The sequence below is a fragment of the Panthera uncia genome, chromosome B1 (assembly GCF_023721935.1).
Source record: "Panthera uncia isolate 11264 chromosome B1, Puncia_PCG_1.0, whole genome shotgun sequence".
NCBI classification, from domain to species: Eukaryota; Metazoa; Chordata; class Mammalia; order Carnivora; family Felidae; genus Panthera; species Panthera uncia.
In genome coordinates, this window is record NC_064811.1 from 90,480,017 (window position 1) to 90,623,815 (window position 143,799).

Genomic DNA, 143,799 nt, shown 5'->3' on the forward strand with positions numbered 1-143,799 from the left:
AAACCTCTATTTTAGATCTAGTTTATAATGAAAGTCTTCGCAGTGCCCAAATTAAAGTAAATTTAAATAAAACAGCTTGAGAAAAAAATAATGTGTGCTTGTGAAGGGACATTAATCACCAAAAGTTCATATTCTGATTCACCAGCACAGTTGGCTATATCACAGGCCTAATGAGGCAAAATTGTGAAAGTTTCCTGTGCAGACAGAATCTATTTCATTCTCCCTCATAACAGCCTGATGGGGTAGGTAAGTACTACTAATGAGAAAACCGACTATTAATTTGCTGACATAGCTGACAAGCAGCGGAAGCAAGATTTAAACCCAGACAGCCTGTTTCTCCAGTCTGTGCCGCATTCCAAACAGTATTTTCCCACAACCCACTCTTTGGATTCCTTCAGGCCCATTCAAAGTCCTCTAGTTATATCTAGGAATTTGCAAGCATGTGACCCGTGCAGATAGGACTTTCAGCTGCTGAGTCATAGCCACCATTTTCTCTAACATTCCTGCTCTGTTCTGGTCCCCATGGTTACGGCCCCTCAATCAGCCAAGCCTCAGGAAGGCACTGGCTGTTGATGGTGTAGTACTCTACTGCTCACCCTCTTGTGCCATTGGTCCTTATGCCCAGTTGCAGGTACAGCCACTAACACCCAGCGGGGTCGGTGCCGCCATCCCTGGCAAAATCTTCTGTTGCTGGCAGACGTCCCACCCTGTCAGCAAGAGTGCTGAACTGGGTCAGGCCTCTCTGTCTCTCTGTCACTGCATGGCCTCAGCCAAAAGTCAAGGTGGGCAACCTGAGTCAAACAACAGACACAGCTGTCTTCAGAAATCACCCTTCTCTTGATGTTGAGTACTGGGCTAGAATATACTTGAGGGCTCTCTCTTCCCTTACGATGACTTTTGCTTCAAGAGGTCATTCAATCCAGGGGCACCTGGGTAGCTCAGTTGGTTAAGTGTCTGACTTTGGCTCAGGTTATGATCTCACACAGAGGCCTGCGTCGGGCTCTGTGCTGACAGCCCAGAGCCTGTAGCCCGCTTCGGATTCTGTTTCGCTTTCCCTCTGCCCCTCCCCTGCTCACACTGTCTCTGTCTCTCTCAAAAATAAATAAGCATTAAAAAAAAAAATGTTTTAAAAGAGGTCATTCAATTCAGATGTAAATAGACTCTTGGTGTCTCTGCATCACCAGTCCTCAGTCTCTTGACTTATTGAGATAAGTTTGAGAAATTCCCTTAAGTTCTATTAAATGTAAGCTGAGATCCCCACAAAAATGTTATTTTAAGAACCGAGTGCTGTTTGGCACTGGTCCCTAGATGTGGTTATGTAGACTGGGCAATACATTGACATCAAACTCATGTAACTAGCACTATTATCCATATTACATGAATAACAACAGATTTGAAAAGTATTTTTCTGGTGGTTCTGATTCTGATAAATGATATTTTCATATACAGGGGAAAGAATGGCTTTCACAAGAAATCGTGGGCTGACTTTCACCTTGATACTCTAAAAAAGTTTATTTTGGTATTGAAGCTTGCAATACTTCATTAGGGAGTGCTGCCTGTTTAGTACAATTTCCTGCTTCTGTATGATTTTCAGTATGCTATTTTTTCTGGAGCAGTAAGGAATAATCTCTTGGAATAGTTTGTATTAACATTTTAAAGTAAAGCAAATTAACAAGTATAATTATGATTTTTGTTTTGGTTTCTTGGTCATATTCCCATGAGTGAATCAAAGCTGTTTCCCTTAGCTTTTTATTTTTATTTTTCCTAATATTACATCCACTTTTTACTTAGTACATTAGGGTTGAATCTTAGTAAGTGGCCAAAAGAATTGAATATACTTCATGTCATTATTTGTTTTTACCTATTAAGAAATTTACTAATGAGTAGGCTCTCACCCTATTGAGGATGACAAGAAAAGCATGGAAAATTGAGTACTTAGTTTTCCTTTAAATCTGAAATGCTCATTTGTCTGATTTTTTTATGTTTAAATTTTTTTATTTCTACTTTTATTTTTTATTTTATTTTTTTACAATTTACATCCAATTAGTTAGCACATAGTGCGACAATGATTTCAGGAGTAGATTCCTTAATGCCCCTTACCCATTTAGCCCATCTCCCCTCCCACAACCCTTCCAGCAACCCTCAGTTTGTTCTCCATATTTATGAGTCTCTTCTGTTTTGTACCCCTCCCTGTTTTTATATTATTTTTGTTTCCTTTCCCTTATGTTCATCTGTTTTGTCTCTTAAAGTCCTCATATGAGTGAAGTCATATGAGTTTTGTCTTTCTCTGACTCACTAATTTCACTTAGCATAATACTCTCCAGTTCCATCCATGTAGTTGCAAATGGCAAGATGGCATTCTTTTTGATCGCTGAGTAATACTCCATTGTATATATATATACCACATCTTCTTTATCCATTCATCCATCCATGGACATTTGGGCTCTTTCCATACTTTGGCTATTGTTGATAGTGCTGCTATAAACATGGGGGTGCATGTGTCCCTTCGAAACGGCACACTTGTATCCCTTGGATAAATGCCTAGTAGTGCAATTTCTGGGTCATAGGGTAATTCTATTTTTAGTTTTTTGAGGAACCTCCATACTGTTTCCCAGAGCGGCTGCACCAGCTTGCATTCCCACCAACATTGCAAAAGAGATCCTCTTTCTCCGCATCCTCGCCAACATCTGTTGTTGCCTGAGTTGTTAATGTGAGCCATTCTGACAAGTGTAAGGTGGTCATTTGTCTGATTTTTTAAACATAATCTGTATATGTGGAAATACTAGAAATAGGTAAACTATATAATTACCTGAGAATTTTATTTTTTTGAATTAACATATTTTAAAAAGTTATTTCCAATTCTGCAGTGTTTTATGATTTGGTTTGAAAGTGTAATAATTCAAGAACACTCACTGAAAAGGTATTTCTTTTAAAAATACAACCCACAAAGAACCAAGACCCATGAATTCTCAAACATAGTATATTTGCTAAGTTAATGTCTTTTTAGTTCTCATGGTCTTAAAATTATTCACTTAGAAAGCTATTCTTTGAGTACAAAAGAAATATTAAGAATGGTATTTTTTAAAATAGTAAAAGGAAGGTATAGTTGATATTTTTGCTTTGGACTATAGAACTATATATAATTATATAAATCATAATTAGGGAATATGGTTTTTTTTTAATTTACAAAATGGTTGGGTACAATTTCCATTGTAATGAGGCAGAGGAGACTACATATTCGGAAGGAGATTTACCTGAAAATAACAAACTGTTGGAATTCTTGGGATTTGTGTGCACGGGCAGTTCTGTTCAAATTAGTGCAATCTCTTCCTACCACTCCCTCTTAGTCTCATTTATTTTACGTACACTTTAGGGGAAAACATTTTTCTAGATCTAATGTTTTACATGGCTTTAAATAGTTACAACTACCTTTGTGTAATAGGTCCTAAATCATTATATGCAAGTGTAAGCATGTTTATGTGCTTGAACTGTAAGGTTTCACAAAAGAAAATACAAATAAAGTTTCATCACATGAAATCTGCAAGTAAGTAATTTTAAATAGGGCAGATTTCCCCAAAATCTCTATTCCAGGACTATTTGTTCTTGTCTTATTTTGGTACATATCTCTAATAATGCTTTAGCAGATAAAGAGATAACAGACACATCTTCGACTTCTCCTCTGCAATTGGAGGGTCTAAGTTTCAATTGCACACATAATAACTACCCCCAGGAGCATTCAAAAACATAACACTCACGCTCACGTTAACAAGAAGATCAATTCTCTTCTATGCTAGGTTCTGCCTTCCTTGGTATATTCCAGAATTTCACAGGATGCTTACTTATTATGAAAGACCAGCCATATTTGCCTTTGGCTTGTTGCTAGAATCAGAACTCAGATTGTTCTGTCTCTGAGAATGACAAGCTCCACAAATGCTGTGAGAAGCTGGGTGTCTAAAACGTGCTATGATCTTTCTACATGTTAATGGAGTTAAAACCTGTATAGTCTAAGGAAATTCTCCATTAATCCTAGCCAGCATTGGATCATGTTACTGGTGCCTTCATGGTGGTTGCTGCGATCACCAGAGTCGTTCTTCAAGGTGCAAGAAAGGATAGCCATCATCAAGCCACAAGTATTAGCATTAACACTGGTCTGAGCTTCAAATGTGACAGTTCTTAATGTCACTCAGACTACCGCCCTTTAGATATGAAAGTCCCACACTCCCACCCCATGGAAGTGGATGACTAATCTGGGAGTGGTACTAATGTCTTCCAGCCATAAACCCAAACCTACAGCTCCCCCTGACTACACAGTTGGAGTACAGGTCAGCTCACCAATTCTCTTTCTACCTTCATAGAAACTTTTTTTCCCTAGGACCTTCCCTGCCCTTCCCTGACCTAGTCAGAGCACATGGATCCATTAATTTTGGATGGTTTCTACTGTCATGCCTTCAAATTCACTAATCTTTTCTGCTGCAATGCGTGAGCTACCATTAATCTCGTCCAGTGTATTTCTGAATTCAGACATTGTAGTTTTCATCTCTAGAAGTTCAATTTGGCTGTTTTTACTTCCTCCACATCTACTTAAATTTTTGAACGTACAGAATATAGTTATAATAATTGTTTTACTGTTTTTGTCTATTTCTTTTTTAAATTTTTTTAATGTTTGTATATTCTTGAAAGAGAGAGAGCAAGTGGGGGAGGAGCAGAGAGAGAGAGGGAGACACAGAATCTGAAGCAGTCTCCAGGCTCCGAGCTCAGCACAGAGCCCGATGCGGGGCTTGAACTCACAAACTGTGAGATCATGACCTGAACCGAAGTTGGATGCTTTACCAGTTGAGCCACCCAGGTGCCCCTTGTCTGCTATTTCTAACATGTATGTCAGTTCTGGTTTTAATTGATAGATTTTTCATCCATCTAAGGTTCCTGTTTCCCACTCCTCTGCATGCCTAGCAATCTTTGACTGGATGCCAGGTGTTGTAAATCATGTTGAGTGCTGGATATTTTTGTATTCCTATCAATATTTTTGAGCTTTGTTCTGGGATATAGTTAAGATAGTAGGAAAACACTTCGATCCTCTGGGTCTTGTTTTTAAGATTTATCAGGTGAGACCAAAGCCATGTTTAGTCTTTGGCTAATTATTTCCCATGGCTCTGACTAAACCCTTCAATCTATCCAATGCCCTGTGCACATAGAGATTTCCCATTTGACTGACACTCAGGAACTATACCCAGCCTATGTGTGCTTGTATTATCCTCTCTGGTTCTTTCCCTTGTCTCTAACAGTTTCCTTACATAGATACACTGAGTATTGTGTCACACAGTCAGGGGGACACACTGTAGATCTCTGGGTTTCCCACTCCTCTTTGGTACCCTGCCCTGTGACCTCTAGTTGCCTTGGCTTCCTGGATTCTTAGCTCTATCTTTTCAACACCTGGAATCTGTTAGGCTCCCCCTGTGTTCCCCTTCTCTGAACCACGGCCTGGAAACTCACTTTTTCTGGGGAAAAAATGGGCTCATCTAACTTGTTTCCTCTCTTGCAAGGGTAACTATCCTAAGTTGCCTGATGTCTGCTGTCCTGAAAATCATGTATTTCCTTTCTCCCCATTTTTTGTAGTTTCAGATGGAAGCATAAATCCAGTGCCTGTTATTCAGTCTTGGATGAAAGTGTAAATCCACCCAATTTTGAATATCAGGCAGACTTCAAAAATTTTCCATCTTGGAAAGGAAGATCTGAAGAAGTGATGTTTTGAGATTGTCTGAATAAGAGAGAGAGCAATCTTATTAGAATAAAGGACCTAAAGCTGTGTTTACATAGTATTTTACATAAGATTGAAAAAAATTCACATTCTATCAAAGAATGAGAGAAATTTGGGGAGGGGCGCTAACCCTACTCTTGGTGCTGCCATTGGGTTGGGGTCTCAGTGTTTGTTCCACCAATAAGCCCATGGGATTCTTATGAAATCTGTCCTCCATAACAACAGCAGGTTCAGACATCATATTTGAAAAGTTTCACCCACACAAAATTAAAATTGTACCCACCCCTTCTCAACAACTTCATCCATGGAGAGGACAATACTTGGTAGAATGTAATAAATATATCAGGTCCTTCTGCCTTGGAACTTTGCATAGACTGGCTTATTAGTTGTGTATCTGGGATGCAGTTCAAAAGGGAACACAGTGTGAGGTACCTCAGGAGTGGAATGAAGCCAACAAGCATACTCCTGCTGAAAATATTGGTTACATTTGCCAGATTGATTGCAGTATCCATATTTTATGTGGCGATAAAGCAGCCCAGCCTGTGCCTTTATGAAGCCTGGGTGATTCTCCAGAGTAGAGTTGTAGGGACCATCAGAGAAAGACAGAGAATTTATTTTTCCTTCCACGCGCGAGGGCACACTGATTTAAGAAACACCTGCCATGGGGCGCCTGGGTGGCTCAGTTAAGCATCCAACTTCAGCTCAGGTCATGATCTCATGGTTCATGAGTTCGAGCCCTGCATCCAGCTCTGTGCTGACAGCTTGGAGCCTGGAGCCTGCTTCAGATTCTGTGTCTCCCTCTCTCTCTGCCCCTCCCCTGTTCATGCTCTGTCTCTCTCTGTCTCAAAAATAAATAAACGTTAAAAAAAAGAGAAACACCTGCTTTCCACCCGAGTTCTTACAAAAGCTACAGTTTCTGGCACCTCTAAAGCAGACACCATATTTTGCAAGAACCCACGGACTCACCCACATGGAAATAAATACATTTTGGAGCCAGAAATAGCCAAAGGAAATAGCCAGAAATAGCCAGAAATAGCCAAATGTTGAAAAAGAAAACCAAAGCGGGAGGCATCACAATCCTGGACTTCAAGCTGCATTACAAAACTGTAGTCATTGGGACAGCATGATATTGGCACAAAAACAGATACATAGATGAATGGAAGAGAATAGAGAACCCAGAAACGGAGCCACAACTATGTGGTCACCTAATCTTAAACAAAGCAGGAAAGAATATCCAATGGAAAAAAAAGACAGTAGCTTCAATAAATGGTGTGGAAACCATACAGAAAAATAAATCCAAAATGGCTGAAAGACCTAAATATGAGACAGGAAATGATCAAAATCCTACAGGAGAAAATAGGCAGCAACCTCTTTGACCTCAGTCATAGTAACTTCTTATGAGACAAGTTGCTGGAGGCAAGGGAAACAAAAGCAAACATGAACTATTCGGACCTCATCAAGATAAAAAAGCTTCTGCCCCGTGAAGGAAACAATCAGCAAAACTAAAAGGCAGCCTATAGAATGGGAGAAGATATTTGCAAATGACATATCAGATAGAAGGTTAGTATCCAAAATCTATAAAGAACTTATCAAACTCTACACCCCCAAAAAACAAATAATCCAGTGAAGAAATGGGAAGAAGACATGAACAGACACTTTTCCAAAGAAGACATAACAGATGGTCAACAGACATATGAAAAGATGCTCAACATCACTCATCATCAGGGAAATACAAATCAAAACCACAATGAGATAACACCTCACACTGGTCAGAATGGGTAAAATTAACAACTCAGGAAACAACAGATGTTAGTGAGGATGTGGAGAAACAGGAACACTTTTGCACTGTTGGTGAGAATACAAACTGGTGCAGCCACTCTGGAGAACAGTATGGAGGCTCCCCAAGAAATTCAAAATAGAGCTACCCCATGACCCAACAATTGCACTAGTAGGTATTTATCCAAAGGGTACAGATGTGCTGATTTGAAGGGCCACCTGCACCCCAATGTTTATAGCAGCACTATTAACAATAGCCAAAGTATGGGAAAAGCCCAAATGTCCATCTACTGAAGAATGGAGAAAGAAGACGTGGCATATGTATAATGTGGAATATCACTCGGTGATCAAAGGGGATGAAATCTTGCCATTTGCAACAATGTGGATGGAACTAGCATATATTATGCTAAGCAAAATAAGTCAGTTGGAGAAAGACAAATACCATATGATTTAACTCATATGTGGAATTAGAGACACTCAACAGATGACCATGGGGGAAGGGAAGAAAAAAAATAAGATAAAAAGAGAGAGGGAAGCAAACCGTAAGAGACTGTTAAATACAGAGAACAAACTGAGGGTTGCTGGAGGGGAGGTAGGTGTGGGATGAGTTAAATGGGTGATAGGCATTAAGGAGGGCACTTGTTGGGATGAGCACTGGTTGTCATATGCAAATGATGAATCCCTGGGTTTTACTCTTGAAGCCAATACTACGCTGTATGTTAAATAACTTGAATTTAAATGAATAGGTTTAAAAAAATAAATGCATCTTTAAATTTTTAAGGAAAGTTCACAAGAATGGCAGCTTTACATGCTGTGAGAAATATAGAAGTGTCTGACATGAAAGTGCCTGTGATCTAGGAGGGAAATAAGTCACATATTTATTAAAAGTAGCACGAGAGAAGGAGAGGTCAATAACAATATCACGTAGCAATAGAAGAAATGTCAAAGGTAATCAAATAAGTGGTAGAGAAAAAAAAAAAACATTTTTCAGCTCAAAAGGCTGTGCAGCCACTGGCTGGCATGGTTTTAAAAAGGCCTCGTAGAAAAAAAATGAGGCTTATGCTGAGCTTGAGAGGATTTCAATGAACAGATTTTGAATCCCCCCGCTACCCCCTCCCCAAGAGCCATTCTGACTCATTTCCATAGAACTTGCATTTCACCAGATCACCTTCAGAGGTAAAGGAGAGTTTCAAGAAAGGGAGAGTGGCAACTGTTATGACATTCTGCATTTCTCACAGTCGAAACTGTAAAACATTAAGTCCTAAAGACAGGTGAGTCCCAGATGCTCCTGCTTCTCAAGCTGTGGCAGTCCCCCAAAACTGCTTGCAGACTCTTAACCTCCACCAAGGCGAGGAAGGAGAGCCGTCATTCACAAGGTGGGAACCGTTTCATTGAGTAGGAAATAGTGCGAGGAATCACCCATCATTCTGATCATTACCCGAGTCAGTGAACACGACTGACGGACAAGACCCAAAGCTGTTCCAGAACTGCTGTGTATGTTCAGGCCAGACTGGTAGCATCATTTTTCTGCTGTCTGTGGAAGTATCTTCTAGACTGGATGCTTGGAAAACTGAACGCGGGACTGCTTGCCAATGAAGCGGAGAGAGTATGCTGCTTACTCCTCCCCTCCCGACCCCGGACACAGAAGAGCAAAAATGTTCTGCACGTACCAAGAGGAATTTTAATAGAGCTAGAGAAAATGAAGACACATGGAATAAATAAAGACAATTAAGCCCATGGGGAAGGAAAGGACAATGCTGTGTGCAAAGGCAAATTGGGGTAAGTGGGACAGGGCTCACACAGCTGGTGAGGAGTGCGGGGTGGGTATTCCAATTGGAGCCGGAGCCGGACGGAGGCGCTCACCCACTGCAGGACTTAATAAGTGATCAGGTTATGAGACCGTTTCTGGAGTTGGCTCGACTGTGTCATTAAAAATTTAGAGCATAAGCTTCAAAACATCTTAAACAAAGATTGGCATTTTATTCCATAGAGTTATTGTCACCATTATAATTACTCTTCAGATTGAAATTTCAGGAAGTCTTTATTTTATTTTCCACTTCCTACAACATCCAACATTTAATGTCAACTTAAAGTTTTTTCTCACATTTATCATGTAAATTTTCAAATACCGTGAGTACGGGAAGAGAGCATTCAAAGATATAATGCCAAATCTTTGTTTTTATTATTCCAGTGCCTGAATATTTTAAAACCATTTCTATGTGAAAAGTAAGTATTGATAATTAAATCTGGCAATCCCATTGTAATTTATTCCCATTGTAATTTAAGTGTAATTTTAGAACTAAGTACCAGTAAGTAAATGAAGTAACATTACTGTTCACATCAGAAGTGGATTTTTATATGTTCCATTATGAATATTAAGATGGAGACACATCACATAGGGTGTTCATCAGGCAGAAGTGATTGCAAAATGAAGCATGTGAGAGCCAGATAATCATATAAGTTAATATTGTTTAAATTGTTGTAACAGTCAACTTATGCTTTACTGCTAAAGGAATGCAGTAATGCATATAAATGAAAAGCACCAAGACATTATAACCACTATTCCAAACTGAAGCCAATTCATTTTTTTTAAATTAAATACAATTTATTGTCACATTGGTTTCCATACAACTCCCAGTGCTCATCCCAATAGGTGCCCTCCTCAATACCCAACACCCACTTTCCCCTCTCCCCCACTCCCCATCAACCCTCAGTGAATGCCCTCAGTTTGTTCTCAGTATCCAAGAGTCTGTTATGGTTTGCCTCCCTCCCTCTCTGTAACTTTTTTCCCCCTTTCCCTCCCCCATGGTCTTCTGTTAAGTTTCTCAGGATCCACATATGAGTGAAAACATGTATCTGTCTTTCTCTGCCTGAATTATTTCACTTAGCATAATACCCTCCAGTTCCATCCATGTTGCTGCAAATGGCCAGATTTCATTCTTTCTCATTGCCAAGCAGTATTCCACTGTATATGTAAACCACATCTTTATCCATTTGTCAGTTGATGGACATTTAGGCTCTTTCCATAATTTGGCTATTGTTGAGAGTGCTGCTATAAACATTGGGGTACAAGTGCCCCTATGCATCAGTACTCCTGTATCCCTTGGGTAAATTCCTAGCAGTGCTATTGTTGGGTCATAGGGTAGATCTATATTTAATTTTTTGAGGAACCTCCACACTGTTTTCCAGAGTGGCTGCACCAGTTTGCATTCCCACCAACAGTGCAAGAGGGTTCCCATTTTTCCACATCCTCGCCAGCATCGATAGCCTCCTGATTTGTTCATTTTAGGTACTCTCACTGGTGTGAGGTGGTATCTCAGTGTGGTTTTGATTGGTATTTCCCTGATGAGGAGTGACGTTGAGCATCTTTTCATGTGCCTGTTGGCCATCTGGATGTCTTCTTTAGAAAAGTGTCTATTCATGTTTTCTGCCCATTTTTTCACTGGATTATTTGTTTTTCAGGTGTGGAGTTTGGTGAGTTCTTTATAGATTTTGGATACTAGCCCTTTATCCAATATATCCTTTGCAAATATCTTTTCCCATTCTGTTGGTTGCCTTTTAGTTTTGTGGATTGTTTCCTTTGCAGTGCAGAAACTTTTTATCTTGATGAGGTCCCAATAGTTCGTTTTTGCTTTTAATTCCCTTGCCTTTGGAGATGTGTCAAGTAAGAAGTTGCTGCGGCTGAGGTCAGAGAGGTTTTTTCCTGTTTTCTCTGCTAGGGTTTTGATAGTTTCCTGTCTCACATTCAGGTCCTTCATCTGTTTTGAGTTTATTTTTGTGAATGGTGTAAGAAAGTGGTCTAGTTTCACTCTTCTGCATGTTGCTGTCCAGTTCTCCCAGCACCATTTGTTAAAGAGACTGTCTTCTTTCCATTGGATATTCTTTCCTGCTTTGTCAAAGATTAGTTGGCCATACATTTGCGGGTCCAATTCTGGAGACTCTATTCTATTCCATTGGTCTGTGTGTCTGTTTTTGTGCCAATACCATGCTTTCTTGATGATTATAGCTTTGTAGTAATCATAGAGACTAAATGTAGATAAATGTAGTAATGTAGAGACTAAAGTCTGGGATTGTGATGCCTCCTGCTTTGGCTTTCTTTTCAATATTACTTTGGCTATTCGGGGTCTTTTGTGGTTCCATACAAATTTTAGGATTGCTTGTTATAGCTTCGAGAAGACTGCTGGTGCAATTTGGGATTGAATAGAATGTGGAGATTGCTTTGGGTAGTATGGACATTTTAACAATATTTATTTGAAGCCAATTCGCAAACACAAAAATGTTTTTAAACCTTCATGTTAACTGTTCATTCATGTATTGCCAAATTTATCAATAACCTTCTATGTGCCAGGTACTGTGACAGAGAAGAAATTATTAAATATTGTAAAATGGTTAATCTTATAATAATAAACATGGAATTTTATTAAATGTAGTGGGAAGAACCTTGGACTGGATGTCTAAATGTGGCTCTTTCCTCATCCGGCTTAGTGACCTTTGGAAGGTTACTAAATCTCACCTTGATTTTAGTTTCCTTATCAGTAAGTGAGATTATACCTAAAATTGCTTTGCAGCCTAAGTTGCCATATTCTTATGAAAAACATATTCACCTTTATTTTTAAATAAGTTATGGTTGGATAAAGTTTTAGGACAAACTAGAAAAAAAAAAAAATGGGTAGGCTCTGATGCTAATGAAACCAGGCTCATAATTTCCATTTTGACCTAAGGCCTAAAACAGACTCACACCAGCTTTGCAGACAAGGGCTCTGATTCAAGTTTAGGGCGTGGGTGTGACAGATAAGTGGCAATTCAACCACAAACCCAAGCCCTACGAAGATAGCACCATGATTTCACCTTTGTAGACCAAAGGACAACACTGAGATTCATTGATTCAAGTTGATATTCCATTATAGAAACTAATAAGGAAGTCTCTCAAGGAACTTGGTGAAAGGCAGAAAGGGAAAGTGGAATCAGGATAATTGCCCTTTTGGTGGCTACCTGGCAAGGTGCTGACAGTTTGAGGATGGTGACAGTGAGAAGCTGAGGAAACCGGGAGAAAAGGCTTTCTCTATGTAGGGATGGAAGGTGCTCTCCTATGTTAATGTGGAGTCGATCTTGTGACCATTTGAGGGAGAAAACAAGGCACAGGTACTGTGCATTGTTCAAAGCCAATTTTTGTTTAGATCCCCAAACAAGAGATATTTATTTTGTGCCTTCTGTGTACCTGGCACACTTCTAGCAATGGAGATACAAGGAAAAGTCCCTGCTTGGTGGAGCTTACATTCTAGTTGGGGAGACAGACAATACACACGAATGAATAACTAAGTGGAACAGCTCCAGGTCCAGAGAAGGTTGTGGAAACTAGGAAACAGCATAATGGGATGGAAAGTGTGAGGAAGGAGGGAGAAGGGCAGGAATAATGACACTAAGGTAGTCAGCAAAGTGCCTCTGCGCAAGCGCCGTTCGAGATGCATGAGTGGCAAGAAGGAGGCAGACTTGCGAAGGTGTTGGGGAAATGCGTTTTAAAGAAATAGCACAGAAATGGGACTCTGGAGTGCTCAGGAAACAGAAACAGAAAGAAAGCCCTGGGGCGCCTGGGTGGCTCCTGGGTTAAGCCTCCGACTTCGACTTCGACTTCCGCTCAGGTCCTGATCTCCCAGTTCCTGGGTTTGAGCCTCAGCTTGCTTGGGCTCTGCGTTCTGTGCTGACAGCTCAGAGCCTGGAGCCTGCGTCAGATTCTGAGTCTCCCTCTCTTTCTGCCCTTCCCCAGTTCGCACCCTCTTTTTCTCTCTCTAAAAATAAATATATAAACTTAAAAAAAAAAAAAGGAACAGAAAGAAAGCTCTAGAGGATGGAACCCCAGGGGATGAAAAGACAACTTGGGGTACTTGCGGGCTATGGAAAAAGAGTTTCAGCGTTGTTTCAATTGCATTGGGAATTCATTGAGAGTTTTAAGGAAGAAGTAATAGTACTTGCTTTTAAAAACATTACTCCGGCTGCTGTGTATTTTGTATTGTGTGGGATTGAGAAAGGAAAAAAGAAATTTTACACAGAAAAATTTCATAAGGCTTTTCTTTAATAAAAAAGAAAAATCAGATTTAAAATGTGAAACCTTCACTCTATCTGCATGTGTATCTGCCTGTCAGATGTCTTCAATAAAGGCTTAATAAGGTACATTTGTTATGTACTGCCCTGTGACCCACGTTGTAAGAAACAATCTCCTAGGGAAGGAGTAACGTTAAATGATGCCCAAAAGAGAGCCCAGGATGGGCAGGGTGGGGGGATGTGGGAGAGAAGATTGGGAGGGAATGGACAACATTTAAAAAATTTAAAGTTAAATGTAAAAAATTTTTTAAAAGACGGTGCTGTACACATTCCACAGCACTTTAGAATAAAGAAAAGCAATTTCCATGAAAGTAAAATTAGTTTCTTTAGTTGAACACATGTGCCAGACATTGTACCAGATACTATGAACCCAAAACAGCAAGAGATACAGTCCCGAAGTTTTAGAGTTGTGCTGTCCACTGGAGTAGCCACTAGCTACATGTACGTACAGAGCCCCCAAATGTGGCTAGTCCAAATTAAGGTGTGTTGCCAACCTAAAATACACTGGAGTTTGATAGCGTGAAGAAAATGTAAAATAGGTCCTTAATTTTTTTATATTGAGTTCAGTTTTAAATTTTGAGTACATGAAATGATAATGCTTGGGACCTATTGCGTGATTCGATATATTACTAAAATTAGTGTTGCTGGTTTCTTTTTCATTTTTTTTTAAAATTTTTTTTAATGTTTATTTTATTTTTGAGACAGGGAGAGACAGCATGAACAGGGGAGAGTCAGAGAGAGAGGGAGACACAGAATCTGAAACAGGCTCCAGGCTCTGAGCTGTCAGCACAGAGCCCGACGCGGGGCTCGAACTCGCGGACCACGAGATCATGACCTGAGCCGAAGTCGGATGCTTAACCGACTGAGCCACCCAGGCGCCCCTCTTTTTCATTTTTTAAGGTGGCCACTAGAAAATGGAAAGCTACATCTATGGCTCACATCATGCCTTCTATTAATCAGTGCTGCTCTGGACTTTTAAAATCTGAACAAGAAAATGGCAAGTTGAAGCCACACAAGACAAGTTCTGCCAAATGTAGGGAGGCAGGGAAGAGAAGCTGAGGCTGTCGGGCAGCTACAATCCATTCAGCAGTATGTGAGGGGGAGGGAAGAGTCTTGGCTAATACCAATAAAGAATTGTCATTCTCATAAACCAGCGAAACACGGAAAGGAAGGAGGAGGTACAATGTTTTTGTGGCGAGTGATGATACTTAGCTTTAGACAAATTATTACAGGTGATGGTGGGATACCCAAGTGCACACAGACTGGCATAGCTTTGACCTTGAATCTCAGGAGAAAATTGGGACTGGCGATGAAATTTGGGAGTTTTCTGAACAGATGTGGTGACTGAATTATACAAAGGGGAAGAGAAAGAAAGAAAAATGTGTGACTTGTGGAAGAACTACATTTAGGGGAAAAGAGGAGAGAACCTTAAGAAGACAGAATAGGGAGACAAAAACCAAAGCAATGTAGTGTCATTGATGCTGAGGGAGAGAAGGGTTGAGGGCAAGGAATGGTTCATTCTTTTTTCCTCTGGTGCTTTTATTTATACGCCTTCAGTCTTCATTCACCAAACATTTAATAAACGCCTACTCTATGTCAGGTATTATGAGGCTTGCTGGAGACATGGCAATAAACACTGGTGGTGAAAATAGTATAGTGTAGAGGGAGGGAGGACTGGGTGAGGAGGCTATGACGGTGGAGAGACAAATAGATTCTAAAGCTTTGCACAAATGACATTTAGTCGACAAAGCTATCAGTGTATCACAGGACCAACACAAGAACAGAAACGAATCAAAACGGCATGAGAGGAATACTGAATAAGGCATATAATGAAGTTAATAAAATATTTAATTATATTTATGTTTGGCATGTAGATACAGTATAAAGCAGGTGCCAAACCCCAGCACCATTGACAGTCAGACTGGCTAATGCACGAGGAGGCTGTCCTGTGCTTTGTAGGCTGTTTAGCAGCACCCAAGGCCTCTACCCCCTAGATGCTAATAGAAATCCCCTCACTTTCCCTCCCTGAGTCTTGGCAATCAAAAATGTTGCCAGATATTGCCAGATGTGCCCTGAGGGGAGGGCAAAATGGTTCATGGTTGACAACTACCAGCCTGAAGTAAAAATTCAGCAATTAAAATGATTATGTATGGTAAAGAATACTAGTTAAAATCATGCTGGAGGATATGTCCTTCAACTTTTGATAGCTTAATAAATAGAATTTAACTTCTTATTCGTAGGAGTGTCCATTGGTAGTATGGAGTTGGGAAGGGGTATGTGATCGTTGGGAAGTTGAGATTCTTTCCATCTTGTGACTCTTCCATTTTCAATATATGAGTTCAGATTTCCCTGGGTGTCAACATTTAGCTGGCAGGCCAAGGAAGAGAGAGTGTGGGGTCACACAGGTGGTATTCACGGACCAGGTCGGAAGAGAATATGATCATTCCTTTCCGCATTCTATTAGCTAACATGGCATTACATTTCCACAGCAAAGAAGGCTTAAAAGTGTTGCGCCACTGTGAACCCAGAAGGAAAGCGAAATGTGCTTAATGAGCAATTAGCCAGTCACTGCCAGTAAGCCACAATTACCTTAGATCTCAAATGTAACTTTGTCCTTATTATCAGATTTGAATATCTACAACAGTCAACTTGATAAAATTGTTAGCTAAATCTCCACATGTCTTATTGCCATGTACGGACACTGTTGCTTTAGGGTTGGCAGTCTTGAGTTTCAGTTGCTAAAGGAAAGCAACAAAACGAATTGGGGTTTCTATACTGAACAACACACACTCATCATGCAAATAGTTTTATAAGCGCTTAGGACAAATGAGCAATGCTGCCCTTCAGAGAGATGCAGGATGGCATGTTAAATGTTATGACTGACATCACAGATTGGATGGGAACTTGAACTGATAGCCAGGGTTACCTCGGGAAAGTCACATGGCTGACTTTCTGGATATGGATCCGGGTATAGTTACTTCATGTCTGTCATGCTGGAATTGAGACACAGGATCCATCCATCATCAGGAAAATGAAACAGCTTCATTAAAATCTTCTGAGATGATAACTCACTCAGCTTCTCAAATCCATGACTTATTTGAAACATAGAATAACAAATAGTTTGCATTAAACAACATTAGTGTGGCACACCTGTCATGTTTATTTTTTGTTCTTTCACTAGGCTAATATTTCTCATCATTTAACTAATAAGCTAGACAGTACCTATACTACGTAGATCACCAAACCAATTTCTCAGCACCCCAGGGCGGGAGGAGCACCCTCAGGGCATTAGAGGGCACAAAGTAATGCAAGAGCCACCCCAGCTCAGCACATGTTCAGGAAGGGGCACTCCCGATGACCTGATAGGTTGGAAGACCAGATAAATAAGCATACCTTATATATTGGACCTTGTAGTACATTGCTTCTTAGAAACAATATTGTGATTTGTTGCCCAGGCTGGTTGCAAGATCTACACAGTCTCAATGTAACCAAAATACAAAATGATTCATGGAGGAGTCTGGACTAACCCACAAATAGTATTAAATTCCTTCTGTTACATTTGGAGGCAGCACGGTGTGGCAAGTAGCAGCTGGGGCTCATAATAACTAACTCACAGAACTGCTGGATTCATTAAAAAGACAGCAAATAAAAGACATCTGGTCCCAAGTATGTACCATGAAGGTTGGTTCCGGGTCATTCCATTTTCTTCTTCTTTCCTTCCACTTGAATGCAATTACATTTACTTACATTTGTTTCTACATTAGTCTGAAGTGCAAATAAAATGACCTTTGGAAAGCAAAATAAAAATATATTCCCCTCCCAGTACAAGTCTGTTCAGAAAGCAATCAAGTTGAAATAGACATACAGAGCAGTGATGATGAAAAATAAGCATAAACTATCAGCACGCAGCTGAATAATCTTTATAAGAACGTGAAGAGAGAAGGCACCTTGCCTTGGCTATGGCCTTCAGGTCTTTATAAAAATGTTGACAGCAATTGGCACAGTATTTTTCATCTATGGATGGCCTTTTTTCTTCTTCTGAGTTACTGCAGTGAAATATACTGCAGCAAAATAAATCCTACAATGAGGGGAGGACAGCATAGGGCAGACATGGCTAGCTGACCCCCAAAGATGCACCCACCCTCTCCTGAAGGGTAGGGTTGTTGGCTGCCTGCCTGTCCCAGCCTCTTGGCTTTTAAAGGGAGTCATGTGACTATTTCTGGCCAGTGAGCCAGAGTAATGCTTAAGTAACTCTTATGAGCAAGAGTAATGCTTAAGACAAAAGCATACTGAAAAGAGTGATAAACAAAAACCAGAAGACATGCTAAGAAAAGAGAGCACCAACAGGAGGAACAACATCCCTGTTCCCCCAAGGATGACTTTGATCGTTTTAATGCAGCTCAAGTCTTTACTCCCAAAGGAAACAACAATTAAAGACAACTTTATTTGATAAAATTAATGTGGTAATTAATAAAGAGATCTTCAAACCAGTGTTAATAAATAAAAATTGGAAAATTATAGTCCTTTCCTCTGAAAGAAATAAGTGATATTCCTGAAGATGAAGACTGGATCTACTAGGATTTTTCTGGAAAACAGGCTCCCAAATCATCGCTAGTATAATTCACTTGGCCCTCTTATAGACTGAAAGAACATTGGGTGAGATGTTTTCCCTACATTAACATGATTTTTTGCAGACTTCTGCAGATAGGAGAGAAGGGACAGAGAAAATATTGCCAAGAATGTTGACACTACAAAGACTGGAAGGGAATGTTGAGTGAATTAAGAACTCTAGGAGGTTTTAACACTCAGAATATACAGCCATTGCTTAGTGCACTGAGAAAATTTATAAAGATAATTTTGAAATTCTTAGAACAACAGAAATCTAGCCTATATTATCACTATTATTTTTCTTTTGTTGCTTCTCTATCCTACCACAGTCGACCCAGTGTATTACTGCACATTAGGGAACCCAATATAAAAGTAGTTTAAAATTACAGAAATAATAAATCCTTTTGGTTTATTTTCTTTGCTTTTCTGAATATTTTCAAAATCTCTACATTCTAAGAACAAAGCAGGGGTGTAAACACATGCCTTTAGAAGTATACACTAAAAATTTTTTAAAATGTCCATATTTTGGGGTACCTGGGTGGCTCAGCCAGTTAAGCCTCTGACTTCAGCTCAGGTCATGATCTCCTGGTCCGTGAGTTTGAGCCCTGTGTTGGGCTCTAGGCTGACAGCTAAGAGCCTGGGACCTGCTTGGGATTCTGTGTCTCCCTCTATCTCTGCCCCTCCCCCCTGCTCGTGCTCTGTCTGTCTCTCTCTCAAGAATAAACATTTAAAAAAAAAATGTCCATCTTTTAAAGTTTATTCTAGAATTCCTTGTCCAGTAAATTTTTGTTAAAAATTAAATATTTATTGGGGTGCCCGGGTGGCTCAGTCAGTTGAGCGTCCAACTCCTGATTTCAGCTCAGGTCATGATCCTGGTTTAATGGGATTGAGCCCAGTGTGGACTGAGTATGGAGACCGCTTAAGATTCTCTCTCTCCCTCTGCCTCTCTTCCCCACTCACATGCTCTCTCTCTCTCTCTCTCTCTCTCTAAAATAATAATAAATACATAAATAAATAAAAATGAAAAAATTTTTAAATATTTATTGAGTCAATATATATTTGTTGAATGACTGAATAGTGGCCTGCAGACACTTTTTGAGAGGTGGGTAAAGTGAACTGATTTTTTCCGGGGCGATCCAAATGAGTAAAAGAAACAAAAAGATTGTTGCTTGTGACTCACGAAACCCTGGTGCCCGTGGGTCACGTGGGTGGGGACTTCATGAACACGATCTGTGTATCCCAGAAATCCCTGCAGAAGGCCATTCAGAATCAGTCCGGAAACAATAAGGAATAGAGAGGACACAAGCCTGTTGTTTCATTGATTTTTATTTTATATTGAATTACATTTGGATATGTGTTGGAGGTTTCTTCTCATCACTATCTTTGAAAATCCTTCTTCTTCCTCTCTCCCTCTCTTCTTCCTTGCCTCTTGACCCTCTTTTTCACTCTCCTCTTCCTCATCTTCACTGCAGTGTAGTTCTCCATATTGTGCCAGTCATTGGACAAATTCATTATGACCGGCCAACCCAAGTTCGGTGTGGCATGCTGAACATTTTCTGTCCTGATATGTGCAGCTATTTTCAGCTGTTGGAAAAAGTTAGTTGAGATCACTTAATCTGAAAACCAATTGAACCCCTTATAACTTTTGCTGAGGCCAAATGAAATATGAAGAATAGGAAATAAAATATCACTGACCAAGGTCACAGTGAACATCACCAGCGTGGGTTTAGCCTTCCCGATCAGCTAAGTCATATGCAATGTCACTCTCCTTTTTCGACTCTAGTGAAACCTTTACCGTTTGGAAATGCCTGGATTGACCATGGGTTTATAGACTTGACATGCCTGATAACAGTGACCCTGTGGCAAGGTGAAGACCAACGGGTTCCCCTCCTCCCCGTTCCCTATGTTATACAGCCCGACTTGCAGATTCTGCTTCCTCCGTCATGATTCTAGCTTGTCATTATTGCCTGTTATTCTGCTAAACCATGGAGTTCAGCTCTGATCAACTAATAGGAGTAAAGATCTACACAAATAGTCACACTGTTGTATTAATTACTGACATTTTTGGAGCTGTTCCTAGTTCTCTGGTGAGTTGGCAGCACCCTATGTCCATACAAGTCCCAGTAGTCTCTGGAGTACATGTAATTCCTGGGACCTAACAAAAATCTTTAAATTAAAGCTCCAAGTGTAAAAGGGAGGTACACATCGTTTATTCAGTATTATAGTGGGTCTCTTGCATCAATCTACCTGCTCTGGAAAGGAATTAGCCAGGAACTCCCTTACCTACTCAAGATCAGGTATGATTTCCATGTCCTCACCTCTAGGGAATTTCTTTCTGATCGTTCTTGAAATTTGAACTGAGTTTATTTTATCTCAACATTTCTGGCATATTATGTCCATGAACGCTTCCCATTCTAGATCCTTGGTGTTCTCTACCCTCCATTCTATTTATCTGTTTGTTTATTCGATAAGCAAACAATGAACATTTATGCTCTATAAGGGACAGATATTGGACTTACTTCCCTGCGTACAAAATGATAACACACATTGTCAAAAGGTATGGGCAGGGGGAGTGTGGTCTACGATCCATAATGAATGGCTTTGCATTCACTCCACTGGCTTGAATCTGCTAAGTGGAAACTGACCAGAGGTAGCCTTTTCAAGTTACCTATGTCCAATGTAGATTTTTCAACACAAGATTCATCAGTATAAACTGTTTAATCTAGGTGAGTGCCTATGATGGTTGATTGGTCTCCTTGTAGGAATAGATTCTCTTTGTCTCTCTCTCTCCTCCATCAGTGGCTGCCCTTGACCTTTGCTGTGGATCTTTCAAGATCAAGAGCCTCCTGCCACAGGCTCGATACTTCAGTGTCAAGGAGAGGAAGGATAGCAAGTGCTACTGCAATGAAATGCAGTGTCATCAAATTATGAGAGCTAGGGGCTTTGTATTTAGTAACCCCTAATAATTTGTTCCTAGATGTGTTCAGTGCACATGCTGGCTCTGCTATCCCCATGTAGCTGGCTGGATGTTTTACATCTACAACATCAGGCAACCCTCTAACATGTGATACTGATAAGATGCAGTGCCCTTCATGGGGTCTAGGCAGCCCTTACGGGTTGATACCAAGATGGTGTGGTAAGAACTGGGGCTGAGACTCAAAATTTACACAAATGGGTGTGTGTGTGTATGCACACACACACTATATACATGGGTTTAAGGTATTTTATTTCCTCTATCAAAAATATTACATTTAAATAATGGGTCCCATATGGTGGGATTTTGGGCAGAATGGGGGAGAGTTTTATAGCAGTTGACCATTTTTTTTTTTAATTTTTTAATGTTTATTTATTTTTGACAGAGAGAGAGAGACAGGGCATGAGTGGCGGAGGGGCAGAGAGAGAGGAAGACACAGAATCTGAAACAGGCTCCAGGCTCTGAGCTGTCAGCTCAGAGCCCGATGCGGGGCTCGAACTCACAGACTGCAAGATCATGATCTGAGCCGAAGTCAGATGCTCAACCCACTGAGCCACCCAGGCGCTCCAGCAGTTGACCATTCTTAATCCCCCTTAAATTCACTTTATCCCAAAAGTCTATTATCTACTTTGTTCAATCTAGCCACAAGAATAGGGCCTGATGGTAACGTTGCTGTCTTTCTAGATGAGGTTGAATTTAAGAGCTTCAGGTGTGTTTGCCTTAGCTGAGACTTTATAGAAATGCTTCCAGTTAAACACAATTTTATGTACATTCTTCCAAATACTTTTAATTTTAGTCATTATGTTGAGATAAATATGATCCACATTTTCCCTTTCATCTAATAAAATGTCAGGTGATCTTTCCAATAAAAAGGGGGTCTCTTAAGGGCTAAAACACAGGGATTTGATTTTTCAAAATTAAACACACTATGATTTAAAAAGTCCAGGATTGTTTCAGAATGTGAAGTTAACAAACACAAGATGAACTTGTAATCTAGAAAAATATATCCCTCTTCCCTTTAATTCTATTTTTATTACTACTATTTTATAAGAAAACAATAGAAATGTACAGAGCAAAATGGACTCTCTTGCTTTTAAAGTCTCCCCCCCCCCCCCCCCCCGCCCTTTTGTTTAGTTGGTACTTTGGAACAGTATAAAGTACCATTTCTCAGGGAGTTCCACGGAACACAAGTCCCACAAAAGTTACCTCACTAAAAATGTTCATCATCAGTTAAATGTAGAAATTACTCAGTAGTATATCCTGTCTGGAGATTTACAATGTATGTTACCATCTGGAGGCTCTGAGAGAATAGAAGTTAGTAAAAGAACGATGTAGTTAGACATATGGACTTTGGACTCAGACAACTTGGGTACAAGCTCCAAGTCTGCTACTTACTGATTGTGTGACCTTGAGCAAGTGCCTTAACCTCTTTATATGTCAGTTTTCCCATCTCTAAGATGGCCATCAAAATAGTACCAACCTTACAGAGTTGTTGGAAGACTTCACTAATAGCTTCGATAATGTACTTAGCAGAGTGCTTGGCACGTAGAAAGCTCTCAAATTTTTGATAATTATTTATTGTATTGTCATTATTAGAGATGGCTTGGGGTCTACACCTTAGCTACTCATAAACATTCAGGTCTCTGCTGTGATTTCCATCTTGACCTTATCATTCAGAGGCGATAGATTTGCACAGATAATGGATCTCCCAACAAGCCAGCTTTCACATCTGGAATCTGCTCCAAACATGATCTACAATTTGAAGTCTAATGAAGCCAATCTCACTCACAGGCAAACTGCAGAGAGGAGTTTATCTACACCAGTTTAGCTATCTAACTTAACAAGTTTATCTTCCTTGTCATTCTGTCCTTCCATCCTTTCCTTTTTATTTTATTTACTATTATTATTATTATTACTTACTTTTTGTTATGCTTTTCAGCTGCAGTACTGCTTTGGCTGATTTCGTGTTCCCCTCCCTCCTTCTATCCAGCATTATACTGAACTGATTTCAGGCAACTTGGCTATGCTTTGTTAACCCAGCAATTTAACAAATAGTTACTGACCACCTAAGTGGTCCTTGAATTTAGGTATCGCTTTGAACATGCAAGCCCAGGATATGACTCCGGTAAAGGCGGAGTCTGAATGTTTTCCTAACATGAGGGGGGGAAAAAACCCGAAAAGAAAACAGCTTCTTTGGCAAGCTACCTGATTAAAGAGCTGAAATTCAAGAAGCCCTCTGGTGAGGAGAGAGAGACTGTGAGCACAACAGGAAGAAGCCATAGACCCAATAGCAAAGGTTGAGTTTTCCTATCGTAAGCACACTTCTTTTTCCATACGCCCTCTCTCTGAAAGCTGCTGACAGAGCTTTGGCAAAGACTCATCCTCCCGCTCCCTGATAAGCTAAGCCCTACTTTATATTTAACTCACTCCTGAGCAGGAGGGGTGGGGTGGGGATGCCTCGTTTATAAGGGGAGCTGTGACAGTCTTCTTCCTCCAGCTCAGCCTGTCTTCTGGAGCCCTTATCCCACCCCCTGGTTTCCGCCTTCATCCTTCAGTGGCCGGTGGGGAACGTGAGGGGAGAGGAAAGAACCAAGGCTGTCAGTGAGGGGTGTGGGAAAAAGGAACACAGGCTGCCAAGCCAGGGAATTCCTAACAATTTAAAAAGGAAGTCAGCTGACGTTAGTTAGTTAAATTTAACATCCTTTTATGTGCAATATTTGACTTTGGAAACAAAAATGAACTTTGCGGAGGAAGAGGCCTCCAAGAGATACTGCATTAAAACGAAACATGTGGCTATTATCTGTGCGGTGGTGGTGGGGGTAGGATTAATAGTAGGACTTTCCGTGGGCTTGACCAGGTCGAATCACTCCACCGGGGACGCTGGGCAGGGCACAGCTCCGGCTCCTTCCCACTCTCCTTCCACCGAGAGCCCGCCACAGGACCAGGGGGTCTGCCCTGCCAGCGAAGATGAAAGTGGAGACTGGAAAAACTTCAGGCTGCCGGACTTCATCAACCCAGTGCACTACGACCTGCAGGTGAAGCCCCTGCTGGAGGAGGACACGTACACAGGCAGCGTGACCATCTCCATCAACGTGAGCGCGCCCACCCGGCACCTGTGGCTGCACCTGCGGGAGACCAGGCTCACCCAGCTCCCGCAGCTGAGGAGGCCCTCGGGGGAGCAGGTGCAAGTCAGGCGGTGCTTCGAGTACAAAAAGCAGGAGTACGTGGTGGTGGAGGCGGGAGAGGAGCTTGCCCCCAGCAGTGGCCAGGATGTCTACCTCCTGACCATGGAGTTCGCTGGCTGGCTGAACGGCTCGCTCGTGGGGTTTTACAGAACGACTTACGTGGAGAACGGACAGATCAAGTAAATATTAACTTTTGCTTCCTTTAGCCTCGGCTCGCCTATTTGTTTTTCATTTCTTTTCCTTTCCTTTTCACTTTCCACTTTTTAATTGTTTCGTTGGTCTGATTGTTTTCTAAACTTGGTTTCAATTCTGCCTGTTCGCCTGGGAGACAAAAACCCATGCCCTGCTGTATTTTCAAAGGCTGTCCTAAAACTTGAAAGTATTGAGTGAGCTGCATGGAGTTCAAAAAAATCAGTGTAACTCTTTTATTTCATCGGGAGAAATCATAATGTACTGCATCCTGTCAGAATGCAGAAACTATCTACAGAAACTACCTCAGATTTTTAAAACACACGTTTGGCAAATTTCACTGCCATTAGTCTTGGGCTGTAGGACAGTGATTTTAAACTGAACTTTAAAAAATATATTACACTAAATTCAAGTGAAAGTCAGTAAATGTCAATTATAATCTTGAGTATTTTTTTTGGAGAAAAGATGTTGAAAGAGTACGTAGAATCCGTGGAATTGTCTCTGTGTCTGTATCTAGGAAGGAAGGCAGGATTATGTCTTTGTTTTATAATGGCCAGAACCATGTTTCACTGATAAATTTTTAATAAACACTCACTGAGTCCACCCATTAGTGGCAGCACACGGATAAATCTTTGGGTTTATTGTCCATCATGCAGTATGCAATGGTAATGCTCCATAAACGATATATTGCAATATAAAAGATATATTAAGTAATTAAAGACATAAAAATATATTAAGTAAGTAATATACGTATTTGTACATTTCTGTGTTTAGCAAAGATGGTTACTTGCCTTGACAATCAATCAGATGCTATTACCAGAACTATGTTAAAGGCATAAACTCTCTCAATGAATTAAAAAAACCCTTCACTCTGTGGGTGTGGCCCTTGCATCAGGAAGGAAAGCTGTACTGAGGTATCACTGAATTGAAACTGCTTTGACCTTGCTTACATGGATTCTTGACAAGATTGGCGAGATAGGGGGGCTCAGGTTCTCAGGGAGGATTGGGAGCCCAAGGTTGTCTGCTTTTATCAGTAGTAGTTGACGCTATCACATTACACAGGATGCCGCCAGTTCTTCGCTGCATACATGGTTTGGGAACAGTTCTGGCACGTACTCAGGAGCCTTAGTTAGGCTAAATGGACCCCTTTTTTGTTTATCTTGCTTTGAAATATTTCAAGCGTATGAGGAAAGTCCATACATTTTTTTATTCCAGCCTCTACATAACATTTTGACAATGCAGGCCTATAGGGGTTCTCATCTACAGTGTCCATATAAGGACGCAGGAGTGAGTTCATTGGGAGCAGCACCTTTCTTTCATATTATAGAGCGACCTGCATGATATTTGATGCACATGCAATTTAAAATACCATCATAGCAGTACGCTTTTTAAGTATACAGTCCAGTGGTATTTTCTGCCTCTTCTTATTGTAAAATTAAACTCCAGGACTGAGTACTGGCTGTTGCATATTATCATTGGGATATTATCATTGCCACCACAACGCAAACTCAACACGAGTGTGCTCAGTAGCAACCAAAATTTCCTGATTTCTGCATATACAACCAGGACTTGAACTTGAATGTCACAGAGAGGAACCAACTGTCTGGGCTGCTTTCCCTCAGATTCAGAGGCAAGAGGAGAGTTGGAGAAGAAGGTAGAGTCAGTTTAGAGCTCCCTGGCATTAATACCCACCTGTCATCTTGCTGGGGACAGAGCTATAGTGAGGCTTAGGAGAAGAAAGTTTGAGAAACTTAAAAGTCACTTTTTCCTACTTTCTGGTCTGTTCCTTGTGATCGGAAGAAACTACTTTTAAAAGGGTCAGAACCTTTGGAATGTTTTTCTGTGCATACCGCTAATACCCGCCACCCTCTCACTGTGTTGTGTAGCATTTCCAGTTGTTCTGTTCCAAACAGAGTTGCCTTCTACTCTCGTCTCCAAAGTGTATACTGTTTTCTTCTCTCTAAGGGTCAGCATTTCCTTCTTGGTGTTTGAGCTACTCTTACACAGCATTTCCCAGCTTGCTGTTCCACAGAGTTCTAGTTGAACAGGATATTAACAGATATTTCCAGAACAAAATCAGGGGAGGGATTCTGTGGCCAAATTAGTTTGGGCAATAATACTAAATACAAAAAAAAAATGTGTTTCCTTTTTTTTTTTTTTTTTAATGATGGAACTTCTGAGAGACTTTTATATAATAACATACATTATGAATCTCTAGAGACTGCCATGAATCTCTGGAGTATGCAGTTTCCCAACTGTGTGAGGCTGTGAAATCTTCTGTGGGTCCCTGAGAGCTGTCCCTCTCTTGTTCACTGTCTAGCACACAGTGAGTACTTCGATATTACTGAATGAATATAAAGAAGCATTTTTATGTAGGCTCTCACATGACTATTGTCCTCTGGCACATGCTGGGACATGCTGCGTAGCCAGAGCCCTTTTCCCGTTATGTAGTCCAACGTCTACCAGTAACCTCTCTGTCTTCCCACTCAGTCAGGACGGACATTTTTTCTGGGTTCCTTTTCTCCCCATCTCCTCAAAAGGAAGAGGAATTGGTAAAAGAAATTTTTTTAACTTAGGACTGCAGTCTTCATATTTCAAGGACTGAGAATCATTGGAATTAGCAGGAATTAGAATTTACAAGAGGGACAGATGGAGGCTAGTTTGGGTTTTCTGGGTATTTACGGCATTGCTAGGATTGAAGCTGAATTCTGATATACTGGTGGGATGTCAAAAGGCAGAGGCAAGCAAGAACATAAAAGCAGATAAAGGAAAGGCACAAGTGAGAAAAGCAGAGTGAGGAAAAGAAATTAGCTTGTAGGAGAGGTTTAGATGAAGAGGTGAGCTGGACATAACTCTGGAAATTTCATTGCGGGGTGTGGGAAAGAAAGGCTAGCTAATGGCAGGCATGTAGGAAAAATTAACTAGCAGCTATTTAGGTGGATGGTGAGGGAAAGAGTTAAGTCCCTGTGGGGGCACATGGGAGATCTTGCAGTGATCCAGGAGAGAGAAGATGGGGATCAGGTAGAACAGTGACTTCAGGACAGACAGAAGAGGACACAGTGGAGAAAATCGTTTGGAGGTGACATGGTCAGGCTTTGAAGACTGCTTGACTGTGAGAAAGAGGTGAGTTAGTTATGTGTACAATATGCCACAGATGTCTGATCTGATAGCTCACACCTTTAACTGATACTGGAAATAGAATGGTAGAACCTGGTTTGGGGGGGAAGGTCATGACTTTGTTGTCAGATGCCTATCAGACATCTAGGAAGACATGTCCAATAGGCATTTGGATACATAAGTCTGAAGCACAAGGTTAGGGCTTATGAGAAAGATTAGGAATTAATGTGAAAACATGGCAAAACAGAAACCAGTGAGGGGTGCCTGTGTGGCTCAGTAAGTTGAGTGTCTGACTTCGGCTCAGGTCATGATCTTATAGTTCATGAGTTCGAGCCCCGCGTCAGGCTCTGTGCTGACAGCTCAGAACCTGGAGACTGCTTCAAATTCTGTGTCTCCCTCTCTCTCTGCCTCTCCCCTGCTCGTGCTCTGTCTCTATCTTTCAAAAGTGAGTAAACTTTAAAAAAAGAAAGAAAGAAACCAGTGAGATGGTTCTAGTTAAGTGTGTGTGTATATGTGTGTGTGTGTGTGTGTGTGTGTGTGTGTATGATATATTTGCACATGCATGGAGATGTGTACTCATTTGTAGGTTTAGTCTTGAAGTTTTAGTTGTAGGTCAGTTTGTTCATTATATTCTTAGACTGATATGTTGAGCTATCAGTATACCTATTATCAATAAACAATATATCTATTTTTGGTCTTGTTGCCTGTTGCAGGAGACATGGTAATTTCCTTTATTTTGGAAGCAAGGAAACAAATTTTACTTGACCTTGAATGTCTTCTACATAGAAAAAAAGCAACTGGAAAATACATTTAAATAATTAACTGGTGCGGTGTCTGGGGTGGCTCAGTTGGTTAAGTATCTGACTTAGGCTCAGGTCATGATCTCACGGTTCACGAGTTCGAGCCCTGCACCGGTGTTTGCTCTGATGGCTCAGAGTCTGGAGCCTGCTTCAAATTCTGTGTCTCTGTCTCTCTCTCTCTCTGCCTCTCCCTCACTTGTGTGCTCGCTCTCTCTCTCCCCCCCCCTCTCTCAAAACTAAATAAATAAATAAGAAAGCAAAGCTAAACCATGATACATTTAAAAAATACTGGTTCATTCAAACCACCATGAAAATATGTTGGAGTCTGAATAATCTAGATGGATTGTCTTGCACTAATCAGCTCCCCTATTTAATTCTGCAGTCCCTTCCTTAGTCTGCATAGCCTCTTAGCAATTGTGGCTGCCTCGTCTCCATCAGAAGGCCTTTGTTGAAGGTTTTCACACAGATCTTGCCATTTATTTTGCTGGTTTAAGTTACTAAATTGCTGAACATAGCCTGAGAGTCTTCATTGGAGATGCCAGATGATATATGAGGTAATCAAGTAAAATTTTTTTTTAAGTAGATTCAGAGTGAACTGGTCTGTGACTTGCATCTCACCTCCTCTTCCTCCAGCTTTCTCTAAAGTCACCTTGATCTGATGTACTCTGAGAAGTCAGAGGGATTTCTTCCCTTTTGTGAATTAATAAACTACACAGAATTGTATTTTTAATGTGCTAGTCTAGTAAGTGACTTATTAACATGACATAGAGAGAGGCCCCTACGGAAAAATGGTTTAGCTCAGCACATTTGCCTGGCATTATAATTATTCAGGACATGCTCACGAGTCACTCCTGAACACATCGTGCTCTTAGCCAGGCTTTCCCCATTAATTTGCAGCACAACACAACTGATTCTAAAAAGAAGAGGTTTTAATCACCGAGTAAAACCTCCCCCAAGAAGGTATGACCTAAAATTGTTTTGCATCTTCTATACCTTGTTTAAAATTTGCATATATTTAGAAAACTTCAGTAACATTGGATGACATTTAGCAGATATAAATAGGGGCTTTTGAGTTCTATAGGAGTTCATGAGAAAAAATAACAAGTTACCATTGAAAAATATTGTTATGTTGCCTACAGTATTTATATACCAAGTACTTTTGTTCCAGGACAGATACTCTTGTTTAATGAATGAATTTTGAAGTCTGTTCATTGTGGAAAGTGCATTAACATACAGCATAGTTAGTCTTCTAGAGTTAAAGGAAATAGGGTGACGTGTATCCTAATCCCATTATGTAAATATGAAGGGAATTTCAAATATATTACTACATGTGATCTATCCCTTATTACCCCCACATAACCCTGTGATGGGGACAGATGTGCTTTGGTTACCAGGCTTTATAGATCAGGACACTAAGAATCTATGTTTTGTGACTGGCACAAGATCGCACTTTAAAGGGCTGAAGTAGGATTGGAATCTAGGAATTTTTACTCTTAGAAGAGGGGTTTCCCCATGAAATCATGGGGAATAAGCCAGAAAACAATACGCATTTTGTAGCCCTTCTGCTTGTTGAGTGTCACTTTACCTTACATCAGTGTAAGTACAGGTCACTATAATTGAGCTACACTCGGTGTGATTAACGTTCACTGATAGGGCCACCAAGATAGACCAAACACAGCACCCAGTGACACCATCAACACCGTTCTGTTCCATTTCCAAAGGCAAGTCTGAGATACCCTAATTTAGGGAAGGATTTTTTGCATACAATCAAGCACAGCCTCTTTTAAAGAGAGAAGGTGAGGAACAACTGAAAGTTCTCTCTGTGGGTGCTTGGGGTGGGGGTGGGGGGTGTATGTGCTCTTGCCCAGAGCAGAAACTGAAACAGAGCATTTAAAAATCTACCAATGGCTATTGCTTAGGACAGTGGAATCCCACTCCCTCCTGCCTCCTCACCCTGCCCCTGTACCCTCTCCCCTTCTTTCTCTCTCTCTCTCTCTCTCTCTCCCCCCCCCCACCCCATCCCCCCCCAACCCAATCCTATTCCCAAATTAGTTAATTGGCTTATTTCTGAGGTGTGACTAAACTGAAACATTCTTGCAGAGAGTGATTTTTCTTTTTCTTCTGCCTCTGGAAGAAATCAGAAGCCCGAAGAATTCAGAAGAAACGGCAGCTGACTAAACATGGGGCTGGGGCTTGGTGGAGCTGATTATAAAACCTTAGTACCCTGGGAAAGTGTGCAGGTTTCTTTATATCCTGATGTGTTTGTAATTCTCTACTGTCTGAACTGTATTAGAAACTTCAATTGACTGAGCTATTATCATCACAAAACTAATCAGGAATTACCTCTGTTGAAGAAGAATACATTCTTGAAGCTTTTTAGGATAACTATTATTTTGAATGAATTTCAAACTTACAGAAAAATTACAAGAATAGTACAAAGATCTCCTAGAAACATTTTACTGAGATTCACCAATGTTAACATTTTGTCCTATCTCCCCTCCCACTCATGCCCCCCCTTCCCGTTAGAGTATTTTGATACATTATTTCCCTTTACATTTTAACATTCAGTATATATTTCTTAAGGGACATTCTGTAACATAACTACAGTGCAGTTATCAAAATCAGAAAATTTAACATTGATATAATATGATTATCCAATCCACAGTCATAATCAAACTTCATCAATTAACCCAAAATGTCCTTCTGAGCTATTTTTCTCAGTCCTGTATCCAGTCTGGATGCATGCATTACATTTAATGTTATGCCTTGTTAGATTCCTTCAAACTGGAACAGTCCCTTAGCCTCTCTTTGTCTTTCATAACCTTGATATTTTTGGAGAGTACAGTTATTTTGAGAATGTCCCCCAGTTTTAGTTTATCTGACTTTCCTCATGATTTAAAAATGCAGGTTTAGCTTTTTTTTTTTTTTTTTTTTTTTTTTTTTTTTTGGGTCAGGCATTTCACAAAAGTGGTGCTGTGTCCCTCTCAGGAAATCCTATCAGGAGACCGATTCCATTGGTTTGACCATTATTAGTGATGCTGTCATTGATCACTTGCTTAAGGTGGTACCTAATACTTCCTCCACTGTAAAGTTACAATTTATCTCTTTGTAAGTAAATTCCAGAGATTCTTTGAAACCATTCAGATATACCTTTCCTCATCAAACTGTCACCCATATGTTTTGGCATCCACTGACAATTTTCTAAGGCCATCATTCCTCCTAAAATCACTAATAGGCAATCTATGTGTGGAAAAAAAACCACAACTTTCCCTTCTCCTCACCACCCATAAATATCTATATCTGTATCTATATCAGAGTAAGGATTCATGGATTCTTATTTTAGTCGATGGGTTATAATTTCATTATTAATTTTGACATTCTAATTCTCCCAGATTCGACCATGGTAGTCCACTCAAGTGGGCCCCTGTGTCCTTTTGACTCGTTCCCATGGTTCTTTGAGAACTTCCTTACTTTTGGGCAAAGCAAAGATGTTCCAGGATCATCTTGGACTCTTGCTGACTCATCACTGGAATTGGCCATTTCTCTAAGGAGTCCTGGTTCCTTTTAGTGGGGAGTGGTATTTAGAACTCATCATCTGGGAACTAGCTTTGCTCATTTGCTCCAAGCTTGTCAGTGCTGCTACTCCCGCTCAGCAGAGAGAACTCAGTTCGTATTTTTATATCCACCTACCTATATCTACACACAAAAATCATTGAATTTACACCAAACCTGCAATTATAATTTAATATGGAGAGACATTCTAGTCTTTCCCCTTTCCAAATTTATAACTCTCTTCCCCAACAGTGAGAAACCTGCTTTGCATTATCCTCTTTTATTTATTTATTTATTTATTTATTTATTTATTTATTTATTTTCATTTGCTCAAGCCATTAGAACACAGAGAATGTTGTTTCTGAATTGCTAACACATACTACTAGAAAACACAAACTTACTTACTGGAACTTAGTATTCATTTAGAATTATTTTTAGGGAAAATGTTCATATGTTAAACACACAAATCTAATGGACACATCTTTGTTACCCATATCTCTAATAATATAGAAATTTTTTTCAGTCATCCAAGAAAGTTCCCTCCCTCAGGCAACAGTCTCCCAAAAGACAGACGCTTTTCTGGTTTTACTTTTTACAGATTAGTTTTCTTGGCTGAGTTTTTTTTTTTTTTAATGTTTTTATTTATTTTTGAGACAGAGAGAGACAGAGCATGAACGGGGGAGGGTCAGAGAGAGGGAGACACAGAATCTGAAACAGGCTTCAGGCTCTGAGCTGTCAGCACAGAGACCGACGCGGGGCTTGAACTCACGGACTGCGAGATCATGACCTGAGCCGAAGTCAGCCGCCTAACTGACTGAACCACCCAGGCGCACCTTGGCTGAGTTTTTAACAGGAAATTATTATATCTAGAGAGGTTTTTTTTTTAAGAAATTAAAAAAAAATATATTCATTTCTTACACGTGGATGTTGACCTATGGCATATTATCTTTTGGATAAATTAATGTATATAATACATCCTTAAACCAAAATGAAATGCAGACTCTTACCATGGCCTCTGCTGACTAGTCAAACTTCTTTGGCCCCAGTCCCTCTATGTCAGCGGACACCTTTCAGCCACACTGGACACCATTCAGGTCCTCAACCACATGAAATTCTTTTCCACTCTAGAGCCTGTGCACTTTTCTGTTCTCTCTGCTAGGATACAATTTTCTTATGCTTCCCCTGTCTGACTTTTTCTCATCATTCAGACCTCAGGAAACCATTACCTACTCCAAGAGATTGTCCCTGACTATTTTACCTAACGGTGCCCACAACTTTTCCTAGGTTTTTCTGTCACTTCCCCTGTTTTATTTTCCGTATACCTCTTATCACTCTTCTATGTGCTTATTTAGTCTTTGTTGTTCCCTCAGCACCTAGAATAATGCCTGGCAAATGTGTTTGTGTGTGTACGGCAGGGAGAGGGATGGGGTGGGTGGGTAAGGAGCGTGGACGGAAAGGGTTCGATAAATATTGGATGAATGAATGATCTAATACTTTAGCTTTGTATTCTTTATGATATGCCTGAAGGACAAAATATTTTCCTTAGCCAAATTATTAACAAATATGTCAACATTTCTGTACTCCCCCTTTCTTTTATGCTTTTTACTTTGCTTACTCTTCTAATGAGCAAGTGTGCAATATTTTACTGTGATATAACTACCTTTAAAAAGTATATATTCATTGATTTTTTGAGCAGTTACTCAGAAAAAAATGTTATTTCCACTTTGAAATGATGGAAATATTAAACATTAACATTTTAATTTACAAAGGCATTTGCCTAGTTAGAGCCATAAAAAATGCTCTTTTCAAAAGTGGGTTTTCCTGCTTTTCAAAATGCTCTTTTTTCAAAAGCAGGTTTTCCACCTGGTCAAAGGTTATTTCACCTGGGAGATTACTCAGAGCACTGCCTTTGCATAGAAATGAAATTGGAGTCTGTCCCTGGTGCAACATAAATAAGAAAGAATGTGCCATTAGGGACAGGAGCTGGGGACTCTGGAAGATACTCCTCTGCTCTGTGACAGGACACAGCTGTTCACTCTCAGAAGGACAATTAGAAACAACTCCTTGAGTTTGGCTTTGTTGTTTATCTACTTGTTGCTTGATGGCTTTTGAGTGGAAAAAGTGACAGTTCATAATTGGATTTATTTTTGCTTATCTACAGTTCACAGATTTTTAGTTATGGCACCAAAATATCAAACTATTCATATAAAATATCTAAATCTGGAAACTTCCAGATTTTCATTTATTTGTTGACCTAAAAATTCCAAGAAAGGCTTTGACAACTATTTGATAGTTTTCTGGATAGAAGGTCATTTTAAGACCTGCAATATAATTACATAGTAGTTATAAATACACGCAGCTGTAATTACATAGTTGACTTTTTCTATAGGAATAGAAACACAGGGACTGTGAGAAGAGGTGACATGTATTTTGTTTGTGTGTTTGTTTCTAAGGAGCATAGCAGCCACTGATCATGAACCAACAGATGCCAGGAAATCCTTCCCTTGTTTTGATGAGCCCAACAAAAAGGCAACCTATACGATATCCATCATCCACCCCAAAGAATATAAGGCAATTTCAAATATGCCAGTGGAGGTAAGTCCTTTAAAAAATTTTTTGTTTCTGCAGATCGTCTGTTTAAAATAGCAGGTAAATTATCTTATTTACTATGAGAGAACCCAATGAATTCTAAAATTAAATGTGCCCTCATAGTTCATTAGAGGCTTGAAAATTCATTTTGACAACCTCTTTTCTTGGAGTCCTAGAAGTCTTTAACCTGACATATCCTAGTCTAGTCAAAAAGCCATGGTTGGGTTCCAAGCAAGAGTGAATACAGTTGACCCTCATCGGCTGGGCTCTGCTTAACTGAAACAACCCCCTAGTCATGACAGACTAATGGCAAACTCATGGAATTAGAGACTTAAAAATATTCTTGGGCCCAGTGCCTATTCTTGATTTTCAGATAAATAGAAGCCCAGTGTTTAAGATTGACCTACTGCAGAAAACCATCACTTAAATATTGGAGTAAAGAAGCCAACTCCAAGGAAACTCATGCCCAAAGATTTTCTAGTGAACAAATAGTGATCATGAAATGTTAAAAAAAAAAAAAAAAAAAAAAAAAAAAAAAGTAGGCTCCAGTAAGTTCTGTCTGTGTAATTACTGGCATAAGACTTTTTCCTCCATTACTGCCCCTCAACCACAGAAAGAGTAATGTAGCTAACTAAAGTTGGGGATTATTGTACCTTATACATAGAATAAATGCACATATATTGACATGTAAAAGGGTAAGTCTCATCCTTATATATAATTGTCCTCTAACTGATACCAGAAAAAAACCCTGCTTAAATTATATCTGCCATTGTTCTGATCCACTGTCTGAAATGTCATCATTGAAATTCATCCCTCTTAATGACCAGTATTCCTCAGAAAAGCAAGAACAAAGTAAAACCAACAAAAGCTTTAAGAGGGTTCAAAAGTAAATTGTCAGCTATCCATGCCTTGCAATGTGAATTAGTTGATCAATTTGTTTTATTCTGGTGTCAGGCACCTGAGCAGTTGAGCTTTGACTGGAGAAAAAAGAGAAAAGGATAAACTAAAAGAGTCTGGCACACTGACCCAAAAGGCTGGGCCAGGGTAAAAGATCCTTTCAATGTTTGGTCGGGATGGGAAGGGCAGGTGGGAGAAGAAAGGATGCAAACCTTACCAACTTCTGCTTAAGACCTCTCAGAGGACCTTTTCATTTTGCAGAATATATTCTTCACCTCTTGCTAGTTCCAGACAATAGTCCTGGAAGAAGAAGGATATTGGGTCATTAGGAGTTCTCACTAGTGGTGGTTACTAGAGTAACTTTGCTGACGTTCAGATACTTCTCTACAAGCCCTTGCACACACATGCTTGCTTGTCAATGAGGCATCGATTCTAGTCCAACCTTCCTCACTTAATCCCCTTTGAAAGCTTCCCACTGCAGTGACTTACTGTGTGACTACAAGGCACATGGAAATATTTAAACAGTGGGTAGCATGAATTGGGCAAGTATATGTGGATGGAATATTAGGCCTGGTGATTGGGGAAGAGGAAGGCAAAGCCGGCATGGGCAGAAAACCAGACAGATGGAGTCAGTAGTGGCATCAGTAATGAAATTCTTCTGTCCGTGATAATCAAGACAGTGACTTTAGTGATGATACCTTGGGTCTTTGATGTAGGCATCCGAGATGGAAAAGAGAACCCAACATCCTGCTATGCCTGGTACAGCAATTGCCCTCCCTGAACAAACATTTGCTTAGTTCTTCCTTTGTGTGAGGCATTGGGCACTAGCCTTTTCTTCATTGACAGATCTGCTATCCCCTCAAATATCATGGTTGGGATTGTATATTTAATGTAGAAAGACAAACGAATTCCTATATCCTAGTCAAAGTTGTGTTTTCCCTGAGAAACCTCATACAGTGTATAGTTCAATCACTCTTTCACAGGTCTAAAAATTAAGTGCCATTTCTGTTAGTCTTTTTCAATATCACCATTCATGGGTAAGAGGAAGTTTTACCCCTAAGCTTTGACAAAGGACTTCTGACTAAAACTCCAGGTTTGGAGGAATCATTTGTTTGTCTTGTCTGTGACTGATCTTGTCTGTGACTGATAAATAAAAGATTATCTTTTGTTTCCAATAGAAAGAAGAGTCAGTGGACGATAAATGGAATAGAACAACTTTCAAGAAGTCCGTCCCTATGAGCACCTACCTGGTGTGCTTTGCTGTACATCAATTTGACCGTGTTGACAGAATATCTAAAAGGGGAGTACCTGTGAGTCCCATTATATATTTTTTATTTTTTTAAGTTTATTTATTTCGAGAGAGAGAGAGAGAGAGAGAGAGAGCGAGCAGAGGAAGGGCAGAGAGAAAGGGAGAGAGAGAGAATCCCAAGCAGGCTCCACAGCATCAGCACAGAGCCCGATGCGAAACTTACCTGACTGAGCCACCCAGGTGCCCCGAGTCCCATTATATTTTTAAAAATTTCCTACCTAGGGATTTGTGATTAATTTTCTATTTTTTTAATGTTTCCCTCCCACTTAACAGACTAGGAAAGCCCATTCGTCATCAGGGTCTATGAGCTTGATGATAGATGCACTGAAAATATTGAAAATCATAAGCTGAAAGGACACATGTGAAAAATAAACACGACAGACATAGGAATGAATAGTTCTGAATTCTTTCAAAGGGAAAATTCACTATAAATCTAAAGCTAGCTCCCAAGTATATCAGCACAAGTATATTAAAATATTTGAGCATGCCCAGTTTAGTGAAGTGGTTAGTATATGTGTTTGGGTGGGGTCCTGAATGGAGGCCAGAGAGGAAGGAGGAAACCATAGGAAGATGAATATCCTTCAAAGTTTGTGATGCCATTCCTATATGCAATTCAAAATAAGATAAAAACAAAGTGTCAAAAAGCATATTTTTACAGTGTAAGAGATAAATAAGCTTTTAGAAATCAAGATGATTAATTCAATAATTTTCTTTTGAAAACACAAATACTTTTACCTAATTATTCTTCTCATTCTGAAGGCTCCCATTTTGCTCATGCCCTAAACACTTGCTTAATCTGATTTTCTTTCCGTTAGTCCACCTCTGTGCTATCTATTTTATATATATATTTATATTTATATATACATATATATATAAATATATATACACACACACACATATATATTTATATATATATATAAATATATTTATATATATATAAATATATAAATATATTTATATATATATACACACACATATATATAAATATATATATATATACACACACACACACATATATATATATTTGCAATATAACTTTATAAGGAAAAAAAACATCACTCCTATTTTACAGATGAGAGAGTCGAAACTTAATATGTTTAAGTAATTTGCTCAAGATCACCCAACTGGCAAGTGGTGGATACTGTATGCTGCTAAACCTTCTGAAATATGATATTCTGAAAATATCTTTACCTCTTCACCAATCACTGGAGGGAAGGGATGAATTCCTCCATTTCCTGTGACACTATCTCCTAAGGAAATTTACCTTAATGTTGGTATAGTAGGAGTCGAGGGTGGTTTCCAGCATGCTGCCTTTACTGTAACCAAATAATAGCAAATGAGGGAATGTCCTAACACCTTTTCAAAGGGGTTGTATATCAGGATGAATTTTGTCATCCCTTACCACACGTGTTGCTTTGATGTGACCTTCAGTCATGGTAAAGAGCACTGCCGGGGGCTAATAGATAATAGCAGGGGTAAGAAAGAAATGCTGCTAGAAAGAGGAAATTGTTTTTTCTATATTGTGCTGAATGTCCTTGCTGGCACTCCTCCTGCTTAACATAGAGGTGAAAGCAGTAGTTCAGCTTGGTTTTTCTTACAGACTCCTCACAGTCATAGAATTTTTATCTGCAGGTGCTTTCTTCATCACCTGCAATTCAGTTGCATGAATGTTTTTCATCATGTGCAGGTGTGTTCTACACCAATTTTTTTAAAAACCTAATGATTGCTTTTTGGGCAAGTTTTTTATTTTGGGTGGAAATGACAAGGCGAAGCAGAAGGCTTAAACAATTCTCTAGTGATGATGTAATTGCATAAAAAGAAAATGTAGGGGCACCTGGGTGGCTCAGTTGGGTAAGCGTCTGACTTCGGCTCAGGTCATGAACTCATGGTTCATGAACTCCAGCTGTATGCTGTCAGCACAGAGCCTGCTTCAGATCCTCTGTCCCCCTCTCTCTGCCCCTCCCCCACTCATGCTCTCCCTCAAAAATAAATAAGCATTTAAAAAAATAATAATAATAAAAGAAAAAGAAAAAGAAAATGCAGTCAACTCATCAGCAACCGACAGCGTACTTGGAGTTATTTCCTATAGTGACGGTGAGTTTGCATTTCCAATGCACCTGGTCCTCTGACCAAGGATATTTATTTGTAAGGTGTGATAGTGGCTGGATGAGTCATCAGAGCCCATACCAGTTAGTTAGCTGAGCTCTAATGGTGGATTTTGTATGAAGGTTTTAGATGACATAATGGAAAATACAATTTGGCAGAAGATCCCAATGGTATCTTTGAGTGGTAAATATTTCTTAAATATCAGAGCTGAGTGCATACTATTCTGTTGTAAATTTGGTTAAGTTTTCACCATTTGGGTGGGAAATGAGTATTGTAATAATATATTGCTTTCTGATGATCTATTTGGTAAAAGGGAAACAGAATGCTATAATTTCTTTGGACACTTTCCAGAGATTCTGGGTTGGGAGAATTCAGTGAAAGTGAAACATGGAGCTAAACAAAGTAGGGGCCCTTCCCTTCCACCCCATCTACAGAAGACAGGCAACCAGATTTTTCCCTCCTGCAAAACCTGGTAGGGCTGTTTTCTACAAAAGGTAGACAGAACCCTTACTAGAGAACTTGCAAGGCATCTAGTATGAATGCCAATTTATGGTAAATTCTGCCTCATTGACATTTAAGAGGTTCCCTGCCTGGCTTTTCCTACCCACTCACTCTAAATTGAAATCTAACAGTTAACACTCAAGCACAGGTACCCCAGTACAATCTCCCATTCTAGAAAAAATTAAGGGGAAACTGATCTACTTAAATATACTTAAATGTGACATCAATGGAAATGCAAACCAGCCTCAGTACTACATTCTTAGAGCTGAACAGACAACTTAAGATAAACAGGCATCTGAGGAAAACAAACAACATAAAAGAAAATCCAAGGCAAATAAACAAAAAAACACTCTGGGGGCCAATAGTAATGATTGGGGAAACTAAAGAGAATTCCCAAAAAAGCCATAAAAAATTGAACTTTCTCACCTGTACAACCTTTAATTATTACTCTCAGATTCAAGAAGATGTGATCATCATAAAATAGAAAGCTATGAGAAAACAATCAGAAATCAGTAGTTCAAGTTTAAAATAAAACATGATTTCCAGAGCATAATCTGGCTCTGATCCCCAGTAACCCGTTACTAATTACCAATAAGCTTATGGCTTCAGTCCTGCCATCTGCTTTGTATTTTTATCAAGTTCATGGAGATATTTATGTTGTTTAAAGTCCTGATATGTCTTGTGGGTTTTCCATTTTTCCATTGCATCTATCATTTCAGTATGTGGGGGTACATCAAATTTTTAATTTACTGTGCCATCTCGACCCAAAGTCCCTATACTTCTATTTCAGTTTTTAAAAAGTGGAACTAGGTAGCTTTTGTGTAATACAATACTTTTAGTAGAAACTTCATGAATTAAAAGATTCTTTGCTTCTGACAGTATTATTTTGGTACATTAATCACTTGCTATTCATAATCAGATTATATTGTGCAATCAACAATCAGTACTACCCTGATTAAACCCTTGGGTATGTTCACCATTCTGGCAAAAGTTCCTTTATATCAATAAACGTAGAATCCAGACCTATGTTCTTCTGAATTGTTTACAAGCAGATATTATTTACACAGCAGGTATTAGTAGTTGAACCGTTCGTTATGCTTAAAATGTCCTTGCTGCTCATGAGAAAAAATTGGAATAGAGGATTCATCCCAAAAAAAAAACTGTTAAGAAGAAAGGTAACTGAGTTTGGAAGGTAGCTCAAAAGACTTTTAACTTTGTATATTTCCTTTATTGAATATTATTTGCAATGCATTTTGATTCAGTCCTGAAAAATAAAATTTAGCAATAATTGAGGCTAGCCTTTGATGGAAAGACTCTTTACAACTCTATTGGTAAGAAATCTCCTGAGGACTTTTTCAGGTTTAGTTGATTGTTTCAGGGTTTTAAAGTCAGTAAAATCTTTAAGTAATATCTTCAGGTATTTATCCAAAGAAAATGAAAATACTAACTTGAACAGATATATGCACCCCTGTGTTCATTGCTGCATTATTTTTAAAATTTAATTTAATTATTATATTTTATTTATTTTTATTTTAAATTTTATTTAAATCCAAGTTAATTAAGATATAGTGTAATAATGGTTTCAGTTATGTATAACACCTAGTGCTCATCCCAACAAATGTCTTCCTTAGTACCCATTCAGCCCATTCCCCCCACCCACCTCCCCTCCAGCAACCCTCAGTTTGTTCTCTGTATTTAAGGGTTTCTTATGGTTTGTCTCCTTCCCTATGTTCATATGTTTTATTTCTTAAATTCCACATATGAGTGAAATCAAATAGTATTTGTCCTTCTCTGACTTTTTTTGCTTAGCATAATACATTCTAGTTCCATCTGCATTGTTGTAAATGGCAAGATTTCATTCTTTTTGATGGCTGAGTAATATTCCACATCTTTATCCATTTACCAGTTGATGGACATTTGGGCTCCTTCCATAATTTAGCTATTATTGATAGTGCTTCTGTAAGCATTGGGGTGCATGTGACCCTTCAAATCAGCACATCTGTATCCTTTAGAAAAATACCTAGTAGTATGATTGCTGGGTTGTGGGGTAGTTCTATTTTGAATTTTTTGAGGAACCTCCATACCGTTTTCCAGAGTGATTGTACCAGTTTGCATTCTCACCAACAGTGCAAAGTGTTCCCCTTTCTTTGCATCCTTGCCAACATCTGTTGTTTCCTGAGTTGTTAATTTTAGCTATTCTGACAGGTGTGAGGTGGTATCTCATTGTGGTTTTGATTTGTATTTCCCTGATGATGAGGGATGTTGAACATCTTTTCATGTGTCTGTTAGCCACCTGGAGGCCTTCTTTGGAAAAATGTTTATTCATGTCTTCTTCCCATTTCTTCACTGGATTATTTGTTTTTTGGAGGGTGTAGAGTTTGATAAGTCCTTTATAGATTTTTGGATACTAACCCTTTATCTGATATGTCATTTGCAAATATCTTCTCCCATTCTGTAGGCTGCCTTTTAGTCTTGTTGATTCTTCCCTTTGCTGTGCAGAAGCTTTTTATCTTGATGAAGTTCAATAGTTCACTTTTGCTTTTGTTTCCCTTGCCTCCAGAGACATGTGTAGTAAGAAGTTGCTATGGCCAGGGTCAAAGAGGTTGTTACCTGTTTTCTCCTCCAGGATTTTGATGGTTTCCTGTCTTACATTTAGGTCTTTCATCCATTTTGAGTTTATTTTTGTGTATTGTGTAAGAAAGTGGTCCAGGTTCATTGTTCTGCATGTTGCTGTCCAGTTTTCCCAACACCACTTGCTGAAGAGACTGTCTTTTTTCCATTGCATTGTAGCATTATTTACAATAGCCAAGATATGTGAACAACTTAAGTGTCTGTTGATGGACAAGTGTATAAATACACACACACACACGCACACACACACTCAGAAATATTATTCAGCCATTAAAGAAGTCTTGCCACATGTTACAACATAGGTGGATCTCAAGGGCATTATGCTAAGTGAAGTAAGTCAGAGAAAGACAAATACTGTATGATTTCACTTACATGTGGAAGCTAAAAAACAAAAATAAAAACAAACCAAGAAAACAGGCTTGTAGTTACAGAGAATATATTGGTTGTTGCCAGAGGAGGGGGTGGGAGGTACATATAATGGGTGAAGGGGGTCACAAGGTACAAACTTCCAGTTACAAAATAAATAATTTATGGGGGATGAAAAAATAAATGAAATCACTGGATTCTACTCTAGAAAAACAATTAGTACAAAATGTAGAGATTATATGACTTTTGAATTAACTCCCAAACTATCAATAAAATGTACTTCTATTGTTTATATAGGAGTCAAATTTTGGGAAGCAATATCCTTGGTAAACATGTCATTAACCTCTTAGGTTAGTTCAAAGTCTTCTGTTGGGCTGTATTGCATTCCATTTTCAAATCCACAACAACGTGGATTATGAATATATTTTTAAGTTATAGGTTTAATACCCATACATTATAGAAAATGTGGCTGGAAGAAAGCAAGTAGAAAAAAGGAAAATTAGGGGCGCCTGGGTGGCTCAGTCAGTTGAGTGTCCGTGTTCAGTTCAGGTCATGATCTCACAGTTTGTGAGTTCAAGCCCCGCATCAAGCTCTGTGCTGACAGCTCAGAGCCTGGAGCCTGCTTCGGATTCTGTGTTTCCCACTCTCTCTGCCCCTCCCATGCTCATGCTTTGTCTCTGTCTCTCAATAACAAATAAATGTTAAAAAAAAAAAAAAAGGAAAAAGGAAAATTACCTATATTACCATATATAAAAATCATTCTAAGTTAATAGTTTTGTGATGCCATCTGAAGTACATTTGACCTATGACCTCAATAACTTTGCTAGACTTTTTAGCTTGGCACTAGTCTTCCAGGAACCAAATTCAGGACAAATTAAATGGTAAGAGTGATCCTGTTCCTGAGAAACAGTAAGTTCTAATTAGGACTTGGGTTTCTTTGGGCTTTTGACCTCTGTCTTTTGTAAAGAGGGATGTGCAAAAAAGGAGCAGTTACTTTGCTAGAGATTAATTCAACTGTAGTCAAATTCCTTGGCTTTCATGATCAGACGGAGGAAGTTGAGGGGGACTACTCACTAAGAGAGGCTGGTATTGTCCATTTAATTAGTTTTATACTATAACCATATTAATTTGATTGACTCAGTGGAAGAGGTTGTATTGTGCCTGCTTCCAAAATGTTATAGGATGATTCCTGAATAGAATTATACCTTTGAATGAATCCTTCCTACTGCCTGTGTCTTCTTACTTGCTTCTGGCTTGGTCCATTTGTCTGGACTGGAAAGATTGAGGGCAGGGAATATGTATATCATGGGGCTTTTAAAAATAAACTTTATATTTTAGAGCAGTTTTTGGTTTTATGCCATGGATTTTAATTTATGCATTCTCCTACATGGAAATAGTCTTCTTAGAAATAAGTTTTATTGTTTTCATACTCCTATATTTTTAAACTTCTTATTTTGAAATAATTTTAGATGTACAGGTGTTGCAAAGATACAAAAGAATTCCCATGTAACATTTACCCAGCTTCCTCCAAAATTAACATCTTACAAAACCATTTATCATACATTCATCAAAACTAAGATATTAGCATTTGTACAAAACTATTAACTAGACTACAGACTTTATTTTAATTTTACCAGTTTTTCCACTAATGTGTTTTTTCTGTTCCAGGATCCAATAGATTATACTACTTCATATTTAGTCATGATGTCTCCTTAATTTTGTCTAGTCTTGGGGCGCCTGGGTGGCTCAGTCGGTTAAGCGGCCGACTTCGGCTCAGGTCACGATCTCGCGGTCCGTGAGTTCGAGCCCCGCGTCGGGCTCTGGGCTGATGGCTCAGAGCCTGGAGCCTGCTTCCGATTCTGTGTCTCCCTCTCTCTCTGCCCCTCCCCTGTTCATGCTCTGTCTCTCTCTGTCTCAAAAATAAATAAAACGTTAAAAAAAAAAAATTAAAAAAAAATTTTGTCTAGTCTATGACATTTTCTCCATCTTTCCTTGTTTTTAATAATCTGGATATTATTGAAGAGGACTGGTCAGATATTTTGTACAATATCCCTCAATATCCCTGAAGTTTTCTCATGATTAGAGTGGGGTTTTGGATTTGGAGGGAAAATACCTCAGAGAAAAGGTACACTTCTCATTAGATCATATCAAGGGACACATGCTATCAACACAACTTATTGTTGGCGATGCTAACTTTGGTCATTTGGTTCAGGTGGTATCTGCCAGGTTTCCCTAGTATAAATTACTATTTTTCTTTTCCATATTCTATCTGTTACAAGTGATCACTAAGTATAGCCCATTCCCAAGAGGAAAGGGATTAAAGTCCACTTCCTGGAGGGAGGACTATCAGAGAATTTATGGATATATATTATAGCCACCTCAGCAATTAATAAGTATACGCAAGGAGAGATAATTAAAGGTTATGTACATATCCTATTTCTCCTTAAAACTTTGACCACTCATTGTCGTATTCGCCAGTGGATCTTACCTGTAGCAGTTCTCCTTCTAATGACAATTTTCTGCCTCAGAGCTGTTTTTGACATAGGTTTATTTTATTATTTTAAAAAGACATGTTTGCTGTGGCTTTGTAAAGTTTTCAGAATGAGTTTAATTTCAATAACATTTTTATGAGTTTTTTAAAAAGATGCCTTCCTTTATTGGAAGGGCTATTCGAAATTAATGGCTCTTAATCTTCCCCCAAAGCATGTATTCAATCCAGGAAGCCATAGAAGCTTGCTAATGATTCATATTCTTTATTTAAATTTACAAAAAGATAAACATAATTTAAAATATAAAATTCTATGAGGTAAGTTAAACTTCTTTAATGTTTGGTTTTTGTTTTAAGAAAATTCTGCAGCAGTTGTAATCATCAGGCACCAAACAACTTAAATTTTGACTCAAATGAACTGGCACAAGTAACTCTCTTGTAGTTTTTTGAGGGAAAGCTGTCTGGATCTTCCTCTGTTCTCGTTCCAGTCCATTGTTACAGCATAAGTTCTATGGTTTGCTTTTTTTCTTGGCCTTCTGCTTTTTTTCTAAAAAGCTTTTTTCTTGCTTGCTTGGTTGCTTTCTATGTCTGTCTGTCTGTCTGTCTGACTGTCTATTTAGAGAGTATGAGCAGGGGAAGGGCAGAGAGAGAGAGGGAGGGAGAGAAAGAATCCCAAGTAGGTTCTGTGCTGTCAGTACAGAGCCTGATGCCAGGCTCGATCTCCCAGGGAGATGGTGACCTGAGCTAAAATCAAGAGTCAGACGCTTAACCTTAACCACCTGAGCCACCCAGCAGTCCCTAAAAGCCTTTCTAATGAGACTTTTGCAAGTCAAAAGCTTTTGGCTTTCAAGTTTATTGTGTGGGCATGAAACGCCTATTTTGGAAGTGAAAAACTCCACTTTTTCCCCCTTGTATTCTCTTAATGTTCTGGTAATGTGGATATCGCTCACCTATAAGGAAGTGCAGACAAAGAAAATCACAGAGGTTGATAATTCAGTACATTACCTGAAATGATACTAGTCTTCTCGATGGGATGCATAAAACTCTCATGTGTCAAACACTGCTTCAAATACTAGCTTATTTTATGTTCACAACCACACAAGATAGGTGCTGTTATTCCTATTTTGCACCTAGGGAAAGTCAGGTTTCATTCTTAGGGTAGAGAAAAGAGGCAGTATGATACAGTAAAGACCAAACTTTGGGCTGAATCCTAGTCAGTTTCGCCCTAGTCTTCATTGGTCTCATGTACACACAAGGAAGTTTCTTTTTAAAACCCTTCAAACTGTAAAGTCTGATGTAGAGGTCTACAATTCTTCTCTAAAACCATGTGGCTAGTTGCATGTTAAAATTCAGCAATTTTCTGATTTGTGAAGGTCAAATGGTACAAATACTGCATAGTTTTGAATAACTACAGCAGGATCTGGGGCAGCACCTTACAGTCAAAGAGAAATACTAATTTCTGCAGCACTGTTTTTGTGGTGAGAAAAATAAAGATTAGAAAAAACTATCATTTGTTCAGGTCAGATGAGTCTGCAAAATTAGTTTGCTCTGAACACATAAAAAGCTTTATATTTTCAGAACTCTTTGGATTTTATCATTGTGAAAACTGGAGTAGTGAAACTTGTCAGTGATGCAAAATATTCTATTACTGCTAACAGTCTCAGATTCACAGAATTGATGCATAGAGTGACACACTGCATGGAAAGTGCTTCTTCCATTACCTGGAAATTTTAAAGTACTCCGTGGGACTAATGATTAATCATAATGATGACACATAAAGGAAATGGCAGCAACCAATCAGGTTCCTAATTCTCATGGACGTAAATTCCTCCTCTCAAATTCCTGGAGATCCTTGAATGAAAGGGACAATATTAAGAACTCTGCAAGACTTCTTTACAGGCAGTTCCCATATGATCAGAGAAAAGTAACAACAACAACGATAACTCAGATGTATCACTCTTCCCAAAAGAATAATCAGCTGAATATATGCATTAGAAGGCACGGACTTTAAATCGGACACTAGCTCCATAGATTCAGTACTTTGAGATACGACCCATGGTATCCAATGTTGGTATACCTTGGTCATTTAATTTACTTGGGGAACTTGCTGCCTCTGCAAACTAAATATATGCATACAAATTAGGTTCTTAGAGCCTTACAAACTTTGTATTTATATATAAGGTTGTAAAGCTTATATATAAACTTGATATTTGACCTTTAATAGAGTCCTTGAATAATAAAAGATATATGACTCAGAAGGCAAGAAGAAAGAATATGCACGCATCTCTTCTTTCTCATTCCAAGCTGTTTCAATATTGCCAGTCATATACTTAAAAAAAATCATCACAGTAAAGCAAACACATAAACAAGAAAGATGGCAATTATTTCAAAGTGATGACAATTCGGGGTAATTTCCTGAACTCTGTCATGGACAGATGGTGGCTGATGGTGGAGGAAGGCTAGCCACCTTTACTAAAGCCCACAGAAAGGAGCGGGAGATACAGATGGAGCATGAGTTGAAGATGAGGTCAGAGAGCAGGAAGGGCTGAGCAGAGGACGAGTGAAGGCAGCAGCAGAGGGAAGAACGCTTGAATCAGCAAATCTGAACATCACAGATGACCTGCTATGAAATGGATGCCACATGAAAGGATTTTGAAGCTTCAAATGGCACACCATGTTGGCAGTTGGCCATCTTTAAGAATATGGTTTTTTTATATATAGCAGATAGGACACGCTTGTAGATAAACTTTGGCTGGTTATGTTACCAGATTAATGTCTGAATCTGTATATTCTGTGATTGCTTAGCTCAGTTGATCAGAGCAATGGTCATAAAATATGATGGATGACCCTTCAAAATAAGGGTCATGGATCCCATGTGATCTTCAGACTGGTTAGACTATGAAGACAGAACATAGCTCTGGGGGCTTGAGTTTCTCAGAAACAAAAGAAGAAAGGACTACTTTCATTGATTGAATCCACATTAATATCAATCTACCAACAGAAGTCTAGAGAGTGAGAAAAAACAGAATATGTTGTCTCAGAAGCATTGTGCTTAAAGGGAGTTGATCCACTAGCATGGGAAAGAAGATCTGGTACAAAGAGCACAGTCTTTCTCTTCCCCATTTTCCACCTGGGGTTCCCACTGTTATCTCTTCTTCCTCTTAACTCTCAACGGTGAGTCTAGGGACTCGGTGTTATTGCTTCTTCCTCTTTCTCCCTCTTTCTCAATGTTTCATTGTTCAGACATTATGTGTGGCACAGAAGTAGGGTGTCAATAACAGTGGAGGAAGTCATGATGGAACTACCTTCCTGAAGTTTTTTAATGAGAATAGATGTAGTAGAAATTCTGAGGGAGTTTTGACACCATAATCAATTCACAGATGAAAAATTCTCAGAATTTCTGCATCTAATGGAGCCATCCTGTCTAGTCATGATAGTTTTGATTTCACAGGGGGCAACTACCTCTGCTCTGTACAGTGGCCACCGACTGGATCCTTAGTTTCACTGAACTTCTTGGGAAATGCATGTCATCGTTTCCATAGAAAGAGAAAACAGTGAGAAAATGTATCATCTATCCTGACAGCTGAAAAAAAAAAAAACAAAAACAAACCTCAAAGGATATTGTGATGATAGTTGTGTGAATAGTGTTGCCTTTAGAGATGAAGATGAACACATCTTTACTTTTGCAAATAAAGCAAGAATGTCAATGACCCAGTGGATGTGGGAACAGTGAGCCAGCGCTGGTAATTTCAGGGATGCTCTTTCAGTACTTGTCCTTTATTTGCTTTTTACAAAATGTTTATTTATTTATTTTGAAAATGAGAGTGTGTGTGTGTGCGCACATGAGTGGGGGAGGGGCGGAATGAGAAGGGGGGAGAGAATCCCAAGCAGGCTCTGAGTTGTCAGCACAGAGCCTGACTCGAGACTCGATCCCACTAACCATGAGATCATGACCTGAGCCGAAATTAAGAGTCAGATGCTTTACTGACTGAGCCACCCAGGCACTCTGGTATTTGTCCATTAAATTATTGGATCTTTCCACTGTTGTTCACAGCTGAGAAAAAATGGCTCAAGATCCATGCCTATAAGAATACCAAAATTAGCAATGCTTTTGGCATAATAAAGGAAGAAAGTAGGCATAGTTTCTCTTTCTTTTTTCCTTTTTTAAAGTTATGAGTCACCTGTGCCATTAGGTAGATGGGATTGGATTTACTAAATGACTGCATATTTTGCTTTACTTGAGGGTTTTGAATCTGGCCATAAGTTTAGCAAGTACGCTTCACTTGAATTCCTCAAAGTTATTTTTAAAAGACTTTTTTTAGGGAAGTTTTAAGTGTACAATTAAATTGAAGGGAAGGTATGAAGATTTTACATATACCTCCTGCCCCCACATATGCATCCCTTCCCCCATTATCACTATCACTCCTCCAAATAGTACATTTTTTTTTAACCAAAGATGAACCTACATTGATACATCATAATATCCAAAATCCATAGTTTACCATAGGTTTCGCTCTTGGCATTGTACATTCTATGGATTTGGACAAATGTATAATGTTATTTTTGTATCATTGTTATATCCTACAGATTACTTTCACTGCCCTAAAAATCCTCTGTGGTCCATTTATTCATATTTCCTTCTTCCTCCACCTCCTAACCCCTAGCGACTACTGATCTCCTTATTGTCTCCATAGTTTTGCCTCTTCCAAAATTAATATAGTTGGAGTGATACAGTACGAGGCCTTTTCAGATTGGCCTCTTTCAGTTAGTAATATGTATTTAAGGTTTCTCCCTGTCTTTTCATGGCTTGATAGCTCATTTCTTTTTAGCACAGAGTAATATTCCATTGTCTGGATGGGCCACAGTTTATTTATCTATTGAAGGACATCTTGGTTGCTTCCAAGTGTTGGGAGTTGTGAGTGAAGCCACTATAAACATTTACGTGCAAGTATTTGTTGGACATGTTTTAAAATCTTTAGGTAAATACAAAGGAGCACAATTACTGCATCATATAGTAAGGGTATGTTTAGTTTTGTCAGAAACTTCCAAAGTATCTTCCAAAGCGGCTGTAGCATTTTGCATTCCCAGCAGCAATGTATGGGAACTCCATGTCCTTGCTAGCATTTGTTGTTGTCAGTGTTCCAGGTTTTGGCATTCTAGTGGGTGTGCAGTCGTACCTTACTGTTGCATTCTCCTTGATGACATATGATGGGGAGCATCTTTTTGTGTACGCATTTGCAAACTCTGTATCTTCACTGATGAGGTGTTTGTTAAGGTCTTTGGCCCATGTTTTAATCAGCTTGTTTGTTTTCTTCTTGTTGAATTTTAAGAGCTCTTTGTATATTTTGGGTAGCAGTCCTTTATCAGATATGTCTCTTGCAAATATTTTCTCCCAGTCTGTGGCTTGTCTTCTCATTCTCTTGACATTGTCTTTCACAGACCAGAAGTTTTTAATGAAGTCCAAATCATCAATTATTTCTTTCATGGTGTTGCAAGAAGTTATCTTCATACCCAAGGTCATCTAAGTTTTCTCCCATGTTATCTTCTAGGAATTTTACAGTTTTGCATTTTACATTTAGGTCTGCAATCCATTTTAAGTTAATTTTTGTGAAGGGTGTAAGGTCAGTATCTAAATTCATTTTTTTGCATGTGCAAGTTCAGTTGTTCCAGCACCATTGGTTAAAAACATGATCTGTATTCCATTGTATTGCCTTTGCTTCCTTGTCAAGGATCATTTGACTATTTTTATTGGGTCTATTTCTGGGCCCTCTACTGTGTTGTACTGATCTATTTGTCTATTCTTTTGCTAATACCACATTGTCTTGATTAGTATAGCTTTATAGTAAGTCTTTAAGTCAGGTAGTATCAATCTTCCAACTTAGTTTTTCTCCCTCAATATTGGGTTGGCTATTCTGGGTCATACATGCTTGAAATTGGGGGGTAAAAAGTTTATACTTGGATTTGATTTATAAATCATGTGATAGGCACACAAATAGAGAATTGATGTAGTTTGTCAAGATGCCTCCCTCTCAGAAAATTTTGAATCACTATATTTTAGACTCTGGGAGTAAAATAGTTAAAATATCAAAAGGGTAATTTGGACAGTAATGAATAGTACAAGCAAAAAAAAATGTATCTAAGGGCTCTTTAGATGAGAAAATCACATGACTCATTTCCTCAAAGGCAGATTACACACACACACACACACACACACACACACACACAGAGAAAGAGAAAGAAATTGATAGAAAAATAGGTACACATAGATATTAAGAATATATGTTCAAAATAGAAAAAAAATAATAACATTTAAAAAATATATTGGACACTATGCCAACTGTTGCGACTTACATAATTTCTAGTTATTGAAATTACTCAGAGTGTTATACAGCATAATTTCCTTTACACATCAGTCTCAGAGATGTGAAGTGATTTGTCCAAAACCATAAAGACCTGGGATTCAAACAAGTCTCTACCTGGCCCCAAAGCTCACCTTCTCTCCACTATGTTATATGTCATAGTTTTTGTGTTTTATCAAACAAAGAATAATTTTCACTGAATTTTTGTGTTTTGTTTAATAGCTCACTATATATGTCCAGCCAGAGCAAAAGCACACAGCTGAATATGCTGCAACCATAACTAAAATTGTGTTTGATTATTTTGAAGAATACTTTGCTATGGATTATGCTCTTCCTAAATTAGGTGAGACTCATTTTTTATTTTCTTATTTTTAATATTGCCTTTGCTTTCACCAAAGTTAAATCATTTCCTCCAGGTTTTGCATTTTCAGTTAATAGTCACCCCTTAGTCTTTTTATTATATGCCTAAAATATGTGTCTAATATTTACTAGACCCTGAAACGCATTTTGGATTCCTCCAAGAATAATGTCCATACTTACTCTGTTCTTACCTGTTAAGTGCAAAGACTTTTACTTCCAAATAAAGATTAAAGTATTGTGTGGAACTGCAGACGCTGATAATAATGGAGCCAGAAATAGCAACCTAGATTAGTTGATTTCAAAGTCATTACTGTTCCAATAGCTTACATTGCTGCTCTCCCATCAATGAGTTCATAACTAAAAGAGATAAATGATGCTATCGGAGTCCTGTGTTCTTCCTGTCCTTCCATTGGACAAGACTAATTCTAGATTCTCCAGCAGTTAGAATGAAAAAAAAAAAAAATATATATATATATATATTTTTTAAAAATATATATATATATATTTTTTTTTCTAATGGGGGGGAACGTTTTCTTTTTAAAATAAAAATAAGGCTATAATCGAAATGGTGTGGATATGACACTTCTACCAACAGCAAACATGCTTTATTAGTAAGCTTGCGTGGTATTTGCAAAGACTTTAAATGAAACATCCATATAGATGTCTGTAGGGATAAAATGGAGGCAACAAGAATGCCAACCAACCCAAAATTGATTTCTCCATTTCAATTTATGCCTGTACTTTAACAAATTAGCAGTGCAAAGTGACTGGGAAACCAGGTTCTCTGAGTGGGAATAGCTGTGGCTCTGAGCACCTTTGTAGATGGTCCGTTTTCTCTTCAATGGCATCAGCTCCCAACTATTACAGAGAAACAACTTTTCATCAAAATCAGAATAATATTTAATAAAATGTTAAGCACATCAATTTAAAAGTCTCTTCTCTCTTTATCTCACTTGTACCACCCAGGATAAAGTGGGAAGTGGAGCTTTTAGATATTTATTCTCTCTGCTCCTTTTCTCTTCCTCATTCTCCCTTACTCCTTCTTTATACTTTAAAATGCATTTCAACCCTTTCAGAATTAACTGTTTCCTAGACTTTTTTTACAGATGACTTCTGCATTTGTCACACTCCCTGTTTATTAAACACTACACTAGAGTTCATTAATTATAATGTTAATACTCACTAGAGAAACCAGGTCACAAAAAAAGTCCTTTTGTTCAAAGATTAGGTACAAATTATACTCCATGATGTCTTTTTTAAAAATTTTTTTTAACGTTTTTATTTATTTTTGAGACAGAGAGAGACAGAGCATTAACGGGGGAGGGGCAGAGAGAGAGGGAGACACAGAATCGGAAACAGGCTCCAGGCTCTGAGCCATCAGCCCAGAGCCTGACACGGGGCTTGAACTCACGGACCGCGAGATCGTGACCTGAGCTGAAGTCGGACGCTTAACCGACTGCGCCACCCAGGCACCCCTACATTCCATAATGTTATAGAAAATATTGGTCCTTGGAGGGAATAGTTCTTCACCCTTTAAGTGGGTGTTCTTGTGACAAAATAGCCAAACCTAAGAATGAAGATGACACAAAAAGAAAACTACTGCTGTAATCTTTTTATTGAAGATAATATACCCATTTTTCATTCTTTATAAAAAGGTTTAGGAATCCTTATTTTAACTAGAATCATTGAAATTCTGGGTGCTAATAGAGAAATTACATTTTTTTATTATAGTTCATTAACTGAAGAAATTGCATCCTGTCCACTAATCGAGCTCAACATTTTCCGTTTTGCGATTTAACATGGAACTGATCAGCACCGCTTCTTCCTGTCATTATATCTAAGATTATGGGCCCAAACAAAAATAAAGAATAGAAAGTCCTGGTAGAACCCGACATGGTAGGTCTGGAAGAGAATTGAGAAAGAATACAGTTTATTTCGTGTTGACCCAGCTTCTTTAGTGCACACAAATTGATGGGACCCTATTCAATTAGTAGGGAATCGAGCTGATAAATTGTACAGAAATAGGGAAAAAGTGGAATTTTATATTCTCTAATATTCTGCATCCCTGGATAGAAATATATCTCTGTGTACTTCGAAGCCCTGCACTTCTAATAAAAATGAAGTACAGACAGAGACAAAGACATAAAATTATAGAGGACTGAAAAGAGCATTGCCATTAGTATCCTTCTTTGAAAAATAGAAGACACATTGATATCTGGAGTCAACAGGAAACATTCCATGGAAAGTTTGAGTGCATGAAGATTGAATAGTTCACACAAATAGATTATTGTTTTTTATTCTAAGAAATTATTTTTAGCCTTTTTAAAACACATTCATCCAAAGAACTTAATTTGGTAAGAAATGTTATAAACAAATGCAAAGAAGTATTTCTCATGGGACTGTTTCTTTTTCCATAGATGAAATCGCTATTCCAGACTTCGGCACCGGGGCTATGGAGAACTGGGGACTAATCACTTACAGAGAAACAAATTTGCTTTATGACCCTCAGGAATCAGCTTCATCAAACCGGCAGAGGGTGGCCAGTGTGGTTGCCCATGAACTTGTGCATCAGGTATAGAATCTTAGCATCAAATCAGCTTTTTAAAAAATTTTTTTATTTAGAGAGAGAGAGAGAGAGAGAGAGAGGGAAAGCATGAGTGCACACACAAGCAGGGGAGGGGGAGACAGGCTCTGTCAGTGCAGAGCCTGATGCGGGTCTCAAACCCACGAACCACAAAATCATGACCTGAGCCAAAATCAAGAGTCAGACCCTTAACCGACTGAGCTACCCTGATGCCCCTCAAATTTTCGCTTGTTTTTTAAAGTAGCTTAAGACCATAGGAATAACTGAAATTAATTATAACTTGACAAATAAAAAACGGCCAATCAGAAAATCCTGCTTGAAAGTCTTTCTTAGTGCTACTAAATATTTTACCATAAAACCTTTTAAGACACATTGTTTTGCCTGTAGTAAGTATACAGGAGTCTTTGTTATGACTTTAAATAGTCCTGGTGATACTTAAATAAAGGCAATAAACGAAAGAGAATTTAAGATCATTTAAAAATCAGGAGAAGTGGAAAAAAATCAGGAGAAATAATGCAGGAAATAAATGCTAATTAAGTACAATGCCTGCCACTTCTGTGTCAAGTGACATTTTCATGGACAAATAAACGTACTGAAATGGTCTAGGCCTCTCTACCACAAGCATAAAAATTTAACCATCTCTTTATTGCTTATAATTCCAGTGGTTTGGAAATATTGTGACCATGGAATGGTGGGAAGACTTGTGGCTGAATGAAGGCTTTGCTTCCTTCTTTGAGTTCCTGGGAGTAAACCAAGCAGAAAAAGAGTGGCAAATGGTGAGCCCTAAACACATAAGCTCCAAATGTCTATTTTCCTCATGAAAGTGACTGAGACCTGTACACAATAACAATGTCCCCGAGTCAGGGGCCTGGTGCAATGGTGAACTGGGGAGCCAAGCCCGTTGTGTGTATGGAGTAGAATCGGTCAGCTCCACTGAACTCTATCTGGCTTAGGGTGAGTGCCGAGGTCTCGGATAGCAATTGACCAGCCCAGTCTGAGGATATCCTTGATAGAGTCCCTTAATAACATGTGTCAAAGTAAGAAAAAAAACATAGTGAGCTTAGGCAACGCAGCTCTATATTTAAGTGTCTGTAGTGCTAGTCCTTTGAAAAATCTCTCATTTTGCAAACCACTTACCTTATGGTGAAATAGTGTGGTAAAGAAATAAGAGCATACACTTAGTGTTACAGAGAATGTGACTTTGAGCAAGTGACGTATCCTGAGTTGGTTCTCTCCTCTATACAAGAAGAACATTGTTCTCTCTCTTGTAAGCTTAAAAGCTCCTAAAAATACATGTAACTACCATTATCCTACCTTATGTCCCTGAGGGGCCTGGAACAAAGGCGTCTGTGAACCCTAAAGATTTTTTTCTGAAAAGCTAAATCTGTCTTTATCTCTATTTAGATGGTGTAGGTATGCCTGTCTGTTAGTATATATGAAAGTGTAAATGTGTAGATGTGTAAAAGTAGAGAATTACAGAAAGTTGTGTACTATAAGACTACCGCCCTCTACTGGAAAAAATAAAAAGACAAACTTGAAGCCTTTGGCCGATTCTGCAAGCTATCTTAAAAAATGAAGAAGTTAACTTGCAACAATTCCTGCTTTAGAACTTTAATCTACATCATGGTTTTCCAACCATGGAACTACTGAGATTTGGCCCAGATAATTCAGGAGTGCTTGATAATGGTGGAGGCTGTCCTGTGTATTATAGGATATTTAAGAGCATCCCTGGCCCATATAGAGATACAAGTAACCCTCCCTCCTCAGTTGTAAAACCAAAAATGTGTCCACATGTTTCCAGATGTTCCCTGGGGGACAAACTTTCCACTAGTTGGGAATCACTCACATATGTTGAAAATTGTTGATTTTGTAATTTGTTGAAACTAAACTATATAAATGAAAAAATATGTTGTCCTTTATTTTCTATAAAATAACCTGATGCCATACTTATATCAAGGTATTGCAAGAAAGTATAACATTTTAAATTGTTGTCATATATATATATAAATGTTATATATATATATATGTATATATATATATACACATATATATACATATATATATACATATATATACATATACATATATACATATATATACATATATATAACATTTTAATATTCCAATTCAGTATTTCAAAACACCAATGAAATTTCAAAAGAATTTAGTATGCAGTTCTTAAGTGAAATTTAATCACATGGTCCAACTCATTTATTCACCCATTCATCATCATTCATTCATTCATTTTTTTTAAGTTTATTTATTTATTTTGAGAGAGAGAGAGAGTGAGAGAGCATGAGCAGGGGAAGGGCAGAGAGAGAGGGAAAGAGAGCAAATCCCAAGCAAGCTCCGCATTGTCAGCATGGAGCCTGATGTGGGGCTCAAAATCACGATCTGTGAGATCCTGACCCGGGCCGAAACCAAGAAGAGGACACTTAACCAACTGAGCCACCCAAGTGCCCCCCATTCATTCATTCTTTATCCACTCATTCAGTCTTCTGTCTTTAGTGAACACTACAGAGTATCCAAAACTGAACAAAACATAGCTCTTGCCCTCAAGGAGCTCCCAGTTAAGGGTATGGCGGGTAGAGGGGACAGATAAATAAAAAGACAGACTGTAAGAGAGCCTGATAAGTACCACAATAGTGGAGCTTCACTTTACAGGTGAAAACTCTGATGCCCAGGAAGGTAATATAACTTTCCAATCTCACATAGAAAATTGGTAGCACAACTAAGACTAGAGTCAAATTTCCTGACCCTGAGACCTGAATGCGTTCTGCATCTAAAAGGTGTACAAAGTTTTAAGTCCAGGTCAAAATTACCTTGATTGGCAGTCATCACTTGACAATAGTACCTTGTCTATTATAAATGGAAATCACAAAATTGGAAAATGTAAATATAGTATGCTCCTCTTTGGGGAATATTTTTAATAAAAGGAGACCAATAAGGCTTTTGATTTTTTTTTAAGTAATGATTTAACAGAATGAGATTTCAGAATCTAATTGATTATGAATCAAAATAATAATAGCAGCTAATATGTTGGCTTTCACTCCACCAGAGACTATGCCAAATGCTTACCATGCATTATCTCCTTGAATTCTCTAACAATTCCAAAAAGTAGATGCCATTATTATCGCTATTTGATGGGTGCAGGAGCTTGCTTAAACCTACGTATCTAGAAAATGGCAAAAATTGAGTTATGAGCTGTGGAAGTCTGACTAGATGGCTAGACCTCTCAACCACTGTATTTTGCCAAGAAAATATAGTATTGGAGTGAGAAGATGATGAACTATGGAAAAAGCTAGTATTTTCTTTGATTAATTATGAATCATCCAAATTCTAATGATTAGTTGACTGAAAAAAAGAAATCCCGAACATTAGTTTTTGGCAGATCAACATGTATCCTCACTTAATTCTGAGAACAAAGGTGTGAGGCGATAACATGCCCATTGCACAGGTGCGGAAATAGGGCTTGAAAAGCTTGGCACATGTCCGAAAGTCACACAGAAGTGGCAGAGACAGAATTCACAGATGCTTGTGTCTTCTTGGCCTGTCACATAGGGGCTAAGTCAAAGGAATTATACTAGAAGAAAGGAACGGAATCCATGCAGATGAATCAGTGCAACATGTGATTCATTTGGATACCTAACGCTTGTCTTAAGTAATTTGAGCAATTTATATTTATTCTCCCCCAATTTTATATCCCTGATATTTTGAAATATGGACCAGTATAGAGGAAGTGCTGTATTTCTTTGGTTCGTTGTGTCGTTTCAGAGAGATCAGATGTTACTTGAAGACGTGTTACCTGTACAAGAGGACGATTCTTTGATGTCTTCGCACCCCATTGTTGTCACTGTGACAACTCCTGCTGAAATAACATCTGTCTTTGATGGAATATCCTATAGCAAGGTGGGGAAGATAGGACATTGTTGTGAGCATCTTCCTGTTTAGTGACTTTTAGTAAATGCCTAAAAACGGTAAGAAGGTTAGACTATGCTCATGGGCTTTAGGAAACAGTGTGGAACTTATTCTGGATGCTGAATATTCAGTAGTTGGTACTTTTCGGTCAAAACGATCAATGCTGGTCATTGTCACAAGACTTTGAATCAGACTTTGAAAGATTTCTCCCTTCGCTTTTGTTTATAGCCTCTCTCATTCTAACTGAACATGTACACTTTAAGCTTCAAATTCTTTTATCTGATTTTTTAAAAGACAGTAAATCTTCTTTTTCTGCTATGTGGTCTTTGGAAAACACCATATATGGGGACATCTTTTCTATAGAATCCTTTAGTGTTTCCAGGAAGAACTGAAACCCAACTCAGTTGGAAGGAATTCCTTTTATCCATTTTTATATAAGACATAAAGATGACGTTATTAGCATGTTGCAGATGGGGCATTTTTATCCATGAAATTTTTTTTGCAGAACTACTGAAGGTCTGCAGCGACCCATTTTTCCCACAGTGTTTCCTTCCTACAGCTCCTCCTCCAAATGTATTCATGCCTGCATGCAGCATGATGTAGTTATTTCCCTTTTGCTGTTCAAGGTTTACCCACTATGCTAAGTTGCTCAAAAGCCACTGGAAATGAATACCGTTTGTTATTCTGGATAATACCTAGTTTTGTTTAAGACAAAATATTTTAATTATTAAAATGAATACTAGATAAAATGGCTTACGTGAGAAAAGCCTTCTATAGATGGCTACTTCAAATTTATAGCATCATAATTTTGGCTTTCCCTGTCATTCCCACAGCATCTTTTTAGGCTTCTTTTCTCATTTTTCTTTCGTATTGTTAATGATTCTTTTATATTTCTGTTAAAGTGAACATTTCTAGGCCACTTACAGGATATTCTAATTACTCACATGGAGATGTTTATATTTTATTTTTTTTTAAATTTTTTTTTTTCAACGTTTTTTTTTTATTTATTTTTGGGACAGAGAGAGACAGAGCATGAACGGGGGAGGGGCAGAGAGAGAGGGAGACACAGAATCGGAAACAGGCTCCAGGCTCCGAGCCATCAGCCCAGAGCCTGACGCGGGGCTCGAACTCACAGACCGCGAGATCGTGACCTGGCTGAAGTCGGACGCTTAACCGACTGCGCCACCCAGGCGCCCCTATATTTTATTAAATCGGTTTCTTTCCGAGTCCTAGATGTTCCATGGGTTTAAGATACTAGGTCAGAAATAAATGTTCTAGGCCTTTAGTCTTCTCTGTGCAAAAATAATTTATACTTAATAAATTGCAGTAAAAATTGCTATCAGATGGGGAGAAGCACATGTTCTTCCGGCAAGTTACTTGAAAATGGATATAAAAATTTATCAATAGTGCATTTTAGTATTAATCTTATAACATGTGCAGAGAAAGTAGAGAGCAGAAGTATTCATTAGATTCTTCAGACAAAATAAAACCAAATGAGATGAACTGCTTTTGAAAAGGATTTTATACCTAAATGATATATCTATATTAAACTATTTGACCAGATAATTCCTCAACTATTTCCACAAAATGTAGTATTTTGAAAAGTATTGAAATAAATTTAAGAAGTAGCCAGAATTTTATCATGGAATTACTTTCCTTATTCACTGAAAAATAAGAATTTTCTAAGTCTTTCTAACGGTTCTCTTTCATTAGAAAAGCTCCATCTGCTGGTTCATTTGATGAAGTGCAATAATTATTTAACCCCCAAGTCTCTGAAATGATGGCCCCTTTATCAACTACTCTTGACCTTTTTGTTATTTTAGAAGCATAGATACAGGAGGTGTGCCAAATGCTGTTTTTATTTTAAAACCATGGAGCTATAGCCAAGTAATTTAGTGGAGTCATATTGAAGAGATAATCTCACACATATGATCATGAAATACTAGTCACGACAGTGGTCACTGGTATCCTTTACTAGTTCAATTTGCTATTCTTTTCCACCATAGGGCGTTTCCATTCTGAGGATGCTTGAAGACTGGATAACCCCAGAGAAGTTTCAAAAAGGATGTCAGGTATGATTTATGACTTTTAACAGTTTTACGCGTGAGCCACATCGGTCTGTGGCTGATGAATATCGGTATGTGATTAATCAAGGAACTACTCCTCTTTTACTTTTTCCTCTCCTTATGCAGGGACAGATTAAACAGCAAAACATAGAAAGGTGACTTCACATCCAGTTAACTGCCCACACTGTTATCTCTAATTACCATGTAGCAGAAATTTCATGGAGAAGTTACATGGAGTCCTTAGTTATTTTTGATATCCTTTACATGTGTATTGGCTTAGGCTGCCATAATAAATACATCGACTGAGTCGTTTAAACAACAGAAATTTATTTTCTCACCGTTCTGGGGGCTGAGAAGTCTCCGACCAAGGCACCGCAGATTCCTGTTTTAGAGAGGGCTGTTTGCCTGGCTTGTAGATGGCTGCCGTTCCCTTGTGTCCTCACATAGCCGAGGGAGAGAGCTTTTGGGTGCCTCTTATCATCAAGGCATTGATCCCATCATGAGGGTCCCACCCTCATGACTTCATCTAAACCTAAATACCTCCCAAAGACCCCATCTGCCAACACAATCGCATTAGAGATGAAGCTTCTATGTATGAATTTTGGGGAACACAACTCAGTCCATAGTGACATGACATAAAGATTTAAGTGTATCTATAAAAGTCTTCCTTTATAGTTCGTGCAAGGACTTTTTCCTTATTATTGGACTTAAAAGTGGCAAATACACACATTCAAGGAATGTGTAGAGTCAAGGAATAAAGAGGGCCTGCTTCCTTTTGGAAGCAGAAATGGTAATACATTTTCAAAAGCATTGCACACATCCCCCTTAGGCATACTGCCCCAGTGGATATTTCAGCTTCTTTTTTGTTTTTCTAGAAAACCTAAGCCAAATCTCTCAGGGTTTTAATGGCATCAGTGTGGCTACACTCTGTCCCTGTAACTGTCCTGTCTGTAGGTTGGCCCATTCAGCCTGGAGTCGGAATTGTCTTCCTGCTTCTTCCCATTCTCCTCCATCCTCCCCACTGTGAGGCCTCGGGTGGTTAGGCAGAGCAGTGGTGCTGGGGTGCCGGTCCAGAACGTAGAAAACAGGTCAGAGCAGCGTCCTGCCAGCCTTCCCAAAGAGTGCCAGTACTCCTTTTGGATGTGATTCCCCAGGACAATGTCCGCTCACTATTCCTTCAGCTCTTACCACCACTGAGCCTTCTTATGTGGCATCTAGCAGTCTCTATGCCACCCCAAAAAGAAACAGCCTCTTTACCCAATGGCAAAATTCCTAGGTGACTATTTACGTAAGACACAAGACCAAGACTTAGGAGATATTCAGGGAGCACATCAATACATTTTACTCCTCTTGTCTACTAATAAAATACTCTCTGTGGACACTGGAAGAAAGGGAGAAGCCATGTGCCTGTTCTTATGTGTACATTAGAACACCTTGTAACGTTTCCATCAGCTTCAAAGTCACATTTCATCATATCTTCTCTCACTGTGAGCACCTTTAGTGGGGAACTCTGTCTTCTGTATCTTTGTATATATTCCAGTCCCTAGTAGACTGCATTACACATGATAGACAATCCAAACAGTGCTTCTTAAATGAATGAATGGTCTGTAATAAACAACACGGAGAAAAAAGCAAAGACAATTCATTTTTAAAAATTAAGTTAAATTCCATTTGCATAGTTTCATTCTAAATGAAACTGATGGATAACACATTCTTGGAATTTTCAAAGCTGACTTCAAACTAAATGATTTTTAAAGCAACTCCTAGAGATGTACCAGGAGTCTTTAAAAGTGAATAGCTATTCTAATAATTCAGTAATACTCTCATATTTCCTTTATCCTGGTATCTATGGTATAATTAATTAAAAATCTAGTCCTATCTAAAACTAATATTTCTCAAGTGAAATATGTCTTCCTCTACCCTGTGACTACAGATGGAGCTAGAAACCAAACTAGAATGAATAGATATTAATTTTTTCATGCCATCATAGTGCTGTGGAATAAATTAACACACACACACACACACACACACACACACAACCCACTAGCCACTAAAACACTCACTTTTCCCCTACAATCTTCAAACACTAGCTAATATCTGAAAACAGCATATGATCAGTATAGACCACACTCAATAAGCTCTCAAGCCAATTGGAACATTCTTTTACTTCATTCAAGTATCTGAATAGTGTCTTTACTTGAATTAGCATCACTCTATGTTTGCTGCCCCTAAATTCCACAATCTGTGATATTGTTCAAGATCTTTCCCTAGCAAATACTTTCTTACCAAAGTGACTCTTCATTAGCTGACCTGGTGTGGTACTAAATCTGGGGATGGCCAGCTGTCTATTCTCTTTCAAGCTCATCACCTTCCCCCGAACCCTATCTCAGACCTCAAAGTAGGTAGTCGTGAAGGGGAATAAGATCAAAGCCATCACCTGGAAAATCTTTAAGGCTGTGCTTGTGCATAAGAAATGATAACAGGTAATGGGGAATTTGTAACAGTATATGGTCATGAAATCAAGCTGAGAAATATATCCATCCTTTCTTTTTCTCCTAGTATAAGAAATAGCCCTGATGGGACAGCAATGGCTCAGCTGCAACTTGTCCTTTCCCTTCCTGGGATACTAGTAACAGAAACAGTCTTCTTTTCCTTTTGTGCTTACCACACCAAACCCAACTAATGAGGGGCTATTATTGGGGGATGTAGGTCATCATGAAATTTTGAGTGGAATGACTGCATTGTGACTATTCAAGGTGAAGAAAGAAATTTCTCAATATAGAGTATTCAGAAATGCACTAATCTAGACAAAATAAAATTGATGTCTTCTTTTTTGAAAGAGAGAGAGAGCGCGCGCACACAAGCAGGGGAGGGGAGAACAAGAGGGAGAGAGAAAATCTTAAGCAAGCTTCATACTCAGCACAGAGCTTTACATGGAGCTCGGGGCTCCATCTCATGAGGGTGAGATCCTGAGCTGCCAAAATCAAGAGTTGGACACTTAACTGACTGAGCCACCCAGGCACCTCAAAATTGATGTCTTTTAATATACTGTTTATATAAATGTCTATGTAGCCTATAGTTCGGAAGAAGCAAGAGACTGCAGTTTAAAAAGCAGTAACAATAACAACACCACTGACAGAAACCACACAGACTGGTTAAGGATTCAGAATTCCTTCAAAGTTACCTTAGAAAAATCTCATCGCCTCTCTAGGCACCAGTTTTCTTCACCCCCCAAAATGTGAGTTGTATTAAATAATACTTAAAGTCCCTTCTAATTCCAAGATGGCATGTTTCTAAGCTCAAGGCATTGTGAGTATACAAATAAACTCCTCTAAATTAATTTTAAAAAGCTACTACTTACTAGAAATTTTCATTAACAGGTAGCTATGGTTACAATTCATTACTAATACTCAAGTATCCATTTATTTTATTTAGAATGAATGATTTGTGCAAAGCTCTGGAACAAATGCTTAAAACTGATATCCAGTGAGCGCCTTTCGTTTCTTCTCCCTTCCTTTGCCTGCCCTCCAGTGGTAGTGCTGAGCAGTGAACTAATCGAAAGAACAAAAACAAAGGCAGCATTCCTAACTGGTCGCAACCCTAGTCCAGGCTTCTTGGAGCTGGCTGCTAATATTGTTTTATCTCTCTATGCCTGAAAAGAAAGGAATTTAGAAGATAATGTGACTTAGGCACAGTACCTCCTGAAAATTATAGTCACTTTGAGTGAAACTGTCATGTGCGAAGTCAACCACTTGTTATTCTTTGAAGGCTCAAGAAACACTTAAGAAAGTGATGTTATTTTATTTTATTTTATTTTATTTTTTGAAAGAGAGTGACGTGAGCAGGGGCGGGGCAGAGGGAGAGGGAGAGAGAGAATCCCAAGCAGGCTCTGCACAGCCAGCATAGAGTCCAAGGCAGGTCTCTATCCCACAGCCATGAGATCATGACCTGAGCTGAAATCAAGAGTCAGATGCTCAGCCGACTGAGCCACCCAGGTGCCCCAAAGATGTCCCTATTACATGGGACAATTCCTGACAGCAACAGAGGAGAAGTGGCATAAGTGGCACCCAATTATGAGACTAGGAGAAAAGTGGGGATTTTCTTTAGGGACCTACCACATTGGATCTGAAAACTCACGTATAGAGAGATTCTGTGAACAAAATCATTAAAGGGGAGAGCTTTCTAGTTAAAAATAATTCATATTTTATTTATTTATTTTTAATTTTATTATTATTATTTTTTTTTTAACGTTTTATTTATTTTTGAGACAGAGACAGAGCACGAACGGGGGAGGGGCGGAGAGAGAGGGAGACACAGAATTGGAAGCAGGCTCCAGGCTCTGAGCCATCAGCCCAGAGCCCGACGCAGGGCTCGAACTCACGGACCGTGAGATCGTGACCTGAGCTGAAGTCGGCTGCTCAACCGACTGAGCCACCCAGGCGCCCCAATTAATTCATATTTTAAAGCCATTTGAAGAGTAAAGACATTCTTTAAAGGGAATAATTTCCCAAATTTATTCATGATCAGGATCATCATTATCATTCTTAGTGTTCAAAAGGTTGTATATCCATTTCCTTAAAGCAGGAGTCTACCAACAGCGACTTGCAGGCCAAATCTGGCCCACCACTCATTTTTCTAAGGTCTGCAAACAAAATCATTTCTACAACTTTGAACTGTTGAAAAATCACAAGAATAACAATATTTTATGACACATGAAAGTTACATGAAATTCAAATATCAGAATGCATAAATAATGTTTTATTGGTTATTCATTTATACATTATCTATGGATACTTTTGTGCTACAGAGGCAGAGTTGAGTAGTTGTGACAGGCATTATAGAGCCCACAAACCTTAAAATCTTTACTATATAGCTTTTTTGAAAAAAATTTTCTTTTGCTGAGCCCTGGCTTAGAGACAAGCTCACCTGTTTTATCTTTGCATATTTTGCATATTGCCTCAGTCATTCATGTGTGGTGGGGTCATCTAGTGTCTGAGATGAGAAAACATCACTAATAAATGAACGTAAGGGATGTAGCCAGTGGTGACAGGTTGACAGCTCTAACTTAAGATCATAGAATTATGGGTCTTTCTTCATACTGGATCACAAATGTTATGGACTGTTGACTATTTACTGAACACTTGACTGCCCTTAAGTATCTCATATTTCTTGTCCTGAAAAAAAATTAAGCTTTTCCTTTCCTGTGCACAAGCCCATTAGACTATTAAAAAAGAACAAGCTAGGGGTTCCTGGGTGGCTCAGTCAGGTGAGCATCTGACTTTTGATTTCGGCTCAGGTCATGATCCCAGGGTCATGGGATTAAGCCCTGCGTCTGGCTCCACACTCAGCGTTGAGCCTACTTAAGACTCACTCTCAATCTCTCTCTCTCTCTCTCTCTCTCTCTCTCTCTTTCTCTTTCTCTCTCTCTCTCTCTCTCTCTCTCTCTCTCTCTCTCTGCCTCTCCTTTTGTCCCTCTCCTCTGCTTGCACACTCTGTTTCTCTAAAATAAAAAATGAAAAAAAATTTTAAAAACCAAGCTACATCATTAATAAGGAAAAATATTCCTTGTGCTTTACAAATAAGTTATTTGATGTTCTTATAGGTTACAAAATGTTTTGCATGCCTTGTGTCATTTGATTTTTATTGCAGGTACACTTGCCATATTATACATTAGAGTGAAATATGTTGATGGATTCAGCTCATGTGTGGAAGTATGAGAAAAGCATACATTGATTTCTAAAATACTTGTTATCTTTCACATACAGATTTACTTGAAAAAACACAAATTTGGGAATGCAAAAACTGAGCATTTTTGGAGAGCACTTGAAGAGGTATGGAGAATATCCCCAAGTATTTCTTTGATTAACATATGATTTATCAATCATTTCTTGATCTGATTATTCTATCCTTTTATTTTCCCTAATTTGTTAATTATTCCTCATTTTTTTTTAATATCAGGCAAGTAATTTACCAGTGAAAGAAGTAATGGATACGTGGACCAAACAGATGGGTTATCCTGTACTTAATGTGAAAGATATGAGGAACATCACACAGAAACGTTTTCTGTTGGACCCAAAAGCGAATTCTTCTGAGCCACATTCAGCTCTTGGGTAAGGATCTAAAATGCATTTGAAGAAAAAAGCAGAAATTTGATGGAAATACTGGCCATTTGCTTAGATCTTAGTCTCCAGTACGTGATTGATAGATGATAATATTAAAGCACAATGTCTTTAGGGAACCAAAAGCATTCAAACATAGGTCCATGGTCTCCAGGTTCAAGATGGTGGACTGAACACATGCCTCCAAGTCCTGTTCTTCCCAGAAATCACTGAATAAAGAAGTGCTAAAAGAAAGAAACTCGTAAGAGAAAGAAAGAGGCGGGGCTATATAGATTCTAGAAGGAAAGCCAGAAGGAGAAATATTGATAGAAAACAAACAAACTGAAGAAGATGAAGCCAGATAAAAAGGGACTTGCTGTAGAAGTGGAAACATCTTCCCTATCCCTAGACAGGCTCCGGGCTGTCAGCATGAAGAGTGGAGCACAGGAGTGAGAAGTGAGGCTGAAAATAGGACAATCTGAAGTCGAGACTCAGGACAATTGTGCCAGTCAGACACACCCCCACTCCACTTTCCCGTCATCTACTAACAACCTTTCCTCTGTTCGGAGCTCTTAGAAGTCTGCCAAAAGTCTGGCAATGACCCAAGGCAAAAATCCGAAGACTCTACCCCCTGCCCCACCCTCACCCCCACCCCCCGCAAATAAGTGGACTAAAACAGTGGAGGAGAACTAAAGATTTCCACTTGGTTAGGATGCCCAGAATACAGCTTTCCTTCTCATGGCATTTGTAGGATGGGTGGGCTGGAACTGCCAGCTCCCTGCATACATGCTCAGAGCTCCCAGTCAGACTTCTGTCCAGAGGAAAAGGCTGTTTCAAAAATATACCTTCCCCCTCAAAAGCAGAGGGGTTACATACAGGACACCAAGAATAATTAATTTAGTCCTTCTTTCCGAAATATGAATGGGCAATTAAGATCACAAGACACATAAAAAAATCTAAAAGCATAAAAGGTTGAACAAAAAAAACCTGTCACTGTAAGAACAAAATTGAGGAAATAGAAAATAAATTTATGAAATACATTCAGAGATCAAAGAAGCTATTAACACTCATTAGCTCAGAGCAGAGTATCTTTGAAAAAACAAACTTGGAATATAGAATTGCTCTGAAAGATTAAATTTGTGGTTGTCAAAGAATTAATAGACCAAGTGGCAATAAATTTGGGGAATTCTCTAAAGTTATAGAGCAAACACAGAGAACTGACAAATATGAAAGAGAAGACAAATATGGAATGTCCAGCACCCAACTAACAGACATCTCTCAAAAAAGGACACAGAGAAACTTGAGGGGCAAATAATAAAGGGCACAAGGATTCTGATTACAAAACCCCATTGAGGTCACAGTACAAAAAGGGAAAACAAACCTAGCTACATTCTCATGAAATTCCAGAAAACAAGGATACATGAGTTAGAGTGACATTAGACCTGTCCACAGCAACCTTGAATGCAAGAAGAAAATGGAACAATCATCTAAAATGGTTGCAGCAAAAAATATCTTCAACTTCTAATTCTCTTCCCAAACTAAACCAAATGCAAATGAACAGCAAAGACATTTTCAGACATGCAACTCCAGAAAATGCTTTCCACACAGCACTTTTTAGAAAGTTACTAAGGCTACATCCCAGGGGAGGAAGAAGAGAAAAAATAGGAAACATCAGAAAGAGAAGAAACACATCCAGGAAACAATGTATCCAACAGAGGAAAGTCATGAAAGGAAATGCTGGCCAATAGCGACCCAGGGGGCTCACAGTGCCATGCATAAGAGCAGGATGCTGGGTTCAGGTCCGTGATTGCCATGAGAAAGCAAGTATGGTTGAGAAAATGGTGAGATTATGAGTTTGTGAATGCCCATCAGTTGGGCAACTGTAAAGAAGAAAACTAGAGAAACCAAATCAAGGCTTTATGTAAAAATTGTGATCCAAGAATGTAAACCAGTAGAATAATTTTATGCCACTGACAATCCATATAATAAAAAGGAGTCCTTTTGACTCTTATGTCAGGCTGTTAGGGTAAATTTTTATTTAAGTGACTCAGGGGGCCAAGATATCAGCCCATAGAGAAAGAAATGTAACTCCACCCCACCTCTTGGAACCATACGTATACAACAGTATAATTTCATAAATGTTACTTGTTGGCTTTTAACTTTTATTTATTTATTTTTAACATCTATTTATTTTTGAGACAGAGAGAGACAGAGCATGAACAGGGAGGGTCAGAGAAAGAGGGAGACACAGAATCTGAAACAGGCTCCAGGCTCTGAGCTGTCAGCACAGAGCCCGACGCGGGGCTCGAACCCATGGACTGTGAGATTATGACCTGAGCCGAAGTCGGACGCTTAACCGACTGAGCCACCCAGGCGCCCTGGCTTTTAACTATTATAATCAACAATGAACAACGTGTAAAACTTTTGTTACAGTGGCAGAGTAGATTGTAAATATAAACAGTCTTAACATTGTAACAAGAAAAAAAAAAAAGGCTGGCAGAGAAAATGAGGTGGAAGAGGAAGGAAAGGTGGCAGAAAGGGTCAGGATAGTAATTCAGTGGTGGGCTGGTGCTGACTCGAATCCCAACTCAGCACCATTATGCTGGTAGCTTGAAATCCATCACTGAATTAATGGAAACTAACAAATACTGCATTCTGCTCCCCCGGTCCCCCAAGAGCCAGTTGTTTGTTTACCAGAACTCCATAGGATATCCTACAGTTTCTCCTCATTGTCAAGTAGGAGATTTTGCTCCTATTTTACAGTTGGGAGAGAGTAGCAACACTGAAATTTATGAAACAGGAAATGGCAACATGATTCCACTACTGTAAAGGAACAATTATAACCTAGAGAAAGTCTAATAATTTTACTTCCCTAAATTTTGACTGTTAAAGGGCAAATGGAAGAGAAAGCAGTATAAGTAAACTAAATCACCCTCTCACGTGGATGAGTTAATAAATACTATCTGAAAAAAAATTTAAAAAGCTATTTAGAGTTATAGAATTAGACGTCAGAAGAATTAAATCCAGAAGCATTTTAAATTTGTTTTAAGCTTTATTTATTTGTTTGAGCGAGAGAAAAAGAGAGGGAGAACGTGAGCAGAGGAGGGGCAGAGAGAGAGGGAGAGAGAATCCCGAGCAGGCCCTGCATTGTCGGTGCAGAGCCTGATGCGGGGCTCAAACCCATGAACCGTGAGATTATGACCTGAGCCACAACAAGAGCTGGACGCTTAACTGACTGAGCCACCCAGGCACCCCAGAAGCGTTTTTTAAAAGGGGATGTTTCCAAGAGGGGCTGGGCTGTGGGAAGGGTGGAAAAGGAGACTGGCTTCCAATACCAGTTCGTCTAGTTTTTGCTAAGAATGTTTTTTATTTACAAACTGCACAAATGAAGTTCTCCTGAATATTTAAACAGCAATTATAAACTCAATCAAATTCTCTTGCATGTATCATTTATAAGTAACTTATGAACATCACTACTTAAAATTTTATTAAATCTCATTTATAATTTCAAAATACAAACAGCTAAAGACACAGATTTATAAATCAAATTTAAAAAACATACCTATATGTTTTTTTATGAATGTAATGAAAATTCATACTGTATACCAAATTTATTGGGCATTTTCAACATATTAAGAATCAAACCTTTAACTTTACAAACTCAGAGTTTTCAAGACGTTTAAACATGACTACTGAGTTAAGGTATCCTAACAATTTCAGTTAAAATTATAAATACAATATGTTATTTCTCTTCAGTTTGCCAGACTTTTAGAAATTGGCAAGGGTGAAATTGGAATGATTCTACAAATATTGTACAAGCTGACAAAATGTGCAAACAGCCAAAGATTTCACACTTACCACACTTATATGAATATGGCTTGTATAAAAAGTCTTAATATTATGTCCATTTCTGTATACTTGGTTGTTTTTGTATACATTTCTGGGATGCCAATCTCTCCCCACAGAAGAGAATGGAATCAGGATCTCAGGAGCTCTGGTATGGGGCTGGCCACAAAAACCTGGGTTTACCACTTTGGGGATGTAATCTCAGCCCCCTATTACCCAGAAGAGCCTGCTCTTAGACAGCATCCTGATAAATGGGAACAGCACTGTGTAGCACTAGTTTCCTGGAAATCATTCCAATGTCACCCTTGCCAGTTTTCCCCCCAATATCATTGACAAACAATTGACAGATGTCCTATATCAGTTTAAGATGTACAACACGATGGCTTGATTTATGTGTATTGTGAAACGATTACCACAACAGGTTCATCACCCATGCCAATTTTTACTGTCCCATCTTTCAACTTCTGAATACTTGGTTAGGGTAGAGAGACTTTTGCACCCACGGTCACTTTCAGCTGGTCTCTAATCTTCAGTGCCCAATTTCCACCGAAAAGGCCCTTTGCCCTCTTTATCTCCTCTTTAATAGTCTCATTGGTCTTATACACAAAAAGTTATTTATATATAAATCATCACAAGAGCAATTATTCAGTAGCAATTAAGATAACATGAGGAAGGAGAATTATAGGGTGTGACAAAGGTGTCCCAGAATAACTATAAACTGGTTCTTTTACAGTTACTGTTTTATGTTCTAATAAATTATACTGGCCACATTTAATACTGCTAGAGACTATTTAGATATGAAAACTTAAAAAAATATTTCTCTCTTGTGAAACAAGCTTCTATTGGGGAGTAATTACTGTCTCCTGTCATGTGTATCCATGGATAGACTGAGCCTGAATTAATGGGTCAGGAGGTGTGCTTGAATAGGCAAGGGCACAGAAGACTTTCTTGAAGAAGTGATACTTAAGCTAAGTAAATTGATATGAGGGGATGACCATGGGGGATGTTCAGAAGAGAAACTACAACATGTAGGAAGGCCCTGGGCCGGGGAGGGGGCGGGGGCGGGGAGTAGCATTACACATATAATATGCAATGCTTACTAAGTATTTACTAAGTAGCTGGCACAACTTTAAGCACTTTAGAGTATTTTATTACTATAACAGGTGGGGAAATTGACAAATAACTGAAACTTATTAGATAACTTATTCAAGGGCACAAAGAGTATAAGTGATGGAACTCTGGTTTGAACATGGGCAGTCTGGCTCCAAGAAACTGAACAGCAGACAGGCACTGGGCACAGTGGTGAGAGAGGCAGGGGCCAGGCACGCAGACCACACTGAAGATTTTGAACAACAGTGTGCAACTTTAAGGACTTCAGGGAGAGAGAATTGGTAGGATCACCTCTACGTTTTTCAAAGTTCCCCTTTGGCTGCGTTACAGAGAATAGATCAGAGCAGGGCAAGAGTGGAAGCAGGAAGGCCAGTTACTATGATAATTGTAGCAAGTGACTCACGTGGGAGATGATTCAGAAGATGGGGTCTGCATTAACAGAGTGGGCATGGGCTGGAGGGGTGTGGCAAATGTTCCAAAGATTGGGTTGAGCTACAATTTCTCATTAAAGAGTAAACACTATGCAGGGAACTGAATTGGATGAATTTACAGGTAACAATCCCATTTTAGAATACTGTTCTCATCTTGTTCTACAGTGGTCTAACCAAATTTCTAGAGAACTGAAAGATCTGTAGAGACACACTTATGACACGTACTGCATATGGTGGGTAACAGAACCTATTTTCTGGTTTCCGAATCAGGGCTTTGAAAATTAAGTCACACTAATAAATAACACACTCGGGTGTTTCCAGAAATTCAAAGTGCCAAAATTCAAATTGGACTTTCTGTACAAGGCATCAGAAAATGAAAAGCACCCAGTATTATTAAACTAACTACTTTGAAAAAAAAATTAAAAAATAGAGTAACTACTTTGAAGATCTTGGCTGGCACCTGAACTGGAAGAATATCAAGAAAGCCAGTGGTGCTCACCGTGTTGAGGCCCATTATCAGACTCTGCTTCTGGAAATGTCAGATAGTCAGATAGTCACAATAAATGAAATTCAGAGTGACTGGGTATCTTGCTGTATGCAAATGCGGAAAATTAATAGTTCATGACAAAACAAAGGAAATTTGAGTTCCTAGACCAAGTGAGATCAGTCAGAGAGTGTCAGTATAAACTTCTTTATCTTTTCTTTATTTTGGAAAGGAAAGATTAGGCTAGAAAAGCTTTGTTTTCACTCTTTCCTCTTCATAATATATGAATGAATTGAAATCTAGATCTGACCTGATAATTCAGTTACAAAAATCAACATAATGACTGTGATCATTCTGTTAACTATAAACTGTTTATTTTATAGTTACTGTTTTATGTTCTAGCAAATTAGATGGACCATATTTAATATGCTATTTAATAGCCTTTGTATATTAAAATTAAAAAATTTTTTTTCTTTCTGGAGAAACAAACTTCCACTAGGAAAGCTTCATAGGAATTGTTCTCTTCTGACATATGTATCTACTGATTTGTTAAGCCAAAGACATACCCAACACTGTTTTTAAAACGGTGGGATTGCATTTTTTAAACTACTCCTTGGTTATGGATTTCTCTCCACACAAACACAAAAATTTATTACCAAGTAAATGAAATGAATATTTTATCAAGTCTTCACTTTTTGAGTTATAATAAATCTTTGTATTCATCAAGATTTAGAACATGGAACTATATTAACATTCACACTTTTCTCTAGTATCTTCTTTAATTTCTATCTTCAGATACTGTTTTTTTATTTAGATTCACAGACGCATGATTTTTAGTGATCACTTATTATAAAGTCAATCTACTTGATCCATTTTTGTAAACAAAAAAGTTATATATGCATAAGAAAAACCTTATGTGCTATGCTGTTGAGAACATTTGTTAAAAATCTATAATAGCTCCTGAACAAATAGGAGAGAAAATGACATTCTATCAAAAGTGATCCTTCATGATTTTTCACTTGGTTAAAAAACTAGATCATAACATATGCCCTCATTCCCCCGGAAGGTAATTAGCTCTTTCTCCAACCCTAGTGTTCACCTTACTCTATGTTCAGATATATTCCTGTCCAGTAAAAAATGTGGTTGAATAAGCTGTACTATAAAATGAATGGCCCTCTCCCTTTTCTCACTGCTTAAATATTTCAAGATGAGGGAATTTTTATGAGAAACTTTATAATCTTTATAAACTTACACACATGTGTGAGTTATTGTTTTAACACTACGGCCTCAAGCATCAGGCAAGCTTACATGTCTCTGGCAGTCCACTCAGCGTTAACAGGGGGAAGATGGGAGTAGGTGTGTTATTTGGGGGCAAAGTCAGTTTCTTTAGTGAAAATTAGATTGGCCATATTTAATGCTACCAGATCTTGTTAGATACAAAAAAGTAAATTGTACCTTTCAAAATGAAATCTGATCCTCCTAAATTTTAGATGTCCTGTGGGAGACTCCCATCATTCTGTTTATGTAATTTTCATTTCTTGACACTTTGTACCCAAATCTATTATTTTACTCAGATTGCATTAGATCCTGTAAGTGATTCTAAAACTGTAAAATCATAAAGCCTCAACCCTCAATCCTTTTAGTCTTATGATTCTCTTACAGACTTCAGAGCAACGTTTGTACCTAACTTAGTAGTGTATTTTATGCCCGCTTTTGGGCACAGTGTCATCTCAGAGACCATGTTTTACAGGAGGTAGTCAAAATGTGAAGTCTTGACTGTGCACACAGGGCATCCAGACACTTGCGCACTCTGTTCTTTCAGTCAGGTCGGCAATGGGGAAAGGGAGGGAAAGAAATGTTCGTTTATGTGGCAACACCAAAACAGAAGAGTGGTGGAAGGGCGAAACATGTAGGTAGAGTGTGATTTTTACCAAATGCTTCTTTGTCTATCTGTTGAGAAGCTACAAGGGATCACTTTTAGGTTGACTTCCCTGAAAGCAGATGCTGAGGTGATGATTAAAGTGAAAGCTACTCCTCAGGAAGTGTTTCTAGGAAAGACTGAGAAAGGAGTGGGCAGTGAGAGGTCAAGCAGCAAAAGTGAAATATCAAGCAGGTGCTGTAGAGGATAGCTACCCTATGGGGAAGTTGTGGAGATGCTGTTATAGAGGGGTCCTGACAGATGGGGCCAAGAAGATTCTCCTGCCATCCATCATTGGCGAAGGGTTGCATCCACGAATGTAAATTTCAAAGAACTTCTGGCAGCTAGAGGGCAGTTCTCTGACAGACAGCCCCAGGTGCTTGGCTGTTGGCTAGGAGAGCACATTGGAATCTAGGGTGTACAAAAATGACAAAGGGATTCAAGGGGACAATCTTTGCTACACGACCCAAGAAGCAATTTATGCGTGGGTTCTATGGAACTTCTAACCCAAAACATTCCACAGCCATAAAATCCTCAAGGAAAGCTAGTGACAACTCAATCCCATAAAACATTTCAACAGTTATAAAACAAAGGATTACTTCTTTCATGGAGATGGCAAAATGTGTTCTCCCTGAATTACATAAATTTTATTATAAATTGAAACGAAGTATCATTCCCCGTTCTCTGTTAGAGACTTGAATGATCACAGATGTAAAAAAACAAGGTGAACTTTGAGTTGGTAACCAAATCCAAACACACATTCATCTTCTTTCTAGATCTGTTGTATTTTCTGATTGATGGTACATGATATGAGAACAATCAAAAAACCTTAAGACCTCTTTTATGAGATTTCAATAATAAAATGTTATGTATAGGGGCGCCTGGGTGGCTCAGTTGGTTAAAGTGACCGACTTTGGTTCAGGTCGTGGTCTCACGGTTTGTGGGTTTGAGCCCCACATCAGGCTCTGTGCTGACCGCTTCCTCAGAGCCTGGAGCCTGCTTCAGATTCTGTGTCTCCTTCTCTCTCTGGCCTTCCCCTGCTTGTGCTCTGCCTCACTTTGTCTCTCAAAAATAAATTTAAAAAAAATTTTTTTTAAATAAAATAAAACGTTGAGAATATATGGAACCAAAGGACAAAAATAACCTCTTCACCCTGCTCCCCAAGAAAATATTAAGTAACTAAAGAGAACACCAAGAAACCCTGAAACATGTTTGTCTGATAATTTTTGCTTTGCAGCACACCTGATTCATATGTAAAATAGGAGATATTTGAAGAGCATGAGAATCTTTAAGGGATGATGGTGGTGCTACAATTTGAATTTCAACATAATTTCTAAAATGTGTTATTTCCTTTGTGGCATTTTAAGATTGTCTTCTGAATTTGAAAAATGCTTTGTGTTCCTTGACAGAAACAAACCATATTAGAGTATGTGTAAGTATGTGTGTGAATGGTCAATGTTATTATACAATGAGTTACATTTATGCAATATCTTTATTCCAAAGCCTCAACACATTTTATTGAAATAATCATCATGCTTAGCTAATTTGTTGATACAAAGTTCCAAATTTTAGAGATTTATAGAAATTGGAAGCAGTTATATAGCCTATCTTCATCTCTAAAGAGTGTTATATTAATTGCTTTAATTGTATCCTATACACTGGATATTCGTTTATGAGGAAAATATGCTTGTCTATTGCTTTTTAATTTTTATGTGGGAAATGTTTTTATTTTTTAGTAATAAAAGTTAAATTTTCCTTTTTAAAAAACTTTAGTTACACATGGAATATTCCAGTTAAATGGACTGAAGATAATGTATCAAGTATTACATTCTACAACAGGTCAGAAACAGGAGGTAAATTTCATCAATTGATTTATTTCTTCTTTGCAGTAATATACCACATTAAACTAATGTAAGTGTAAAGAAGCAACAATAAAGCTGGGGCTTATAATGTAAATTTCAGCTAAAACAGAACTCTTAAGTAATTTATCAATGGATTCAAGCTCTTATCTCTAATAATGAGAAATTTTCTACCTTGTGATATTCTTTTTAATGATTTACCATGACTTAATAACAAATACCCATGCCCAAAGGAGAAGTGTCACACACCCAGTCATTGGATGATTAATGCATAAGTTTTCTTTCTTTCTTTCCCCCTTCCTCATTTCTTCCTTCCTTTCCTTTCTTCCTTCTTTCTTTATTATTTTTCCTTTAGAACAGAGAAGTAAGTCATGGAATTTCTTAAAACCAAGCCTGGTTTCTTAAAATGCTGTCATTAAATTAGACCTATCATTTTTCCAGTTCAGTATAATATTAGAATTTTTAATGACTCCAAATTCTTTTCTAAGTTGTAAATTGTCACCAATAGCTCAAAGCACTATCTGTATCTATTTCCCTCCTTTTTTCCTTCCTTCCTTCCTTCCTCCCTCCCTCCCTCCCTCCCTCCCTTTCAACCATCTGTCCGTCCATCCGTCCATCCATCCATCCATCCATCCATCCATCCATGCATCCATCCATCCCCCTAAATGAATTACTTGCTATGTACCTGTGTTGAAATCCAGCTGTGGCTACTATGCTAACTTAAATCAACTGGAAATATGTTTCTATAGTCTATCCCCTGTGGTTTGTCTTTTCCTTTCTTGAAAAAATTTAGTAGTATAAAAACAAGGAGACCTTATCTCATGTTCTCTCCTTCAGATGGCTGAAAAAATAATAGGGCATCCTAGAAGATTACTACTTTTTGTACTTTTACCATTGTACTTGTTTTACATTTCAAAATCATTTCTTTTAGAAGACAAATGATACTCTTCTTCACCCCATCCCATGCAGGTTTGGTTTCAGAAAAGCATTTGGCATGGACTCTCCCTTGTGACTTCTTAGGGATAAAAGTAAATAATCTATCCTTTATTTACATATTTTCTCCTACAAAATAGTCTAAACTATCAATTAAGTATGATTTCCCCTAATAAGTAAATTGTCATCCAATTTCCAGGAGGTTGATTTTTTAAAACAACCTCATTGAGATAAAATTCACATATTATGCAATTCACCCATTTAAAGTGTTTTTTTATTCCATTCACAGGTATGTGTAACCATCACCACAGTCCAATGTAGAATACTTTAATCACCTCAAAAATAAATTCCATGCCCATTAGCTCTCAATCCCTCTATCCTTCTATACCCCAGCCCTAAGCAACCATGGATCTACTGTCTGTATAGATTTGCCTATTTGGACATTTCCTATAATGAAATGATATACGTAGCATTTCATGGCTAGCTTTTTACATTTAAAATAATGTTTTCAAGGTTCATCCATGTCATAGCATGTATCAATACTTCATTCTTTTTTATTGATGAATTATATTCACATCGTATCAATATACCACCTCTCATTTATCTATTTATCAGTTGATGGGCATTTGGATTATTTCTACTTTTTAGCTGTTAATGCCGCTGTAAACATTTGTGTACAAATTTTTCTGTGAATGCAGTAGGTTTTTTTCACCTTTGGGGTTTTTTACTTTTATTATAAATTTGTGTGTGTGTGTTTAATTTTTACTATAAATTTTACCAGCTTTGTTACTGTCAAGGTAAGCACCCTTTCTGTTGCTTTTGCTATAAAACTTTCTCTTGATCATTTATACTAACAATTACTTTGATTGTTACGGTCAACATTCCTCCTGAATTCCTCTAGAATTCCCAGATCAATGCCATTTTGTCTTACTATTTTTTATATGATTATGTTAACTTGAATACTGAACTCTAGCTTTTGTGATCTGCCTTTTGACCATTTTCTTACTCATAAGCATGTGTCAATGGAAAATGGAGAAGACAAAAGAGACACTTTAAAATGTGCAATACCACTGATAAAGCACAAAATGAGGCTACCATTCCATTGGAAAGTTCTCAGTGAATTTGGTTTAACATATTACTACATATATTTGCCATTGGTTACCATTGGTTAACTGAGGGTTAGAGGAATGTTTTGGCAGCTTCTTGATTTGCTGTTAACAGGTTTAAAAGCATGAATAATTTGTCTATGCTAACAGCATTTTCATGGAATGAGGTTTCTGTTAAAGTGAATTTTCCAGATAACTAAGCTTTCTCAGGTGTTTTGTAAAATAAACTTGAAGAGTTAACAATAAACATTTTTTACATGAATTATGTACTTAGTAGACAAAATATATGAATAATAAATTTAATCCTTATTAATTAATTAGTTCTTTCAAGCAAGTATTTACTGAGAGCTCACTTATGTGCCAGACACAGTGGTAGGCATGGAGATAATGCTGAGGGGGAAATAATCCTTACCCTCTCCGTGCTTACTGTCTGGGGAGGTGCAGACGAGTCAGCAGGCAAATATGTGTCATAAGTGTCTGGTGTGGCTATGGGGGATCACTGAAGGAAGCACCAGCCCAGATTTGGGGGTTCAGGAAATTTTACTAAAGAAAAGGACATCTAGGCTGAGAGGGGTGGTAGAAGTAGTGTTTAAATGGATGATAGGATTGACCAAGTGTAGACAAGAACTGTGCTCTGGACAGAGAATGCTAGTGGGAAAGTGAGGGCAGAAGGCTCTCCCAGCAACTGTATTCCTCTGTCTTTACATTGAACACATTTTTTTTTTTTTTTTTTGTGGCTATAACTATTGATTTAGCTGTCTTTCCCCTCCCCATAGAATATTTCTTAAGGAAATAGAGCTTATTGGGTTTTGGTGTTGTGGTTGTTCTATATATTCAGCAGGTACCCAGTAATTGTTTATTGAATGAATAAGTGAAAGAATGAATGGAGAGGCTCTAATGTTTACAGGGCTTTGAAGACAAACATGTCTTTAATCTGAAATTTCAGAATCATGACTGCTCACTTAGCCAGAAGCAAACTAGACATCTCTTCCTACTTCAAAGTGCCTGCTCCATTTTTAGGCTATGCAATAAGTTCCTGTTTCCTGTTTAGGGACATCTTCAGTTCTCAACTCAGAGCACAGATGACAAACACGTCCCAAGTGCACTGAATGGACAATCAGCTCAGGTTACCAGCCCTACCACCCTCCTCTTGGTTTCTCTGATGATTCATCAGTTAGAGATTTCCCAGGCAACGTTGGGACTTCCCCCAAGGCCTTCTATTTACATTTGTGTTGCACATGATATTTTAAACATGAAAAAAATTTAACATGTAATTTATAGAGGACCTCTATCACAGACACTTCTCAGGCTATTCTAACCTGCCCTGCATAATCTCTCTTCTCACTGTTTATAGTATGTTTTGTGCAATCAGTTTAATCAATCCTTCCTTATTCCTACTATTATTGCTTTATATTTTAAATATCATTATTTAACATCCATATGCTCTGTCTTTTCTTTTTTAAGTAAATTATAAACCCCTTGAAGATACAATCTATACATCAAACTCCTTGATGACAGGTCAGGAAACCACCCTATTCCCAATGAGGTTCTGTGCACAACTTAAGACTTACTAAGAGTTTAGTAAGCCCTTGCTTCATGAAGGCTTGTTTGCCTTCAGACTGCTGTGCTTTTAGAGGATACGTGTGTATATTTAATTATGTATATTTAATTATGTGTATACTTTAATTATGTCTCTATCTTTAGTACTGCCTACTATTTTGTCAGTGCACCTACATTTAGTAGTATACCCCCCCCCCCTTTTTTTTAATCTGCTGCTTTCTAACATTTAGAAGACTTGAAGGTCATCACATGATGCCAGATAACTAATCCTACTAAAACATAATATTTTGAGATAGGTGTTTGTAATGGCCTAAGTTTTTCCTAGGCCATAAGAGATGGTAATGACTTTGTGTTAGCCGTTTTCATAAATCTTTCAGGTCTGAGAATACATTCTGGATGGTTTAGATAGCCAAATTTTGACTACATATAAATAGAATATTACTAGAATTTTATGGTAGTTATATTTAAGTATATTTCATGTCAAAATAATTATGGGTGTATATATTTTTAAATTTAATAACAAAGAGAAAGAAGGAGAGACTTCATTCTTTCAAGCTGAGCCTCTTGGAATGTTTGAATTTTGATTCAGTCATTATGAATTCAGTTTTGCAGATTCAAAAGCTCAGTTTCATCAATTCATCCCTGGTCAACCAAATCTTGAAAGATTTATTCACACAAAGCAAACATATAAGAATGCTAATTTGTTAATTTATACAAATAAAAATATACTGGCCAAGGTGAACCAGAATACTCATGCCAGCTAAGTAGGTATCTCTTTCCAGGAAGAAAGTTTACTTAATAAGAGTAAAGAGAGAGTTAAGGTAGACCAATTATTTTAGAGATTTCATCAAGCTGTGATAGCTTTATATATTGCATTAACCAGGGGAGTCTAATTATTGTATTTAGAGGCTATTTTGATGCAATAAAAGTTTCTTATTCATGCAACAGTCCGATGGAGGTATTCCTGACCTGCCATCTCTTCTAGGTGGCTCCTTCCCAAATAATAAGTTAGAAATCCTGTCTTTCTCCTTCTTATGGCTCCACCAACCCCCTGAACTTTCGACTCCTCTGCTAGGTCTTTGCATCTGACCAGAAGACAGAGGAAGATAATGGAAGGACCAAGTCTAGAAGTGCATCTATTACTTCTGCGCACAATTTGTGTCCAGATGTCAGTCCCATGTTGCTACCTAACTGCAAGGGAGGCTAATAAATGTAGTCTAGCTGTATACCCAGGAGGAAGAGAGGAGTGTGGTAAATCACCAATAGACCTCTGCCACATACACTGTTCTCTATAGGAGGCAATCTGTTAAAGATATGAAACACATGTACCAGCTCAACGGTGCACCGGCTTCCCTAGGCAGAATGAGACACACTGACAGATCTTTACTACCCAATTCTTCTTTGCAATTATTTTTTTTCCAAGCAACAAAACCATCACCAGTGATAATCCTTCATCATGGTAGCCAGGTTGCATTTTCTAGATTCCCGTTTGTTATATATTACATGTTAAAACCACACCTTTCTTTTTAGGGAGATTCTTTAAGCCACTTGCTGAGATTAGGAGGGACTCTATAATTGTTACTAGCGCAATCATTAATATTTTCTTAAATAAGTGATTTGTTGAAAATTTTACCACAAATGTATAACCAACCAATTTTATAATAGATCATGTTAGTCTTAGTTTAAGAGAGTAAAGCTTTCTTCCTTGACTCTAAATTCTGATACTGCATCCTACTAGAAATTTTTAGCTCCCCAACTGTAAATTGTGTGTCATTAGTCAAAAGTTACTACTTTTGTATTTTTCAGCTGTTTTACTATTAAGTGATGCACAAACTGTCATTTTACGCTGAAAAAGAATTTGCTTAAAAGTTCAATGCAACAAAGCATTTACATCACTAAAGAAAAATGTTTCTTTCTCTACAATTATCAAACTCTCACAAGCTTGATAGTCTAGTTGTCTAAAGTTTGTTATAATTATTTATATAAAATGGTATACCTGCACATCTCAGAGATACTGTGGGTTTGGCTCTAGACTACCACAACAGAGTGAATATAGCAGTAAGGGAAGTCAAACAGATCTTTTGGTTTCCTACTACATAACATAAAAGTTACATTTACGCTATACTGTAGTCTGTTAAGTGTGCAATAGCATTATATCTAAAAAACAATGGATATACCTTAATCAAAACAATACTTTATTGCTACATTTACTAACCATTATCTGAGCTTTCAGTGAGTCATAATCACTGAGCACAGATCACCATAACAAACATAGTAATAATGAAAAAGTTTAAAATGTTGCAAGGATTACCCAAATGTGACACAGAGACACAGGTGAGCAAGTGCTCTTGGAAAAATGATGCCAATGGACTTGCTCCATGGAGGGTTGCCACAAAACCTTCAATCTGTGTAAAAAAAAAAAAAAAAAAAGGTAGTATCTGCAAAGCACAATGAAGCAAATTTCAATAAAGTGAGGTATGCCTGTATTAAAGAACTGTTACATGAGTTCTGTTACTGAAGTTATCTGGATTGAAATTAATTAGCCCCTGGATGAAGTTGTGAAAAAGGAATTATCCGTCTTCTCCACCATCCAGACAAATAAAAGAAAAAGGGAATTTTCTAGAGAGAACTCCTACCCAGAAAGAATTCATGCAACACTTTTATACATAAAACTAGCAAGAAACAGAACAAGACAATTTCTAAATTGAATGACGGGTTGTTATGTGGCCATTAAATTTCCATTTCACATACAGGTATTCCGTGCTTTCTGAAAGTTCATATTCTGCCATTTCATGTTAAAACAAGACCTATATTGGTATGGTAATGACTTTTTTTTATAAAAATGAACGTGCTCTTTGGATTTCTTTCGGTTAGCAAAAACAGGTACTAACGTAGATCCTTTGTAGAAACAAAGTGGTATTATACGGACTTTTAGAAAGTGGGAGATACCCTTCTATGTCATTTCAGCTTATGAAAAGTTTCACAGGAATGCGTTACTTTCCCCCTGATAGTGGGGGATCTCTGCATGGAAAACAAAATTTCAAGGTGTTTACAATATACATTTTTTTAAGTTTATTTATTTATTTTGAAAGAGTGAGAAAGCAAGAGTGAGGGAGGGGCAGAGAAAGAGGGAGAGAGAGAGAGGGAGGGATGGAGGGAGAGAGAGAATCTCCCAAGCAGGTTCCATGCTGTCAGCGCAGAGCCCGATGCGGGGCTCGAACTCATGAACTGAACCAAGAGATCATGACCTGAGCCAAAATCAAGAGTCGGTTGCTTAACAGACTGAGCCACCCAAACGCCCCCTAAATATACTTTTAAATGAAAAGAATTATGAATCCTAAAAACAGTAAAGTTCCATTATGTGTACTGTGTGCGTGTTTATGCACATATATAGATGACACACATGCAGTAGAAATAACTACTAGTTATTACATTAACTAGTGGTGGGTAATTTTTATATTCTTCATTATACTTTTTTTTGTTATCTTCCAAATACATATTTGGAACTGTAAGGAACACATACAACCGTTAAAATCAGAAAAAAAAAATAATGGTAAGTGGAGAAAGGAAAGGAAACATATGCCCTGACTTCCATGTGCCATGGGGAATGGCCACCAGTATTTTTAGTCCTACTTACTTCACTATGCAACTAAACAACCCAACAGTCTTTTGCTGTTGACAACTGTTCTGAAGGTAGCATGAACTTGGAAAGTCCATAACTACTGACTTCCTGGATCTCAGCTTCCTCATCTATAAAGTGAGAAAAATCACAGTAACCCGAGACAGGCTTAACTAGGTATATATAAAGCACACTAAAATACTGCAGTATTTAGATGGATTGCCAGGAACTTCTCAATGTTATTTATATTTGCCTTGCTATTTATAGAACTATGCCATATCCCCTTTCATAATAATGAGGATAGCTACCATCTGTTGGACAAATCACTGTGTGACCAACGCTTTACTGATGTTATCTTATTTAATCTTCACAACAGTCCTGTGAGGGATTTTTATCCCTATTTCCCTTATGGTGAACTGGGACACAGAGAGGTCAAGTGATTTGGCCAAGATCACACAGCTAGTCAGTCACAGAGCAAGGGTTTTATCCTAGATCTGTCAGACTCGAAAGTTCATGCTCTTTCTCCTATAACATATGTCTCTGTGCTTAGCAAGAGGCTCTCCTCCAGATCCAAACATCCAAAGTGTACGGTTGCCAAAAGATTAGCTTCCTTTCAACAACCTGTCCATGGGAGAATGACAAAGAAAGATAAATACTACGTGAGTGAGGTAAAGGTTTATAATTTGTCAAGTACCTCCTCTGAACGCTCCTAAAAAAAAGTATTGTCTTGCTGAAGAGCTTACTCATGTATTATGAAAAACTACTGCGTCCTGGAGATCTTCCAACCCTCATGAACACTTCCAAAATTTAAATCATCTTTCCTCCCAGACTAACTCATCTTCCTCTACTCCGTAATGGCAACATCATTATTTATCCAATCATGCAAGCCACTTTCCTCTCCTCTGACTTTCCACATCAAGTAAGAAAACCAACTGTTGCTTTTAACCTGTGATGTGTCTCTTGAATGCATTACTTCCTTTCTTTTTTCATTGCCTCCACATTAGAGTAAGCCCTTATTCCCCCTTGCCCTACGTTATTACAGGAGACTCTAAATCTCCTCCCAATATCTCTCTCACACCACTAGCAAAGGTGTCTTTCTATGAAGCAGACGTGAGCATGTTATTTCCCTGCTTAAAAATCTTCTCTGTCTCTCAGAAGACGGAGTTCTTCACGTGGCATGTGGCTCTTGTACTTTGAAGAGCCAGACTTTATTTCCAGCTTCATCTTCTTTTTTCCGATATCACATCCTACACCCTCACTACATTAAAATTGAAAATTTTCAAATATACTAACTATTCTCACACCATTACTTACACTGCATATTGTCCATGCAAATGAGAGAGTGTATGAATTAAAGAGTATAGGAGTAACACTAACAAATAAATACTGGTCGTGTCAGAGCACAGCTATTATTTTAAGTGAATATTTTTTTATCTTACACATAAGTCTCTGTTCCTTCAATGCTGAGCTTCTAAAATCTATATACTAGAGCCCTCTGTAAATACGGGATGCTACTTTAGAAAGAGAGTTCATTTGGCAAATCCATTGCTGAAAAGCATTGATGTGATCAACTGAAATAAGGAAACAGAAGACTTTACAAAGATAAATAAAATTGGAAGAGCAAGTATGAAATGGATTACAAAATCAAGAATGTCGTATTTGGATTTCAGTTCTATTGCGAGCCTTCTTGACATTTTAAAAGCATTACTGATGCTCAAATCATTGTTCTGCTAGGCAATAGCCATTTCCATCAATTTGAATGTTGATTTTAATAAATAAAGTATTCTTTGAAATGTTTACATTTTTATCGCCTCCCCAGGCTGCCCAGTGCATATTCTTTGTGTAATTCATCCATCACGATTAGAAATATGCAGACTACCCCCAGAAGCACGAACCACTCTGTCTTTGGGCATTGTTTACTTTTATTGAAGGATTGACAAGCACAGAATTATTTCACTCCTTTGGCAAGCTACTACCAGTAAGAAGTATAAGTCACAAATCACAGGACGCTTATTTACATAAGTTATTCTTTTTCAGCTCACATACTACAGTGACATTCTAAAATTAGGCAACTAAATAAGAATTAGGCTTTGGGGCTTTGGATCCAAATCAAACTTGACTCCTTGAGCTGATATTTCTTTTCTTTTCTTCTGACCCTCTGGGCCTAATTTCTCTGTGTTTACAGTATATGCAAACATGTTTCTCATTAGTGTTTATTTACTACCACAGGAATCACTTTGAACTCTTCTAATCCTGCTGGAAATGTTTTTCTCAAAATAAACCCAGATCACATTGGGTTTTATCGTGTAAATTATGAAGTACCAACTTGGGAATGGATAGCTACCAATCTTTCCTTCAACCACAAGGTAAGAGTAGCAGTGGTTGTGAATTGTTTTATTTTTGTTCTAAGAACAACAGCTTGAATGATATTAATTTTTTTCAACATTCTTTGTTTTAGAAATTGTGCTTCTTACCTCATTTTCTTCTTCTTCCCAGGGGTTTTCTTCTGCTGACCGCGCAAGTCTTATCGATGATGCTTTTGCCTTGGCAAGGTGAATTTTGGAATGAGTTTAGACTATTTAAAATACTATGGATTGTATCCCAAATCTCTTTTCTTAATGAGTTGCAACAATGTTTAAGTATTAGTTATAGCTTAAAATATCCAAAGCCACTATTTATAACATTATTGTTTTCCTTAACTCTCTTTTTAAAAACCCATATAAGCCTCATAGCCCAAATACTGATATTAGCTCTTATCAGACCCACAAAAACTCACCTTTGAGTAGGGTTTGACTATACCAGAGCCCTTGAGCTAATTAGGAGTGACATTTGCAAATGCTCAAAAGTGCACTTGCATAATTTGATTTAATAAAATGACAATGTATTTCATTAACTTAGTTCTATGAGCCTAACTAAGCCCATTGTATCATTTTATGGCCAGAGTTGTCAAATCTTGTTAAGTAATCAAGGTAAAAAGAATGAAACATGGTGCTCTAGGATTGATCAGAACTAAGGTACTGTTTAAGAAATTTGACTTTTTTTTTTTCCCATGGCTTGAATGTAACCTACGCTTAGAAAAAAAATCATCAACATATATTAGGGAAATGGAGGAGTAGTAACCACAGTACCTTTGAGGGTTTTTTTTGTTTTGTTTTGTTTTGTTTTGTTTTGTTTTCAAGTAGTCTAACACCACTAATTCAACTGGTATTTGTTGAATTTCTGATACTTGTAGGAGCTAGGGACACAGCCCACTGGTTTCGTGGCTTTGTAGTGGCCTCATCCTAGACATAAAAAAGCCTTCACTGGCCCCTCTGTCTGGGTTGGGTGTCCCTTTTGCGGACTCTGTATTTCACCTCGATATGGTACGGTCATTTCTTGTTAATTGTCCATCTCACCTACCAAGCTACCAAACTGTAAGTTAGTGAGGGTAGGAGCCCAGATCATGTTCCCGGTGTATTTTATTCCCAGCTCCTGTGACTGGCCCATGGCAGAAGCTCATTAAATATGAGCTGAATACATACCTGAGGGATAGTATGCCAGCACTAAAGGAATGAGAGAACTATTTTACACAGACTTCCTCGATAATACACTGGAAGTCAGAAAACCTTCTCAACAGTTTTAAAGGAGGGAATGAGTAGGGCTAAAAAAGGAGCTGAGGAACCAGATTAAAATCTTGGTTCTGTATAACCTTAAGTAAATTTCTTAACCTCTCTCTGACTCTTGAGTAGAATGGAGGTGACCTGGTGAGACTTGTAAGAAATAAATGAAGTAATGTGCATAAAGCGCCCCAACCAATGTCTGGCCTGTAGCAAGTACTTAATTAAAGTGTACCCCTTGACTGTCCCAGACACTGCACAGGCCTGGGAAATTAAGTGGTAAAGGAAGATAATATTTCAAAACATAATAGAACCATTAAGAATTCTTTTTGGGGGAAACTCTCCTCTGAATGCATCATGACCTTTTCCAAAGCTTGGCATCTTCTTGGCTGTTAGAAATTACACAGAATGGCACTATCTTTCTTTATGGTTTAATTCCCATCACAGCACAATGCAGACAGTTCTTTTTGCTTTAAGAAGTGAAAGCCTGTTGAACAGCTCTCTCTGGGGAACTGTGTATAAAGCAAATAACTCACGGAATTGAAAGACTTTCTCGCATTTGCTCAGCTCCTCGGCCACAGCCCCGTAAAATTTTGAAAAGATAAGGAAAGGGAGAAAGTGAAACAAATCTGAAAACCAAAAAGCATGTAGAGTCACACAGCAACCCATCTGGAAAATACCTGAGCTACCACCTGGGCTATTGAGCTATCACCCAATTTCTTTCTGTAACACATGAGGAAAACAAGACTCAGGGCAACAGAGTTCACTGGTGTTGACTGCATCCAGGTACAGATCACTCTGAAGCTTTAGGGAGAAAAAAGGAGAAACACATCACAATCACACACAACACATTCAGATCACTCTGAAGCTTTAGGGAGAAAAAAGCAGAAACACATCACATTCACACACAACACATTCAGATCGCTCTGAAGCTTTAGGGAGAAAAAAGGAGTTACACAGGTAAGTGCCTGGGGTAGGATAAGAATGCATACAGTTCCGCTCGGTTGTTCAAAGAGAAATGTAACTATCATGTTTCATAAGCAGGACTAAAACAGCACATCTAAAAATAAATGCATTCTTGATTCCCCTGTCCCCAAATTTGAGGAGCCAGTACTCTTACTGCCCTGGATGAATATCCAGATGGGTACATTTGTCTAAGACAAGGAATAAAAATTCTTGCAACGCTTCAAGTCCCCCAGACAGGCTCAGTTTGAGTAGATGGCCAGTCCAGTAAAACCATCAAAGTTACCAACTTCCTTTAAAGTTCCTCCCTGCCCCCAACTCAGGCAGGTTGTAGGCCGGCTACCTGCAGCAGGAACAAGGTGCTTGATGTCCTCCCCATTGTTTGGCATGGAACTTCTACTTCTTCCCCCGCCTTACTGGGCTGCCTCTCCTTCCTCCAGACCTAAGGCAAGGAGAGCCAGAAGGGAGAGCAGATGAAGGGAAGAAAGAGCCTGACATACTGTCCACATTTGGTGCCGTCTGAACTTCGTAGATGTTGAATACTGACTCTTTTCCTTGTGTGCTGTTTTCTTCGGGTGTTTGCCATCCACACCCATTCTTATTGCTAAGAGTCTTTCTCCTGCAGTTCCTTGAGGTGAGCAAGTGAAAACCTCAGAACCACCTCTGCTCCACAGGAAGTATTCATATATCTTTTCCCCCAACATAGTCTGGAAGGATGGGCCACCCCATGCAGTCTTATCTCTTCACTGTGAGGCCAGAGCAGTAGTCAACTGTAGTCTCTTACCCTTTAGATTTCTTGGGGTATCAGACACCAGGCCACTGTGCCTCCAAACTCCAGGTTACACAGGTAAAACTCATCAAGTGGTCTCATTAAAGCCTCTTTTCCTAAGCTTGACATAAGGGGAAAAGCCTCTTGTATCTTTCTTTCCCCTGTGGAAGGAGAGCATTCACAGGACACTGACAGCGCTCCCAAAAGTCCTCTTTTATTTTTATTAAAATTTTTTTTAATGTTTATTTATTTTTGAGAGAGAGAGAGAAACAGAGACAGAGTGTGGGTGGGGGTGGGACAGAGAGAGAGGGAGACACAGAATCCGAAGCAGGCTCCAGGCTCTGAGCTGTCAGCACAGAGCCTGACACGGGGCTCAAACCCACACACCGTGAGATCATGACCTGAGCTGAAGTTGGATGCTTAATCGACTGAGCCACCCAGGTGGCCCCCTAAAGGCTTCTTTTAAAATGTCTCTCTCCCCCTAGCCTCTCCAATGCCTGCAATAGTCTAGTGGTGGGTTATCAGCTAAGAATCACAAAAATCTATACTGACCATGTTAGTTCCAATTTGGTGGGCCTGAATCTTACTTTGGGATTTAGGCCAAGGGGGGTTAGGCAAGGGGCCTTGCCAAAACTGAGAAAGAATCCTTTTTTTTTTTTTTTTTTGTGCACCTGTTACCGTAGGTTTTTCCTTTTCAGTAGCTTATATTGTGCTCTGTGGCCCACTCTGTGCTACAGCCAGGAGAGGGGTGAAGAGTAACATAAGGGAAAGCAGAGAGTACTGGCTAGCAAGCCAGTGGGTGGGAGCAGGGGTCTCTAGGTGAAGAAAGAAGGGCAGAAAGGATGGCTTAAAGGGCCACCTAAGCTAATGATGTGGACAGAATTTCAGCCAGGCTTCACAGAGCAGTGGCTCCTATGACATCCAAAGTGAGGAGCAGGTTAGCAAATAAAGACAGCCAGTGAACATCAGCTATGCCAGGTTACAGATCTCTAGGTCACTAGTTTTACCATTTTATAGGTGTTTGAGAGGTGACCAGAGCACAACACAGACCTGGATAAGCAACCTCACCCTCCCAATCTCCCCCCCACCCCAACGCCACCCATGGGCTCCCTTTTAAAGGAGAAGTAATCAACTAAGACTCCAAAAAGGATCTATTTGTTTGCAAAGCGACTGTTTTAAGCCAGAAATTAGAATTTAATTGGCAAGTGAACCCTGAGAGATCAGACACATGGGAACTTTTGAAATTCTCCATACCACCCAAGGCTTCGCGGGGGAACATGAGCACATGAGGTCAGTTCCTTCCAGCCAGGCACCTCTCTGAACTGTTTCTAATGTCCCAGTAAAGAGTAATGTTTGGCAAGACACTATGCTTACCTCAGCTTCTCTGAGGACTATGCTGTCTTTCCAGGTCACATCCAGGGAAGCAAAAACAAACCCTTTGTTACAGGATTCCCCAAATTTCCTGGCTGCTCTAGCCAAAGATAGGAGAGCAAGAATTCTCTCATTAGACCTGCTTATCCTCTTGGCCATTGAGTTTGGTGGAAACTTTAAGTTTTAGCTTCCCTCTTCTCTGGATTATAGGACAGTTTAAGTCCATCAAGCTAGGCTTCTGCTAGATTGATGGAATATTTTTTTTAATGTTTATTGATTTTGAGAGAGAGAGAGAATGTGAGCAGAGAAGGGGCAGAGGGAGAGGGAGAGAGAGAGAATCCCAAGCAGGCTCCACACTTTCAGTGCAAATCCCAACGCATGGCTCCATCTCATGAACCTGAGATCATGACCTGAGCCGAAATCAAGAATCGAACATTCAACTGACTGAGTCACCCAGGTGCCCCTGGATGATTTTTGAATAAAGAAAATTCTTAACCACATCTGGCTTTCAGAAATGCTGTATGTCTATGGATTTAACTAATGGAATTTGAGACTCAAAGTTGCATAAGAATGATATCCTAGGTTGAGTTCCCTTTCTAGAAATAGAGTATGAAATGTGGGTTAATGTATGTGTAGTTTATTGAGAGAGAACTCTCATGAGATAGGGAGTATGAGAAACAGAATGGGACAGGGATAAAAAGCTAAGCCATAATATGGTCTCAGATGGAGTCGACCTTTGCTAGATTCCACTAGAAAGCTATGAATTGTGCTGAAGAGTGGGTCCAACTTGAGGGAAACAGGTTGGCTTATTTTATTCCTGAATCCTAAAATTAATGGCCAGGGGCGGGGATTGCATAACCTTTTAGGTAGGATGGCTGTATTTGGCCAAGGGCTATTCTCTGAAGAAGGTGGCAGCTGTGAGCCAACACAGGACTGTAAGGGGATTGGAGAAGGGCACTAGAGATGACTTTGTTCTCAAAAGCAGGTCTTCACATGTGGTCCCAGCAGTATCAATACTACCTAGGAACTTGTGAGAAATTCAGATTCTTAGGCTCTACTCCAAACCTGCCAAATCAGAACCCCTGCTAAATCAGGAGTATGTGATTGAATGAACTTTCCAGGTGTTGCAGATGTATGCTCAAATTTGAGAATCATAGTTCTAAATGATACTGCTCTTCAGGGCGCCGAGGTTAAGAGTCTGACTTCAGCTGAGGTCATGATCTCGGGGCTCATGAGTTCAAGCCCTGTGTCGGACTCTGTGCTGACAGCTCAGAGCCTGGAGCCTGCTTTGGATTCTGTGTCTCCCTCTGCCCTACCCCTGCTCACACTCTGTCTCTGTCTCTCAAAAATAAATAAATGTTAAATGATGCTGCTCTTCCTCTGGAGTTATCAAATACCAGTAGGAGCTGTGGAGTAACATAATTTGTGGAAAAAGAAAGGTGCATCAGCTAATTTCTCAAAATGTCATCCCTATAATAATCAGCAAAAATTCACTCCCAGTCCAGTGTTCTGACCATATGACTCAGACTTAAAGAAAACAAGTGATACCAAAATGGAACTGTTGCGTAGCTATCAAGCATGTTGGAAAATATAAGGCAATGGGATAGGATATTGATTTTCAACATTTGAATACATAGTATTCCCTTCTTACTTCTACTTATGCTACCTAATTAGCCAATTCTTCTGGCCTTAGTAACCAAGACTCATTCCTTCCAATCTTCACCTATCTGAAATGTACAGACCACTTGGCTTCTGACCAAACAATCTGTCATCCTTCCTAAACTTTCATTGTTCTCTTCGCTAAATTGATCCTCAGAGCAACAACTATTCTTCATAACCACCTTAAAAAATCACCAACTGGACATGGCTGTTGCTCTATCCACCAGGGAAAATAGAGAATCATTAAAATTAGAAAATTCTCAAGTTTCAAGTATCAACACAAAATTCTACATTTTTTTTTTTTACTTAACCAACATTCTGAATAAAACACACCATTTCTCCATATTATTTATACTATTAAGGGAGGTTGAATGCTTCAAAATATAATTCCTTCTAAATAAGATCAGGAACTGAGAAAATAGGGGAAATCAACTCTCTGAACTGAAAACAAGCTGTGTATCATATCTCATTATGTAAATCAAATGATATCAAAGATTTGTATTCTTCTCTATCTGTCCAATATTAGTACATCCTGTAATCAAACTCTTGGGAAGAAATCAAGATATATTTACTGTCTTATTTATTCACAAAATAATTTCAAACATAATAGCCAACACATCAATATTACTAATTCAATAATTTAACATTTATTATTTAACTTAAACTTTCAAAATGTAATTTGAAAAGGCAGGATTCCCATCTAAGGTTCTTTTTTAAAACCTAGTCTAAAATGTGAGGCATAACAGATTTCTGAGAACAGTATTTCAAAAGGCTCTAGAATCCCTTTTAAGGAGGAAGAAATTGGATTCTTTAAACTTTGAAATGTCAATAGAAACTTCAGATTTTGTGGAAGAACAAAATCCATATTTATTAGTATTACTTGGACGTATATGAAAAAGATGTTTTAATGGGCAATATAAGTTAAATTGGAATGTTTTAAGTATTCATAATTCATGAGTGTTGTCATTCATGCTTCTTCACATCAAATGTAATTTCCATAAGATATATTTATCATGGTACATATGTATATTACAATCAGCTTATGTCTATCCATCAATATTAGCCATAGCTAAATGGCTTTTATCCAAAATTTTACCTCAGCAATTTTTCAAATGTACTTTTCAATATTCTGTCTTCCACTTTACTACTGAAAGTATGAAAGCACTAATGCATCATGTGAACAAACCTCTTTGACTTGCCCCCCCCAAAATAAATCCATTTTCTTAATTGTTTAATAGAAGGATTCTCATTAATGTTGAATTCTGTGATTTCCGTATGAGTACTTTCAGTCAAATGAGTACTAGTCTATGGTTTTAAATTAACTGGTTTTTTTTTTCTCTTCCTTAGAGCTCAACTTCTAGATTATAAGATGGCTCTAAACTTGACCAAGTATCTCAGAAAGGAAGAAGATTTTTTACCATGGCAGAGAGCAATTTCAGCCGTAACCTATATCATTAGCATGTTTGAAGATGATAAAGAGCTTTACCCTGTGATTGAGGTGATGTTAATGCTAGATCTTATGAAAGTAAATGTGTAGCAATTAGAAGAGTAGGGAGATTTCTGAGAGAAGGAGCTTCCAAAGCACATCGACCTGCCAAGTGAAATGAAAGGAAAGTACAATGACATGACTAGTCAAACCAAAGAGATGCTATCTCTGTTTTTTTTCCAACTTGAAGTATGTCCATATTTCTGGTTCAGTATACCACATAATGATATATTTTAGTGTTGAAAAGAATACAAGAATTAATATTTTAGTTAAAATAGACAAGATACTAACTAGATCTTATTTTTAATGGACTTGTCCATGTTAAAATGAATTTATTCTTACCAAAATATAACATTATATTTCCTTATTCTTACTGCTGTTATTTCCACGTTGAGAGTTTATGATGGGCTAGTCATTCTGATTACTTTGTTTTGTGATTTCTTACACACTTTGCTAGGTCACTTGCGATTTTAAGGAAATTCTGGATTCAAATCTGTAGCTCTTCTACTTACTAAATGCAATAACTTGGGCAAATGTTTTAATATTTGTGAGTCTTCATTTCCTTCATACAATAGGAATGTCAGCACTTCACTGTCCATGGCAATGGGATAGTGCAGACCATATAAAATAAAAACCCTTTGTAAATCCAAAAGCAATGTACATACATTAGTTATCACTATTTTAATGTCATCAATACTTGATTAATCTTCTTAGTGCAGTAGGTAGGTCAGGTGTTACTCTACTTATCACAAATGTTATTAACTAAAAAGTAGAGCTTAAAAGGGGCTTACCCAATGTTTTACAAAACATTAGAGAATCACCCAGGGTGTTCTTATCTTCAAGACTGAAGCAAATTTGCAATGTGATAGAACTGAATACGTCCCTTCCATAAGGAGAGACCCAAAGTTCTCTGGACTAGTATGAAAGAAGATTACAACAGGGGCTTTATATTATAATTATTAAGAAACTTGATAAACAGTAAATTCTTACTGTACATGGTGCTTTTATTTCAGGAATACTTCCAGAGTCAAGTGAAGCCCATTGCAGATTTTCTGGGATGGAATGATGTCGGAGACCACCTTACAAAGTTATTTCTTACATTTTTAAATTTTCACTTAATATTTGTCAGTGTATGTTAAAACATGTTAAAAAGTGCTCAAGGCCCCAGCTTTGTGTGTGTTTGTTTTTTAAGGTTACTACGTGCTTCCGTATTAGGGCTTGCGTGCAAGATGGGAGATCGAGAAGCTTTGGACAATGCTACCCAATTATTTCAGCAGTGGCTGAGTGGGACTGTAAGGTGACTGTCCAGCATGTGTTCATTTCTAGAGGCCTTCAAACTTAGAAATGAAGACTTTAAACCTCTGAAACACTGTTTCTTCTTCTAGGCTTCCTGTAAACCTCAGGCTTCTGGTATATCGGTATGGAATGCAGAACTCTGGTAATGAGACTTCATGGAACTATACTCTTGATCAATACCAGAAAACTTCATTAGCTCAGGAAAAAGAAAAACTACTGTATGGATTAGCATCAGTGAAGAATGTTACTCTTCTGTCCAGGTAACTTTTTTCTTCACTTATATGAATGGCATTTGATGGCTTATGTGTCACTTTAAGATGCTAATTAAAGTAAGATGCATTTCCAAGAACATCTATTATAACATATTTTCCCATCAAGAAACAAAATATCCATGTAAGAGTGGAATAAAGAAGGGTAACCTCACATGAAAACATGCTGGAGGTAGGCAGTTTCTAGTTGTGAGCAGTGGTTCAATATTTTCATCCAGGACCTGGGGTGTTTCTCTTTCTATTCTGCCATCCTCAACATATTGGATGTCTCATAACTTCTAGAGCTCCAAGTATTTTGTCTTCACACAAATATGTTAAGTGAAAGCAGAACAAGAGCAAAGAGTTTCTCCTCACAAGTTTCTTTTATGCTAAAGTCGAATTATCTCCACTTCCCCTCATAACTAGAACTGGATCACACTTGATCATTCTGGGTTATACTCTAGGTCTACCACTTGATCATTTGCTGACTAGGAAGAACTTGAATTCCTTTGACTGATTGGGGCCATCGTCATACTCTGAGGCTGGGGTAGGAGCCTACCTACTTCCCTAGGATCAGGGATACCTTTATCCAAGCCCAGAACAAAATTGTTTCTGTCAGCAGAGAAGGAGTATCTGCCACAATATGCGCGCGCGCGCGCGCACACACACACACACACACACACACACATTTATATTCCACTCAGAAAGACTGCTTGAAGACCATCTATGAATCTTCTCCCACTACACCTATGCCTCCAAATCAACTAACATCTGTCTTCATTCATATGTTGTATGGTTATGGTTTCTGAGTTATTTACTTCATTCATTTAACCAACACTTAGGATGTTCTTTCTATATATAGGTCTATAAATTGTGGGAGTAAAAATGAATAAGATGTGGTATCTATCCTTGAGAAGCTTATAGCTCATGAGAGAGGCACAATATAAATAGGAAATTACAATGCAATACCCAATTTGTAAGGACTATTGGCAACACCTTGTATCCACCTGGCAGAGCCAATAATACTTTTTCACCATCTTATCTCAAAGTAGATGTCAATTCTCCTTCTCGCTGCCCTAAAATAGTCTATCAAGAACTTGATCATTTTGCCACTCCATAAAACATGATATTGATCCATTATTTTGATGGCATTGTTCTATCTGATGAGAAAATTAGCAAGTGCTTACATGCCTTACTAAGACTCTTATGAATTAGAGAATAAAAGATAAGTTACACAAAAATTCAGGACCACCACTAAAGTGCAGTTTCTGGAAGTTCACTGGTCTAGAGTATGTCAAGGTATGCCCTCTAGGTACAGCCATGGCATAAAGTTAATAAAAAATCTATTGATTTGGTCACTTAATTTATCTTGGACTTATTTGCATTATACTATAATTATAGGTAATTAATCTAACCATATAGGTTACGTTAAAAGGTTGTTTCCTACAATCTAAGGAAGAACAAATAAGATGTGACTATTATCCTCTAGAAAATAAAAGTATAAATACTTTCCCTTAATTTACTGGCTCCCTTTTTTTTTCCCCAGTGGGATAATAAGTGGGTGAAGTGCTTTTATTCAATAAGTGCAGTTAATTTTTAAAAGTTAATAGCTAAAATTTGAATTGTTTTTCTCTTTGGATTTTCTTAGATATTTGGATTTTCTCAAGGACCCAAATCTTATTAAAACTCAGGATGTGTTTACAGTCATCCGATATATCTCATATAACAGCTATGGGAAGACCATGGCCTGGAATTGGATTCAACTCAACTGGGACTATCTAGTCAACAGGTGGGATAATCAGCTAATGGTCTGTTGTTCTCTTTGTTTGATATCATCTACATATTCTGTTTCTTTTTGCTGTGCTTTCTCTGACATCTATACAATATCTGGAATGGCATATTATTAGAAGTAAAGGATCATGGTAGTTTCCTCCTAAGGAAGCAATATACTAGTTAATTTTAGGCCTAATTCCTTTTCTGGAAGTTATTGTTTTAACTGATCTACAGAGTTCTGAAATCTGGAGAGATGCCTAAATTGTATTATTTTTAGTTTGGTTAAAATAAGTTAATATAAATCTCCCTGTTGTGTTAGCACTTAGTATAATTGCAGACACATATTTATTGTCGATTAATATTTAATGAAAACGAAGTGAGAACTTCTGGACCTAGGTTCACATTGTAGCTCTATATCTTACTGAGCTTATATGGATGATAATTTTTATCTCCCTTGACCAGATAATTAAACTTTAGGTATTTTGAAAACTTCTTAAAAAGGGACCTATATTTCCCAGGCAATAGCAATCTTAAGATGGGAAGTAGAAAGGACAAGAGAACAAGTCAAACTAAAGGGATGCTTTCCCAAATTTATTTCTTCAGCCCCATGTAGAAGAAATGTTGCCATTCTTGGTGCTAATCTTCTAAATTTAATGCTTACTCCCATTTAAAAATAGATCCCAAATAAATGTGCAAACATTGACCAAAAGACCTTTACTGTGTGCAATCCCCACGGTGGGAAATAGGCCGTTATCCTCTCCTAATCTCTCCTGTTTTCCCATCAGCACTACCTAGTTGACAATGACTTATCAGAGATACTAACTATGAAGAAAATTTTCTGTTCTCTTTTTTACCCCATCACTCATCAGACTGCCATTAGGTTCATTCACATTTCTCATCCTTCTGAGATCCAGATTGCATCTGTATGTTTCAGCCCCAATACCCTACATTGCTTTTGCCTATTTGTGATGAAAATTTTTCCCCTTTTTGTTCTTGTAATTATTGAGTGAAACTGCTCCATCTCTATGAAGTTTGACTGGTGCGTGTGCGTGTGTGTGTGTGTGTGTGTGTGATGCCTGTCCATCTGTGTATAACCATTTCAATGAAAGGCATGATGGAATTAATAAATCTACCTATTGGGAACATGTTGTTATCTGGAGATAACACTTCATATTATGCAAGCTAGTACCTTCCATTTGCTTACTATATGCCTAGTGACATGTACTGAGTTTTTTGTTTTAATCAAAAAGACCGTAAGTCATTTTTTTTGGCCTTTGCTGCAAGAAACCTATGCAGATAAAGAGTGCTTACTTCTGAATTATTATAAAAAAATGAGTAAATAATGTTCCATTTTGCATAATACAGTGGCCATTCCCTTATTGTTTATTAAATAAAATACTTCTCAAGGCCTATTTGAATAGTTCTAGTGTGATTGATTTCAAATAATGCATATTTCATTTAAAAAATTAGTTCACTGTCATTCCTCTTAATAATTAAGAACTAGAAAAAAACAGGTGTTACTTTGTCATAAAAGTCATAACCATCTGGTCCTCAAGTAAATTAGACCTAATCCTGAAATTAAAAAAAAATGATAAACTATTTCCAGTGCTACTTCCAAAACCCTTGCCCAGGGCTTTTAATATTTCTTCATAGTCTAATGATCTAATTCTCATGAGGCATTATTTCACATAGACTCAAACATAAAATTATATTACAACCACATGGTGAACACAAAAATAACACCCAATATTAATTATGGTTAGTTTGAATAAATAGAATTTTCCCACTAAAATTGGATAGGATAAATTAAACAAAAATGAGCAAGCTATATACAAATATGTTCAAACTTGAATATTTTCCAGAATTCGAATGAGTGGTTTTCCTGCCTAGGATCCTGAACAACTTATTGTCATCCTAAAATAAATAAGCTGCTTTTTTATAAAGGGTTTGACATATGACTTTTATGACAACTGATGGCCACATCACTAATGCCCTTTCTAGTTTGAGACTTAACCAAAAAGTTCCAAGGATACTTCAGCAATTATTCTTTGATTTTGTTTATCCCAGTAAGGTCTTAGATGAAACTGTGAAGGGGAATGAACTTAATAAGTCAGTAGTGTGATGTGTTAGAGTTTGATTTTAATTTATGACTATGGATGAAAATTAAGTCAGTAGAGACATAATTGTAACTATTTAAAGACTGCCTCAAACAAAAAAATTAATTAGAATTTAATCAAAAGTTTTATGAGCATGAAATAATTTCTTTTGGATTATATGATAAAACTTATGTAAATATTAAATCCAAGAAGAGGATTGTTACATAATATTATTTTTAAAATATTTAAGATAAATCTTTATTTTAGTTTTAAAAGTAATTAATAGGATAAATATACAGCATATTTCCCTTTAAATGCTACAGGCTATGTGATGTTGGTTTATTGGTATAAACATATTTTGTTCTGGCATTTTTGTATTTATACAAGTAGTTTCAGTCTTTACTCAATCTCTCCATTGCTAGTTCCCCAAAATATTCTTTAATTTATAGTCACTAAGAACAAAGCAGAAGAGGAATATTATAGAAGTTATAGAAAGTCACTGAGAAAAATTGTGTTCTTACCTCTAATTAACAGACTTTCTTTGAATCTATAGAATATCATTACAGCAACTTAGTGTGATTCTCCTTTTTTATTTTTATCATTTTTATTTTTTTGTGTGATTCTCCTTTTTTAAATCCCCATTTTCTTATTATAAAATGAGTATGTATTTTATTGCACAAAATACAGATAAGCAAAAATAAGGATGCAAAAATCACTCATAATTCTACCATTTAGAAATAACTCTTATTGTCACACCACTGTTTCCTTGAGGTATTTTCCTATGGCTGTTTATTTATATAAAAGGAATCATATTATACATATGATTTTATAACCTGCTGTTTCCCCTGCATCATCCTATATCATGGATGTCTTTCATGTCTTTAAGTATGCTTCTTCAATGTTATTTCTAATGCTCAATCATATTTCAATGTCTTTTCATGTCTTTAAGTGTGCTTCTTGAATGTTATTTCTAATGCTCAATCATATTTCAGTGTGTAGATACATCTTAGTTTATTTGGCCAATCTCCATATGTTGGATCATAAAATTGTTCCAAACTTTGTGATGAATGTGGCAGAACTGTCACCCAGAAAAAGAAAATTACTCCTATCCTTGCTAATTGAGTATATAAAAACTGATATCTCATTTTAAATATAATTCTTTCACCCAGTAAATATTGTGTAACATCCATTATGTGCTAGGCACTGTGCCTGGCATTGAAGATATGATAGTAGAAACATACTGGTTCTCTGTCCTCATGGAGCTGAGAATCTGGTGATGGAGTCCAATATTAATTAAAGAATCACACTAATACATGTATACTTAAACCTTTAATAACTACAAATAGAAGAGGTTCTATGTACACTGAAAGAATGTAAAAAGGAAACTGACCAAGTCAGGAGAAGTTGGACTTTAAGGGCTTCCCCAAGGAAGTGACAATTGAGCTGAATTCTAAAGGAAAAGTGGGAGTGACTTATGGGAACAGGAGGTGAAGCACTCTTGGCTGAATGTCTACTATCAGAAAAGTAAAAAGATAATGGCCAACCTTTGCAGGGTCAGGTTAATATTTGGGCTGTTGTTATAAGAGCAATGATAAGCCACTAAAGGGTTTTAAGTAAGAAAGTGAAATGATTGATTTTACTTTAAAAAGAAAGCTCTGGTACTAAGTCACAGACCTAGATAGGGGCCAGAGTGGATTTGAGAGAAGCAGTCAGAGAGCTACTAGAACAGTCCCAGCAAAAGATAGTGGCAGATTGGACTATGGATGTAATGATGAAGATGAAGAGATAGGAACAACATTTAGAACTTGGTGAATTAGAAACAGGACCGTCGTGAGGGGACAAGGATAGTGCCTAGATTTCTAGAAAACATAAGGCTTATAGAAGGAGAACAATGGCTTCAGTTTGCTATTTATGATGCCTTTGAGTCTCTTTTGAGATGTTGAAGTAGAGATGGTTTCAAGGAAGTTATAGTTCCTTGTCAAATGCTTAAATATTTAAGTTTAAAGTAAATCCAAGATCAAAAAATGCCCATTATATTTACTGGCATAAGAGCTATTAGTAACTCTAGAGATCTACTTTCTCAGTGGAGTGATGGGGGCAGAAACTAAATTGAAGCAAGTTAATAAAACAGTCAATGGTGAAAAAATGAAGACAAGAAATGTAGAGGACTCTTTGAAAAGTTTGACTCTGGGGGGCGCCTGCGTGGCCTAGTCAGTTAAGCGTCCGACTTTGGCTCAAGTCATGATCTCACAGTTCACAGGTTCAAATCTTGCATCCGGCTCTGTGCTGATAGCTCGGAGCCTGGAGCCTGCTTCAGATTCTGTGTCTCCCTCTCTCTCTGCCCCTGCCCCACTCACACTCTGTCTCTCTCTGTCTCTCAAAAATAAATAGACATTAAAAAATTTATCAAAAATAACAAGAAATTCTTGGGGCGCCTGGGTGGCTCAGTCAGTTAAGCGTTTGACTTCGGCTCAGGTCATGATCTCACAGTCCGTGAGTTTGAGCCCCGCGTCGGGCTCTGTGCTGACCGCTCAGAGCCTGGAGCCTGTTTCGGATTCTGTGTCTCCCTCTCTCTCTGACCCTCCCCCATTCATGCTTTGTCTCTCTCTGTCTCAAAAATAAATAAAACGTTAAAAAAAATTAAAAAAAAAGAAAAATAACAATAAATTCTTTAAAAAAATAAGTTAACTCTGGATGTGGCGGTGAGAAAAAAGGATATTAAGAGATGCCAGATCAAGGAAGAGGAGTTTTTTCTTTCTTTATGTGGAAGATCATTTTAATATGTTTAATATATTTTAAAGCTGGTGAGAAAGACCCAGTGAAGAATGAGAGCTTTAACATGTAGTACAGAAAAGATTCTTTAAAATTTTTTTTTTAACGTTTATTTATTTTTGAGACAGAGAGAGACAGAGAATGAACGGGGGAGGGCCAGAGAGAGAGGGAGACACAGAATCTGAAACAGGCTCCAGGCTCTGAGCTGTCAGCACAGAGCCCGACGCGGGGCTCGAACTCAGGGACCATGAGATCATGACCTGAGCTGAAGTGGGACGCTTAACCGACTGAGCCACCCAGGCGCCCCCAGAAAAGTTTCTTTCAAAAATAAAGTGTTTAAGTGGAGAGAAGTCGGAGTCAATGCACAGATGGTAGAAGAAAACTAGGTATCTTTGTATATTTGCAAACTAAAAGATGTAGGAGTTACTGTATATTTTCTCTGTGGATTAGAAGACAAGGTCATCTTTGTTGGAGAGGGAGGAAAGCAGGAGAATGTCTGGAGGTTGGAAGAGAGTGACAACACTTGAAAAAAGTAATTCAAGGATAAAGAGAATGAATTGACCAGGGTAATGTAGGAGGACTGTCAATGTGGAGGGTCCATTTAAGATTGATATTATGAATTTTTAGTGAAACATTATGAAGAAAGTTGGGTGACCGTCCTTGACAGATTAGCCACCTGGTGCAAACACAGAGGAAATGGGCAGTTGATTTTCTCCAAAGCTGGATTTCTGCTGGAAACAAATTATTAAACTATAAGGGAGTTTAGGGCTTAGGAAAAAAAAAATGTTGAAAATGGTAGACCAAGGAATCAAAGCTATATAAGAAAATAAGTGCAAGGAAAAGGAAGATCTGATGGTCTGGTGGCACTGGACCTGGTACACTGACAATGGTTAGTTATTAGAACATTTCATGTTTTTTCCCATTGGCATATTTTGTCTTTATGTTTCTTCTGCAAACTGTGGATTCATTTCCTTGATAATTTCACGTTGGCATATTTCTCCCTTTTAAATTTATATAGTGAAATGTATTTGTATAGTGAAGAACTGTATAGTGAAATATTTACATAGTGAAAATATTTGCTCTTTTCACATCAAAACAACAAATTTTGACTTAATTTTATGAGGTTGAATTTTAGTATAAACAATTTTTAAGATGTGTGTAATAATCTTAGTTTTTATCTCCATGGTTTCTGCTTCTGTTATGTGATAATTTTTAAGTGTAGAATTTCTCCTACCATTTGTTTACCTCTCTATATAGTGATATATTTTCTTTTATTCTTCTCTGGCATTCCAGTGGTTCAAAGTTAATACATAATTCTTGTGGTTGTTTTTCTTACACTGTGACTAGTTGTGATGAGATTTTTACCTGTATCATAATTATTCATATTACGGTCTGTAAGGAAATTTCTGATCCTTGCTCTTTAAGAGAAAAAGTGCAAAAGGGAAAGGAATCGAGTATCATCTCTAAAATCCTATCTTTGCACTTAGCTGTAAGTGTCTTTGCTTAGTCTAATATAGATCATATAGGCTAATATAAACCAATATGGTATGCAAGTAGCTAATAGAGCTTTTTGAAAGAAGAATGAATAGCTTATATTCAAATTTCTGCACCTGCGGGAAGATGCACAGAGTATTTGTCACAATAAAGGTGACTAGAGCTACCCTGCTGTATCGAAAATACAGACATGCAGCAGCTTAAAGGATATGCGTAATTATTTCTCACTCAGGTTAGTCTGCTGAAGTGAGCATTCTAAGTTGTTGAAGTAGTTCTACTCTATGAGACATAGGACCTTATCCGATTGGTGTGGTTGAAGGTTGGAGGGAGGGGAGAAAAAGAAGTCCAAGGCAAGCGATTTTCCTTTACCGAAGCAAGGAGGCAGTGGTTGAACATACCGCTTCTGCTCGTGTTCCACTGATACAAACTGAGCCACCCATCTGCACCTCGCTATGAGGGAGGCTGACAAATGTAATCTCTATCCGGGTCTCACAGTGCAGGAAAGAAGAACAGATTTGGGGAATACAGCAAGCAGTCTACCACATCCGGGATAGTGTTGTGGATCTGTCTACAAAAAAAGTGAAGGATTTACTAAGAATGCTTCCTGAATAGAAATATTAAATTAAATGTGTTTCTATGTTTTACTTACTCTGCAAATTACTTTAACACACACACACACACACACACACACACACACACACAAATCAAAAGCAGATGTCTACATCTAGAGAAATGATTTAAAGTTCTAGGCACTTATATTCCCCTTTACTTCCTTAAACTTCTCTTTAGATATACACTCAATGACAGAAACCTTGGCAGAATTGTCACCATAGCAGAACCATTCAACACCGAACTGCAGCTCTGGCAGGTATGAACCTAAATCCCTCTGGACTTGTCCAGGAAGAAAGAATTTAACTGTTTTCTTTGTTTCAAACAGAAATGGCATTTTCTCTATTCGGGTCGCAGAAGACAGGGAGAAAGAAATAATTCTTATATCTAATTAAATGTGTACCTATTTTTTTCTAAACTGAAAAACATTCAAATAATCAAGAAACAAAGTTTAAAAGTGGAGAAAGCTGAGGCCTTGGGAGGCTTAGAAGGCTACCTTTTGGCTTATCAAAGCTTGGATAGTATGTGTCCCCCAGTAAATGTCAGCACAGAGCCCGACGTGGGGCTTGAACCCACAAACCATGAGATCATGACCTGAGCTGAAGTCCAACACTTAACTGACAGCCACCCAGGCACCCCTTTATAGTTTTGGAATTTAAAGACTTTTTAGGTTTCAAATTATCTCAGTTCCCAGAAGGAAAAACATTTATTAATGTTGGACAGAGATCATATGAATTTTCAGTATCTGCATATTATATGTTGGAATGATAATATTCTGTGTATTAAGAAACAAAATTCAGGCACCTGGGTGGCTTAGTCAGTTGGGTGTCCAGCTCTTGATTTCCGCTTAGGTCATGATCTCATGGTTCATGGACCAGTGCAGAGCCTGCTCCCTCTCTCTCTGCACCTTCCCCACCTCAAAAATTAATTAGTTAATTAATTAATTAATTTAGAAAGAAACAAAAGAATTCTCATTTTTGTAAGTAGCAAACAACACTATAATTGAATTTGGGGAAAGACTTTGGAAGGAAGAGGAAAAATAGAACAAAGGTTAAAAGAGATGTTATTGGAAGTCCTTAATAAGTGAATTGAGAGTATGTTAATATATTTCCGACTCCTGAAGTGAAAGGCTAATAAGGAAAGCCATCATTCTGCAGACCAGGTTTTCCAGGGAATGCCTGGGGAATGCATAGGAAACAGAGAAAGCCCCAGAAGCACAGCAGGCCATGCCAGCAATTTAGTGTGCTTCTCCTTCTCCAATATGGCAGAGCCTCCTTTGACTTGACATGGTGCCAGAAGTCCAGTAATGACTGCTAATGTAAGAGATGGGCTTAATCTAAACGATGCACCAAGACTGTACCTTGGTGTTGTACAATAATAATGAATTTCCAGGGAAGAAAGAAACCAATCCAGTTTGTAAGTAAAAGTCTTGAAGACTAGTTGGGCTTAAAATGACTTTCTTAATTATTTCCCTTTCTTTTCTAGATGGAAAGCTTTTTCAAAAAATATCCAGAAGCTGGAGCGGGAGAAAAACCTAGGCAGCAAGTGCTGGAAACAGTGAAGAACAATATTGAGTGGTTAAAACAAAATAGAAACACCATAAGACAATGGTTTTTGGATTTACCTAAGAATGGTTAATGTGTTCAAATATCATGTTTTAATTTTGTGAATCTATTGTTTCTCCTGTTAAACATTTGGTGGCCTAATTTAGAAGCACCATGGAGGGAGTCTTATACCCAGATACTGCTTTTGCTAAGTAGTGTGTTTATATGTCTTGCAAAACTTTTAAATTGTTCTTCTTTGTTTATGAAGGAAGATACTAATAGAGTAGTTAATGTACTCAGGGATTTCTTCTAAGTGTACTTCATAGGAGATTCTTTGCAAACTGAAGAGAATTTAATAGCCATTTTAATGTCTTTAAATATCATTCTCTATATCTTAAATCTGTGAAAATAGAACAATTTGGTCTTAGCTTTACATTTTTAGTACCAAAGAAACACCACTTAATCTTCTCTCTTGATTGATTTTTAAAGTTTAAATACCAGTACTTGAGAGACCAAAATTACCATCTTAATCTTTATTTTATTATTCAGAATTACACATATCTAATATCATTATATTCACATGTGTCCTACTCCTTTAAATCCTCAAAAGTAACCCAGGTTTAAATTTTACTCAAGGATTGCATGAATTAGCCAAATAAATGGCTTTTGCCTTCACTACAAAATCAACAAGTGAACTCTCTTTGCCTTTTTAAAATAAATCTGAATGATTAACTTGAAAAAAATATATTGTTTTCCAGTGTCACTTTACTCTCGAATAATAATGACTGCAGCGTTCCCCAAATAATTTAGCATGAGGCAAATATGATTCAAGAACCTAGCCTTTTTCATGCTTGGTACTCTGTCATCCTGTTCCATTCCCTACAAAGCTCCTTCAAATATGCTATGAAATTAGAGGGAAGATAGTGCTTAACTTTGCTCCATGGATTTTAGAGGAAAAAGGCTAAATAATTGGAAACTGGTCAGGAAAGAGAGAAGGCTGATTATTCCATAAAACTAAATGGAATTAGAATTTAGCTTTGATCTAACCTAGCAATCTAAGTGTGAAAATGAGGAAACCCATGTATGTCTCCAGCATGACTCTGCATATCTGAGGATATTTCTTCTTATAGACAACTTTTATGTATAAGCCCTTAGATCCTAATCCATACAGAATAGCACCGATCAAATTTATGTTCGTGACTTGATTAAAGACATCAATTTTGTAGAAGCCGGTGGCAAGAATATGTTTAATATGGCACTTGGTGCCTAGTGGACCCACAATGTAAGTCCAATAGGCAGAAAAGAAGGTAAATGACTATGTTCCAGTCTGCTATATCTAGAAAATCTAAATTTATTTGGAACCTTCAGAAGTATAAAATAATTTAAGATTGGTCTGATGATAATTCAAGCATATAAGAACAATGAAAATCTTAGCTTTGACTTTACTTACATAATAATGTGCCTCCATTAATACTCCCAAATTTTGTAAACTTTCCTACTGCTCTTTCATAATTATTGCTTCTCAATCTACGCAGCTAAACTGGCAAATTCAAATGTGGCCTGGGGGAAAAAGATTTAAAAAAAAAAAGAAATTTCCAGACCAGAACTTTAAAAATATTTAAAGAAGAAGAAAAGAAGAAAAGACACATTAACACCATAAATCATCAGGAAAGTCCCACTATCCGCATGAGGCTTAACACCCTAACTACAGATTAATCATAATCAAAACCAGCAGTTCAAGTCTATGTATTGTTTCAAGTGGACAAATAAGGAGTGGAATGGTTTATCCTCCTGCTTTATGTAATAAATTATTTTTTAAAGAAAAATGTAAGTTTGAGGGCGATGGTAAATAAAGAAATTCCAACTTGCGTACAAGTTATTCTGTGTCCTTCCACTTTAAGCACCACAATGGAGAATCAATTGCTTAGCTTTCTTTACCCCACGTGAAAAAGAAATGTGTACACCTCTGTCATAATAACTCCACTAGCCCTTTGGGCCCTTCCCATAAGCATCTGGTTTTTAAAAGGCTGATGACCGATAGACCTATGCCAAGAACAATTTACTACTCTGCTTGCTTGGTTTGTCATGATTTTCACAAGGGAGAAAAATTAGTATGTTGTTTCCAAAATTAAAACACAGCAAACCATCAACTTTAAAAAATTAACTGGAAGAAATGATCGGCAAGTTCATGTAACAAGGGGCAGGGCCGGTATTAGTACCTTTGACCTAGGCAGTCTACTGTATCCCAGATCATTGCTATGTACCCACATGAATATAAACTAGGAATTCAAATAACAAACATAAAAGTGATAGATGGAGAAGGTCTGGGAAGCAGAGATAAACAGCTAGGTTGATGGCAATGGTATTCCTATAGTTTTACCCTCCATGTTGGTAAAGTGTAAGTCGAAAAATAAACATAAGGTGGCAACAAAAATTTAGTGCCACAATTCTCAAAGGAAATTGAGAATAAGGAGGGAACAGAAGTAGGGGAATAGGAAGACGAGTGGAGCTTTTCAAAACATTACTAATAACAGTAGCAAAGTTTTTCTTTTAACCAAGCACTGTTTTAAATACTAGCACTCCACATACATTAATTTCTATATTTAAATTTATAAAAACCCCATGAGGTAGATACTGTTAATGTCCTATGTTATAGACAGAAACACTAAGAGAAGTTGGAGAACTTGCTCAAGTCATTAGTGTCCGGCACCAGCCAGAATTTGAATCTTGGCAATTTATCATCAGAACCTTTGTCCTCAACCCCAGTGTTAGAACAGCAACATGTGCTTTATAACTGGAGTGCTCCGGATTTGAATTTCAGCTACTTGATAGTCAAGTACCTTCAATCTCTCTATTGCTCAGTTTTCTCATCTATAAAGTGGGGATAAAAATGACTATCTCAATGGGTTATTGTGAGGATTAAATGCAAAAATGCATGTAAAGGATGAATGTATGGGAAATAATCACTGGATAAACAAACACTAGACACTTTTATTTTCATTATTATGGTATCTCCTAGTCCCCACTTAAGACACTAGTTTGCATAACACGGTAAATCTGGGTTCAAGAATAACCAAACCTAAGCAACTGAAGGCACTAAGGAGAGGCAGTGTGTCAAACTATGCTGTCGTTCACAGTCACTGCCCCTCCCTAAAGAGGATCTCATTATCTCTAGCATGGTCCAGCATGGGTGTGTGACCTACTTTGGCTGAAATATGAGTAAGAACGATGTTTGTTGATTTTAGTCAAAAATGTCCAAAGCTGGCACACGGTTTCCCACCTCCTCCATTTTTCTTCTTCCACTAGATCCAGTGATGTCCCAGATAAAGGCACCTCTATTAGTCTGCATTCCAGAATGAAAACAACACGGAGCAGAATGTAGCCGGCACACAGTGCACCTGCACTATGAGTGAGAAATGCCCTTTGTTATTGTAAACCATTAAGATTTTGAGGTTGTCTGTACCTCAGCATAAGCTAGCCTAATCTGTCTAGTATGAACACTAAACTAACGTGATACTCTCCCATAGTTATTTTTGTTCCAGTTCTCCCACCTTGTCCTTCCTCTATCAGGGGTTAGAAAACTTCTGCCTGCTTATCTTTGTAAGACTTACAGTTAAAAATAGTTTTTACATTTTTAAATGGTTGGGAAAAATACAAATAATAGTTTGTGGAATGTGAACATTGTATGAAGTTTAAATGTCAGTGCCCTTAAAGTTTTATTGAAACACAAGTTCAGGCATTCATTTACATATTGAGTATGGCTGCTTTCCTGTTGCAACCGCAGTGCTGAGTGGTTGCCACCAGAGATCTTATGGCCCACAAAAAGCCTAAAATAGTTACCTCTGTGTCCCTTACCAAAAAAGTTTGCTGGTCCCTAATCTTATATTTAGTTCTTCCCTCCTTTTGCATTCAATTATTTTCCCCCTTTCTCCCCTCTATTCTGTACTCCAACCCAGTGTTTCTCAACACTAGCACTATTGCCTTTTTGAGCCTGTTAATACTTTGTTGCAGAGGGCGATCTGTACTCCGTGAAATGTTTAGCAGCATCCCTGGCCTTTATCCTCTAGTTGTCAGTAGTGTATCCCCCAAGCCCACATGTCTCTAGACATGACCAAATGTCCTGTAGGAGGCCAAATCTCCCCAGTTGAGAATTACTGCCTAACATTAAACTTGCGAATAAATGCTATGGGCATTATTTAGCCACCTTAAATGACAGGTAAGGAGACTACAGACATTCAAAGACCATTAAGAGGAAAGGCTTGATGATGAAGAGAAGGCTGAATAAAGTATTCATTCATTCATATATTCATTCAAATAACTAATATTTAGGGGCGCCTGGGTGGCTCAGTTGGTTAAGCATCAAACTTCGATTCCGGTCATGATCTCGCAGTTCATGGGTTCAAGCCCCACGTCAGGCTCTGTGCTGACAGCTGGGAGTCTGGAGCTTGCTTCCAATTCTGTGTCTCCCTCTCTCTCTCTGCCCCTCCCCCACTCATACTGTTTCTCTCTCTCAAAAATAAATAAAAACATTAAAAAAATAACTAATATTTATAAAATATCTATTGTATGAGAAGCCTTGTTTGAGGTACTGGTTGTCCTAGGTTCAGGAATGGATTTAGGAGACAACTGGAAGAAAAAGACATTGTCTATTGTCACCGCGCCTTCATTTCTATCATCTTTTCCGTCCTCATCCCCCTCTATTACCAAGCTGGGATGCCAAAAATTGTACTTCCCTGGCTTCTGCATGATTTACGTTCTGCCAGTGATATACACTTCTATGAGACTTGGAAGGAAAAGAGAGAAGAGGCTGTTTCCAAGAGAGTGCAGGGGAAAGAAGTTTCTGGGGTAGATGTGAGTTGGCAGCTTCTGAACTCCATGTCCCTGTGTATTTACCATCGCTGTGATGCAGGGAAGCTCTGATGAGACATTCATAGTTTTCTCACTTCTGGGTGATACTAGCAGTTTCTGATCTCTGGGTCAGAGAGGTGGTGATATGCAACCCTGAAACCAGAAGCCTAGCACTGACCCTCTAACTTCTATTCCTCCTGCCCTTTTAGTGATGTATGAGTGTCTGATTCTTTGTATTCAATCTTTTTCTGCTTTCTGAACTGAGCCCTGAGTGATACAAGTGGACTACAGTTTTTGTTTTGGTTTGTATTTCCATCTTACCCAGTGTTCTTTTTTCTGCCCACTGTCCTTCATATATAAAAAGCTCCAAGCTGGGTCCTTTGTTTGACACAGATTAGTGGACCGGATTGACCCTGTAAGAGACCACTCTAGCCTTGATGAGTTTTAGAACATGGAAAAAATCATGATAGGCAGTATTTGAAACAGACTCATATCTGTAATAAAGGGGAAAAAAATTGGAGCAGTGTATTTTCCTTTTGTGTTGGGATACATAGGCATATTAGAATGCATCACTGAGAAAGCATCAAACTTGACCTCCCCAGTTCCTCAAATGTTAAACATAGAGTTACCAAATGTTCCAACAATTCCACTACTAACATCCCCAAGAGCATTGACGATGTATGTCCACACAAAAACTGATACGTGAATATTCACAGAATCATTCATAACGAATGGATAAACAAAAGGTGGTGTGACTATACCACAAGGAGGGATGAAGTATTATGATATATACCTTAACAAGGATGAAACTTGAAAACTTTATGCTAAATGAGAGAAGCTAGTCACAAAACGCCACATGTTGTATAATTCTATTTTTATGAAATGTCCTAAATAGGTAAATCTGTAGAGACAGAAAGTAGATAAGTAGTTGCCAGGGGCTCAGGAGGAGGACATGGGAAGTGATTGGTAATGGTTTTTTTTTTTGTTGTTGTTGTTGTTGTTTGTTTGTTTGTTTTGAGATGATGAGGATGTTCCAAAATTAGATAATGGTGGGGCACCTGGCTAGCTCATCGACAGAGCATGAGACTCTTAGTCTCAGGGTCAAGTCCCACGTAGGGTGTGGAACCTACTTAAAAATTTAAAATAAACAGAATTAAAGTGATGGATGCCCAAGTCTGTGAATATACTGAAAACCACTGAATTGTAATACTATTTACAAGGTTGAATTTTATGATATATGAATTATATCTCAATAATGCTTTACCAAAAAAGTTGTCTTCCGTTTTTGGAGCTTCAGTAAACTCACTAAACAGTAGTACTGGCTCATGAGAAAGTCCTATATTCTCTGCAATGGATACTGACAATGCTCATTCCACCAAGTGCTTTTGTCTCCTTAAAATTGCTTCTATTTCCAGATTCAAGGATTTGCATCATTAATTCCAAAAGATTCTTATATTTTCTTTTTTTTTTTTTTATGGGTGTGTAATATTTTATCTTTATTAAATATTTACACTGAATTATTATATATGTATAGTCACATATTCCTCACCTATTCATCCATTGATGGACACTTAGATTGCTTCCGTATCTTGGCTATTATAAATAACCCTGCAATAAACATAGGGGTACATATATTTTTTTGAAATATGTATTTACTTATTTATATTTTTTAAAAATGTTTATTTATTTTGAGAGGGAGGGAGAGGCACAGAGAGACATAGTGTACATAAGTGGGGGAGGGGCAGAGCAAGGGCAAGAGAGAGAGAATCCCTAGCAGGTTCTGTCCTGTCAACATGGAGCCCAACGCAAGGCTCCACATCACGAACTGGGATCGTGACCTGAGCTGAAATCAAGAGTCAGACGCTCAACCAACTGAGCCACCCAGGTGCCTTTGGCAAATAAGATCCTTATATTTTCATTCAAAGATGAAGCTGATTCTTAAATTGCATTTTTCATCATCAGGATTCCATGTGATCTTGACAGAACTAAAAATCACAGTGCCTCATTTCCCCCACCTCCCACCCTTCCCACCTTGGTGCCCCATCCCAATGATCAATGGTAAGCTCAGGAGTGACCACTTGGCCAAAGCAGAGCAGATTAACATATTCTGGGGTTATGATACATGAATATCAGAGAGGTCTTCTTTCTGCTGGGGTTTCCAAGCCAGAAGATTCCTGGCCATTCTTGGCCATCTTGCTACCACATGGAGAGAAGCCAAGCAGAAATAGCAGAGCAGGAGAGGAAAGAGACAGAATCCTGCCTACATTATTTGAGCCTCTGAATCTGTCTGTATTTAGGCATCCCCTAGTTCTTTGAAGAAAAAAATTAACCTATAAATTTTCTCTACATTTGAACTAGTTTAAATTGAGTTTCTCTCACTTTCAATGAAGAGTTCCCTCACATTCTCTCAAGAAAAGTTATATAGCTACAAGAGAATGTTAAGGAAATAAACATTGTTAAGCCTAATAGAAAGGGTCAACAATTGTTACCGGATGGAAGAAAGCAAGGAAAGAAGGAAGGGAAGGAGGGAGGCAAAATTAAGGGAAGAAGGGAGGTATAGAGAGAGGAAGGAAGCACTTTAATTGAAAAGGAAGGGAAAGTAAGAAAACTGTCATAAATTATCATCACATATCAGCATGTAAATGGAAGAAAATCTCTAATTTGTTTTCTGATATTCCCATAACAATTTTTTTCTCCACTTGAAAACTCAGAGTTAGAAAAATTAAATAACAGCCCTAGTAACTAAGACCAATATTATACTTATTATCATGAAAACAAAAGCAATCAATCATTGAACTTCCAAGGTCATGAGAAAAACAAGTAAAATAACCATTTCCCCTTCCTGCAAGCAAACTGAGAGGAGAAACTGAGGGAAAAGGCTAAAAAAACACATGAAGAAGAAAAAAAACTGTTTAATGAAGCAGGATAAAGCCTACAGCTTTATAAGATACTTGTTTGTTAATTCAAGCATGTGTCATGTTACATGTTTTATTTTTTTAAGATTTTTTTTTAATGTTTATTTTTTGAGAAAGAGAGAGAGAGAGAGAGAGAGAGAGAGAGAGAGAGAGAGAGTGCACGCAAGCTGGGGAGCATCAGAGAGACACGGAGACAGAATCTGAAACAGGTCCCAGGCTCTGAGCTGTCAGCACAAAGCTGGAAGTGGGGCTTGACCTCAGGAACTGTGAGATCATGACCTGAGCTGAAGTCAGGCATTTAACCGACTGAGCTACCCAGGTGCCCTTCATATTATATGTTTTCAAATGCCTAGGGAGAATTTTAATTTTTATGACAGATATCAATTTAATTTTTTTTAATTTTATAGTGTGTTATTTTTCTATAAGAAGGAAAAGAGTTGTCAACTGCAAAGCCTCGTTCTGTATCTTTGAATCTTTGCCTACTTGTCTAATTAAAAGAATGTGATCCTATACCCTAAGAAGGGATAAATCCCAGAAATGGAAATGAAGGCAACATATTTTTTTAGAGAGTAACTCATAATGCTTTTCTTATTTTCTATACATGTAACTTATATAGTCAGTGTTTCTCTCAACCAAAGAGCTGTTGTCTTTATTTTTCTCAGTCTAAAGCTTCCTGTCCTACAACAAAAATGGTAATTATTAAAAACGAATGAGCCTAACAGACATGGATAGAACATTGCACCCAACTACTGTTTAATATACATTCTTCATAAGCGCATAGGTAACATTCTCGAGGACTGACCACATGTGAGGACATAAAACAAGCTTCAATAAATCTAGAAGAACTGAAATCACAGAAAGTGTGTTCTCCAACCACAATGAAATTATCTTGGAAATCAAAAACAAAAGGAAATTTGGGGAATTCAGAAGTATGCGGAAATTAAACAGCACACCTCCTAAATAACATAGATCAAAAGAGAGATCACAAAAGAAATTAAAAGATACCTTGAGGTGAATGAAAGCAAAAACACAACACACTAAAACTTATGTATAGGAGGTTCTCAGAGAGAAATTCATAACTATGAACATGTATATTAAAAACAAGAAAGCTCTCAAATCAATCACTCAAGCTTCCACTTTGAAAAACTAGAAAAAAAGAGTAAACTAAAGCCACTAGAGGAAAGGAAATAGTAAAAATTACAGCAGTAATAAACGAAACTATTAAAATTTAAAAAAAATTAAAAACAAAACAAAACAAAACAAAGACCAGCCTTGAAAATTCTGTGAACAGACAAAACCAATTTAGTCAGACAAAGCTTATTTTGCCAGACTAACTTGACCTGGGTCATTTCTTGCCTATGCCTCTGAAAATCATGAAAAGTAAAATTTAAATTGCTTCCCAAAGTTGATATGAGATAACCATTGACCAATTGCCTATCACTTAAGAAAATTCTAATATTATAATCAATCACTGTGCAGAATAAACAGTTACTGCTTTCTATGTAAGCTGCTTTATAATACTGTACCCAAGTCTCATTCTATGTTTTGATTTGAGTGTTCCTGGTTTACAAATTGTCTTATTGATGTGTGCACAATAAACTTTTACTAATTGCTACTTCAGTAATTCATTGGTTTTATTTCTGCTACTTATGAATTTTGGACATTTCATGGCATCAGAAGTGAGATACAAAGAAGACCCCAAATGACTCCAAGCCCAGTGAGGAAAGAGTGCTGGTACCCACAAAGCCACTGAACTCTCACTACTTTCTCGCTGACTCTGGAATCTGAGGATCTCTCTTGGATCTGAGCTCTGTTCTCTCTGCATTTTGAGCACTCCAACTTTATTATGCATGCCTATGTTTTGTTTGTTGAAGCTTCTTGGTAAGTCCCCCTATTTTGTTCAAAAGAGGGGGAAACATGTGATTCTATGTGTTTTAGAACAGTTGTTGGTAAACAGAGCCACTCATAGTTAAAAGGTCTTAGGGAATCTGAAGGCAAAGTTGGATTCTACCTGGTCTATGGACCAGGATCTTGGGCCTTTTTGGAAAATGGGTGAACTTTTGGAATTGTAGTGGCGGCTATGGGGAATCTTTAACTTAGGTAAGTCCACCTTAAAGGGCACCCTTAAAAGAGAGGATACCAAACATCTCAGAGACAATGGAATGCATTCTTTGGTAGCAGAAGCTTCTAAAAAACAAAATGATTTCAAAAAACATCTCTAAAAGGATCCTTACAGCATGCAAATAAAAAATCTTTAGTAAAAACTCTTTGGCCATCTGAGCATAACCTTAATTTAGTCCATCCACCAGAAACACAATTTGGATCCAACTATTCTTTTGAGTTTTGTACTTGAGACATGGCTAGAAATTTTAAAACAAAAGCTATAAGATCTCTGTTTGTCTATATGTTTATGTATGTCTATGTATGTATGTTACAGATACGTGATATTTTTCTACTTCTGAATAGTATTGCCAAAATTAATTTGTAAAGAGCTCTACTTAATTGGCTTAAAGAAAAGTTAAGCGTTTACATAAATCAAGTATAGTCTCAGAAACATAGAAACTAACCCAAATGTTTTTCAAGTTTACATGATCTGGGATAATCTTTGATAAATAAAAGCTAGTATGAGTTTGTTGGTTTAATAAAAACAGGAATGTGTTTAAAGTTGTCACTATTAAAATGTAATGCACACATACAACTTTTTCTACCTAGGTTTACTAATCAAATAAGCTCATCCTGTCTCTATGCCTTCAAAATTTGTCAACAAGAAAAATAATTTAAGATAATGATTAGCTGTCTAATGTCTAATCCAAGAATAATTGTTAAAAGCAAGTAATTTAAGTTTTTTAATGTTTATTTATTTTTGAGAGAGACACTGAGTATGAGTGGGAGAGGGGCAGAGAGGGAGACACAGAATCCGAAGCAGGCTCCAGGCTCCCAGCTGTCAGCACAGAGCACTACATGGGGCTTGAACCCACCAACTGTGAGATTATGACCCCAACAGAAGTGGGATGCTCAACCCACTGAGCCACCTATGTGCCCTACAAGTTATTTAAATAAATGTAAATAAAATAAAGATTTTGAATAATGGATATTCATTGCATAACTAAATCATTTCCAAATGAGATAAACATTAAATGCTAAACATAAGTTTATCTACTTCTGACTTTTTAATTTTTTCAGAGAAACAAAAGATATTTGGGTCTATAACTAAACAGGTTTTGTACTACACTGGAAAAATGTACTATGAGGAAGAGTATACTTTTAGAAATTATAAAATATGTTTATAAATTTGTCAGTTTGCAGTTTCTTATTTTTTAGTTTTCATTAGGAATTAAGGATTCTAAGGGTTAAAAATTCTAATTAATAAATGTAATTAAAGCTACTAGAAATAAGGGTGAAAGAAAATAACTGAATAAAAGACATGGGTCAGGAAAATAGAATGTGTTTTCGGATAAGTAAAGGTATGAAGGACATAGTTTTTTGTTCCAGGTGTTTTTGTGTTTGTTTTTGTTTTGGTAAAGGTAAAATGGTTGTTCCAGAAGAAGAAAGAAAAAGGACAAAACCTGAATGGACATAGTAATTTGCAGATGGTTTGTGAAAAAGGAACTTTATGTGTAGTCAAGCTGAATAAAATTGTAATAGATTTAAGTTTTTTTAAAAAAGGAGAGTTTTAATATTAAAAGTACACTAGGGCAAAATTAGAATTTGGTGTTCTCTCTGTTAAAATCACAGGTTTTTTTAGATTATTGGTCTGCTGTTAATAAGAAATTCTTTGCCTTTAATATAATCTGCCTAGGAAACAAAGATTCTGTGTCTTATGAAAGTATTTCCTGTGCTTCACATTGTTTTTATCAAGTCTGTGATCACTTAAAAAAATAACCGATTCTTCTCTATTAAAAGAACTATGCTTTTTTACAACTATGTAGCTTTCTACACTTGCCTTTGAAATCTTTTATTGTCACTTTGGTTGAATGGATTACTTAGTATTGTTTCATGATGACCTGTTTATATCCTATTTGACTAAGTGTTTTTAATTTTTGACGTTTTTAACTTCCCCAAATCAAATTCTGAATGAAGTAGAAACAGAAATGTTTATTTAGGTGTATTTGGTGTGTTAAATTGAATGGGAAACACTGTCAAATAAAAAGTAAGGTTTAACTTTCGTGGGTTATAGTTACATAAGTATATATCATTAATATAAATGTTTTAGAAATTACATGAAATTCTTAAAAATTTGATATGTCTTGGTAAATGTTATCAGTCATAATTCTAATCATCTTAAAATATTGTATATCACAAAAATAACCAAATTTACTTATCAACTGCATCATTTTTTGTGTGTATGTGTATGTGAACCCTCACCATATCTTTAACCACGGCTATTTAAGTCTTTTGCCATTTACATACAGTTATTGTTTTACTCTGATGTTTTTGCAAAAGGGTTCCAGCAAAAATGCTTTATCTTCAAAGAGATTCATGGAAAAGACCCAGACAGGCACTCTAAAATGCAGGTTTCTGATAACTTGAAGATTGTAACACTGAAGCTGGGTAAGAATTTCTAAAACTTTAATGGAAAACTGATTGACTCATAAAGCTGCTAACCCAAGACTGAGCAAAACAAGAATTAATAAGACTGAATGAACTGAGAAAGATAATTATAATTTTTATGACTTTATTTAAAATATTGCTAATTTTTTAATGTTCTGTTTTCCAGATTTAAAGGACTCTCTTCTCTCCTCTCTTTTAAGCTATGTGTAGCTCATAGAAATTTGGGAAAGTGGATCTTTGCAACGAAGGTTGAAATATTTATCCTTTTCTCCCTCCCTGATTCTATTCTAATAGAGTATTTAGAAACTCTATTAAACATTCTTATTTTTCAAAAGAGAGAGAGGGAGAGACTCTTAACAATAGAGACCAAACTGAGGCTTGATGGAGGCCGGTGGGTGGGGGATGGGATAGATGGGTGATTGATACTAAGGAGGGCACCTGTGATGAGCACTGGATGTTGTATGTAAGTGACAAATCACTAAATTCTACTCCTGAAACCAATATCGCACTGTATATTAACTAATTAGAGTTTAAATTAAAAAAATTTTAAATAAATATTATTTTTCATGACAATATATGTATTTGCGTAAGTTCAGTAAGAATTTGTTCTCTTTGCAACAGGACACAACTAGACAAGTCCTTGGCTTGGATTCCTAGCCTCAGGAGGCTTTAAAAAGTCCAATCTGAAATTCCTTATGAAAAATTTCAGCAACACAGATTTAAAAGAGCTTATAGTTTATCACTTTATTTGTTGTACTAATATAAGTAATAAGGCCAAGTTTACTGAAACCAGACTCAATTTGTAAACAAATTAGTCTTACTATGGTTGACTTTGAAAGAAATGGGAATGATTATAGAAAAATTAGGTTTCAGTCATACACCTTTGTTGATACCAGATTCTAGTGCTGTTAATTGAGGTTTTGTTTTGTAACTGGAAAACTGGACTGGATAATAGGCTAGAACTCTGCAAACTAACATTTCCCATTTTCTCCCACTCTTTCCATTTGGAATCTCCAGGAAACTAAAACTGCTCTTTTCTCAAAGCCATGCAATTAATGCTGGACACTTGATATAACCTTCAGAGAAATCATCACAATAGCTCATGTGTGGACAAACTTCATGTCTGTTGCTAGTAGCACTCAGAAAGATCACCATGGAATGGGCACCCAGGTGGCTCAGTTGGTTAAGCATTCTGACTCTTGACTTTGGCTCAGGTCATGATCTCACAGTTAGGTTTGTGAGTTTGAACCCTGTTCTGTGCTGATGGCCAGGAGCCTGCTTGGGATTCTCTCTCTCTCCCTCTCTCTCCCCCTCCCCACTGGTTTGTTCTTTCTCTCTCTCAAAATAAATAAATAAACTTAAAAAGAAAGAAATAAAGAAAGAAAAAGAAAGATCACCAGGGCAATTCAAACTGCAAACAAGGAAAATCTATCAGATTGTCACTGCTTGACGTCACTCCATCTGAAGATGCTTAGAGAACCTGACACCTAGAAGTTTTCTCAACTGACCACTCTCTAAATTCAGAAACTGAATTTACAATTTGCTCAAACTGTTAGCTTTGTTTTTCTTTTGTTTCCATAAAAATGCCAACTTTAAAAAATTAGAACCAATTTGAGTTATTTAATTGGTTAAATCTTGGCTCCTGGAAATCTGTGCTTCAGGAAATTTTTCAATCCCTGGCTATTGTTTTTTGTGTACTTACCATATTAACTTCTCTAATGTGTATACTCTTGAGGTTTTTAAAAGTCTGTTGGCAGTCCTTTACATGCCAAATGGTATCCATTAGGATCAGACAACTGGATGAAATCAGTAACAGCCACATAAATGATCACTACATGGTCCTCCAGTCTGACAACTCAACTAACAGAAATAGTAGATATGTGATTCTCCAGCCTGACTGGTGGTAAATGGGAATAACACTATACCGCTTGGTCATACTCTCAGCCTGTGGATAGAATGACCAAAAGCAAGTGGTTGTTAAAATGAAAAACAAACAGAGCAGCCTTGAAAATTCCCTGAGCAGGCAAAACCAGTTAAGTTGTACAAATAAAGCTTAATTTAGCTTATTTTAAAAGACTAACTTGACCTGGGCCATTTCTTGCCTATGCCTCTGAAAATCATAAGCAAAATTTAAACTGTTTCCCAAGGTTCATATAACTACTGACCAACCCCCTATCATTTAAAAAAAATTCTAATATTACAACCAATCACTGTGAAGAATAAACAGCCACTGTTTTCTTATTATATAAGCTGCTTTGTAACAATACACCCGTGAACCTCATTCCATGCTTTGGTTTCAGTGGCGCAGTTTGCAAACTGTCTTTTGGTAGACACACAATACATTGTAATTAATACCTTGGTGATTCACTGGTTTTACTTCAGCTATTTATGTTTGACAAAACAAAGAATAGAAAACAATAGAAGAAATCAATAAAACAAAAAGTTGATTCTTTGAAAAGAACAAAATTGACAATCTTTAGCCAGACTGACCAAGAAAAAAAGTGAGAACACTTAAATGACCAAAATCAGGAATGAAAGAGGGGCCACACTACTTACCAATTTTGCAGAGATAAAAAGGATTGAAGAGAACACTATACACGACTGTGTGCCAACAAATCAGATAACTTAGATGAAATATAAAAATTCCCAGAAAAACACAAACTATGAAACTGACTCAAGAAGAAATAGAAAATCTGAATAGACCTATAACAAGAGATTGATTTAGCAATAAAACAGTTTCCACGAAAAAAAAGCCCAGTATAAGATGGTTTCCTAGTGAATTCTACCAAACATTTTAAAGAAAGATTAGCACCAATCCTTCACAAACTCTTGCAAAAAAATAGAAGAGGAGGGAACACTTCTCAATTCATTCTATGACATCATTATTACTCCGACACTAAAACCAGGCAAAGACCTGACAAGAAAAAAACCCCAAAACTACAGACCAATCAATATCCCTTTTGACTCTAGACACAAAGATTCTCAACAAACTACTAGCAAACCAAATCTAGCAGAACATAAAAAAATTAAAGATCATGACCAGTGCCAAGTGAACCTTATCCAGGAAAGTAAGGTTGTTCCGACTTACTAAAATCAATCAGTGTAACATGCCATGTTAACAAAATACACATAATCATCCCCATAGACACCAAAGAAACATTTGACAAAATCCAACACCCCTTCATGATAAAATATTCAACAAGCTAGGAATTAAAGGGAACTTCCCCCACCTGATATAAGGCATCTGTGAAACATCACAGCTACCATCACACTTACAGGTAAAAGACTAAATGCTTTCCCCCAATGGTCAGTGGCAGTGCCAAAATGTTCTCTTTTGCCACTTTACTTAACATTGTAGTGGAGGTTCTAGCAAGTGGAATTGAGAAAGAAAAAGAAATAAAAAGCATTCAGATTGGAAAGGGAAAAACTAAAATGATCTCCATTATCAGATGACATGGTCTTGTATATAAAAAATTGTAAGGAATACACATGCACACACATTTACTGCTAAATGAGTTCAGAGAGCCTGCAGGATCCAAGGTAAATATATAAAAATTAATTGCATTTTTATATACTAGCAATAAAAATCTGAAAATGAAATTAAAATCAATGTCATTCTAAGACCATCTAAAAGGATAAAATACTTGGGAATAAATTTGGTAACAGAGGTCTAAAACTTTTACACCTAAAACTATAAAACACTGTTGAAAAAAACTAAAGATCTAAATAAATGGAAAGACATCTCAGGCTCATAAACCAGAAGACTTAATATTGTTACAATGGCAATCCTCCTCAAACTGACCTACAGATTCAATATGATCTCTATTAAATCCCAGCTTTTTTTTTTTTTTGGCAGAAATTAACAACATGATCATAAAATTCGTATGGAAATACAAAGGACACAAAATAGCCAAAATAATCCTCAAAAATAAAAAGAAATTTGAAGAGCTCACATTTCTCAATTTTATTTTTTTAAAGATTTTATTTTTAAGCAATCTCTACACCCATCGTGCGGCTTGAACTACAACCCTGAGATTAAGAGTCAGATGCTCTTCTTACTGAGCCAGCCAGTTGCCCCAGATTTCTCAATTTTAAAACTTAATACATAGCTATAGTATCATACAATGTGGTACTGCCATAAAGATAGAAATATAGGTCAACAGAATAGAATTGACAGTCCAGAAATAAATCCTTACATTTATGGCCATTTGATTTTTGAGAAGGGTGCCAAGACACCTCAATGGGGAAAAACAGCTTTCTCAAAAAATGGTGTTGGGATAACTGGATATACATTAAAAAATGAAGTAGGACCCATTTCTTCCATCATATACAAAAATTAACTCAAAAAGCATCACAGACCTAAGCGCTAAAACTACAAAACTGCTAGAAGAACACATAGGAGTAAATCTTTGTGATTTTGGATTGGCAATGATTTCTTAGATATGACACCAAAAGCACAAGTAATAAAGGAAAAAATAAATTGGACTGCATCAAAATTCAAAAATTTCTGCTGCAAATGATACCATCAAGAAAGTGAAAAGACAACCTACAGCATTAAGGAAGATATTTGCAAATTATATATCTGATTAGGGACTGGCATACAGAATGTATAAAGAACTCTTACAACTCAATAATAAAAAGACAAATCACCCAGTTAAAAATGGGCTAAAGATTTGAATAGACATTTCTCTAAAAATATACAGATATCCAATAAGCACATGAAAAGATACTCAACATCATATGCCACTAGTGAAATACAAATTAAAACCATGATGAGATACCACTTCACACCCACTAGGATGGCACTAATAAAAAAGACAGACAATAACAACTGTTGGCAAGTATATGGAGAAATTGGAACCTTCATACCTCACTAGTGGGAACGTAAAATGTTGCAGCTGCTTTGGAAAGCAGTTTGGCAGTTCTTCAAAATATTAGACATAGAGTTATTATATGACCCAGCAATTTTACTCCTAGGTATATATCCAAAAGAAATGAAAACATATGCCCACACAAACACTTGTACACAAATGTTGATAGTAGTAGTATTCATAATAGTCAAAATATGGAAACAACTGATATAAAATACAGTATATCCATGGGTTAAATGGTGATGGGATTAAGGAAGGCACTTGTTGCGATGAGCACCAAGCATTGTATGTAAGTGATAAATCACCGTATTGTACACCTGAAACTTATATAGCACTGTATGTTAACTAACTGGAATTCAAATAAAAACTTTAAAAAATAACCCCCCCCCGCAAATAAAGAAGATAGAACATATCTTCTATTATGGATGAACTCCTAGCTAGGGCCAGGGCCAGGGCCAGGGCCAATGCACTAGGTCTCAACTTTATAAAGCATTGCACTACTAAATCTCCATTTTCTTTTTCACACCATCAGTGTTTTCTTCTCTAATGGGCTCTTTACATTAGCAGAGAAACATGCTAATATTTCCCAAAAAGTTAAAAAATATATATATACATTGACCCCATTTCTCTTTCCAGATCTCTCCTATTTATTGCAAAATTTCTCTAAAGATTGTCTATGCTAGCTATTTTAGAGAAATTAGCAGAAAGTATTGGATTTTAAATGGTTATGCCATAGACCTAGCAATTGTACTACTAGGGTCCCCTTTAGATAAATCCTTATACTTGTTCTCTTAGAGATATTTTATTGGTTCAACCAATATTATAGAACATTTCTTATGTCCAAGGTCTGTGCTAAAAACTGGCATGGTTTCTTTTATCAGAGAATAAAAGACAAAAACAAAACAGAGTTATGTAGGTTCATCTAAAATTTCTCCCTTGAGCCCATTCTAGTAGGGCTTTCCACTAAAACTGTGCTTGTTGAGGTCACCTTGCTAAACTCAAAAGTCAATTCTCAATTAAAACAATTCTATTCTATAGAAAGCAGAAATAATAGTGTCCAGTAGACAGCTAATTTATATCTGGCTTAATCTGGAATTTTAGAACTTCTAGACAAATGAAATGGGCCATATTCTTCACTTAATTTCAGAAATACTATTTTCAACTGAGTTTTGATGTTTTACCAAAATAGTAAACAGTACTGAGTCTGAGTACAGATTTTTCTTTTGTTACTTTGTCAGATGAACTGAAGGAAATGGTGACATATTCTTATGATAGCTGAGAACCAGCTGTCTGAATAGAAGTCTACTCCAAAATTAGAACCATTGTGCAAAGATGAGATTTTCTCAAATAAATAATTTTGCATCTATCTACTCTATACCTAGGCTAATTATTAAGGTCCCCAAATTACAGGATGTAGAACATAGCTCCAGCTGTTTCAGCCTGTAAAACGTTTAAAGAAAATACTGGCAAGCTTCCTCCTCAGCCATGTCCTTTTAGGGAGGAAAAACAACAACAACAACAAAAAAAACCACCCAACTCTTGATAAAGCATTGTAAAATCTATAGTTTTAATCAATATACCTTTGCAATTAACACTTTAAGATAAATTGAAGATGTATTATAATTGGAAGGATAGATGTCAACATTATAACGAATATTATCCCTGAGGGGTGCAACTGATTCCTATCTAAGGAATTAAAGGTCTAGGTCTAAGGATCAATAAAAACTCAAATAAATGTATGCTTTTGCTAAAAGATTTATCCACAACATAATAATAAAGAGAATATAAGCTCTGATTTTTTAGAAAAGTCTAAACATAAAGTTCATCAAGAAGAAAGCTATAAAAAATTGGACAAAATGTCTGGTAAACTAATAAATGCTTAATTTGGGGTAAGTAAAGTGCTATGCTTTTTTCCCTCCTTTTTAAGAAATATGAAGTGATAGAATATACTCTGGACCCAGCTAGGATTAGTCAATGACTGTATATAATGTATCATAGTTTAAACTTTTAAATCAAATATGCAGTCATAAAACAAGAGTAGAATGGATCGACATGAAATGTAGATTTAGAGCGGCTGGCCTTGATTCACAAAGCTGAGAAAAGTCTCAGTGGTCAACTGGTATCTGATCTATTTGTATTCACCAAATTCATGCTTCATGTAACTATGCCCCAGAATCTACCCTAAATTCAGGTTCTGTCGTACTTAGATTTTCTCACATGGATATTTTTATTTTCATATTTCATGTTGGTGTTGGGGAAGGGAAGGTCTTTATTTTGAGGCAATAAGGAATGAGTTTCAGGCATCAGTATGAACTCATGTTTAGCTTAATATAGATACAGATGGTTACAAATAAAGATATTTATAGATGTGTGTATATAGAAAAGTCAGTATATATACATTCTTTCTTTTACCTGTCAGCTGACAAAAACTAGGAGCAATGACAGCTCAGTGGTACTGAGCACCTTAGCATCCATATCTTGGTTTCTAATACTATTTTCTAATAAAAGAAACCAGGGCTTCTTGGAAAAATGGTTGATTTTAGGCCTAGGGCAGAAAATATACAAGACTAGCATGGAGAATCTTATAGTGCCAGCAAGTAAAGAAATGCTCAAAAACAAAACAAAAAACCTCACGGTGTGTGGGAATGTCAGAGGGACACAGGAGCCAAGTGGAAGGCCTCCCAATGGCTAAAGATGTACTAATTTGATAAATGAAGCCATAATGAATTATAACCGAAAGCATAAAAGTAATATCCACAAATCCACACTGATATGAATAACTGATTAAATAAACTGACAAGCAGGGAAGAGTAACAAATCTCCTGTGCAGAAGCCAACATAATTGATGTTGATACTCTGCCCTCAGGGAAGTGGTGCATCGCTCCCCACCTCCTTAAATGCAAGCTATGCACAATGGCTTCCTTCCAAAGAGTACAGCAGGTTAAGAGAAAAGGCAACTTTAAGGGGCGAACTTGACAAACACTATCTCAGCCAGGTGTTCCCAGTCAACATCAGTGATAAGTCATACTGACAGTATGTACTCTTAACATGATGTGATGAGACGGCACTTCACCTCTGTGGTCATCCTCCCAAAACCCATAATCCCAGGCTAATCACGAGAAAAACATCGAATTGTAATAGAAGGACATTCTACAAAATACCTGACCAGTACTCAAAACTGTCAAAAATAATGACAAAAAATGAATTTAAAAATTCAAAAACAATGAAAGTCTGAGAAATTGTTACAATCGAGAGGAGTCTGAAGACATACAACAACTAAATGTAATGTGGTATCCTGGATGGGATCATGGAACTGGAAAAGGGCATTGGATAAAAACTAAGGATATCTGAATAAAGTATGGAAGTTAGCTAATGAAAATAAAATTCTGTAATTATTTATGAAAACTGTGCGTGATTTCTTAATACCACCTTTGTTCTTGCTCCACTTCTTGGACTGTGATGAGTTGAAAGAGGATGGGCTTTGGCATCAGACCAGATCTGATCTCAGCTTCACCCCTGGATAGCTGTTGAATTCTGAACAAGTTACTTCTCACTAAGCCTATTTCCTCATTTAAAAAAAAAGGTGCTAATATCTCTTCATAAGACTGTTGTAAGGATAAATGAGATAATGACACATAAGATAACTAGCAAAGTACTGGCACATAGCAGGAGCTCAATAAACAGTAAAATGTGTCCCTTTTGCAAATTACAATAGTTGGAAGTCAAAAAGGGCAGGTCTTGTATATTATGTAGGAAAGCTGAATGTTTACTTTGAGTCTCATGTTGCAGATTAATACTTTGCCATCTGACACTTAAGGGGTTGGTATCACTTGTCAGAAATTAAAATATTTTTGACGCAATATGCCTTTGATGAGGGATAAAGCCTGTATCAGCTGTTAGAACTTCTCATAAATCTTCTCCTTGTACTCATTCAGTATTTGCTTGAGATCTAATTATATCTTGCCTATTTGAAAAGTCCTTTCTGAACATCCCTTATTTTATTAAAAAGAGAGTAGGTAAAGAGAACAACCATTTAATTCACTATAACGGCTAATAAGAAAAGCAATAGACACAATGCATTTTAGTCATGAATTGTGCCTTAATAAAAGTGAGTTTTCTAACTGCAAAAAGGACATTCAGTGACAGCAACCTAAGGCAGCCCAGGACCACATACTGTGCTGAAATACAGAAGCATAAGCCAAAAGCAAGAGTGCCTTCATCCTCTATTTGGATACCAAAAATAAACCATCAAACACAACTGATAGGAACCAAACCTAATAACAATAATAAAGTTTTTCAAAGAAAGAAAAGAACTGTGATGGGGGGGGGGAGACCTCAAAATGTGAGTGGGAAAACAATGCAATTTCCAAAGTAATTTCCAGTTTTCTCACTTGCTGTGGGAAAAAAATAACCTCTTCACTACGTTAGTCCTCACATAATAAGAATGAAGAGCAGCCTCTAGTGGCAGGTTAAGGATTTTACAAAGTGACCTTGCAGAAACCAAATATCTATTTCTTTTACTATTTGCTCCTAGCAGAAAATACATTTCATCCAAGGAACCTGCGGGAGTTCAGAGCCAAAGTTTGTGAAGCTGCTTTAGCAATTATCTAAGGCAGTATTTTATTGTATGCAGTCCAGTTCTCACTTAGCCTTCTCTCTCCACGTCAGGAGTGACCCCAAACAGAAATACTCTCAGAGGAAAAGAGAAGTATGTCTTCCACCTGAGAAACAAATCTCATGTCATCTTCTCAAAGGGGACCCCTCTCTCCAACAGTGCAAGAGAAAGGCTGGGAATGGGCCAAATAACTGTTTTCTTCCCTGCACCTCTCTGTCCTTGGAACTCGAATCTACTCATCCAAGCCTTGGTTTCTCACCACTTCTAAAGTTAAAAAATAAACGAACGAATAAACTGTACTTCCTCATCAGTTACTGCTACAAAGACACTGATATTACCTTTGGAGGAAATACTACCTTTGGAGTGGTGCTGGGATGTGAGGTTTTGCCCCTGTGGCTAGCTTTACTGCTTTGGGGTTAACAACGCTCAACACCGCGCACTGTCTACAGGAACCGTCAGAAACCCCGCGAACATCCAGGGGTAGGCATTTTTTAAATTCCCACGAAAGACATCGCCAGGGAATTGGGAAAATCACCGAGAGCCGTTAACACAAACTGGGGGCTGAGAGGAAGGCACAAGTCGCTCCCCGAGAGAGGCCACGCACGCAGCTTCACATCTCATCGCCTCTCCGGACTGTCATCAGGCTCCACTTCTGGGAACGTGGGGAACCTCGCACGTCTTCCCGGCGTGTGACTCGGCCTCCTCGTTCTCAGTGGCCTCAGATGACTGCCTTCGCTCGCTCCCTCCTCCGCCCGGCCCCGCTGAGGTCGCGACGCGCCAGCAGGGCCGCGCCTGCGAGGTCCGGCCCCAGCGCGGGCCCCGCGCCTCCGCCTGCCCGCGCCCGGCAGGCTGCAGCCGCCTCCACCGGCCCCGTTCCTCGAGGCGGGCCTCTGCCGCGGGACTGCGGGCCTCCGGCTTCCGGCCCCGCTTCTCCGGGCCAGAGCGCCGCTCCACCTGGCAACCGGGAGCGAGAGGTGCGCGCCGAGGCCCAGAGCACGAGGACGAAGCTCCAGGTTTCTCAAAATAAAAGGCCCGCTTGGTCGTGGAAAGGAAGAAGGAAGCTTCGGGAAAGACGCAGAGGCGACCGAAACCCCGGCCGGGACCGAACTGGACTTCCCGGACTGGAATCCCCTCCTCGCCCACGAGGCGAGCAGGGGGCGGGGGAGGGGGGGGCGCAGGCGCGCGCCAGGTGTTCGGGGCGGGGCTTCTGCTCTCGGAGGGCCCGGGACCCCGAGGAAGGGGAAGGGGAAGTGGAAGGGGCGGCCCGGTGCTGCGTGAGGCGAGGGTTGCACTCTGCCTGCAGTTAGTCACGGCCCCGTGGAAATACTGCTAATTGTTCCTTCACTTGAGAAAGAGGGGTGGAGACAAAATGTTCTTAACCTTGGCAGGCCCCTAACTCCCATGAGTTCCTCCTGAAATTACTTCAAGGGAGAGTGAATCAGAAAACAATATTACCTTCTTTCCTATAGTTAATATAATCATTTAATTTTTTTAGAGTTGCTCTGCTTGCCTCTCACAGGTGCTTTCAAGTAAATTAATTAATCCAGAGTATACTTTATTATCTTTTATTTATTAAAAATTGCTACTTCCTCATAGGAGTGCTGCAATGCTGAATTCGTATTTGCTAAGCACTTTAAATGTGAAAACTACATAAAACTTGATGGAGTTACTCTTACTGATACAGAAAAAAAGATAATAACTTGGTGGGATGGGTAACCCATGCCATCTGCTATCTTACCCGAAATTACATTGTGAAAAGGCTTTGCAAAGGCAAAGTGGTCCAGTACAGAAATAATTATCCAGGTAACTCAAATTCCCCAGCAGATGGAATCCTGCTTTTCAAGAAAAAAGTGAGTCTTGACTGATTTCGTTTGTTTTGTTCAATCATTATTGTTGTATAAACAATAATGAGCCTATATACAACTGTGAATCAGTTGTATAAATATAGTCACTTTTGGACACCTTCTCTATTTTAATTCCTCCTTCCTGAAAGCAAGGTCTGCATTAATAGATTGGGAATTAAAGAATGTTTTTCCGTTCATAGCAGCGCAGCTAACTGACTATATTCAGGTACTGTAATAGAAATTTAAATGACACTCCAAAAAATTTCAAATATTTTAATATCTGTATCATTACTTACACAGCATATCTGACTAGTAGAGAGAAATAAGGTTAATAGTGTATTACTTTTCTGAGGTATACGACAACCAGAGCAAAGATAAACATTGTATCTAGACTTAGATTTCCAGTTAAACTTATTTCCACCAGGATCCACTTTTAAATATTAGGACAACTGCTTTAATTCCCCTTCTTTACTTTGCTAATGGCAACAGGGCCATAGCCATCAAATAACATGGTACCAAATGTGTTTCAAAAGTATCTGAAGAGTTTTAGAAGAAAATTGTTTTTTTCAATGCACGGTTTTTTAATGTCATGTTCTAAAATATCCAGCGAGCAGCTCCAATCAATCGTTATAAAACTTCCTTATATTCAAGCACAGAAAACATAAAAATTTAATATCACAAAAGAAGGACAGACCACTATCATCAACCTAATAGTCATCATCATTTATATCATTTATTAAATTACAAGGAGCAGCAGTGCCAAAAAGCGAAGTAATATTGTAAATTCACTAGAGGGAGCAATTCTTTTTAGTAAATTAGTATTACTTAGCTCTATATAGTCAGTGGTCCTAGAGTGGATCTGGATACTCAACATAATTTGAGAATAAAAATATGCTGAATTCAGGAGAGAGATCTCAGTAAAGACGTACTGTCATTTCAAGGGTTATTCGGAACTTATTCAAACATCTGAGAAGAAAAGAGAATTTGGAAACAGACTAAGTCCAAGGTAGTAATACTGAAGCTGAACATCTATCAGCATCCCCATTCTGTTTTAATTTTCACACATTTATACTTTTAGACAAGAAATTACTGCCTACTAAATTGGCACAGTATCTTATCCATTATCACCAATCACAGTTTAAGAGCTGGTTTCCAAGTGTCTGGTATAAATGCAAATAAACTCCAGAGTCCATGAAATAAAGCTAACTTATTCTAGTTAGCAACACAAGTGACAGATGTTTAGACCAATTCACACTTCTACACATTTCTATAGTTTGGCTATTTGTGACTTAACCTCAATTCATTTAGATTTGCTTCCTATCTGCTATATTTAATACTTTGGATTTTAGCCAGAAAAGCATTTTTAAGCAACAATTAATGTGGAATTAACAAATAGTATTTATACAATTGTGCCTAAGTGTTTTCGTCTTGATTGCCTGTTAAATGTTGATTTTTAATGATATAGATTTGCCCTTGAAGATAAAATAAACTTTACTGTTATCATTGAATTCTGTATTTTAATAATATCAAAGATGCTATATTCTTAAAATGTAGTTTTATTTTATTTTTGAAATATTTCATTCAATACTATTTAGTGAATTTCTACCTGGTACTGAATACTGTTAGGATTGGGGACACAAACGTAAATAAGAATAAGATCCAAGTTAGTTCACAAATACTGATCCTTTTAAAATAAAATTTTCCACAATAATTTAATTATATTTATGTTTCAAATGAAAACTATGTATTTAAAAAGCTAAAGTCTTTTACTGAAAGGAGTGGCATGTGTTCCTTTTTTTTTTTTTTTTTTTTTTTCTTTTTAAATCTCGGCAAAACCATCATAGGAGCTCAAAGTTTAAAGAAAAGTTTTAGAGTCTTCCAACATGTAAGGCATGTTTAGAATATAAATTGTCAACTCTGGCAGCTCCAAGTCAAGTATTTACTACTATTTATTTGTATGCAGATGGGCCAGATGTTCCAAACTGCATTCCCCGAACTCTTTTCCTTAAAACACTTCTCCCCAAAAATGCCATCCTAATACTCGTGCTGTTGAGTTGATGATTTTGATCTTGTTTCTACTTAAGAATGAAGAAAAAGGATAGGTGATGAATGAATTCCTGGTAATGATCAGTGTTTTCCACACTGAATCTCTCTTTCCCACTGCACCATCTAAAATAGTGTGTTTCTACACTGTTATAATGTACTGGGTTAATCATAGGCTTTTATGAACTATAATAATGTGTCAAAGTATGTATGAAATTATATTCTAAAATATGAAGGTGTACTGATGGCATCATTTCAAATATTATCATGCAATAAATGAAAGTGTAAATATCAGAGTCACTAAGGAAGAATGATAATTGAAATAGATTATGGCTAAGGATGACACAAGTTGAGAATGGATTAATTTTTTTTGAAGTCAAACACTGTGAAAAATTCACTTTAAGCTATGACTTAAAGAACAGGAATATTGAACTTTCATAAATATTCTATATCCCAATAACAATGAGATATTTTGTTTTTGGCATATAATTTATAGAGAGCTGAGAAAATAGGAATCCATTCATTCTACATTTTAGGATTAATTTCATCAAAAAATAAGTGAAATTAATTTTCTTTTTAAAGTTATATGAGGTTAGCTCCCATTATAGAAAATAAGTAAATAGCAATAAAAAATTATACTCCATATTCTGAGACATTCTGACCAAGCCATAATGTCCTTAAAACTAAACCTGCAACATAGTTTAACAGTGGCTTCAGAAATAAAAAGCCATCAGCCTTTCTGAGAGTGAAACCAAATACATTAAACTTTCAGAATTTTAAATATTTAATATTGACACATATAAATAGCCATCCAATATTAAAAGTGGATACTCCTATCATTACCGGAAATATACTTTCTTATAACTTTTCCAGATTCTAAACCGAGACCAATTCAGTTTTTCAGGAAACTGAATTTAATTGCAGCATGTGTTGAAAATGAGTGTTCTCCCTTCTCCTTAATAATAATTAAGATTACTTCATTTTACCAATGCAAGGAACACAAATTTAGACCTATTTGGAAAGAGTTGGCCCTTTGCTTTTTTATATTTTCAGTTGATAAATGTTAATCCCAGAGAATCCCCGGGACTGGTGAAGACTCGTAGACTGGGGACATATTTTGTAAGAAGTGAAAAAAGCAGTCATTCCCCCTCAGTTATAAAGTGAAGAACTTAAGAACTTTAAACTACAATCTAAAAATCTTGGCATATTAACTAACATTTTGAAAGGTAAGTATTCATGTGTGAATGTTGATGTATTTATGACTACTTTGCCTTATATATTTTTCTGTTTAATCTAACTGGTAACATAATATGAAAATAATGATGGTAGAAAAATAACTTAGGAGGCTTAGCCTGGGAGAGCAATGATAAGAAAAGACCTTGAACATAAGATTTTTCTAAGACAGCAACTTACAAATGGGCTTTTACATTCTTGGGAAAGAGCTCAGAACACTGAGTCTGTGTAACATAAAAAAAAAAAGTTTATTTCAGACTTAAGGTTGGCATTTTAATATACATTATTCTAGTAGAAATGTGATTACTGTGTTAATACATTTGAGAAATGAAACTGTTCTTTAAGAATATTTCACCATTATGAGAATCTTCATCTTCAAAGCACAATAGATAAATCAATGTTTGTATAACATTCTTTTATGTTGTTCATAAGTATCAATCCCAATTTGTAGATGGTAAAACTGAGAAAGACTTCTTTCATAACTTCAGAGATAATTGGTAAAATATTATGGTTTTGTTTTCCACATTTCTATTCAAAAATATTGTTATATTAGACACAATTATCTAGTTAGTAAAGTATTACCGACATATTGTTTTTATAATTGTAGATATTATCATAGCAATAATTCCTAAGATATTTTTAAGGATGAGGACACTAGCTCATCTTCTGTGTAATTGTATTTTTATTTTTCAAGAAAAAATAATAATATAGCTCTGTGAGTATTACATTAAGAATTAAGAAACCTCGGGCATTGAGGAGGGCACTCTTTGGGATGAGCACTGGGTGTTGTATGTAAGCAATGAACCACGCGAATCTACCCCAAAAACCAAGAGCACACTTTACACACTGTACGTTAGCCAATTTGACAATAAATTATGGTAAAAAAAAAGAATTAAGAAATCTCCATTTTTTCCCCCCAACTCTGTCATCAGCAATTATAAGACTTTGTTTAGATGATTAAAAGCTTAACCCTTACATGTATGGCATGTAATGGACCCTCTAGGTGAATCTCAAACAACACACAATGAAATGACTCCCAGTGGAGAAAATGATTTATGCTTATCTAATTCTTTTTATTTTATGATATGCAAGTTGACTTTAAATCTTATAAATCATTCTAATCTCATTTAAAATGAGGCCAAAGCTGGATCTGAACTTTTTTTTTAAGTTTATTCATTTTGAGAGAGACAGAGACAGTGTGAGCAGGCGAGAGGCAGAGAGAGAGAGATAGAGAGAGAATCCCAAGCAGGCCCCACATGATCAGCACAGAGCCCGATTAGGGGTCCGAACTAATGAAACCATGAGATCATGACCTGAGCCCAAACCAAAAGTCACTTAACCAACCAAGCCACCTAGGTGCCCCTGGATCTGAACCTTAGTTTCAGATAATAAATCTATCCCAGGGAAGTCTTTTTCTTTTTTTTTAATCTTCACACAAAATAAGGAGAACAAAAGGTATCTTTACTCTTACATTGTCTTTCTGCTTTGTTTCTAAATGGTCATGTAATTGGGAAAACACTAATTACTTTTCACGGATCTGCAACATGCCCACTGTGTCATCTATGACAAAACTTCTGTAAGACTTTGGAGGTTCATTGAAGGGAATTACTAAAAATATGTTATTTATTGCAGGTAACTGAACAAATGTATTTTAGATAAGGTAGGAAAGCAGCCTTCAAACCATTTTGCAAAGTTTATCCAACATTTTAGCCCAGGATTTTTCTGTACTGCATTTTTCTATAGGTGATAATCTAGCCTGTGTTTCACCTCTTCCAATGAGGAAATCATTATTTGATAATCTAGCCTGTGTTTCACCTCTTCCAATGAGGAAATCATTATTTTTTTTAGAGAATTAGAAGCACCAAAAAAAAATGCTTTCATATGCTATTTAAAATCTACTGTTCTAGGGGAGCCTGGGTAGCTCAGTCGGTTAAGCATCCGACTCTGGATTTCAGCTCAGGTCGTGATCTCATCGTTCATGAGATTGAGCCCTGAGTCGGACTCCATGCTGTCAGAGTGAAGCATGCTTGGGATTCTCTCTGCCTCTCCTATGCTCATGCGCTGTCTCTAAATAGATAAATGAACATTTATAAATAAATAAATAAATAAATAAATAAATAAAATCTACCATTTTATAATTATTAGCCTTTTGTTCCCTTTCTCCCCTTTGAAGAAACACAGTCTATGCAAGGTATATCTATTACATGTTTCCCATGCTACTGCTTTAAACACATGTACAGATGCTGTGTCATGTCTAAGTCTATTCAAGGTATCACCAGTTGTTCTCAGATCCTCTTTATGTTGTATTTTGTTGTTTGCACTATTCTGATAGTCCGTTAGTACTCTCAGGGACTTTGGCAATGTCTTTCAAGGTATGTGACTCAGACTATATACAGTATTATAAATGAATACAAGTCTAGAAATGGACTATTACCATGGTTGGTATGGAAACTTTGTTTCATTGATGAGGTCAAAAAACACGTAACATTTTTAAGCAGTCATTTCATATTACTGTCTCAAAACAAGGTTGTAGTTCACTGCATTAGTTATCTGTTGCCACATAAAAATTACCTCAAAACTTAGTGGCTGAATGGGGCCCCTGGCTGGCTCAGTTGGTGGAGCATACAACTCTCGATCTCAGGGTTGAAAGTTTAAGCCCCATTTTGAGTGTTGTAAGATTATTTAAAAATAAAACCTTAAAAAAAAAAAAACAACTTAGTGGCTGAAGATAACAACATTTATTATCTTAATTTCTGTGGCTCAGGAGTTTGAGAGTAGCTTAACTGGTAGTTTTGGTGCAATGTCTCTCATGAGATTACAGTTAAAAATCTCAGGTAGGACTAAAATCCTCTGAAAATTTGGCTGGGGCTGGAGGATCTACTTGTGAGATGGCTCGCTTATATGGCAGTGAAGTTCACGAGGGCTCAGTTCCTTACCGCATGGAGCTATTTGTCCTTAGGGTCAGATGCTTGAGGGTCCTCATGACATGATATGACATGATATCTGACTTCCCCAGAGTGAGTGATCCAAGAGAGAGCAAGGCAGAAGTTACAGTATCTTTTATGTTCTAGTCTTGAAAGCTACCTTGTCATTTTCATGATATACTAATGATTACACAGGTTAGCCCTACCCAGTGTGGGAGGGGACTACACAGAGGCATGAATATCAGGAAGCAAGGATTATTTGGAGGTTATATCAGAGGCTGACTCTAGAGTCCATCTTCTATCCCCCAAAGACTAAACTCCCTCTCACAGGTAAATTATACTGTCACCTTCTCAAGTCCACCAAAAGTCTCATCCCATCATAGCATCATCTCAAAGTCTAGAATCTTGTCAACCAGGCCCAGATGTGGATGAGGCTTTCTGGGTGTGGTTCCTTGAGCATAGCTCTTTGCAAACAGTTCCTTGATCTAAAGAGCTGTGTACTAAAGAAATAAGATATCTGCCTTCCCCAGCCCCCGCCACTCCCTGCGGACACACACTCAACATACAGTAGTGAGGAAGGAATAGGATAACCACTCTAGATGTTCCTGTTCAAAGCGGGGGGAAATGAGGAATACAGGAATCACTGGTCCATAGTAATTCTGTAGTCCAGCTAGGCAAATATTAGAAGTTCCTTCACTAGAACTTATTCCTATTGCTTCCTGGGAATGATTTTCCATGACTCTTGAATCTGACCTTTAGGCTTTTGGTTCTGCCTTCTGGGTCAATTTATTTTTTTTAAGAAAGGTAGCCTAGGTTTGTAGCTGTGTAATTTTCTGAGTCTGGCTTCTGTCCATAGTTTTCAGGTCCAAAATCTTTTTTTTTTTTCCTTTTATTCTATCTGTCTTCTTTTCAGTCCAAGGTGCTGATGTTTCTAACAATTAAATACTTTTAAAATTTTTGTGAGTCTCCTATGAATCTTCCTGAGGTTTACTCCATTATCAAAAGCCACACCTGCAGATGTATTTGAGATAGACCTTCTCTACTTAGGGTTTCTGCTGAGATTGCTGAAGGACTGACATCACTGAGATTTCTAGGGACTTAATCTAGAAGCCCTCATGTCTGACTGGATGGCTGTCTTGAGGCATAACCTTAGATCTTTCTAAGATCTTAGCAAAGAATTTTACAACCTTACTCTCAATTTTTCCACAATTGCCTGGAAGTGCCTGGACTTGATCTTTGCTCAGAAACCATTTCTTTGGGGGTGTCTGGATGGCTCAGTTGGAATAACAGTCAACCCTTGATCCCCAAGTCATGAGTTCAAGTCCCATTTTGGGTGTAGCAATTACTTAAGTAAATTAAACAAAGAAGGAGAAGGAGAAGGAGAGGGAGAAGAAGAAGGAGAAGAAGAAGAAGAAGAAGAAGAAGAAGAAGAAGAAGAAGAAGAAGAAGAAGAAGAAATAATTATTTCTTTGTTTTAGCAGTTTCCCATCTTGAGAAGCTGGCAATTTCCAAGACTAACAAGTCTTGGCTATTTTTATTATTATTATTATTGTTGTTGTTATTATTATTATTATTTTGCTTAACAGCCCTGCCTTTAGCTTTTCCCCCTCATTCCTCATATTTGACTATAAATAGCAAGAAGAAATCAAGCAGCACCTTGAACACTGTGACTGAAAATTCCTTCACTAGGTCATCCAATGTGTTAGATATATTTTCTAGTTCCCACATCACTTCAGGTGACAGTGTTACTTAACTTTCTGCCACTATATTAAAACTATCCTTGTTTTCTAGCCTTGGAAGACACATATCATCATTTCCACAAATATCCTGTTAGCTATGTAGGTTAATTTTATTCATTGTGGGAGGGGACTGCAAGAAGATGGCAATTATAGGAGCCTAGAATCATTGGGTTCATCATGAAGGCTGGCTACTGCATCCACTAAAATCTTTGATAATTTAATTTTTAGGAGTTTCTATTAAGCCAGCTTCATCCATTTGGGCATTTATTGATTAAAAAAATTTTTAACATTTATTTATTATTGAGAGATAGAGAGACACAGAGTGTGAGCAGGGGAGGGGCAGAGAGAGAGGGAGACACAGAATCCGAAGCAGGCTCCAGGCTCAGAGCTGTCAGCACAGAGCCCGGCGTGGGGCTCAAACTCACAAACTGCAAGATCATGACTTGAGCTGAAGTCGGTCGCTTAACTAACTGAGCCATCCAGGCGCCCCTACATTTATTGATTTTTTTAATCCAAAAATTACCTATATCTATCATTAAACTCCAATTGTAGTTTCAATTCTGTATTCCAACCTTTTCAGATCTTTTTTGAATTTTAATTCTGCCATATCAACAACACTCCACAGCTTTGAATTCTTGATAAGTATGATAGATTATGGAATTTTAAAGATGTAATTCACTGATAAAAATGTTACTAAGCGTGTCTCTAGGCCTATTTATATGTTCAGTTGATAAAATAAGTACACATATCTTCACCTGCACCGTTATAGAAATGACACATACATTTAATTCCTTTTCTGTCAAATATAAATAGGGGTCCATTTTTTCTTGTGCAGTATGCTAAACAGTGGGCAGCTCCAACTTCATCAGGAGTTCTAATATATTTTTTTTTAATTTTTTTTAACGTTTATTTATTTTTGAGACAGAGAGAGACAGAGCATGAACGGGGGAGGGTCAGAGAGAGGGAGACACAGAATCTGAAACAGGCTCCAGGCTCTGAGCTGTCAGCACAGAGCCCGATGCGGGGCTCGAACTCACGGACCGTGAGATCATGACCTGAGCCGAAGTCGGCCACTTAATCGACTGAGCCACCCAGGCGCCCCAGGAGTTCTAATATATTTTGAAAGATTGACCAATTAGGCAAAATCCTCAAGAAGTGAGAACTGAGGAGTACAATGTTTTAAATTCTCTAGTTTGAAAACCTGAAAAATATAAGTGATTTGATAGCTTACTGTGCACAAATTATCAACCTTTGGCAAAATTATGAGGTATGATAAATTCATTATCCTTTCCTCACTAAACTCCTTAAGAACAGAAACAATGTATTTGTAATTTTTTTCTCTCACTGGACTTAGCAAAATGCTCCAAGCTCATAGATCCTTAACAAATACTTTTTAACTGGTGAATTAGTTAATAAATGATTAACAGATCATGAATTCCCCTCTCCAAAATTTCTTGGTACGCAGTTCCTCTTGCCTGTACCAACTACCCTACTGAAGTCCTCCCTCAATGTTCCAAGATGAGAATCTTTTTCAATCTCCCTCTATTCAATCAAAATTTAACTATTTTTGGTAAGGAAGAAGTTGAACTATCTAAAACATTTACGGACCTTTTGTTGTCAATGTCCGAATCCATATTAGAGCATCTAATAATGTGGATTTTCTGATACAGTTGATAAATAAATAAAAAATTTTGAGCAAGCTTTTGACTGCCTTACAACCATGATAGATGGCTATCAATTCACCTTTTCAGTAAGATCAATCTTGGTTGAATATGTCAACTGTTGAATTCTCTACCAGGAAAATCTGTTCTTCCTAATTTTGAGATTCCAAAACTGTATTTCTCACTATGTGCCTTACCATGATTCCTTTTCTTGTTCTCCTAACTTAGGAAACTGTTCTTTAAATGAATAGCATTTCCCTATTTCTGCTAATGGACTCATCATTCAGTCAATCACATAAACTCAAAAACTTTAAGTTTGTTGAATTTGTCCTTTCCCTTATCCCTCTCATCCAAAGTAGTCTTTTGGCTAGCTTTCTCAACTCTACCTTTTCCTTTATCTCTACCATACCCCAGTTTAAACCTTTTAGTTCTTCTTGCAGTGTGGGTACATATTAACTTACTAAAGCACAGCATCTATCCATTCGTTACTCTGCTCAAAAACCTCACTCCCTTCTACTCAGTGCCTACACAATTAACTCCAAACTTCTGAGTCTAATTTTCAATGTCCTACACATTCTAGCTAAAATTTCGCTTTCCATGCGACAGGGATGTCCACTCTCACCACTGTTTTTTAACATAGTGTTGGAAGTGCTAGCATCAGCAATCAGACAACAAAAGGAAATCAAAGGCATCAAAATTGGCAAAGATGAAGTCAAGCTTTCACTTTTTGCAGATGACATGATATTATACATGGAAAATCCGGTAGACTCCACCAAAAGTCTGCTAGAACTGATACATGAATTCAGCAAAGTTGCAGGATACAAAATGTACAGAAATCAGTTGCATTCTTATACACTAATAATGAAGCAACAGAAAGACAAATAAAGAAACTGATCCCATTCACAATTGCACCAAGAAGCATAAAATACCTAGGAATAAATCTAACCAAAGATGTAAAAGATCTGTATGCTGAAAACTATAGAAAGCTTATGAAGGAAATTGAAGAAGATATAAAGAAATGGAAAAACATTCTGTGCTCAAGGATTGGAAGAATAAATATTGTCAAAATGTCAATACTACCCAAAGCTATCTACACATTCAATGCAATCCCAATCAAAATTGCACCAGCATTCTTCTCGAAACTAGAACAAGCAATCCTAAAATTCATATGGAACCAAAAAGACCAAAGCAGGAGGCATCACAATCCCAGACTTTAGCCTCTACTACAAAGCTGTAATCATCAAGACAGCATGGTATTGGCACAAAAACAGACACATAGACCAATGGAATAGAATAGAAACCCCAGAACTAGACCCACAAACGTATGGCCAACTCATCTTTGACAAAGCCGAGAGAACATCCAATGGAAAAAAGACAGTCTCTTTAACAAATGGTGCTGGGAGAACTGGACAGCAACATGCAGAAGGTTGAAACTAGACCACTTTCTCACACCATTCACAAAAATAAACTCAAAATGGATAAAGGACCTGAATGTGTGACAGGAGACCATCAAAACCTTAGAGGAGAAAGCAGGAAAAGACCTCTCTGACCTCAGCCGTAGCAATTTCTTACTTGACACATCCCCAAAGGCAAGGGAATTAAAATCAAAAATGAACTACTGGGACCTTATGAAGATAAAAAGCTTCTGCACAGCAAAGGAAACAACCAACAAAACTAAAAGGCAACCAACGGAATGGGAAAAGATATTTGCAAATGACATATCGGACAAAGGGCTAGTATCCAAAATCTATGAAGAGCTCACCAAACTCCACACCTGAAAAACAAATAACCCAGTGAAGAAATGGGCAGAAAACATGAATAGACACTTCTCTAAAGAAGACATCCGGATGGCCAACAGGCACATGAAAAGATGCTCAACATCGCTCCTCATCAGGGAAATACCAATCAAAACCACACTCAGATATCACCTCACGCCAGTCAGGGTGGCCAAAATGAACAAATCAGGAGACTATAGATGCTGGAGAGGATGTGGAGAAACAGGAACCCTCTTGCACTCTTGGTGGGAATGCAAACTGGTGCAGCCACTCTGGAAAACAGTGTGGAGGTTCCTCAGAAAATTAAAAATAGACCTACCCTATGACCCAGCAGTAGCACTGCTAGGAATTTACCCAAGAGATACAGGAGTACTGATGCATAGGGGCACTTGTACCCCAATGTTTATAGCAGCACTCTCAACAATAGCCAAATTATGGAAAGAGCCTAAATGTCCATCAATTGATGAATGGATAAAGAAATTGTGGTTTATATACACAATGGAGTGCTACGTGGCAATGAGAAAGAATGAAATATGGCCCTTTGTAGCAACATGGATGGAACTGGAGAGTGTGATGCTAAGTGAAATAAGCCATACAGAGAAAGACGGATACCATATGTTTTCACTCTTATGTGGATCCTGAGAAACTTAACAGAAACCCATGGGGGAGGGGAAGAAAAAAAAAGAGGTTAGAGTGGGAGAGAGCCAAAGCATAAGAGACTCTTAAAACTGAGAACAGGGGTGCCTGGGCGGCTCAGTCGGTTGAGCGTCCGACTTCAGCTCCGGTCACGATCTCGCAGTCTGTGAGTTCGAGCCCCGTGTCGGGCTCTGGGCTGATGGTTCAGAGCCTGGAGCCTGCTTCCGATTCTGTGTCTCCCTCTCTCTCTGCCCCTCCCCCGTTCATGCTCTGTCTCTCTCTGTCTCAGAAATAAATAAATGTTAAAAAAAATTAAAAAAAAAAACAACTGAGAACAAACTGAGGGTTGATGGGGGGTGGGAGGGAGGAGAGGGTGGGTGATGGGTATTGAGGAGGGCACCTTTTGGGATGAGCACTGGGTGTTGTATGGAAACCAATTTGACAATAAATTTCATATATTGAAAAAAAAATTGTGGTTTATATACACAATGGAGTACTATGTGGCAATGAGAAAGAATGAAATATGGCCCTTTGTAGCAACGTGGATGGAACTGGAGAGTGTGATGCTAAGTGAAATAAGCCATACAGAGAAAGACAGATACCATATGTTTTCATTCTTATGTGGATCCTGAGAAACTTAACAGAAACCCATGGGGGAGGGGAAGGAAAAAAAAAAAGAGGTTAGAGTGGGAGAGAGCCAAAGCATAAGAGACTCTTAAAAACTGAGAACAAACTGAGGGTTAATGGGGGGTGGGAGGGAGGGGAGGGTAGGTGATGGGTATTGAAGGGGGCATCTTTTGGGATGAGCACTGGGTGTTGTATGGAAACCAATTTGACAATAAATTTCATATATTAAAAAATAAAACAAAATTTAGCTTTCCAGTCTTACTTCCTTTACTTTGACACAGTAGATTATTCTGTCCACTAAACTCATCACAGATCTACCATTAAATCTCTACTGCACTTTTTCCTGTACCTGAAATGCTCTCCTTTCACTTCTGTTAAAGCTTTGCCCATCTTTCAAAACAAAAATCAAAAGATATCTCAGACATGATGCTTCAATCCTCCCAGCCAGAAGTATTCTCACTCTTTTCTGAAAGTCTGAGGTACTTTGTACCACTCCTAAGGTACCTACTGAATTCTAAGTTAGGTTTCAGTTATATGCTTACATGATTTATCTCTTCTTACGTGTTTTCAGCTCCCTGAGAGCATAGGTTATATCATTCCATGTGTAGTATTTAGCAAATCTACTTTTGTTAGACGTGGTTGTTTCTGAGTTGGAACCATCATGGAATGAGCTGGTAAGTAGTATACATTGATTTGGGGTGGTGAATAGGAAAACAGTATAGTATGGTCAAGAGAAAAACCTTTAGAAATCAAATGATACCAGATTTAAACTTGGTTTTACCAGTTTCTAGGTACATGGTTTGCAGCAAATCAACTAATCTCTTGGCATCTCAGTTTCTTTATCTGTAAGGTGGAAATGAATGCCGATCTCACAGATTTGTCATCATTCCCAAGGTGTTGAGTATAATGCACTTATCTTAATAAATAATTATTACCTTCCTATCTTCTATTGTGTTTGAAGAAGTGTTTGATAACTTTTTATTAAATAAATGAACTATTTAGAACACAAGAACATTATGAATTGTAATTTAAATATGCATATATATTTAATAATTAAGAAAAACATTAGAAGGGTATAGAAGACAGGATAAAAAATGGAAGAACAAAGGAAGAAATCAAGATAGTACTTTTTTTAAATGAGCAAGAAAAAGATTAATTTTTGATACAGACTTACAGTCTTAACTCTACAGAATACACTGAGAATTTCTTACAATTTTCTAATGGGAAAAACCTAATTATTTATTTTTAATTATAGTAGTTCACATCTTAAATTACATATAAAAATGTTTAATACTGTAGCTTATGGGAGGCCCAGCCAGGCTCCAGATTCTCAGCCACTGGGGAGTTTCTGTGCCAGACCACCCACTATGAAAGTGAAAAGTTGGTACCTTTGCCAGTGTGGAAATTTCTTCAGAAAAGAGCTCTAAACTGTTGTAACCATTTTCCCCCAGGAAGAACAAGGTGGGGTGAAAACACATGAGAAATTACTGGACAAGCACTAATTGTCCAAGTTTCAAAGTAATAATCAAATGTGGAATTAATGCCTTTAGCATCACAGCTCTCCCAAACTTAAGTCTGTTTATATAGATTTGGACTGACTTGTTTCAGACAGTTTCTTTGGAGAAAACAAACGTATAGGAATAAAGCTAGAGTTTCAAGGCAAGTCACACTATTTAGTTATAGTTGATTTGGGTTTTTGTTCATTTTTTATAATCTTTCTCAAAATGTCTTTAGAAACAAATCAAATAGTAGTACTGTGATACCACTTACATTTGAAATCTTGTTTTAAGTTTCTTGGGATAGCCTTTCACTATGAGAGCGAAAGAGACATCCAAATAATGGTTAAACCTGGCGGAGGTTTAGAAAGGTGAACAGAATGAGAGTCTTTGCTCATAGCTTTTTCTTTCTGGAAAAAGTAATATTTGACATCTTTTACCTTTAAAGGTATTATCTCATCTATAATTAGGAACAGTATGAAAAATCTAGTTTCTTGGACTAATGCAGAACAGATGTTTGTAAAAGTGCCTGAAATATAATAGACTTTCAATAAATATTATCGTGTTGGCAAAAAAACTTAACGTGTGTGTGTGTGTGTGTGTGTGTGTGTGTGTGTGTATGTGTACCCAATTCTCCTTCACCACTTCAATACTCTACAGGCAGTGTTAGCAGAGGGCACTAGAAGATGAGAGTTTTCTTCTTACACTGATGCCTCTGAGGATCCCCCAAAACCATCTTAAATCATGGTTCCCAAAGCACTTTCTTCTGCTCTCCTCAAGGAAGAAGACATTTATGGGGGTGGGAAAAGGGACACTCTATTGAAGCAAGAATTCTTTTGGCTGCAAGTAACAGAAACCCAATTTTAGACGGGCAAAACAGGAAGTAAATACTGACCTGAGTACCAAAATCTCAGGAAGGGCACGGACCTCAAGGAACAAGCAACAGGGACTCTAGACAGGCTAGACTCTCTCTCCATCCAGCTGTCATCCGTGCTTCTCTCTGAGTCAGCTTTCTGTCTTACCAGAGACAGCAACATTCTGCCCTTGAGAACCTCGCTTTTGATATCTCTTTATGAAAGGACTACTTCTTTCTAAATCCCACTTGAAAACTCCCAGAGAGGGACCAAAGGGCTGGCCTAGGTCGTATGCCTC

The 143,799-nt window shown here is 37.7% G+C and overlaps 1 protein-coding gene across 1 annotated transcript; it reads left to right on the forward strand.

Moving 5' to 3' along the window:
• The first annotated feature begins 23,435 nt into the window (after nucleotides 1–23,435).
• Nucleotides 23,436–106,738, forward strand: ENPEP (glutamyl aminopeptidase). Its single transcript, XM_049631041.1, has 20 exons — nucleotides 23,436–24,576; nucleotides 34,509–34,650; nucleotides 36,720–36,851; nucleotides 51,524–51,644; nucleotides 54,079–54,233; nucleotides 54,908–55,021; nucleotides 58,020–58,154; nucleotides 60,170–60,235; nucleotides 65,995–66,060; nucleotides 66,188–66,339; nucleotides 75,890–75,969; nucleotides 85,423–85,559; nucleotides 85,690–85,745; nucleotides 92,899–93,049; nucleotides 94,051–94,124; nucleotides 94,230–94,334; nucleotides 94,423–94,593; nucleotides 96,230–96,370; nucleotides 103,506–103,584; nucleotides 104,811–106,738. The coding sequence occupies exons 1-20, from the start codon at nucleotides 23,948–23,950 to the stop codon at nucleotides 104,961–104,963; spliced, it is 2,859 nt and encodes a 952-aa protein (XP_049486998.1). The 5' UTR covers nucleotides 23,436–23,947; the 3' UTR covers nucleotides 104,964–106,738.
• The last annotated feature ends 37,061 nt before the right edge of the window (nucleotides 106,739–143,799 follow it).

Coding starts and splice junctions, on each gene's coding strand:
- ENPEP (XM_049631041.1), top strand. CDS start 23,948: ATGAACTTTGCGGAGGAAGAGGCCTCCAAGAGATACTGCATTAAAACG. Junction 94,125..94,229: donor GTCGGAGACCACCTTACAAA/GTTATTTCTTAC, acceptor TTGTTTTTTAAG/GTTACTACGTGCTTCCGTAT. Junction 94,594..96,229: donor AATGTTACTCTTCTGTCCAG/GTAACTTTTTTC, acceptor GGATTTTCTTAG/ATATTTGGATTTTCTCAAGG.